Source organism: Eucyclogobius newberryi, unplaced genomic scaffold (assembly GCF_026437365.1).
Source record: "Eucyclogobius newberryi isolate DKJ021-1_F unplaced genomic scaffold, fEucNew1.0.hap1 SCAF_3, whole genome shotgun sequence".
In the NCBI taxonomy this organism is placed as follows: Eukaryota; Metazoa; Chordata; class Actinopteri; order Gobiiformes; family Gobiidae; genus Eucyclogobius; species Eucyclogobius newberryi.
Window position 1 is genome coordinate 19,944,892 of NW_027315945.1, and position 144,179 is coordinate 20,089,070.

Below are 144,179 nucleotides of genomic sequence, written 5' to 3' on the forward strand. Positions count from 1 at the left end.
CAAACACTTGCACAATAATCATGTCGCCCACCAACCTATGGTTGTCAGAGGTACATCCATTTACTCACACTAACAGAAACACCTGGACACACTTCCTGCACCAGAGTGGATGGGAAAGACTCAGGGTCACAAATGTGGTTGTTAAATGTGATTATAGCTGAGGTTTATGGGGAAACTATACAGTTTGGACGCAACAGACTGCCATTACAAAAGAATATACAGAGGGATGCACTTATTCTATATACTTGAACATACACAGTACTTGAACATACTTGATTGTTATTATAGTGTTTGAGGTTTCAATAATTGACACGCAGCAACAATATTCAATTTATTTTCATTTTATGCATGCATAAAAACAGACATGAATGGATGGGCTATAGTCACTTGACTTTTTTCTGAAGCCTGTGGTTTTTCACTTTCACTTTCAATTTGATCTTATTTTGAAAACCTTTATCTTTGCACATAACTTACAACAAGAGATTTTATTTGTGAATGTGTGAGTGAACAGGTGAAGATAGGCAGTGGTCATGTCTCGGTGTGAAACAGTTCTTACTCTGTGACCTTTCAGCCTGTTTAATAATCACCGCCCCAGACCAATAAACCACCTTACAATGTCCTCTGTGTTGTGTGTTTCCTCTGCGAGTTCACCAACATATACAGTGCAATCTTTCCCATAGTTAACTATTCCACAAATCCCACTGGAGCAGGCAGCACACCGGTCCAAAGCAAATGAATGGCAGCAGAAAATATGAGCATAAACCACATTTCCTATGGTACATTTTATAGCGTCATAATTGTTGTTGGATCCTGAACAGAACACATGGTACTTATAGTGTTGGATAAAGCTGCATAAAATAAAGAAAACACCTGCATGTCTCCATGTAATGTTCCACAGTGAGGCATGAGTAAACCTGTCTATCTTGCATCTATTCAATTACAGGTGTATTTATTGCTAAAAAAAATATCTTAAAAACTTGCATTCTTACTGTGAGTGGCCTCGCCTCTCCACAGATCTGACCTGTAACTTGGGCTGGTAGTGCCTTCAGTCTCCATGGTGATAGATAGATCTAATACCATACTGTGGAACATTCTATGCAAAGCAATAACATCTCTATGCGACAAGCAGGTGGTGGAACCGCCACCAATAAAATGTGCATCGTGCACCTTTAATTTAGGTCCGAAACATATGATATTCCTAAATTTGAGCAATATCCATATGGTTGCTGTAACATGATCAGTTACCACCTCTATTATTTTATTAACCATGCATTGCAAGTTTATTCAATATCAATTCAAATTGAGATATGTAAAAGTAAACCAGGATCTAAACTGTAAAATAATCCTAAACTAAGATAAGCCTTTATTTGTCCACACATTGGGGAAATTTCAGAATTAGATGTGATCAGAAGTGTTAATCACAGATGGAGGCAGAGCACTATAACACTGGTGACACATGTACTGTCAGGGAAGGAAATGGGTGGAGGATTTAAAGGAGGGTTCTTCAAAAGTCCAAACCACTTTTCAAGCTAGTCCATTGCCATTGGGTATGTATGGTCTTGCTCTCTCCAGTGACTCCATAGTTGACCTTCCCCCAGTACCCCCAAATCAATGGGCCCTTTCACTGATCAGTCTCATAATAAGCCACTGTTTGAGCATAGAAATATTCAGGGTGGAGGAAAAACAGAGAGCTCTAAGCTGCAGCTTTTCTGTCTTGCATTATTAAAGGACTTTGCGTTAGGGCTTGATCTTAATATGCCAGATAGGGTTTAGCCAACCTGGAACATATCCTGAGGAAGGCAGCCATTAGGCTTCTGTATATATGTACCATATGGGCAGCGGGTTGAACAGAATGGATCTTTAAAATAAACTGAAATTTGCCAAGACTATAGCATATTTTTTGTGTGTGATAATAGTGCAAACATAATACTATGGCAGTCTGTGCCATGTAAATTATTTAAAATTCCTTTAGTATGAATTTGTCCAAATTTATTTGATTTGTATAGCATTCCCAAATGGTTGCATAGGGTAAACACCAATTATCACATAAAATCACATACATTGCTTAAAATAGCAGTCAAACATTTTTGTGTAGAAACCCTAGCACCACAGCTGACAGTACAGTTTGGGATCATTCTGATATTTGAGCAGTTTAGGCATATTTCCAGTAGGGATTCGATTCCATATTGCAGCGGGTGGCATATTTATAATGTGACTAAAAAAGACAAAATGTCCAAGAAGCAACTTCATCTCTGAACCCAGTAACTTTTCTGAAGTCCACGATCATCTGCACTGTCTTCTGGGCGTTGAACTCCAGGTTGTTACCGCTGCACCAGGACACCAGCCGGTCCACCTCTCTCCTGTAGACAGACTCATCCTCACCCGAGATCCGCAAACTTGATTCTTTTTACAGAGTCATGGCTGGAGGTGCAGCAATTTGTGTAGGGAGAAGAGCAGGGGAGAAAGTACACAGCCCTGTGGAGCACCTGTGCTGATAGTCCGAGTGTCTGAGACATTCTTCCTCAGCCGCTCTCACTGCCTCCAATCCGTCAGGAAGTCAGTGATCCACCTGCAGGTGGAGCACGTTGAGCTGGGAGAGCTTGTGCGGGAGCAGAGCAGGGAGGATGGTGTTGAATGCAGAGCTGAAGTCCACAAACAGGATCCTGGCGTAGGTTCCCGGGGAGTCCAGATGCTGCAAGATGAAGTGGAGTGCCAGGTTGATGGCGTTGTCTACAGACCTGTTGGCTCTGTAGGCAAACTGCAGGGGTCCAGCAGGGGGGAGGTGAAGGACTTGAGGTGGGGCAAGACCAGGCGTTCAAATGACTACAGACGTCAGCGCCACAGGCCTGTAGTCATTGTCTTCAATGAAAGTTTATAAAGAAGTGCAGAGTTGTTGTTATTGTTTTTCATCTAATCCATCACTTCTGGCAGATATCATTGTCACTAAATCCTTCTTCTTTTCTCACATACATTTTGGCAGCGTATTGTGAAATATAGAGACTGTCCAAATCCTTTATGTAAACACACAACGGGCTGTATTTGTTTCAGCATGTCTAAATAGCTCAATCCCGATGCAACCTCAAACCTAACCATGGTGTTTGGTAAGTAGTTTTACTGTGTACAATCCAAGAACTATGTGTTATTGTTCAAGCACCTGCACTGTCCTCAAAAACGTCTCAAAATCATATTCTCTCGTGACTAAACATGGTTACTAAGAGAAGAGATAGTTTTGGTCTTTAGAGAATGTTTATTTAGCTTTCTTTTTCCTTGGCTGGATTTCTTGGTAAGGGTAAATGTTTTGACACTGTAAAGATCTATGGCGATAGAAGTCATGTGAATGTAGACTTATATTTACTGCACGACACAAAAATCATGTTGACCAGTACAACACACACAGTAGACGTGGAAGAATATCTTTGCATGCGATGGAAATGGAGAGGCAATAACGTAGCAGTTTTAGGCCACAATTTGAAACTTCTGGTTTGTTGAACTAACCATTTACTGTGGCAAAGTACAAATTACAAGATTGTCAATCAAAGCAAGAAAACGCATAATGTTTAAACATGATTGTGAACCGTGTAACAAGCAGCCCTCTGTCTCAGCCGGACCAAAAGGACACTGTAATCTAGGAGACAGCTTCTATGCAGTGCAGTGCGTTGGTGTATTTTGGAGGTTGCAGGAAAGGATTATGAGTTGCTGCAGCCAAACCAATTACTGCAACACACTAGAACAAACTGTGCTGTGCAAGAACAGTTCATTGAATGCTGCAAATCAGCAAATGTAATAATATAAAATATATATAAGTGCTTTTAATGTGAAATAAATTATCTAAAATAATATGTTAAAAGAATTGGACAAGTAACATGATTGGCCAATTGAACTCAAATGTTATGTTGTGAGCAATAATAAATCAATTAATAATAATAATAATAATAATAAATATAGCCGCAAGCGGCAATGATCGGCCCTCGCCACGCCGCCGCCACGCCGCAAGAGGAGGGGGCGCTAACGCGCCCCAATTGTCCTTTTATTACGCCTACTGCTGAATCTGTGACGCTGTCACATCTTCTCCCCTTTGTTTTACCATCAAAAAGCAATTTTATTTTGAATTCTTGGCAAAATGTGCGGCTTTGCCGCACAGACACCGTGACTCTTAGAATAAAAATGTGGATAACTTTTGATGGTTCACCCCTGAAGATGAGTCTCACCAAATTTCAGGTTAATATGTCTAACGCCCTAAGAGGAGTTCGTGAAAGTCTAAAGTGTAAACATGTTCTGGCGATTTCCCCATTGGAATAACATGGAAGGTTTCGGTCATCGTTACGGCAAAGCCATAACAATTATGACATGGGTCTCATTGACTTTTTTGATGGGGATGCTAAAATTTAGTTGTGTGTAAAATTTCATATAATTTCGCAAAACTAAATATTTAACCTCCATATAAAATCTGTAGGGGGCGCTGTGGCTCCAAATTAATTTATTTCACTTCAAGTAGGTTTAGGGCAAAGAGTTTAACAACTGATTCTAATTTGACGCAATTCGGACTTTATCTGCGCAAACGGCAGAAATGTTAAATTTGGGAGATTTCTGAAATTCTTGCTACAGTTTGCGGCTTCGCCGCACAGAGACCGTGAGAGGTATCAATGTAATTTGAATAACTTTTGATGTCCCACTCCTCAGTAGCATTTTCACCAAATGTCAGCTTTTTAGGGCCAACGCCCTGGGAGGAGTTCGTAAAAGTACGACGTTTGGAAAAACTCCGAAGTCATGTTTAGCCATTTTTGAAGCAATATGGCCGACATTTGGTTGGGCGGACGGCGTTGCCGTAATAATATTTTTTACTTCTCTTGTCACCATCTACCTCTGCGCCAAATTTCATGATTCTACGATCAGATTTTTTTTGGGTTATTTCCCATCTCTCAATGCATTTTTGGTACATTTGGGGGCGCTGACGCGCCAATTTTTTAATTTTAGAAAAAGGAAATAGCCAGAATGTAGAGAGGCACGATTTTTAGAGGTGTGCTAATTTTTGTGACTTTTCGTCAATGTTCACTGGGTGAAAAATAGGGGGGTTGGTCCCGAGAAGAAGAAGAAAAAGAAAGAAAGAATAATATTCCGATGCGAAAACAATGTTTCCCATTTTTCAAATATCATAAACTATACATTTTCGGAAAGCGCTCGCGCTTTCCTACCTCATGGTGTGGGTCCCTGGTCACTGACGGGTACTTTCGTTAATTTTGAGTGGGCTCCGCCCACTTTGTGTTTTTGGCCCTCTATACAGTAATAATGTTCAATTTTTGCATTACATGCTTATATGCTCGGAACATGCAAGATATGGGGAACGTATTCGTGAGCTACTTAGCGCAAATGAGTGCTTTATATGGGGTCGTCATCCCAATTTAAAGTGCTCGTTTAGTGCGTACTTTTGCACGGGCTTCGCCCGTTTACAACGGTAAAGTTCCATTTTTCCTACTACTAATTAGTATGCATGGGGCGTGCATGAGTGAAGGAGTGCGTTAGTGAGTGCGAAAGTGCGCACGTAGTGCGCACTTTCGCAGCCGTGCTTCGCACGGCCTTACGAGATTAATAGGCCTCTCGCCAGTTTGTGGCGCTCAGGCCTAATAATAATAATAATAATAATAATAATAATAATAATACATGCATCTTTCATAATAGTTAGTCAGTTAGTTAATCTTTGTTTTTTGCATATTCAAATACCCGACTACTCCTTGATATGGAATAAAGTGGCGTCCTACAATAGCACGATTCTTGGGCCTGGTGCATTTGATTCTTGTCATTCACCAACATAAAATTTAGTGTGTTTCAGATTTCCTTGTTCCTGTTTTGACGATCCGGATTAAAGCAGTGGCATGGCTTTGACCCGGGCTAGTTCTGTGTCTGCAGCTGGACTGTGGACGTCTGTTCACTTACACACGAGATTCAAAGGAGCCCTCTGCCTTTCATGCATCATACAGGCCTCTTCTCTTGAGACCGGCATGCTTACCAACCATTAACCCAAATATTTACAATTAAATACATTTGAGTGTAGACTTAAATCTTAGCAGGGCATTTAACTATAACCTTTGATAACTGTATGCATGCACGGAGCATAAAAATGTTGAGGTCACTATCAAATCAATGGTACTCTGTGTGAGAGTGCTTGTGAAGCTTTGAGTTATCAAAATAAAACCTAGCTAGTTTATTGGTGCAGTTTACATAAGGATTTACTTTAATGTGTACCGCCAAAAGGGCAAAGAGGTCCTCAGAGTTGGTTAAAAAAAATGCAGCTATACACATATAATCTGACTTTGCACAAATGGTAGATTCTGCTTTTAACACTGTCATTTTAAAGTGTATAAGGTTTAGGTTGATTAGTTTACCTTTAACAACAAGGGAGAGATCAGGTACAAGTGCAGCATCTTAGGTATGAAAAAAGAAAAACATAGGTTGTGGGCCCTTACATTAAGCTGTTTACTGCTGTGAGGATGGTTACGTTCACCTTCAAAACACAAGTAATGAAATTCCTCACACTGAGCTCCCACCAATAGCCATGGGTCTAACGCAGCAGAGTGCAAAGGGAGCACTTCCTGTGAGGGTGTGACCCGCAGCACAAAAGGGCCTCTATGGCCCCAGACCACAAACATCACTCAGTGCTTTCCTATTCGAAGGCCACATAGGGCTAAAAGCACAGGCCAATCTTATCAATGTTGTCTCACTGCTCTCCTGTAACCCTTGACCTTGGACATAACTGGAAACAGAGGCTGGCACTGTGTTGTTGATGGACATATTAGTCTGAGTTCATGGATGTTGTCAAAAGAATCTTCCTGTTTGTCTGCAAACCACAAGAATACAAACGTAAACCCTTGTTATTTCAAGAAATTTAACCATACCCAAACTCCTCTAAAAACTCCTTGGTCCAAACCCATTTGTTTTTGGGGGCAGATTTTTTTTCATGTGACTCTTTCGTGAATTTACTTACATTTCTAACCCTGTTGATCTTGGATTTGGCCATGCTAACTTGTCAATGCCTGATCAGTGCAAACTGTCTTTGTGTCCTTGGGCAAGACTCTTCACCCACTTTGCCTCCAGTGTACATTTATGCTGGTGTATTAATGGGAGTTTGTTGGAGAGCATGAATGTGGCACAACGGATGCCAATTAGCCCATGGCTACACTCAAACAAATATTAATATTATATAAACTCAAGTTTCCATGGCTGTTTATTCGTCAACATCAATCCAGACTCCAGATCTGGAGCTGGGAACATTAAAATAAATAATAATGAATTCTGAGTACAGCATCAAATTGGACCAAGGGAGTTCCTTTTCATAAAAGTCCTTTTTTATCAGAACAGATATGGCCTCCTCATTGGCCACCCAGGTCTCTTTGGTCTATACTGTAAAACCTGCTCCCCTCATCCTGGGGCAGGTGGGACTTGGAACTAATCTGTAGCAGTTTGAAGGCTGTTGTGTTCAAAGTGATCACACACTGCTTTCAAATCCAAATGAGACCTGGTTATCTTCATCCAGATGTGGATCGTCTTGCACTTTCCCTGCTCTCCCCCGTAAGACACATATTTTCCACTTCTCTTTTTGGCTCATTGAGACCTCAACCACTCATCACCTGTCTTCGAATGGTGTCCTCCCTCTGGTGGGGACCACGTTCTTTTTAAATGAGGTTGAGAAAAATAATATTTTTCTCAACCTCATTTAAAAAGAACCTGTGAATAACTCAAAATGTCTCCGGGTAGACATGTAACTGGATTGGCCACGTTCAGTCACATATGTCTGTCAAATGATGCATCTAAACAAAAAATATTATAGAACTGTATCTCTATTAACATGTCAATCAATGCTGCCAAGAGGGAAGAGTTGGTTAATTCTCCAAACGTAGCCGAAATAAGCACGCAGTGACCTTATATTATTCATACAAGGGCTTTGCCTTTGTATTATATATACATTCATTAGGAAAGTGGTTTGCTGGTCCTCAGCAAAAAGGTTGCACTTGTGGTTCCTCTAATCTGTACACGATTCAAAGACTTGCACGTTTATACATTGGTATTTTGATTCCCTATCACAAATATGCTAAGATAAAAGGCTAAATGGTGAGCTGCTGACGCTTATATCACTAGTCACACATGAGTCAAAGAATGATTTCAATATTCCATGATGCAGTAGATAATTGTTGTTCTTGTGTATTGAGGTTTGGCTCTTACAAACTCGCCAGGTCCAGTGGGAAAAGAAATATGTTAAAAACAACCCTTGGATCTGTGTGTTGAAGAGTGAAGAGTATAGTGCAGATGCCTCCGAATGGGGTTTAAAAAAAAAAAAAAGAAAATAAAGGATAGTGGCGGAACTAATGCCCCAGAATCCCAAATCCCGCTCAGAGCCCCATTGAGCAGTGCAGGCTCGCGCGCACCTCCCGTGCTCCGTCCGGACCACTGACTTCACCCAATTCAGCCTCTGCTTGGAGCACTGGCCCCACCCATTTGTGAACAGCTTTTGTCTCATAAGAAAAAAAGTTCTTTTCAGATTTCCCCCCTTGCCTCCTACTCCTCCTTCCGTCCCTCCTCAGCATCAAGTGCAGTCTGAGGCTGCGTTGGGCTCGAGCTGCGGGAGAAGCGATGAGGAGCCTGCTCACACAGGGACGTTTAGGATGCACGACCTTTAAGCGCCTTTTGCTTGGACTGTGATTGTATTTTCTCAAGGACAATAAACTGCGGATTTGGCTTCCTCGACAATCGGATGCGAGCAGGTATGAACCGTCATCCAATGTGCACGGGCAAAGCGCCCCGTTTGGACACGACAGAGTTTGCTTCTCTTTAGTTTCATTCCCCACCAGGTTCTGGACTGCAGGTGTATTTAATGTTGGCTGGTATTTTTGTCTTACTTTTTCCAGTCAGCTTAGCTAAACTATATGCAGTATTGTGTAAGCTTGTTTCAAATATATCTTTTTTAACTTTATAACATTGTTTTTAGCTTATTTTGATTGTTATCATGCCGTGTACTTTCCAGTGCTCTTTTGGTCTCCATTATCTATAATGCTCTATTCAGTTTATAAGCTCTGTGGATAGGCCTATGTTAAGAGTGTAAATAGGTCAAGATGATAAAATCTCATTTTTTACAAGCCTGTTCTTGAACTCAAGTGTGACCCTAACCACGTTGCCATCTATTGGTGCTTTTATTCTCTGCAATTGAACTCAGACGGTTGTGGAGGGCAGCACTTAACTGTGACTTTATTGCAATGGAATATGTTTTACTTCTGTGACAAGAATGATAGTTTCCACTGTGTTTTCCGTGATTGCTGTATGTTTTGTCTGGGCCAAATGAGAAGACTTTTTGTAAAGCAATTTTGTTGAGTCTTGTTTACAGTGCAGGGCTTGTCTTTTATTAGTGTCTGTGCTACAAATTTCAACCACTATTTTTTTGGGACGCTGGAATGTTACCAAAAATGGTTGGGAAATGACTTTATAATTGTCTGCGGCATGCTTGATAAATCAAATGAGGTCCACAGATGAGTCTACATTATATTTTCCATTTGATAACATCCCCCTGGGAGCCTAACCAAGCATTGTGGTCCCATTTAACATCAGTGTGGTCCAGTCCCATAAGACTACACCTATAGTTGAATACATCTGTCACATATCACTTGATTTCTAGAACCAACACAGTCATAAAGCACTGGATTTGCACATTTGCACACGTAGTCATGCCCCAAGTGGTTTTGTTAATGTTTTAACAGCCTGTGTGATCTCATAACCACATACCCACTGACTATTAGGTGATGGTCTACAGACCCTATTAAATGCATGTGAGATTTAAATTTCAGTATTGTTAAAGAATACTGGCATCCTTGGACCAATAAAGTCATGGGCCTTTTTGCGGTCAGCTCACAGTCTACTGTTTTTGTCATCTGTAAACTTGAGCAGGGAGCAGAGAGAAGCAGGGGAAGAGAAGGTTAACCATTGTGGCCAACCTCCAAGCCACTGTCTCTGCCCATGCCGAGCTCACACTGCCCACATCTGCAAGCACAATTGAAAGCTTTTTGACCACATGTGCAATATGAAAGCTTCAGACTAATCTTCAATACATAAAGTAAATTAAAACAGTGTGCCAGACATTATGCAGCCAAGGCAATGACTGGCATGAAAGAAACAGACTTGAGTTCTGTGCCTTTCGTGTCAGTTTTTAGTTGGAAAGGCAAATTGCATTTAAGAGCCTATACTGCCCTCTAGGGGCTGTCAATAGAAATATTTAAGGGACCAAAAGATCCAGTCTACTTTGAGTCAAAATATTCCATTTGTTATTATGTTATTAATATCTTTATCACCTCTGTTGATAATCCATGTCTTTTCTTTCCAGAGCCAGGCTCAAGACGACCATGGGTCCCATACCATTGTGCGTGCTGCCCCTCCTCTCTCTGGCCGTGCTGTCGGCTGTAGCTGCAGTGGACGATGACTACACCTGGCCACAGTGGAACGTCCCCTTGGTGAGGAATAGGAGGACCACGGTCCTCTCCAGCCCCAACTTCTCAGCACAACCTCAGCCGGAGCTCAGTGGCACATGTGGGATTGAGTGCCAGCGCCACCTCCCTGTGCCATCCCTGGATGATGTGGAGCAGTTTTTGTCCTATGAGACCGTCTATGAGAATGGCACACGCACCTATACTTCTGTGTCTGTACAGGGGTTGAATGAGGTGACCTCTTGGTCCAAAAATGCCACTTCCCACTCCCGTCACAAGAGGGAGGTTTACGGCACAGACACACGCTTCACTATTACAGACAAACAGTACTCCACTAAATTCCCTTTCTCCACCTCTGTCAAAATCTCTACTGGATGTTCTGGGGTCCTGGTGTCACCTAAACATGTGCTAACCGCTGCTCACTGCATCCATGATGGGAAGGATTACCTGGATGGGGTACAAAAGTTGCGGGTTGGCATTCTGAAAGAGAAGTCCAAACGTGGGAAAGGGGGCAAGGGGCGAGGAGGGGGAGGAGGTCGTGGGAAGGGGAAAAAGAGGAAGGGAGATAAACCAGAAGATGAACATGTGGATAGTACAGGAAAAACAGACCGGAAAGGCAAGGGCAAAGGTAGAAAGAGTCGCAGCAGACGCAGCATTGACTCAGAGAAACCAGCTTTTAAGTGGACCAGGGTTAAGAAGACCCAAGTTCCTAAAGGCTGGTTCAAGGGCATTTCTAAAGGACTGGCTGCGGATTATGACTATGCACTCCTGGAGCTGAAGAAAGCCCCCAAAATCAAACACATGGATCTAGGCGTAATCCCGTCGGTTAAGAAACTCCCTGCAGGAAGGATCCACTTTTCGGGTTTTGATGATGACCGGCCTGGAAACTTGGTGTACCGCTTCTGCTCCGTCTCGCAAGAGTCTAGTGACCTTCTGTACCAGTATTGCGACGCCAAGCCGGGCTCCAGCGGCTCCGGGGTCTACATCCGACTGAAGGAGCCAGGCAAGAAGAAGTGGACGAGGAAGATAATCGGGGTGTTTTCGGGGCATCAGTGGGTTGATGTTAACGGGAATGGGGCGCAGCAGGACTTCAACGTGGCAGTCAGGATTACCCCGCTCAAATACGCCCAGATCTGTGAATGGGTGCATGGGGACTCAAGTGAGTGCAAAGTGGCCTAACCAGAGTGGGACGACCTCCACAGTCCACTGTCCAAGCTTAAAATACACTCACCTACCCGACAAGCAGGGGCCCAATGACTGCCTCGCTTTTTCTGTTTTTGTTACCTCTTGCTTCATCAGTGGGTCCAATGCTATGCACAGCCATATAGACTTGTGTGGAAATTTGTGGCTGTCTACTTCTTTAATTTATTTTCTAACAACAGAATATAGAAGTATAAAAGGATATAGATTAATTTGATATGAATGCTTGGTTGTGATTCTGCAAAGTATTTTGTCACTTAAACATTTTCGGGGTAACTTTCTTAAGAAATACAGTACTCTTAAACTAAAAGGATGGTTATTATGAACTACAACGAGACATGTTTAAAACAGGTCTAATAGTACAAATGTGCTGTACAAGTGGATTTTCAACCCATGTCAATTGTTTTTTTATTTTTTAATCAAGTTCATTGCAACTACTATTTGAGATAACACTATTGAGACTTATGAGAAAGGGATGCATAATGATCCCATATGTGAGAGAAAAGGTTTTGCAACGTTGTTGTTCTTGCAACACAGTGAAATGAGGTTTCATTGTTGTGCACATAATTCTACAGGTGCTCTTCGAGAAGTCGTGGTGCTAATTTTGAAGTGAAAAATGTCATGAGGTAGAAACAAAAAGACAGACTATATGACGGCCTAATTTTTTATGGGGCTTCGAGATGTACAAAGATGGGACTGAACCATTCACCATTTTACTTGAGTTGTTTAGATTTGTTAAATAAAGTTGAACAATTTTGCTTCTGGATTATTTTATACACTGTGTATAATCCAAAAATGTTGTTTTTGTTGTTGTATACCAAATATGAATTGAATGATGCTGATTGACAACCATTAAAACAAGATAATTACTGGTGTGGTGTTTTTAGTTGACGTGGTCCAAATATATTGTTTGCATTGCATGTATTATTTTCTGTTGTGTCCTCAACATTAGATTAGATTTACTGGGTTCTTAGTCAAAATGATTTTTGCACACAAAACCTTTACAGTGATGCAAGTGTGTGTATTGAAATGCTATTGATCCATTTGTGTTGTGGAAGTATTGATGTTTGTGTTAAAATGAGAAGTTATGTAGTAGTGGCTTAAATGTTGTTTTCACAACTACCTTTAAAGTGGCTATAGAATCAGCTGTATTCCATCCAGCTACCTTTTCTGAAATTCACAGTAATTTTATGTTGATACAATTCATGATGTTTTCCAGTTCAACTTAATTTGTAGGAAATTATTATTAGGTTTGTCACTGTCAATTTGTTTTTGCTTTTTATATGTTTTGGTATATAGCACGGCAATGTATTCCAACAAAAAAACACTAGCATCCAAAACCTTTTTGATTCATCATTAAATTTATTGCATCTCAAAGGGCTTACATGCACTGGGGTTGGGCCATTGTAATGAAAATAACTTTACAACTGAAGAAAAATACAATTTCAGTTTTAGTAAAATGTGTATAATTTTCCACAACTTCTCCAAACATCTCCAAATAACACCAGATTCTCACAACCAAGCACTGAACACACTTTTGGTAACACAAAGACTGTGATGTCACTGGCCAAAACCGGTCAACATTAACAATATGGGCCACTGAGATTCAACAGGAACATAAGAATTACATAACGTATACTGTACCATTGGTTGAGTGAGTTGTTCTGCTGTACATACGTCACACATTTTCAGGCACCAATTCATTGCTCATTCTTTCCATTGTCAACACATCTTTCGAATGTATGTAATAATTCTGGACTAAAAGTAATTTATATTGGAGAAAAATATCTTATGATAGTCCAGCTGCTTTGGCATGCAAAAAACACTGTCTTGTTTGGGATTTGTATTTCTATTGTATTGAGGTCGCAAGCTAAAATTATCAATCCAGACTTATTTTGTGTTAGACATGTCAGTAGACTTTTAATTGTTGGAGATATGTTGCAAACCCACAAATCGTCATCCGACTGAGACCATTGTACAAAACAACAGAACAAAACGGGACATAAAAGACAAAAAACATACAAAAATAAGCCACAAGTTTAAATAAATACAACAAAAATGCTGGTCTTGTATAATAAAGAAGCCCATAGATGTCATTTATTCACTATATCAATAATTTAGCAGACGGGAAATAGATTACTCACACAACTTCTTACATTTTCTTCAGAATCACAATTATTTAATTCTCTTCAACAGACATACAGAGTAAAGACATAATAATCCTCAAATCAGGAAATCTATGTACATCAATGAGGACCTCTCTGTAAACATCACATGACCAAAATCTAACCACTCTAATCCAATCAGAGTGGGACAATGGGAAAACCCGCCCTTTTTCAAAGAGACAGGCGCAGATACAGGAACATGGGACACCAAAGCACATCCATCATTCAACTCTACTAGAAAGAACTCTAAACACAAACAGATTCTCCTTCCTTTCTCTCAACTTTTTTTTTCTCCGAAGTTTGTGGATTTGACAAAAGATTAGTAACATCTACAGGAGTACACACGTTTTTTTTTTTTTTTTTTTTTTTTTTTTTAGTTTCACTGTATATTTTCTTAGATATTTGCTATGATTCACTTTCACAGTTTGTGCTACAACATCACACAGGAGAGAAGATGGTGGAGCGTAGAGTTACCAAGGCAGATGACAGATGAGACAGAGGAACAGCAGCTGGAGTCCTGAGATGTTCGCAGACACCAGGCAAACGGTGAAGAAAGGGCCCTGGGCAAGAATGTCAGCTGTAAGACATGGACAAAACGTATTACCATTTGAACCGTTTACAGTATTTTCTTCAGTAATTAAGAAGGCAGTTATTACATTTTACATTTTAACATGAACAAGATATAAGATGAGTCAATGCAATTGCTTTCGAAACTAAACTACTGTAGGGAGACGTCCTACCAGGAGGCTATAAGAAGTCCTTGAGATCGAGTTCTGCCAGAGGGTCCTTGGGTTTCTTGGGACTTTGACTTGCAAGTCCCGGGGAGAGCTGGGTAGAGGAGATTAAAAACATGATCAAGTAACAGTCAGGAGTAAGGGTGTCACTAAAGGTTCTCTGGTTTTGTCCTACCGGTGCTCCTGGTGCAACCCCTGCAGGTCCTCCGGTGAAAGCTGGTCTCAGCATGGGCTGCGCCATCATGGGCTGTCCCATCAAAGGTTGTCCCATCATTGGCTGCATAATTGGAGCTCCTGGTGCTCCTGTGGGAGGCTGGAAGAACAATTATACAACAATAAAAATGAGCTTATTTATCCATATTTGGAGAAGATACAATGTAAATCAGGCTCACCATTCCAAATCCAGGCTGCAATGGAGGGACCATAACTCCACTAGGGGGCACTGGAGCTGTTGTAGGAGCCTGCAAAGACAGAAAGGAAAGTGGTCACAACTGGACCCTTTATATGACCATAATAACAGAAAGTCTTACCAATGGGGCTCCTGTCCAGATGGGTGGAGCCACTTGAGGAGTCCAGTTAGCGCCTCCAGTTAGCTTCTTTTCACCCATAGGATCCCTAAGAAATAAGATACATTGTAAGAAACATAACTCAATAAAAGCAAGCAAAAACTATGCCATAGACAGCAATACTTTGCAACACAGTGAAGATGCAGCATAAAAGCATGAAAAGCAGCATGAAAATTTAAAGCCAATTGAAAATTCTATGCCCTTACTTTTTCTTGACTCCAAGATCTGAAAGAAAAATGTATAGATCATTTTTAAATCATGTACATTTGACTATTTTACTACTGCAAAAAACGAACTAAAAATGCATCCAAGCTCCGGGGCCTCACCTCCCACCAGATTGGCAAGTGACGAGTCTAGGTCCTCTGACATTGTTTTAGTGAGGGGAGGGGTGGCAGCGGGGGGAGCAGAAGCAGGAGTCCCCACACTGCCTGCTGTACTGCCAGTGGTGCTGCCTCCTGTGCTTTGCGGTGTGATGGCAGGCATCAGCATGTCGCCTAATCCACCGAACACTTGAGACGGGACAGAGACAAACAGGAAGGATTAGAATCCTCAAAACCTCTAATCTGTAATCTGTAAAAGTAAGAGCAGATTGGACAAGAGGGGCACAATCCAGCTGTGACAAAGGAGTGCTTCATGCAAAGGACTATCAGTGAATGCCCACGAGGAAGTATTACTTACACTAAACCATATATAGGACTAGACGGTTAATATAGGGTTGGGAAATAGATTCATTCACACTTTATGGTATTGCCCAATAAGTACTTTATAAAGGAATATTTCATAGAAGATCATAAGACTCTAATTTGTTATAATCATCATAGAAAATTAAGCTATATTTTAATCACCCAACCCTACTTTAAAGTCACATCTTTTACTTGGCATAAAGGACTAAGTATGGCGCACATATTTCACTTACCAGTAACATTGTGTTTTGGGATTATTATTCCAGTGCTCTACATTGTAGCCTTGATTACACAAATAAAATCACAAAGTAAACCACATCACAGTTGGCCTCATGCAAGAGACAGAACATGCAAAATTAGACCGTACTTAAGCTTGGGGGGTCGGGTGCCTCAATGCAATGAGGGTTTGAACTCACCAAGTACATTAGAAGAAGCAAGCAATGACCCAGCAGGGACAGAAATAGGGATAAAAGAGTATGTCGCGGAAGAGAGAAAGTTAGAAACCGTTTGGCCATAGTCAGAGTGCAAGCAAGGAGGTGGTAGGTGGTAAAAGACAGAGAAAGATTAGAGGAGAAGCATTAAGAGCGACGAGTTAATCAGTAAGCAGATTGCAGAAGAGATTTTTAAAGAGGACAGTGACTGCAGCCAAGTGTATCTTTCATGCACCACTGAGCTCTCAGTGACAAACCGCTGTGGCTAATCGACAGTAACATGACTCAAGATTGTTTCATTACAAAAAAGATAAAGATAACATCTTTATTCATTCAATATGACAATGATGGCTGGCTGATTAAAATAAAATAAAAGTAAATGGTCACATTTATATAGCGCACTCAAAGCTCTTTACATCAAGAACCAGCCACCCAATCACACACCAGTTGCACGCAGACACTGGGTGCAAGGTGGCTGAAGAGCAGTATTCACCTGAGGCAGCTGCAATAGATCTGACCACTCTACCAAGATGTAAATGTAGAGAATAGGATTCAAACAGCTGACCTTCTTACTTAAACGAGGACAACTTACTTGCGGCATCAAATCCACCAGATGCAACTGTTTTTGTAGCGGCAAGTTCAGTGGCAATAGTGCCTGGGATCAGTGGCACAGCAGAGATAGCTGCAGGGACAGGAGGAGTGGGAGAGGGGAGCGAGCCCAGAGCATCGAAGCCCGACTCCAGGAGGTCATTCTGGGCAAGAGCTGGAGTCAAGGGAGGGGCCGCTGTAGGGGCCAGAGTGAGGGACATCAGACCTAAGGGCAATTATGATATATTAGTGACTGAATGAAGAACAATAATCTAAGACCTTAAGTAGTAATTGGTAAATAAATGATTATTCAGGTCCAAACATAGTCGGAATTATAATATTTACTTAACTCTTTACTTAAACTTAAACTTTACAAAGCTGTAAAGCAGTAAACACTTTACAAAGCTGGTCGCATTTTAGAGGAACGGTAATTTATTAGCCAATGAGGATTAAAGTGAATTCAGAATTTCACGGTGCTATTTGGTCACCGTATAATATTGTGAATAATCAAAACATGTTGATGGTCCCCCTCACAGTAATTGTAACACTAATGTTACATGCCTATCTAAGACAAGTGGTCGCTGATTACCCTTACAATTACTTTCATTTGGAAAAGCATGAAGCTAGTTCAAAGCAATAAGGTTGAGTGTTGGCAAGGGCTAAATAAAGGAATGACATCATGATTTGGAGTTGGACATTGTATCCATCGCTCTGATGAGTGTCAACCCACTTAAGAACAGCTGAGTCATGAAATCTGTACTGTCATGCCAATTCTCTGTCAATATTAATCATACAAATGTGTCTCCATTATTACTGACTGCATAATGTCTTAATCAGCACAAAGTATTTGGCACATACTTATGCCCAGGTCTTTTATTCCAAGTATTGTAATGGTCTGAGTTATCTACCTCCTAATAGGTCTTCACCAGTTCCACCAGGAGCAGCTGGTTTGGACTCATCCACTGGGCTGCCAAAAGTGTCTGCAGTAATCAATAGTGCAGCATTGATAGGGGAAAGATGTTGAAAGTTAGTTTTGAAAAATACAGTGGAGGTGGGAGACTATATTACTGCCATGAAGACAGAGTTGTCTTGACATTTCTGAGATGAGAGTTAGTAGACTGGAATTTAACTAGGCATGGAGTGGTTAATCACAGAAAATATATTTGACAAAATTCCTAAATCATTTATAATTAGCAACACATGAACATACACAGATCTGTAAATGAGATATTTAAGGAGAAATGGATCTGCATTGCAATGGTGATATTAATACATAATCAATCAACCTACACAAAACGGTATAGAAAGGCTTCTGAATAGATTACGTTTAAGTCAACATCGCGGCAATTTAAATCATGCATCCTGGCCTCTTTTTTTAAAGTCTACACTAGCATTTATGTCTTTATGATTTTGGGTAGCGTTGTAGTGCATACCAAGTAGGTCAATGACTGGGGCAGGCTCTGCTTTGGGAGGAGTAGTTGCCTCTGGGGCAGGGGCTTCAGCTGGGGCATCTGCAGCCGGAGCAGGAGCTGGGACAGAGGAGGGTGCTGATACTGAAAGAGTGTCTACAAAGAAGAAATAAAATGATAACATTACCAACAAAACACTTACTATAGTGGCAATTCCACCAATATCTGTCCTAGTGTTCTTTAGAGAGGCGAGGAAGCATGCAGAGAGATGAGTAAGGAAGCACTATTTGAACTGCATCACAACTGTGGGTCCTCATCCAAGAGGGTGCTCAATTTAAAAGTATCACTGATGTTAACACACACCAGCTCCATGCACAGAGTTAATAAGGCACTCTTCATAAAGTAGACAGAGGGGACAGTGATGCAGTAAAATAGCACAACTTACCAGTGACGATGTCTCCGGCCGGAACAGGTTCGGGCAAAGGAGAGGGCCCGCGTGAAACGGCAGGAAGGTCTAAGCGACCAAGCCAAAAGCAGTTTACGAGAAAGAAGAAAAAAGTCGCATAGCAAAGAAAAGTATTAGCTCAACAGAAATAGCAGATGGTGTAGGTAAGAAGCCACAATAACCGTTTAGCACCAGACAAGTGAGTTACATGCAGAGAGCTCATAACAATATGTGGAAAAACCAAGACGAGGATTCAAAAAACAGAAGACACGTGGAAAGAGTCAACTATGGAAACCAGAAGAAGGTACAGAGAGGTTCCGAACAGAAAGTACATGGATTTGCAAACACTTGTACCTGCACCAAAAAGGTCTACACTAGGAGTGGTAGCAGCTTTGGATTCTGTGGTGGGGCTTTGTTCAGGCATTGAATCAAACATATCTATGGACAAGGAAGATGGACATTCAGAGTTCAGTGCAAAAAAATATGAATTGATAAGAAGAAATGAGGGGAGAGCATAGCAAATTTGCACTAGTGGTGTGTTAGGTCAGTTGGGTAAGTTAAAGGGGAATTTTGGCTGATTTTGAAATGACAGTGCATAATTTAATCTATGTAATTGCCCTCTTTCCAATTGCATCATCTCAGAGGCATTGCTAATGAATAAGAGTAACAAGATTCATATAATATTATTAAGACATGTCTGTTCAAAACCAGCAGATTTCCCTTTAATCAATAGTTGTAATCAAGCATAAAGTGATACATGTGTATACTGGTCTCAAGCAGGAGAAGACATTCCTTTCAGCTTATTGAAATATTAGGCCAATAGGTCAGTTTGTTCACTATTTGAATCAAACTATAAAACCAAATGAATTTAAAAATATATATATATTTGCCAAAATATGAATACAAGTGAATTCATAAAACAAATGTGATGTTGATTGTAGTGTTAATATTAATTGAAGCAGTGATTAAAGCCATGCTTTTACATTTTGTATGTTTGACTAATGTTAGTAGCATTGTATTATTATTAATTTCTGTATTGTTCTCATCAAAAAGTATTTAAATACATAAAATCATCTGAAATGAACAAACAAGTAGTGTGGCCAATTGTAAAGGATGCTTGATTGTATGTGTGCTGTAACTGAAGGTTACAATGGAAAATAAAAGTAAATCTGAAATGTGGGGACAAGGCAGGTTATTCAGCATATCATCAAAACCTTCATTATCATCATTAGAGTGCAGGGCAATGCAGAGGCAGAATGAGAGCAAAAGCACTTTACCACCAAATAGATCTATACTGGGAGCTGCGGAGGACTCTGTGGTAGCTGTGTCACTTTTTGTAGTAGTAATTGTGGTGGTTGTGGATGGGGCAGGGGCAGCGGGGGCAGCAATGGGAGCGGCGATGGTCGGAGTCTCACTGGAAGGAGGAGGGGTGAGAGCTGCTGGGACAGAGGCGGAGCTGGCGCTGTCCGATTCGGCTGGTCTCATTGCAAAAAGGTCCAGCTCCGGGGCCATGTTGGAAGTTCCCTCTGTCGTGGCGAAGGGGTCTTCAGCAGCAGAGGTGAAGTGGAGGTATGGAGGTATGAGAAGAAAGGGAGGGGGATGTGGATATGGACGGGGTGGTTAGGGGTTGTTAAAACACGGTAAAAAGCAGCGTCTAATATGAAGAACCCTTTAGGCTAGACAAACTGTGGAAATGCTATGCAGGGACAGTCAAATTGACACCAAAATCCTTAACATACTATGGGACTTTTATATGTTAGTCCCCAAATTCAAGGTGTTCATGTTCAAATATTTTGCTGATAATTATTGTAATGCAATGTTGATTTATTTTGAATTACAAAAACATTGGACAACCAAGATGTTCGGAGTGTTGGTTCTCAAGAATATTATACAATCAGAAAGCAGAATGAGCCTCACATTTGTATTTAAACGTACGTGTTCTCTCTCTGTTCTGAATGGTCACCAGCCCAGCACCTGCAACATCATGAATGTGTGCTAGTGCAGCCTCTGCAGCACAGTGAGAGAATTCTAGAGGTTCTGAGCTGAACCGGGTCGATGAGTTATTATGATTATAGTTCCTTGTTTAAGATAAGATAACTTGTATTTGTCCCCCAGTGGGGATATTCCAGTTTTGCCACGCAGAGTTCAAGAAAAGCAGGAGAATAGAAAACTGCAATAAAAATAAAGATAAATGACACATATTGTACCTGATTAAAACCAGAAAGAGTGCCTACTACATATCCTCCCTTTAAATTGCAAAGTTCCTTTTGATTATAAAATGTTAAATTAACTATAATTTTAACTAAACTGTAATTTAATTTAAAAAAAAAGTGAGATTAGATTTTAAGGGCATGGTTAATGCATGCAAGTTTGTATCTTTATGATGTATCTGTACTGTATTCTGTACATTATTATGTCAATAGCAAATCAAATCAATATTAGCTCATATATTTGCTAGTAATGAATAATTAATAGTAATGATGAGCATCACTAATGTCTAATGTAATGATCAAAACGATCGCTTTGGGTAGTTTGACACGGCTAATTTAATAAAGGCCATTTGCTTTTTACTGCAGTAGTTAGTGAGAGATGAGCTGATGGGAGAGCGGGTCTATGACTGGGGTTTCCAAACAGGATTTATTTTAGAGTGAATCAGTAGGACCCATTGGGCATGTTAATACTACTGTCCTCCAAGAAGGTAGAAGAAGCTTGTATTTAATCATGAAAATACACAAACACAAACTGCCACAACACATCCACTTCCACAAAAGGTCGTCTATCCACCCACCAGATCCAGCAAACGCATCAGCAACAGGGCCCGCAGCCACGACAGCAGGACCGTCTCCTGGAGAAGGTGCAAAGGCATCTATTGCAGATGGAAAGAACAACAACGGCCAACACAACACCCGGGATGATGACAGACACATGGATCAAACAAAAGATGAGCAAACAGATGGAGCGGAGAAGAAACAAATATGAGGTCAGCATCAGGAAAAAAGCAGAGAATACAAGAAATATGCAGCCCATAAATCTAAGGGATCAAACTGTGCAATTTTACAAAGAGTCGATTTACACAGGCTGCATAGAGCTGCATTCAGTGAGGGCACTTGTCACAAGTTACTAGCACTCTGTGACAGAAAAGGACATGTCAAGGCCAGAATTCTGTCATTCTTGCCATTTTGTAAAATTACATAATCTTGACATATCTGTTAGTAAGCCATGGAGGGGAAACTAGTAGGGGTGCAAATAAAATAGCAGATAAGAGGCATCCCTTGATTTGGATGGAATATTAATTACAATAACGTGTATTGGGGTGCACAGAAATACAATAAATGATGTCAAAACATGTGGCAATTGTGCAACCACCAATAGACACTTTGTTGTTAATAGGATTAGGGATGTGATACATATTTTGCTGAATGCAAAAGAAGGATCAGCCTGAACATTGTGTGAGTATTTTAAAGGAAGGAAGAGGGCCAACTAAAAGCATGAGGATTTTAACTTTTCAAATTGTTAAGATATAAATTTTGCATCAAACAGTAAAATATCACAAAGTTCAAATAAGAACTAAATAGAAAAATGTATTAGCCATCAAGCAGGCAGAGGGCCATGCTGTGTATCTGCCAACCCAACCACACTGACCTCCGAAAAGGTCGATGTCTGTGGCAGTGGTGGTGGGAGCAGAGACGGGCAGTGAGGTGGGCACCGAAATAGGTGCGGCAGGAGCAACAGCAGGAGCAACAGCAGGAGCAACAGCAACAGCAGGAGGAGGCGCTATAGCGACCGGAGCAGGAGTTGGCACTATAGCGACTGGAGCAGGAGGGGGCGCTATAGCGACTCGAGCAGGGGCTGGAGCTGTAACAGGAGCTGCAGCAGGCTCCACTTTGGCCTCAGGCACCGGCTCTGCAGCAGTTGGTCATTAGAAAGCACCAAATCCAAGCACCAGCGCCCAGTTACAACCCACAGAAGAGAGCAGAAAGACAAGAGAGATGAGTGTGGCTGCCAGCCTGAAATATAATTATATCAATTGGCAACGTTTTAGCGGATAGTTTGAGCTAAAAACACCCAAGAAAGAGCAAGTATATGTTATTCTTTAATCAACAAAGGTCTAACCATACTCACGATCAGCTAGGAGATCTATACAGGAAATAAAAGACAAAGAGAAAAATAAATAAACAAATATTTGGACAGTCATCTCAAAATACAAAAAAACGCTTTGCTAATCAAATTTAACTTAGCCCAGTCAAATATTCTACAGAGAACTTACCTCCCCAGTTGGTTATTAAGGAGGAAGTGGCTGCCCCCCCTGTTGACGAAGAGGACATTGGGTCCAGGTCCAATAGGAATCCATCAAGTGCACTTGACAAACAACACAACGAAGCTCAATATTCCACTTGTTGACAGTCTGCATTGCTCTCTAATATAGTGTTTTTGCAGTGCAGTTAAACTAATATGATGTTGTTGATAGATTCCTACTTGTTAGCTCTTGCGACGGGAGTAGGGGCCGGAGCAGTGGGGGTGATGGCAGGAGGAGGGGGTTTGGCAGGTGGCCCAGGACGTGCTGGGGGTCCACCAGCAGGAGCATGAGGCGCAGGCCGGGTCGGTGCAATGGCAGCCACTGGGGCACTGTTGTTGACCGTCGCTTCCTGCTGGAGAGACAAACCCTAATCAACACGGTGACCTGGTGATGTGATGGTGTAAGATATGACGTGTTTAAGCAGAACACTTCCTCTTTGTAGAAAGTAAAAGTTAGTTGTATCTTCTAAATTAATCTATAGCTATATTATTTCATAAACATGGCTTACCTTGGTGGGTGACCTGCAATGTAATGATAAAACAAATATAAGTGCAGATTCTTATAACTGGAGTACAAAGTATATGGGTTGACAGGTAGAATTTCAAAATGCTAAACTTTAGTGAACAATTAATAGTTACACCGTGCACAATAGGGTAACAACATCTTGGCCCCAGCTCCACTTCCACACATGATTTTCCCACTACAATAAAAGGCACAAAATAGTCTCTGAAACTGGAGCTGGTGATCAGATGCTAAGAATGTTTCTATCAAACATTAATATTTGATAGTTATTGTCTATAGTTATTGTATGGAAGTGATTCAATAACAACATTACCCTTTGCATTTCTGTATAGATACAAACACTCAATGTGCTGAGATGTATACAGAAGGGTAAATGAATACATCACAAATACAAAAAAGCACTTTGTCACACTAATGTCTATTTTGGAGTTATACTTACTTATCCTCTCTGGGGAAAGGGGACATAAAAAGGAATAATATTTTAGACCGCAATAAAAAAGGAAAAAAAATATAAAAGACATTTTTATATAATCTAAAACAGATTATTTAGTTTTATATTAAAAAGGAGAATACACATTACACATTGCACCAGTCCAGGGCAATGTAAACTTGTGTTAATGTTTTTTTTTATTTAGGCTACTTAAATGAACGACTATTAGTATTTATTTTCCTTTAATTATCTATTAAATAATAATAATAATAATACAGGAACATTATTCACTACAAACTTAGATTTCAAACTATGAATAATTATACTTACGGCTTCTTCCCCTCCAGTGTGTTGAGGTGTGTCTCGAGGGACTCTAGAAGACTCTCTGGGGCCTGTGCAATGACAAAGAGATGTTACAGAGGAGGACTATTAACACTGCATCTCAGACACAGTGGGTTGCGGTCAGAGAGGACACGGCTGATTACCACTACAAGGATCAGCACGTTCTCTGAATCCACAAAAGCGTCAGGTCAGCGGGGAGTTGCCTGCTTTCCCAGTAATGCCAAACGTTTTATGCTTCAAAGGTTGCAACAAAAATGGTTTAATTCCTACTATGTAATCTTGATGCAACCTTCTTCGTTTATTCAGACTTGGGGCTGGCATAAAGAATAAAATGATTCTGAACTTTTGGAACTAAACTGAAACGCAAATGCGGATGGCATTATTTGAATATATTAAATCTTATAAATATTGCTCAACAATTCTTAGAGAGAGAGGCATAGTTAGTTTACCAACACATCAGAACAATATAGGGTATTGTATAAAAAGTTATAATAGAAAACATGCAATCATGCCAAAAGACAAAAAGCACCATTATTATTTCCCATGCTGGAAAAATAGAGTTAGCCATATCCGCAAAAAGAGGTTTCTAATACATTTTCACTCCATTTACTCAATCTGTCTATGAGGGAAAAGGACCAATGAGGCAGAGACAGACTTGGCGCTGAATGGTGTGAGACGACATTCATCATTGAAAAATGCCAGGCCCTATCACTAAGAAGACTCTATCTATAATCACATCTCAAACGATAAAAATAGGTTTGTTGACTCTTGAAAGTAGTTCTCACACAAATAAGACTATTTAGAGTCACAAAACAAGCTCACCTCTTTCTACCAAAAAGAAGTGTAAAGCTGTATCATTGTAAAACACCAATATTAATCTTTTAATGAACTTGAAAAACATAATTGTACATTTAATCATCGTTATCTAGAATCAAAAATTCAACTGGATGTGTCTTGCATGTCAATTGTATTACAGTACAAAAGTATGCAAACCTAAATCCTTAAAGCAATCCCATTCAACTTTGGTTTGTTGGCCAGCATGCATTTTACATCTGTTCTCCTTTTAGACATAACCATTTAAGTGCAAACATGGTTTAACATGCTCGCCAGGCAGCCAGTGCAAACGTTGTTATTGTAATCCTGCAAACAGCAAGAGCAGCAACTTTCCACTCGGTTGTACACAAAGCAAAATGCACTAAATGTAAAAAACATGGCTGTCTGGAACCTCCATCTCCACCTTTAATGCACTAGGTCGAACTTAACCTATGCTTAGCTCTTAGAAGCGTCAGCAGCAAGGCTCAGCATATCACAGCTCTGTCTATCGGCCCTTTCCAGTCACTTTGCACTCCTCCAGCCCGCCTTATGTCTGTCCATCTTCATAGTGCAGCGTACTTCAAACCAGTGAACTCAATCTCAGACTAAATGTTGACTTTCCCTGCACCACAAAGCTAGCACTACTCACACGCTCAGCCTCAGTGATCAATCTGCATCTCTGGAAACGAAAACAGAAATAAAGCCGTGGGTTTGGAAGAAGAGGGATCATTCGCCAAAATGTGAGTTTGTTGAGGCTGTAAGGGGGAGAGACCTTTAATATTGATAAAAAAAAAAAGCACAAAAAGCAGTGGTTCTCAAACTGTGGGACAGGTACCAGTAAAGGGCACATCTATAACACGCCTGAATTTAAAAAGAGAGAAAAAAGAAAGAAGGAAATAGATCATTGAGAGTTGGGTCCATGTTTAGTCCTGATTTTAATGTATATGCTGTTTACTATAGTTTTAGTCAATGGAAGCATTTAGACCTGTTTCAAATGAGTTATCTGAGGTTTCTTTCTGATGTTATATGGTGTAAGGGCGTAAAAGCGTTTAACGCATTATTTGTCCTGGTACTCCAGAGTGTTTGAGAACCTCGGCATTATAACATGTATTTCTGAAATACATGGCACAGATTTACAAAAACAATATACAAAATCATAACACATGCTTTGTTAGTAATACACTTGTAAAATAATGCCACAAAAGAGCAGAAAGAGAGTTTTACCTGAGTGAGTTCAGGTATGTCGTTTTTGTCTATTCCAACTTGCTGCAATACAAAAGAAAAATAAATCCATGGTTTATGTATAATATATTAATTGACTATGACAGTATGCTTATTGCTTTACCTCTGCAATTTTGAAGAACTCAGAAACTCGAGTCATTCGTGTTAAAAATCTCTTGTAGATTTCGAAACCGTCTTTACACTGGCTTCTCTTCATCTGGAAAAACTTTTCTGGAGAAGATTCTCAGCATTATCATTGCTTGTGCTATTAACAGTAATCATAACATTACCAAAATTGTAAATAATTACCTAGTAAATTGATTACACCATCATTGTAACATGCATACAACTTTATCAGATCTTTAAAAAGGAGTAGAAAGCAGCCATTTAGCACACAATGGTTCAAATCCTTCGACTGAACCTGTGGAAAGCAAAAAGCATACATTAACATTATTTACCATCATCATTTGGAGGATTCACACAAACAGCGACATGTTCTGTATTCATATACTATATAAGGTGGAAATTTAGTGACAATTTTGGTGGATGACAACAATAATTCAGCGGTCTGGGGGTGAAGCTGAAGATAGTGTCTACACAAGGTCCATAAGATATTTACTACTATGTGTACAAATGTTACTAAGGTGCTCAAAAATCATCAGAACAAATGTAACCTACCTCAAAGTCCAGAAGAGCATCAATCTGGCCTTGCAAAATGTTCATTCCTCGTAGTAACTTGTCTACTGGCATGGTCCTCATTACGCCTTCAGCACTATGAGCAAAATGAGACGACGTGGAATGAATAAACTGATGAATAAAGTTGCATCGAAAGAGCTCAACAACAAAGTGATTTAAAAATGGATATTGATCTACAAATACACTATCTACACCACACAAGGTTTCAAGCTGAGCATTAGTAGCAACAGCTCAGCCCGGGCCGATCCTGAGCATGAGTAATCACCACTCTGTATTCAGCACAGCACTTGGACAGTACACACAGAAAAGCTCTGCATTTTCCCAATGGCAGCCTTAAAATGCGCTCTACCATGCCACATACACTGGAGTTACAGGTGGAAGATTGAGATGTCAGAAATGTATTATTTTCAAATGTATAAACTGTATTTTTAAAAGCTCAATGCATAGGAGAAGGAGGAAACTGTTTTCTGAGCTTTCAAGCCTGAAATGCAGCAGGATTTCTCAAACATGCATTGCTTGAAGATTTGTCCAGATATTTATCTATTTTTGTTGGTTATGGTTATGTTTAACTCTAACTTGCTTAAAGAAACAAAACGTTGCTAATAATAAAAAATAGCACAATGTATGTTTTAATGCAGCCCTATACACTATTATTCAACATGACAGAGGAAAATGTACCCTTTCTTTACTCTGCCAAAGTCAAAAGACATCTGTCGGTATGCAAAGGCTTTCTCGTTCAGGTAGCGACTGTAGCGTCTGATGAATGTGGACATGTCATAGCCTGGAGAAGACAGGGCACAAAGAAAAACATAAACAGTCATTTTATCGTTTTGAATACCAGCTATTGCAATTGTCGGTCTGAGTCTTCTCAATTCCCACGACAGCAGGCCATTCAACAGCTCTATATCACTGTGGGAGGCACTTAATTAATGGTAGGACGGATTCATAAATGTCAAATTGAGAGCCATTCAAAAATTATGCTGACTGGAGAGTTGAATGTGGGATTGTAAAACAAAAGACAAATATTCTCTACGCACCATGGGAGCCAGTTTTGTCCAGGAAGTTACTGAGGTTGAAAAGCGTGTTTCTAGATGCCAGGAACTGTAGAAATTTCTGCAAGAGAATACACAGTTAATGATGTGCAGAGAGCATTACTCACACAGTATTTCAAACAAATGTCTTTGTGGAGAAATTGCATATACGATGCAGTTAGTTAGCATCCTGCAGATACAGTAAACTAATGATTGTGTGTATACTTGCGAGTTGCAAATGTGTTTTGATGAGAGTTGCACAGGGGTATTGGCTGAAGTAGTACTTGTAGTAGTCCCAGTAACATGAATAAAGTGGTTAGCAGTAATAAAATAAAATAAATTGAGTTATTTAATAGGGTAAATCCACATTAACATCTTTATTGAACAAATAAAAAAAAATATCGGATTGTAGCTACAAAAACATCCATAGTCCCTGGTGTAGACACAGTAGTTATAGTGAAAGTTTACAGTATTACAAGCATGGTCAGTAGGAAGAAGGTAAGGTAGTTCTAGTACCAGGAGCAGTAGTATCTTGTTAGGTTATAATCCGGTTGGTTAGCATTTAGACAGAAAAACTTTCATAGCTCTTAATTGATTATAAATTATGAAAGTTAGTCAATCTCAATTTCCCTGGAGCAAATTAATCTTGCGTGCATTCTTAAAATGCAATTTTAAAAGCCAAACCATGGTACCTTTTGCATTTAAACCATGGTCGCAATATAAATGAGCATACTGCAGTAGTGTGTGGGGCATGAAGTAACATGGCATTGACAAATAAGGTCCCTGTGCAGCCCTGGGAAAGATATGGCTCCAGTTTTATATATTAAACACATGCAATTATCATTTTATGTGGTATTGAAAGCATATGACACAAAACACAAAAGAGCTACAACAAGGCACTACAAGCTCTTAGACACTGGACAGTCAGCACTTTTTCCACAACAGGCAGAAACAACCGTATAATTCATCACTTTGCCCTAAATGAATGCTAATTAGTCTTGTCAGTAAATGACCAAAGCCCCTCCGGATCTCACAGGAACATAAGGTCACTTTAACTTTTGCCCAGACATCTGCTGTTTCACTCACAGATTACTGAAGCAATTACCATGATATTAGACACTTTGTGACATTAATCATTATTATAATTGAATTATCATTAATTACTAATTGTACACTAAACCACCCGGGTATTGTAAATTCACAACTTGTATTTGGTCTTTTAGGAGAACATACGCCTGACAGAGATAAATCAGAAGAAAAGAACCAAAAAGCACAGTCCTAAGGCTACTTGCTTATTAGTGTTGAACTGGCTATTTTAAAGCTGCATTAGAAAGAAGCAATAGAAAAACGTATTTGGTCATTCAGAAAATGAATGTGTTTGTCCAGTGTGCTACATCCTGTAGAATAAGAAAATAGTACTGGTATATTGTAAATTTTAAAACCGGCAAAAGTGTATAGAGTAGTCATAAATCTAGTTGTTAAAGTTGTTGGGAAAAGAAGGTGGGATTTTATTTGTACCAGTACTGTAGCATTGGTAGGAGTTTATGCGGTATAATATGGGCTTTTACATAATAAGTAGTAGCAGTACAAGTGGTAGAAAGAGCGACTGTTACATTTAACATATGTAATTTGAGTAGTTGCTGCCATTTGTGTGTATTAGCAAAAGGAATAAATATACTAGTAAAAAAAGCCATGTTTGTGTATTGATTAGAGGCAGAAGCTCACCTCGTTGCCGTGGACCATGAGGTGGTGAGTGGTGATCAGGGCTTTGAATACCACCACCCAGCTGGCGTTCCCGGCCCGTTCCATCAGTGTGTCAGCCATCTGGGGCACGTTCACATTGGTGTCCTGGGTGGCCTGGATCAGGACTGGGAATTACAAAAAGAGATGTGTGGTTATAATGACAGGTGATGCAGTACATGGTGTGCAACAAGTACAGACACAATAACCGTTTGCAAAGATGAAGGAAAATGTCACAAGCTAGTATCTGGTTTGTGTAATGGCTGATGCATAGAGCAAAATGTATGACCTGTATCTGCAAACTCGACTGCTTTATCTGTACTCAATATCATGTATTTATTGTGCATGTGAGTGCATGAGTTTCCGTGTGTTGCATGTGTGTATGTGTGTATGTGCATACATGAGTGTGTGGGCAAGATGTTTTGTTGTATGAACCTGGGCGGTTGTTGGGGGGTTGGGTGGGATGTGGTCATGTGGGATTGTTTTTAATCCACTGTAAAGCACTTTGTGTTTTTTGTATGAAAAGCGCTTCATAAATTAAGTTTGATTGAAGCATCGATGCTTGACACAAATAAATTAAATTTAAGAGAGCACAACATTACAGGGCTAATTCTGTTAAAAAAAAAAAAAAAAAAATATATATATATATATATATATATATATATATATATTTCTTTTAAGTCTTCACGGCTTTGTTGAACAGCATGTTGGAGACAAGACAGGACTCTCACCAGTGGTGTGCAGTCAAGGCAAGCAGTGATTGGCCAACAAAATCTAAGATTACAGTGTGTCACAACTATATAAATTGTTCTAAAACATATCCAAATAACCCTGTTTTCCCTTCACTTCTGCAACTGAAGCTTGGCAGTGCTCACAGTGTCTTAGTGGCCAGTAGGTAGTACTGTGCGGCATGGTTCTTATTTTCCCACAGCTGCTCAGTCTGTGACATGTTCAACTGTTCATGTACCGTATTTTTCGGACTATAAGTCGCACCTTTTTTCATAGTTTTGGCCGGGGTGCGACTTATACTTATGTATACTTATATACTTACACTCATACTCCAGTGTGACTTATATATGTTTTTTTAATTCTCTATTATCCATTTATTGGCTGGTGCGTTATATATGTTCAGAGGCCCGTTCATGGTCCGCTCTCTAACATGAGTTTTTAGAACCAGGGCAGACAGCAGCTGGTTTTAGAGGTCTGTGCATGCGCTCTGAGGACCACACAGCCTCAAACCACGCTGAATAAACCTGTGTGGGAATCAAGGATGTTTGCAGGTTTTGCCCTAACTGAGCATGTGCAGAGAAGCGAAGCCATGCCACGTTTCAACAAACAAACTTAAAAACTATCTTTTTGAGACAAGTCTGGGTTTGGAGCTAAGGCTCTCTTCACGTTTATAATGATTAGACGTTAGTTAGAAATACAGGCAGTCATTTAAAAAAACATAGGGCGCTAATTTAATGTAATGAATTAGTCGGTGAAGTGATCCCGTACACGGAGGGAACTATATTATGATAGATCAATGCGCTTAGACACGCGGAACCGTGCTGCTCTCGGGGGACGAGCCACACGAGGCTGCAGGTGAGCGGTAGGTGCGTTTTATGATTGATACGTGGCAGGACTAATCGACAGTCCACGCCACGAGGAAATAAGACTAAAATTTGGGCCAAAAAAATCGTCCATTCAACCTTTAACACGTTCAGCACTCTGCTCAGGTATCAGAGTTTAGCGCAGTGGGATAGGTGTTAATAGCCCTTCATGGCCCAAACTTACATATTAGATTGTTGTTGTTTTTTTTCCTTAAATTATCCACTAAATATTGAACAGCCCAAGTCTGCTACCGCACACTACTGACTTTCACACACAATGCAGCAGATTCAACATAGCAAAAGCCAAAGTGACTCCATGCAATTTAAAAACATTTAATATGCTAAATAAGTTAAGCGTTGCGATATATTTTTAATTCAAACTGTTATTGTTCATTTCAACCACGCTAATACTGTTCAATTGCATGATCAATTAACCATTAGCACAATGGATTAGCATAATGACCACCATGAATTTTCATTAACTTCGTGTAACTGTGTTGGACCGAACTCCACAACTGAGACTAGACAATGAGACTAGGCTAGAACTCTTCTTGAGCAAAGAGAAAAATTATCTTTCCTTGCGGGAGAGAAAAATCCACACAAATGTTACTATGAAAACTATATCCCTGTTGGCTTAAAGAAATAACCAAACAGAATCCTTCTTTACATCACCACTTTTTCCTGGTATTTGTACATCGTGAACACAATAATAGCTCCTATTAATTATTCCGTCTGAGTAATCTTTTCTATATATTCAAATAATATAAGAAATCTACAAACATATGCAAAAATACCACAATAAAGAAGATTACAAACGAGTAATCTGGACACGCTTGCTCCCCCTGGCACAATTGTGACTGCAAGAAGAAGATATGTATTGAATGTGTGATAGGAGATTGTCAAATAGTAAAACCTGGAGCCATATCTTGAACGAGTGTGATGGATGAGATAAGAAGGTGTGGACAGAGTGTTGGACATGAAGCAGAGCTCATTTTACCTGCATCAGTTAAAATCATATTCAGCAGAACAAGCACATAAAAGCTCATTTGGCGTTTACAAACCTGTGATTTATTAATATTGCCGAGAATGTGCATATACACGGCTACACACAAGGTTGTTTGATGGGCCCAAGCAGGCTTCATGCAAGGTAAGTATAATACGGTACAGACCACACTACAAGCAATTAATTTGGCAATTCTATTCTGTTACTGATTTAATCTTTTCCCTCAAGGGAGTAGATTCATGCTTAATTCCTCCCAACATCTCCAGGCCTGGGACTGACTGAAAGGAGGAAAGTGGTTTGTGTGACTCTCATCGGCAGCATTACTGTATACACGGAAAGCATGAATAAATATTAATAACGATGCATGATGAATAATCACTGAAGGCCTCATGACTCAGCAACTGCATCATCTCCAGCCCACACTTTTGATTTCTCTGTCAGTCTGTCGCTCACATCCTGTCTCTCCTCATTTGACAAATTGATGCTACGTAATCCAAAGGCCTCTATGTCATGTCCAAAAGCGTCTTTTCTACTATTTAAAGATGAATAAGTAATACCAAAAGCAAATCAATAGTTGTGTTTGTGGTAAAGAGCAGGGCTTTCACTGTACAATGCAAATCTTACAGTGCAGTCACACCTGGTTTGAGCACACTTTACACCCTTCCAGTCCTGGTATAGTCCAATCCAAGTTTAGTCCCAATTTTGATGTAGTGTTTGTGTGCAAGTGTGAATGCACCCTTGTACCGCAGGCTTAGGAAGAGATAAACAGAACTAAATGTTGACACCAACAATGCAAACAATAGATCATTGGCTCTTTCTTAGAATGGTAAAACCTTCAAGTTTCAGGTGCTGATCCTGATCCCCCCAGCAACACATTTTTATAGTAAATTAACCTTTTTAGTTTTTCCTTCTCTATGACTGCATGTGTTCTTTGTTGTACTGAAAATGCTATGTTGTTTTATGTCAGGACTCGCCTGCAGGGGGAAATAAAGACAAGAGTGAACAGGATTTCAGCTGGAGCTTCTCTGACTCACCCACTTTCTGCTCAGATCATAATTATGCACAACCATCAGCCCATGATTATTGTGATAGGGACAGCAAGCACCAGAAAAGGTACATGCTGGCCCCTATTCAAACCAATAACATTTAGTGAAGCAATAGTTCATCAAATCATCAACATCAAAACTCCTTTTTTGGTGTTTTGGCCTGATGGCACGCAAAACATGCCTGGGAGCGTTGTAGCAGTTACACAAGGTCATTGCAGGCATCAGGATTACAGCGCTAGTCTCACAGAGCTATATTATCTACAATTCTGTTACAATCTCAATTCCAAGTAATGCATCAAAGCTAATAACAAAGCTATGAGTCATGAAGCAAGATCAATGCAAACTATACAATACGATTTTTTACCGTGGTGTCTTTTAACCCCATAGTTAGGGCTACATATCACAGTTGAATCAAAATGAATGAATGAATTGAGACATTTTATGCTTTTTTCTTGGTGTGGTTCTTCTGTGTTAAATTATAATATATGTACCGCATATAATTATTATACAGTTTGCTTATTGTAAACTAAATTGTAATACTGATATTAATTGACATAATAATAATAATAATAAAAACAGCTCCATTGAGTTGTGATAAACAGCAATATTGAGAAGTGACATTTCACCGGAGCAAGCTGCAGATTTTCATTTAAATATTACAAAAAAAAAACACAATTAGATAATCCGACACAATTGTGCAGCACTACCCACAGCATAATCCAACTGACAACAACTGATGGATGGATTTTTTGTGAAGAAACAGTCGCCTCATTCAGTTTCAAATCAGGAGCATGTGAGTCCAGTTTCCCATAGTGCTTTGCATCGATAAATGTAACTGATATTTTGAGAGTGAGTACAACTGCTGCAGGCCCACAACAAACCTACACAAATGTCTGTAAGCAAACATCTCCTAAAATCCTTTTTTTACGGCTAAATTTACACACACTAGGGACATGCCAAGGTGGTTTCTATGGTAACAAGCATTTATATTTGTACACATTTTAAGAAAAGTGTAAAATCATTTGGAAAGCTGCTCCTACAGCAGCACTCTGAAAAGGCACTGCAGAGTTCCATGGCTGATTAAACCCTCAATTTGGAATCAAATGAGTGACAATCCCCTGTAAAGTGACAATGGTGACGTACTGCAGGCTACTTGCTTTGTCTTCAGTAAGATGTGTGATGTTGTTGATATCTGTTTGAATAAGTATGGTTTAAACAACAAGGTGCCAAGCATTACACTGGTTTAATGTGTTAGAACACCACAATGCACAACAGAATGTTAACACTGCTTAACACACGTCACTTAGAATTAGAATTCTCACTAACCGTTGAATTAATCATAATATAATCTATACAATTTATGTCTTACTTTTTTGGGACATTCAAAAAATCTTTATATTGCATTTTTCATTCCCTGGTGGAGTACTATAGCCATAACTACCTGGGTCTGCATGACAGAAGCAGGGCCAGGGTGAAATGTCTTGCATAAAGACACATCAATACTATCATCTGGGCTGAGCAAGAATTTAATGAGTTATGTATATGAGCTGCTGCAAACATGCAATTTAATAGTTAGGTATCTTAAGTATATTTATTTGTCTATCTGTCAAGAATGGACCAGAACTGAACCTTAAATTAACTAAACATTTAGAATACATTTCAGGTTTGATTTCGGACAAGGACAAAAAACAGAACAAACGACCAGGTTAAAGGTGCCATAACATGCTTTTTTTCACGATAATAATAAGGGTTGTGCAACACCCTTAACATAATAGTTAAGAAATATCACCCAGACCTTGGACCCCCTCACCAACCCGGAAATGCAAACGGCTTGGTTTGATATTCGCCCCCACCCTTGCGAAGAGCGATCTGGCTCCCCCGCCCAACCCGTGACGTAGTCTCAGAGCGCGTGTGTGCCCCGCCCACCCGTGACGTAGCCCCACAGCTGTCTGATGATGCGTGCCTGCCCTTATGACGCGGTCTTGCCCCACAGCCTGTCAGTTTGGAGATTCGAGGAAAGGAGATAGTCTGTAATATAGCTAAACACTGCGGGAATCAATCAAAAAAAACACTCTGGGTACTGGGTACATATATGAAGCACAAATAGCAATGTAAGAAGGTTAAAAGCTCTGAAAAGTCGATTTTGCATGTTATGGGACCTTTAATATGTGAGCTAATGCAGGACTAAACCACAACGAGAATTAAACCAGAACTTGAGGACTAGAAAAGAGGAAAAAACAAGGTTGTTCTCCATCTGCACTAGACCTGTGGTGTAAATGTAGGTCCAAACCACATGAACCACTGATGTGTGATTGGCTGATTGATTTGATATCTGCAATCAGAAAGGGTCCCTAATTCATTGACCAGTGAACATTGATCATCTTATATTTCAATGTCCTCCTATCTGCCCATATGTATTATGTTAATTTTGTTGCGGGACACACTGCCTGGTCATGAGTGATGCCTGTGTTGAGAGGCACACATGAATAGATGGTGAAAGCGTGGAGTTTATTTATAGCTCTCACCAGCCTCCAGCTACTTACAGAGGGAGAGAAAAAAGTACCCACAATGCCATGCTACTACCCAGCTTAACGTAGCGTAGAAGCGTCAATGTGGTGTGGCAGCCAAACAAAAAAGAAGTTATCGAGATGGGACACAGTGGAGACATGGAGGTATAGGCAGATGGTCAGCACACTGCACCCGGTAGTCGTGGTGGAGAAGACAGATCCGTTCATTTAGATATTGTGGATTTTGTGAGGTTGCAATGTACGAATGGCAACTAGAGCAAAAAGAAAAGAACAAAACAGATCTAAATATTGAATTATTGCTGATTAAACCAACGAGTCATGCATCACCAAGATCAGATCTGCTTTTCCTGTGCAAATGGATCAATTTCTCTCTAATGACTCTAATTGTTCTTCATCTAAACACTGCTCCAATCAAATGGCTGCTGACTACGTGCTCACGAGCACCATCAATGCAACATATTGCAACACATTTTTATGCATTTTCCCCATTGAATCTTTAGGTACAGCTGAGAAAAAATTATAAAACATGCAAAGAGAAAAAAAGCATTTGAAAACATGTGTTGCTCCTTAAGATCAAATATAACTTATAAACATAAGAAAAGTATGTACTGATCACTTTGTATTTCTGTGAACTCTAAAAGGTCATTGGCTGTTGTACCAGAACACTTTGAGGAATTCACAATCTTGTCCGATCTTGGATACTAAGCAGGTTTGTGATTGGGTTACTACTGGATTGGAGACCAGTGGGACTACCAGGTGCTGCAGTAGGGCCACAGTGACTCTAATCTTGAGCATACTGTAGTTTTGTCCTTTGGCAAGACACTTCACCCACCTTGCCTAGTATGAATGTGGTGTGTGAGTGGTGACGGTCAGAAGGGCCAATGGCGCAGATTGGAAGCCTCCTCTCTGTCTATCTTCCCCAGGGCAGCTGTTGCAACACTATCAGCTTTACACTACCGAAATGCTTTTATTATAATAAATCAAAAAAGGCTTCCAAAAGCAATGTAATTATGCCATATACATTTTTTTTGGTTTCTTTTAAAACGTTTCAGTGTTTCAACAATCATCTTCAGTAAGACTGGTTTCAAAGTTGACACAGCTGAAAGACCCATCAGGTTGTCATTGACATTGTGTTGCCAGATAAGATGGTATGAATAAGCTTTTGGGATGTATTCCTCCTCAATAGGAATAGCAAGCTGTTTGCTCACAAAACACTGTGGACCACTAGGGCCATACCACAAAGAAGCAAAGTATGTAAGTGGTAATAACAGTAACATTACATTCATTCAGTTAGTTAGATAGTATTATTAGCAGCTGTTTACTTATCTGAAATGCAGATTCAAAATATTAGTATGAAACTATTTTGCTGAACTAGTACCTGTTTTAAATACATTTTTCTGTAACTGCATGTACACATATTGGCTTACGAAATACCCCTAAATGCATTCTCGGACAACCGTATGATTAACTTGTGAAATATAGTCAATTGTGGCTGTGATGCCATAGTGAGACCCCCATAATTAAGTTCATGGCCGGAGTGCCCTCTAAAGCCCCTTCTAGTCTAAAATGTATTGATAGGAGTGGGTGGTTTGGAGGAGCCGCTCGATGTTCAGGTCTTGAGCAGATAATGATGTAGTTGAGGTTTTATATGGGCCTCAGCTCTGGATCCTGCTCATTAATCTGGACACCGCTGCTACGACGGTCATGCACCCACACAGTTTTAGACATGAGAAGGGAGGCAATGGAAAACCTATAGTGAGGCCTCTCACACATCACACATCAGCGTATTCTCCTTTATCTGTGCACTGCAACTCACCAATAGACAAGAACTGCACAGACTGTTTGAGTTTCAAGTGGCTACTCATGAACCACTTAAATACTAGTGGTATGTGTCGAGCGCCGTTTGTGATGAATAAATGGCTAATTCAGAAAACATGGTAAACTTGCTCCTGTTTATGCCGTGTATCCAGAACACCACAAATTAGAAGCAGGTAATTTGGGTGAGGCAAAAATGAAATACTGCCTTGAAATATAAAAAATAAAGCTACAATGTTAAATATGAGCACTGTCCAAGAGTTGTAAAGAAGAGAGAAACACTAAATGTTTAGTGCAGGAAATTGTAACTGGACCCGGATATGGTGTACACTCAACACCTTATGGTAGTATTAGTCATTCATATCTCTCTCCATGTGGAGTTTTTATCATTCAAGATGATGCAAGTCATATACTGTACATCAGGGCTATTCAACTTTATTTTCCCGAGGTCCAGCTGTTTTGGAGGTCCAAGGTCTCCGGGCCGGAGATGCACAACATCCACTACTGTAACAACATTTTGTGTGGCACAATTTAGTTAATACAATAAAATAACTACTGCTAGATTACATTTTTGTGAGAAATAACATACAAAATCCTTAGCCTACATTGCTTTGCAAAATTGCCCATCCAGAACTGAACTAGAATTAATTTAGGACCAGACTAGTATCAGCCAGCTCTGAAACAAGTCAAGCTTAACCATACAAGGACTAAACCCAAGACCAAACCAGGTCTAATCAAGTGCTAACCCAGAATTAAACTAGTAAACAAGATTTTTTAAAGATGGGTCATGGGCTGGAATCAATTGCTTGGCGGGCCTTATCAATAACAAGATATAACCAAAAGGATCAATGTGTTTTAAATATACCTATACATACAGGCGCAAGTTGTTGGTTTTCAGGGGCCATCAGAAGACAAACCAGGGGCAGAAGCTTCTCTAATGGCTCTAATCTGAAGAGGGCAGTCCTTCTCTTGCCCTCTCACATGACTTTGTCCATGTCCACAGATCACAGTTATGGTGCACTGATTGCTTGCAGTGGTAGATGTTGGAGTTTTAAATGGCTCACACAATTTCCACACCAAAGGGGGGAGAATGGCAACCCCCCAGGCCATCATCCCAACGGGAAAACAGACTATGCCACACAATGATTCATGTTTTTTTTTGTGGTAACAGTACTATCGCTGCCAAACACACACAAGGCTATAGGTTAGGAGATGATTTGATTTCTGCTTTTGTTTTCTGAAGACCCTGTTTAGTTCTGATTTAGTCCTATAGCTTAGGCTTGGAAGTCCTAATACTTTTTTTGACTAGGGTGAGTACCGGTTTAGTCTAGTCCAATATAGATTGTACTTGACATGGTAAGAGAATTATAATGCTGTGCTATTTCATTATTTTAAACAAGGATTTAGTGGGACACAAAGGGCAGAATAAATATTAACCCCTGTACTATTAACAAATAGATAAAAAGATCATCAACAACATGTCAAGTTAAAGTAAGACATACTCAGAAGATGAAGAGCTATTAAAAGTGTTGCATCTAGAGGAACAGCCATCCTCATTTAGCCAACACGTGACCTTGTTACAAGTGTTATCTGTCCTGCCTGTATCATTCAAGCTCTGGGCCAACACTATAAAAGAACATTATAAAATGCTGCCTTCAAGTGTAACCCTCACAGTTTAGAGACAGAACACCTCATTTCTCACTGCAGTCACTTTGGGTTAAAAACAAAAACAAAAATAGCCCTGTTTTGTGTAGAAGACCAGCCCTATCGATAAATGTACTGTGTTACACAAAAAAAGCTGGTTAACCCTATGGCTGGTATTGTTCACTGGATAATAAGAAAAAACAAAAGTAGTAAATGCAATAAAAGCTAAGCATTAAATGGTTTTATATGAACCAAAGCGGTTTCCACTAAATACATTACACTGGTTTTATGTGTCAAAAGGATAAAAAGGATTAGAGTCAGAGAGGGTTGATGAGGCACAGATTTAATTTTACATGGTTGCCAGTAACTGATGAGCTGAATAAAACTGCTAAGATGGAGATGACTCATAGAAGTTGAAAAGTGCTATTATAACTACATGTGCAAAAATCAGTCACAGATGTCTGCAGTCAGATATCACTTAGACAATGGTGAGCAATAAGTCCATATAGATTTTGTATCAATCTCTTCTGGTTTGCTTACTGATTGTTTGCTTTGTCTTGAGTAATCATGGCTTGTGTAGTGGTACCCAGGCAGGCAGCTGACTCACAGCTGCACCTCCTCAATCCCACCCAGCTCTGAACAGGAACACTCTCTATTCAAAATGCCATTCCAGCCTTTTTGTTGGAGTGTTGCCAAAGGCATCGAGAATCCATAGATAAAGATATGGGTGAAAACATTGATCAGGCCGACCATGCCTGAAAAATTACTTTATTTCAGCTCAGATCAGAGCACTGCTGTACTGGTGTGACCCAGAGTACGGGATACAGTGGAAAAATATTGAGTGTAATGTTGTGCCGGGGGTTCCTGTACCAGCCTTATAGACAGATGACAAACGGCTGAATAACTTGGAGGAATGAGGGATTACGCCGACAATTTGGAGGAAGTTGAGAACCTATGGGTAAAATCTGCGCTGACATGGAGCCATACATATGTTGGCTGTGGCTATGTATGGATATGGATATGTTTTATGTGTACGGGTATATGTATGTATACGTGTATATGTATGTCTGTGTATGTGAATATGTGTGTAAATAGTGTATATATCTTTTCTCTTTCTTTACAGGTTAGTTTGGTGCTGTATGTTTAAAAAAGAATACAAAAATTGTTTTTAAAGAAAAAGTATTGATCCGGTCTGTTGGACTAAAAGTTCCTTGAAGCGTGTCCCTGAAAATCTGTGCAAAATTAAATCAACTGTTTAAAATATTCATAGACTGCGTCAACTATCACCGGCTATAGAGAAAATAATGAAAAATGAATAAAGAAATACTGAATTTGACATATTCCAAGTGATGTGTCAAGTGACATAAGCAAATTGTTACTTCATTCAATTAATAGCTTTTCTGCAGTAAAAATAATGTTGAAAATGGTAGGATTATTACACAGCAACCCAAAGTAAGTAATACAAGACATTTACATCACAGATGAGACTAGTCAGCCAGCCCAAGTCAAATTCAAAAGCATCTTGCAAGTTCGATAACCACTGTGCACCCTGAAATCACAATATCAACAATGTGCTCACAAACTACGTTGAAAGTGATCAGTCCAGTTCAGGCTACAGTATTTCTTGGGGCTTTCATGTTTAGACAGACTATACCTGGATTCTGTCAATTTATCAGAGTCTGAAGAGCCTGCGGTTTCTATCTCAACAGAACAAAATCTGCAGTGCAGCAGACCAGTAAATAGTTCTCTCATGTGGGAGCTATCCATAACAGTATTTTTAAAGCCACAAAAGAGAATGGTCTATTAAATGCAGTTTTATCAAGTTTTATTTCTGATATATGTTCTGTTTATGTGGCAGTGGCACTTCAATGAAAAATGCGGACACTGATTTTGGCAATCGATTTTGTTAAGTCATGGTCTGCCCACCACCACCGGAAGTACATTTTCTATAAACATAACAAGCTTGAAAGCTACTCAGCTACTGTATGTGGTAACTGACCTATAGTTTTATATAAAATCTTTCTCTGAAACTATAAACTGTTAAATTATCAAAACATATGTTCTTTGGACTGAAAACAACTATGACAGGGATATAGTGCCCATAGTTTAGTGGTTAGCCTCCATCATGCCTTTGAAGTAATATTTAAAATGTGTCTGTGGTCAAAATTAATGGGAAATGTACTTCCAGAAACGCAGCAGGGTTCAAAATGGGCGGGACTGTTGAGCTCCAATAGGGCACTAAATAAGTGAATGAACTTTTTTCCCCCCAATGACTTTATCTTTGTCAGCTTTAAAGCACTCTAATTTAGTCATGTTTGAAAGGTTTTTGTGGCTATCCATGTGAACTGCCGGGGTTTACTTGACTTCATTAGCTACTACAGTGTTGTAAAACAGCAACTGATTTGTTACTTATTTGGAAACAGAAAATATCTATTCTGAAAATGTTGTTCTTTTAATAGTTCTTTAAACCTACTTTATTATCAAATTACTTTTTATGTCAGCTGTGTGGGTAGACAGTTGAGATGGTCCAGTCGATAGGCAGGTCCATTTTTCTCTATTGAAGTTTTTTTTCAGGGAATATAATGATGTGAGGCTAGGTGCCTTAAACTTTTGCCCTTTTACCGGAAACATGTGTGCCAGAGAGTAGTGAGTTGTTTGCATCATCATTTTACAATTAGAGTGTGAAATGATGTAGGCCTACCCTGCAGAATAGTCACGTAGATTCCTCGTCTTATCATTTCATCCCAGAATATTATTGTTAAAGTAAAATTTTCTTTAGATCTTGTTCAGTAGATTGGCACTAACCGTCCTTTTACAAGTGCAATCAATAATGCATGGACCACATCAGCATGTAACACTCAGTGGTCTGACTTCATGGCATCATTTGCATCACAGTGGGATAAGAGAACTGGCAGGTGTCATTACATAATTGTGATTTGTGGTTAGTGAAAGTCTGCATGAAACGTGCTGGTGACGTGTGCGTGTTAACATGGCAATGGAGGAGCAATCACTGTGGCCTAGTTGTACGTGAGAGGAGAAGAGATCGCCACAGATGGCAGGTTACTCACATTCCAGGTGCTTCTTCTTTGGGGGGGTTTGTTCGTGTGTCGTGGCTTTACACACCACCTTGCACACCTCAGAGCCGGTCAGCGTGTACTGCGCCGCGGCGATGCGGTCCGTCAGCGTTTGACCCGACATCTTCTCCGTCTCAGTCCAACCCCGACGGTCAGTCAAGCGTCCAGTGTGGTCCTACCCTCCTACCCCCCCCCCCCCCCCCCCCCCCCAAAGCCCAGGCGAGTCTCCGTAATCCCAGAGGTCTTCAAAAACAACACACACAGATATCGCCAGGAAGAGAAGCGCTTGGTTGAATATGGCGTTGCCCACTTTCCACGCACCTCGGGCACGTTTATGTGAATTGCATAACAATACTGGACCTAGTTCAGTTCAAACGCTTTCTGGGAATAAGCGCAGTGTCCTTTTTCCAAATGGTTTTAAATATTTCCAGGAGGCAAATCAAGTATTCTACGCAAACAATTCATGAATATTTCCTTTAATTTGATCGAGTAGCGTCTTACTGTTTGCCTTCCAGAGGGCCAGCCTCAGACACGAGCGCTGGGATGATGCTGGCAGTTCCGCTCCCCCTCCTCCCGTCTTCCTTCCTTCTGCCTCCGGATTATCCTCTCCAGCAGCCCCTCGCTTTTCAGCGGAGAGTGCAAAGGAACATAAGGACCTGCTGGTATCTTCCCTCCATCCAAAGCGACGCTATCCTCCGCCCTCTCCCCGGGATGCGTCCTCTCTCTGCGTCCCACCGTCAGCCTCAGTGTCCCGGTGACGTTCGCTTCAAACCGGGTCGATGGGTGGCGTTGTTTTTTCAATGGAAACGAATCATGTCACTCATTTCATTATTTATTTAGATTTCGCATCTGACTCCGCCTTTCTTCTGCGTCAGCTGATGTGATGCTACCAACTGCGCTGGCACAATTTCATCGCGAGAATCGGAAATGGACGAGAACTGTGAAGGGTCTGTGCGTCTGAGCAGCAAAGGGTTAAATAAAAATCTGCTCTACAGCCTAGCTTGATGCTGCTGCCATAGTATGAAGGTCACATGAACCATACATCTCCTCTTCCTTCTTCTTTAGCTCACGTTTTATAATGCATTTAGCATTATAAAGCTAAAGGCCTCTGCCTCTGTCCATGGTGCTGCAATGCCCTCGATTGTAATTGATTGTGATATGCCAGGAAGAACCCCTATCATTTGTCCCTGTTTGGAATCCTATTAACTTCTGACCTGATTCAGATAAAATGAAAAGATAGACAAACACCATGTAAAATCAAATGAATTGAAGCAGCGTGTAACCCTTCATAGAAATCTTTATTAAGTCACATCGATATGGAATGGCACAGCATCTTTACAAGGTCCTGACGGACGTACATGAAATATGTTAAAAGTCTTCTCAGATCTGCCCCATATATACAGATAATTAAAATTAAATAAAATTGCTTTAAAAAGTTAAATTATAATAAATACAAAACATGTACAAACTATTTCCCCTTGATAATCCCTTGTTTTTCATGTACAAGCTGAGGTTTGTCACTAGTGTTGATCTGTTTATTTATTTGATGTGTTTTACGTTTTGATAAGGCCCTCAAGAAAGTCCTTCTCCACCATTTCCTCAATGTTCTGTCTCGCTCTGCTCCAAAAGACTTTCTGGCTCTCCAACTTGTGTCCGTCCTTGTTTCCTGGGAACGATGCATTTGTGGAGTTGTGGCTGTAGGTCGGGCCTGATCTGCTGCTGCATTTGCTGTTGAAAACTTGACTGAGCATGTTGAAGAAGGGCAGTAGCTGTTCAAGGCTCCGGATCACATAAAGGGTCAGCATTAAATGACCAGGCTCCCAGGACAAGGTGCGAGTGGTGCTGTCCTCCTCTGGGTTTTTCTATGAATAGGTTAAAGAAATAATTATTGTTGTGCTTCAGTTTGCTTTAGTGTTTCATTGCAGTATTGGATGTGCATTCAGGTGTATTACCATAAAACAACACCACTTTATAATTCTCCTTGTACGTCTGAGAAATCTTTGAAAATATTTCCTGCTTGGTTTTCATCACAGTTAATGTAAATTTGATTTATATTAACTGTTGCACAGGATCTCATCTCTGCTGTTTGCAGACGATGTTGTCCTGATGGCTCCATCAAACCCGGACCTGCAACATGCACTGGGACGGTTTGCAGCCGAGTGTGAAGCGGCTGGGATGAGAATCAGCACCTCCAAATCCGAGGCCATGGTTCTCGACCGGAAAAAGGTGGCTTACCCTCTCCAGGTGGGTGGGGTGTCCTTGCCCCAAGTGGAGGAGTTCAAGTATCTCGGGGTCTTGTTCACGAGTGAGGGAAGGATGGAGCGTGAGATCGACAGGCGGATCGGTGCAGCGGCTGCAGTGATGCAGTCGCTGCATCGGACCGTTGTGGTAAAGAGGGAGCTGAGCCGAAAGGCAAAGCTCTCTATTTACCGGTCGGTCTACGTTCCTACCCTCATTTATGGTCATGAGCTTTGGGTAGTGACCGAAAGGACAAGATCGCGGATACAAGCGGTCAAAATGAGTTTCCTCCGCCGTGTGGCTGGGCGCTCCCTTAGAGATAAGGTGAGGAGCTCGGCCACGCGGGGGGAGCTCGGAGTAGAGCCGCTGGTCCTCCACGTCGAGAGGAGCCAGCTGAGGTGGCTCGGGCATCTGTTTCAGATGCCTCCTGGGCGCCTCCCTCGGGAGGTGTTTCAGGCATGTCCCACCGGGAAGAGGCCCCGGGGAAGACCCAGGACACGCTGGAGAGACTATGTCTCTCGGCTGGCCTGGGAACGCCTCGGGATCCCCCCGGAGGAGTTAGAGGAAGTGTCTGGGGAAAAGGAAGTCTGGGGAAAAGGAAGTCTGGGAGTCCCTGCTCAGACTGCTGCCCCCGCGACCCGGCCCCAGATAAAGCGGCAGAAGATGGATGGATGGATGGATGTGTAAATCCAATTTAATAAATAAAACACTGATACATCTTATTTGCATTACATATTTGTATGTTTTGCTTTAGTAATATCACAACATTTTTTGAAAGGCAGCATGCGCTCTCTTAATTAGTAAAAATCTAGTGCCGTCAATCGATTAAAAAATTTAGTCAGATCACGCTTTTCAAATCTGGTTAATCACACATTGCATCTTTTTAAAATGTCATAATTTAAATTGAAGTATTTACACACATCTTAATCAAATTAAAAAACGTAGGTTAATTATTTCACAAATCTAATGAAAGTTATTTAAAAGCCCAATTAATAACAACATTTGGTCTAGACATTGTATTTAATGTTGAATTTGTGTGGGAAAATGTTTCAGGTAAATGTACATGACTAAACAACAAGTTTAATGTGTTAAAGACCAAGTGTAACTGGCTCTTATGATGGCAGATGTAGCTGCTGCGTTTGGCCAGACATCTACAGGTGTGCTGTGGTAAAAATGTGCGTCACATTTCACTGGTTTCGCAATCTCAATTTTCTATGATTAATCGCATGAGTTATTGTGTTCACAAAAAACATAATTGTGGTATTTATTTTCTGAAATAAATCCCTGGCCTTATTTTACATGATTAATAGGCATAATATGAGGAGACAGAAGAACATTACCTTGGCTCGCTTCCTTAAAAGTTTAGCCAAACGAACAACATAAGGTTTGAACTCTCTCTGGTGAGTCCCTTGGCGTCTTCCTTCCAACCCTGAATCATCTGAAGCCTCTGGGATGAAGGCCCAGCGATACCTATAATAAAAGAAGAAAAGAAAAAGGTCAAAAAAATATAAAACCGAAGACAAAATGTTACATGTCTGTCTTACTGACATCTGAAACTGTGGGAGGCTCTCAGGAGGAAGAGTGAGAGCCAAGTCCAGAAGCTTGCATGCTGACAAATAAAGATTGAGCCAGCGCTGGCTGTTGTAGGATGTGGAGAAACCATTTCCTCCAGAGTAAGTGGCCTCCAGTCCTGCTACAGAGGGTCCAGAAGTCCTACACAACAATAGAGAACAATTCAATGGTGCTAGAAGCTGTTTTTAAAGTATTTTTCCTGATGAAATAAAATAATAATAAATACAAATAGTTTACCTTGATATATCTTCATCTGCAGTTAGCTCTTGTTCCATCAAAAGAAAAACCTGAACCTACAAGGATAATATATTCCAGACATTGTAACTGTATCATGAAAAGACAACAGTGTGCAATTATAAAATGGTATTAAGTGTCCTACCAGTTCAGTGATCATTGTTGGCCAGAGAGACGTGAGGTGTTGAGGGGACATGCGCAGTAGAAGCACTCTAAAGAACAAAAACACCTGAGCATGAAGGATCGGTACCTGAGGAAGACGCAGGCTCTCCACCAGACGCTCTGAAATCACAAACACAGGAGAAATGTTACATTTCTACATATACAAAAGTAACACATATAAACGCGCACATAATGCACGTCTCAAAGCTCCTTACAGAACAGAATCAATCATTCACTGCTCGTCATACCCAGTAAGGACCAGCAGTGAACCTTTGAAGCCACAGCGTGTCATTTTACTCTACTTATACACAACATATGCATAATCATTAAACCTTTACCCTTTAGGTTGGTGGTTACTTCAGCTCCGTAAATACAAAACTTAAACTGTTAACCTTGAATATCTGGGAGATATTTCTGATACTGGTCCACTTCACTGCTGTAGATAGTAAAGGCCAAACGTTTGAGCAGCATGGCTCTTTGTTCCAGCTCAGCATCTCTGTTTGTGAACAAACTCAAGGAGCTGCTCTGAGCCACAGCCACCCGAGCTGCAGGAAAACACATTTTGTTAGAGCCATATAACAAAAATGTATTGAATAATTAGTCAGTATTAAATGATCGTTCATAGTACAGACCAGTATAACTTATACATTTTGGAACTTACTCATGAGGTCCCTAAACGTGGTCTTGTCATGAGTCATTAAGTGGTCAATAATAGCTCTCCAACTGAAAAAGAACATTTATAAATTATGAGCAAGGAATTCAGACAATAGTGATTTACGCATGCTCAATTTGTGACAAATGTAACTGGTCTTAAATCACTCACTGACTAACGCAGGAGGAATCCATCTGGAAGAAAGTATGGTCCATGAAAAGGTCAAAAGCCTCCTTCTTCCAGGCTCGGCGGGTGTACTGATACCCACTGAGGCTGCTCAACAGCTGGATGCAAGCCCTGTAGCTGGGGGCATTGTGAGCACTACAAAACACCACAAACAAATTCACACATTTAGTGACTTCTGATGCAAAATGCAAAAACACACATGTTCAGTCCCCACCTGTGGTTTCGGAGGTAGGGTACTACGTAGTGCATAATGTTAACCAGCAGTGGGATTACTCTTTCCTTCTCATCACTGTAGAAAACCATGTCCAATAAATGAGCCAAAACCTACAAATGGAAGTCCAACATGAAAAGGTGCAGTGGTGTGTTACATGAACTAATCCAATAATCTGTGCTGTAAACAGCCATGAGGCAGGGGCTAACTGAATCTGTTTTCTAACAATGTGGACATAAATGGCATGAAGTACTGAGCTTGTTCTTCAAATTATACCGCTATTTCTATCAGTACACTGATTTTAAGGTCTGCAAACCACATTTTCTTGTCAAAACTTAAAAATAATTATATAGATGATTGCCGCAGAAAAAGGTTTGCTAAAAGACAAACTGCAAGAAGATCCATGTTTTACCTCAGCTAACAAAGTGAGGGCATGGACACTGTATAGCGATGGCGTAAAGCTGGAGGCCTCCATCACGGTCAGCATTAAATCTAAAACACAAAGCAGTTTTACAAATGACATTTGATATCCACATCTACAAAAAGTGATCGTAATAATTTTTTCTACATCAGACAAACATTCACAGACTAGGGGTTGTGTTCAAAATATTGATACAGCGATATATCGTCACAGACTTTTCACAGTATCAATGTTTTTTTTAATTGAAAAAAAAAAAAAAATTGGCCACTAGGCTTTAAACGAGGTAGAATAGTACTTTTGATATGCTGTTTGTGCTGCGCTCCTCTCGGCCCAGGTGAGATTGAGCTGTGGACCTGATCAGGAGCTGATCTGTGCAGAAGATGCTGCTCCAGCATGTTCAGACCAGGCCAATTGTTTGGCAAGAAACATAACATGCAATACTTTACTAGAATGTGTTTCATATATTTCCATTTGGATCAGTTGGTTGGATGTATGAAGGTTTTAGAGCATGATGGATTTATAAATAAGTGCTTTGTGGATAAACATGAAATATCATACATTTTCTCATCTAGAGTTAAAACATTATCAATTTGGTACATTTTTAAGACACTTTTTTCAAAAATGTATCGGGATACGCCTCGTAATGAGGGAATTGTATCGGAATATACAAGTATTGGGATACGTATCGTAACGTGACCCCTGGGATACGTATCGTATCGTGAGGATCTCGGCAATACCCAGCCTTACTAACCTTCAACATCTGTCTCCAGGTTGGCTCCATCCACAACAATCTGAGGAGAAGGCTTCACTTCCAGGTTTCTTCTCAGCCACGTCGTTTGTTCAAGAGAGGAACCTGCAACTGTCCCAATGGCCTCAACTATTTTATGTGTCACATCCTAAAGAGATGGAACAAAGGTCTTTGTAAATCTATAAAAACAATGTTTTAAGCAAAAAGCATTTAAAAAAAAAAGTTACCTGTAGTTCCCTTTGGTCTTTTTTGTTTTCAAGATTTGGGTTCTTCAATATGAACTCATTCAAAACTCTGGATAGGAAAAACACAAATACATTTTTAGTTCATCTATTGTAATTTGTAGTGACATATACACTACACACTACACAAAGTCTTTAGAGACTCTAGAGTAGATGTCAATACACATTAAACCAACCCCAGAATGAGGAACTGTCCTGGGGCAGGCAGGCCTAACTGTACAGAGTCCTTGAGCAGAGCCAGCAAAGAAGGCCAACTGTCAACAAGGCTAGAGACTGGAATCCTGGGACAAAATAGCATACATTAATCCAAGTAAGAGTATTCAGAGTTTTTCTAAACTTAGTGACTTACCTCTGGACATAAGCATAGAAAAACTGCAACATGCAGACCTCCAAAGACAGGTGTTTCTGTGGATACAAAAAATATAAATATTCAACAAATATATAGTTGAATATATATTGTATGAACACGTAGATTAATATGAAAACAAACCTTGTCTTTTGCAATAGCTGGAGGCTGTTTCAATACCTCTTTCACAGTCTGCATGACTGTTTCAGTCCTCATAGCACTCACGGATCGAACCAACTCAACCAGGAGCAGCTGTTCATCACTGGCTACAGGAATAACCTACATGAGAAACATTTAAAATCATATGAAACCACAAACATATCATGGCCATAAGAAAATGATTTTCATTTGACTTTTGAGTGTTGTTAGACTCTTACCTTATTTCTCACAGGTGCCTTAACTTGTTTGCGCTCATTCCAAACATAAGCTATTGCCGCCATAAAGTGGGCTCCGTGGTTCATAGAAATTGGACCCAGCAGTTCAAGGATTTGTTGACGAAGGTTCTTCATAGAAAACATAAAGGAAACACATGAAACACATTTATGAAAATGTGTTTTTTCTTCACTTACACAATTTTTAACCCTTGCAACATATATGCTCAAGTTACATTATTATTGACACAGTGGATGGTCAACAGTACCTTGGTGGAGCCCAGATTAATGTTGGACGTTGAGCAGGCAGAAGCAGCGGCTGGCTTGTCCGAGTTATCCGCCTGGTGAAGCAAGCTCCACAGCAGAGTGACGGATGACATGATCGTGTGGAGAATGGACAGGATTCCTGAACGGGCCTCAGCCAAGTGTTTCTGGTCTACACTCACTTGTAACTGTGGGAAAAAAAGTGAGAAGTAATTACACAAGTACAGGAACACAATTTAACTATATATAAAGCTTTAATGACTTGTATCACAGTGCCCTCACCTGGTGGTATTGTGAAGTAGGATCCAGTAGGCAGTAATGAATAATGGCCGTCACTCCTTCCAGAACAGTGAGAATGAGATCAGGAGGAATGCACAGAGCCATCCAAGAGGGCCTTAAGGAAAAAAATCAAATAAGATCACAGGGGGAAAATAGCTGTTCAAGTCAAACACACAATACATGCACCGCTTCAATGCACATACATACAAGCAAGAATGCCATCTAGTGTCCAATATAAGAATGTCCTAATGACTCAATCTAAAATACAATATCTTGAGCAATTTATGCTTCTAGATGTAATCAGACAGGATGTTAACCCTTAAAGTGCGTGGGTTAAAAACACGTTTTCTTTTTTACCATTTGTTTTTTTTTTAAACTAAAACAAAAAGAAAAGCATAAAATCAACAAACACACAGACAAAAAACAACACCACCACATTTCATGTTGTGGAGGAAGGGGAGAGGCGTTTTATTAGAGACGCCTGTGGGTCATCCAGACCCGAAGATAGCACGAGGGCTAAAATGGAAAATTAAAAGTACCGGTATATATAGGGGTGGGCGATATTGACAAAAATGAATATTTCAATATTATTTTGGAGTATCCTGATAACAATACTTGGACGATATTATGTTGAAATATATATTAAAATGCATTAGTTGAAGTTTAATTGTCACACAAATGTGAAATGCAGACATGTCACCTTATATGTAAGTTTCAAATATTCCTTTTTTTATCAGCTTTTTTTTGTATTAATTCTGTAAATGATATACTCAATATCGAAATGCCGAAATGTTCTAAAAATATAAAAAAAACATTGACAATATTATCTAAATTTTGATATATTGCTCACCTATACTTAGATACAACCTAAATCACATAGCATTTTAACACAGTACCTGCTGTCACTGATTCCAGTCTCATAGCGATACTGCTGCAGCAAGTTGTCCAGGTTCCTACATAGTTGTAGAGTGACAGATGCCACCACCCTCCTCAGGACACGCCCCATGTACGGCAGGGAGGCTGTGATGAGCCCAATCCACTGGGGGTGCATCTTACAGGAGTGATGCTGATGGAGCGCCCTGATAACCGCGCACAGAAACAAACCCTGTGCTGTGATTGGCTGTCCAGAGAGGTACTGCAGCGACGTCATTGGCTGCCCAGGGTTGACATGCTCAACTTCTCCACCAAGAATTTCAAAACCTGCCGCAGAACCAGCACCTGGACCAGAACATCCTGCTCCTCCTCCAATGGGACCTCCTTCTCCTCCCTCCTCAGCTGGAACCATCACTCTGTGTTCAAGGACAACCAGACTTTGCAGTAATCTTAACAGCTGGGACTGGACAGCACTGCAACTATCTATCTGGTCCTCGGAAAGGTTAATAATGCTGTCTTCTGATAACCCTTCTTCCACTGTTGCCATGTTGACACCGGCAACTCTCTGCTCGTGCCATTTTTGTGCACTGAATATTGTGGACAGCAAACAATGAAGCACCACCTTTTGAACCTTGCACTTAGAAAGGACATCACTGATAAAACTGGCAAAGCCCTTAGCGGATCCTCCAGTGGCTTTAGCGAGCTCATTGAAAAGCAGTGTCAAGACCTCAACACTTGTGAGCTGCATAGCTCTGTTTCCGGCCAAGTCTTGAGAACCAACAGCAACATGTGCTGAATAGTAACTTCTTAAAAAATAAAGGCATAAAGATATAATGATTTCCAAATACATTGCACTGCGAAATGAATGGGAGTGAGAGTCTTGCGGGATGGGACAGTAAAAGTCTTTGCCCATTACTGAAATTCTGTGGCGTGCAAGGAGATTCTGGAGCAGGGAGAGCTGTGGAGTGTAGGTGTTATTGATGCTAGTTGTGGAGATCGCACTTACAAAACCTGAAGGAGCAGCTCTTAGCATTGCAGCTACAGCTGACAGTGCGTGGAGTGTGCGAGAGGAGTCATAAAGTTGTAAATAAAGTAGAACGTGTTGGTACAGAGGATGAATGTTGAAGCGAGGCGGTGCAGAGGATGCCCTTCGTCCTGGTACAGTGCCACCACCCACAGGTCCAACTGATCCTCCGCTTGGAGACCCCATGTCACTCTCAATCTCTGATACTTCTCCTTCTCCACAGCTGTACCAGTTTTCCAAATCCAGACTGTCCCCAAAGAAAATGCTTGGAGGTCTCAGTTTATCATTTTGATTGGAGGCTTTCTTCTGCCTCTCTTCTTCCTTTCTTTTTGACTTTTTGATCTTGGGTTTAGCGCCAGGAGATTTGTCAGATAGTTTTTCCATAATCTTACCTTTTAAACTGAGCTGGGTGCTACTATGGCTACGTTTACGTGTTTGAGGGTCTTCCACCTGCAAACTGTGGTCAGGTGTGGCTGGATCTAATCTATCAGGTAATGTTACGATAGAAGGGGATGAGCTGACACGAGTTATTCCTTCTTTGTGCTGGTCTTCTGTAGTAACCTCCGCTGGTGGGACTGAGAGAAACTCCAGTGTTCCTTCAGCTAACATTTCAGGTAAAGTTTGGTGATTAAATCCAAGAGGTGGGCCTTGGTCAAGCTGGACCCCAGTGGAGGTATCAGAAGAAGTGCTATCTGTATCAGTCTGTGGCCAGTTTTCGTTATCAATTGATCCTTTTTCCTCATCTACTAAATGTATAACTCTTTCAATTAGCTCTTGCACAACCCCGGACACTGCCTTTTCAATTGAATCGTCTGACAGATAATCAGATGAGCCAGTCTGCTGCTCTGATCCAGTAATATTACCCCCTTCAGGGTCTTCAAAACTGCAATTCTCAACAGTAGATGACTGTGACGCACTAGACTCCGAGCTATGTGGCTCCCCCTGTTGGTCACTGGGTTGGAATTCACAAGCCAGTGGCAAATTCTCACTGCTCAGGCTCAGAAATGACAGACTGTCACTCAAAGGGTTAACTGTAAGGCAAAATGGCTCCATGTCATTTAATGTCAAGCTTTGCAGCTCCTCTTGTGTCATTCTTCCCCCATCTAATAGACAACAATAACAATATAAAATATTTTTGGGAATCCAAATCCAAAGCAAATATATAAAACAATGATTGGTTAAAACTTACTTTCTGAGAAGCCAGAGTCTCTATTATAAATGGTATCAGGGGTGTCCTGCTCAGGTGGCACTGGAAACACTCTGGCCCAACAGCGCTGGGCCTGCACTCTCTGAATGGACACTCTGTGGGTCTTTGGATGAAGGAGAAGAAGCAAAAGCGGCTCTAAAACCCGTGCAATGTCATGTCGCTGAAGGACTTGATTCAACCAAGCTCGACCCACGGCACTGGTACAAGGGTCCCAATAGCACAGACTGTCCAGCATAATCAGGAGTGATCTAAAAAACAAACATTAGTGGAATTAGCGTGCCTTTGTTTGGTATCAATTTGTTATTGTAAGATTTCCATTTGGCACACAAACCTATCAAAAGTGCGATTAAAAGGAGAGGACTTGGTCATGTTCAAATCTCTTGTTAAGTGCCAGAGAATGGAAAACTTCACATGGGCCTCTAGTCGTACTCTCTAAAAGAAAAGTGATTCAATTAATTAATCAATAATAACACAGTTTTAAATAAAATAACAATACAATCTTCATATAAATCTTTATCTGCATGAAAGCAGAGATATATGAATATTTAGTGCAGACCTTGTCTCGGTGCATGAGCTGTTTGCTGATAACATCCTCGCAGATACTGGAGGATGGCACCAGGTTGTGGAGTTGATAAAAAAGTTCCACACTGCGTTGATGGTGCTGAGGTGTTGCTTCACTCAGCTGCTCCCACAGAATCAAAGCCACACTCTGGACAAAGGGTAACAATAAAAGTTATGCACCGAAACTGAATGAAGTTCACAGCATTATGACTTACTTTAAAGAAGTTGGTCTTGTCTGCAATATACTTGAGGATTCCCTGAGTGAGTGGAGGTCTGATGATCACAGCCACTCGTCCCTGGCTGGGGCTCATGGTTTGGAAGGACTCAGAGCTTCCCCCTGACGCCACACTTTCAGCTGCCACCATGGCAACCGACTCTGTGAGCCCCACCAGATCCATGAGCAACGAGATGGCTACACCCTTAAAGCAGAAATCTGTGGCCAAGCAACAGGCATCCATCAGGTTCTGGAGCCAGATGGGGAGTCCCACCTGCTCATTGTCTGTGTCAAATCAAGCAGAGAGGATTTAGCATAACTCTCATAATAATAGTTTTTACTCCAATATTACAGTCAATGCATAGGCCTACTTACCAAGTTGCTCTTCTTGTGAGGCTGAGGGTTTCAGGTTGCCTTCTGCAATATAAACAGGAAAACTAGAGCACTCCAAGAAGAGTTGGCAGGCTGCAGTAAATGCAGCAACAATTTCTTTTTGAGCCAACTCAGATTCAAATAGTTCTGTTTGTTGAACAATTGGTACAGAGCCCTCTACCACCAGGGTTTCCACGTGCTGGGCCTCAACTCTCTCATGATCAGGAACAACATACAGTGTGATGAGGCGCGAGAGAAAGAGCTGGAAATGCTCCAAACAGCATTGCATGATAGGTTTGTCCAAAGGATTGGCCTGAGGCAGGCCTGAGGAGCGTTGGCCCGTTTTGAGAGCAGTGGTGGCATTAGGAGTCCTCTCAGCTTCCTCTCCATCGCCTTGGTACTGCACAAAGTCTGTGAAACCACTCTCTGGGGAGCGGGCGCTGGGAAGACTCTCACCCTCCTCAAATATTTCCCTACTTGTCGGTAGCTCTAATGTTGAAGGAGGAGTCTGAAGAAAATAAAAATGTTTGTGTGAATTCATTGTACAGAAGAAGTGTACACAGGTGTTTTAGTTGTGAATCCAACTAGAAATGTTTGAACATAAAACATTGCATTAAAAACAAAAACTAAACTCTCAACTCCAGTACACCTCTTGGTATTTGGACTCAGATGGCATGTAAAAAGCCAAATTCTCTCTGTGGCCCTCTGGGTGGAGCTGGGACTGTTATGGTATCTCATAGATATGTGCAGAGCGTTTTCCACTCTGATGACTAGCACACCCCTGGGGGCCACAAAACCCTGTCTCCTCCTTTACAGAGAGCAAAGCCAGACTGGGCTCAGCTGTAGGTGAACCATCTTCTGTCTTTGTGGTCTTTGTCTGCATTGGCCTCATGAGCCTGAAACACTTCAATCCAATCTACCTTCCTCTACTTTTATTCATTTGGGCTTAACGTTTCACAATTTGCAATGGTCCTCTTGATCAAGGGAACATTGATCTTTAAAACCTTAAATACTATGCTTAAAAAATATAAATTCACTGTTGATTCAAAACAGGCCAGATACTAACGGGAGCCTTAGAGACAGGATTTAGATCAAAAAAGGCTTTGAAGATGTGTTTAACTTATGGACAAAAAAAAAAACAGACTTGGTAGAGACTAATCCTGTGAAGCAGTTTAAAGGGATTGCAGCAAGGCGAGTGTTGAATAGAAAACTTTTGAATCCTCACCCGTTTCTCGTCCATGTCTTTGGGCCTGTCTGATGCTGAATGTGATGGGGCCGTGTTGAGGTTCGAGATGCCTGAAGCTTGGGGGCCTGGGGGTAACACTAGAGGTGACACCAGAGGGGGCTGCACTTTACTAAGGATTTTTGAACAGAGGCGAAGGCAGTGCGTGAGTTCTCCGAGGCCCAGAGCCTGGAGGTGAGCGGTGAGAGCAGCCACCATCCGCAGCAGCAGCTGAGGGAGATGCTCTGTCTGGATCTCTATGTATGTTTCCTGTGAAATACAGTTACAGTGAGATATGGAATTCTGACAAACTTACATATTTCTTGTTATAATTCAAATTATTAATAATCTGAGAAGCAGTCAAGAGGTAGAATATTTCTTAATATTATACTTGAACATAGCATTTTATTTTAAATGAGCAAAGGGTAAAGAACAAACTTAAATGTGGGTCTGAGCCAAAACAATAAAATACAGTAATAAGCATAGCATATTCAAGTTACATTAATCCAAATATGCAAGTTTAGCTAAAGCAGATGCATGCATGCATGCATAAACATCAGTCACAATGGGCAAAGATTTCATTTTCACAAGATCCACACCAAACAGCCAGTATACACATGGCATTATTATGAGAGCCAATCTTTTTAATGATAACTTGAAGCAAAAAAAGATCGCCTCAGGATAGTTGGCAGGAAATTGCAGAAATGTGATCATAGCCTGAGTGAAGCAGAGTGAGGTGGAAAGGCAGGAAAGGGCAGTACTTTACCTGGCAGATTACCCTCATGCTTCTAGTAGGCTTCAGGGAGAGAGAGCAGATAGTTTGAACAGACAGGAGCAAGCAGAGCACAGGCAAGACTTTGTTTGCAGGAACACTCAAAACATCTCTCACTCAAAAACTCAGAACACAGGGCTCTCTCGCCTCTACGGAAAGGCCAAAGCATAAAACAAAGGCATTTCCAAACTATTCAGATTGGAAATAATAGTTAGGAAGTGTATTGAGGCCAGGTAACCTCACAGGGCCATTTGGACCTGTGCAAGGATTGCAGATAAAAAATACACCCAAGTGACAAACACTAAGAAATTGAAATTAACAGGGAAATAACAAATTGGCGATGTTATGTATAACTGAGGTTGGAATACACCAACAATAGGGTGAGTCACTTTGGCAGAAGAGCAAAGGCCAATTTAGGCAATGTACAGAAATAATGGAGCAATTCCAAACACCTTAATGAGGGACACATAATACACAATTGAAAAAGATTAGTCTGAAATTAAAATAAGGGCTTAGGTAGAATTAATATATAAGAGGACAGAGAAAGAAAGTAGGGAGGTTTATAAGAATTTCAAAGAAAAGGAATATATTAATACACTGAAATATTTATAAAGACAACAAAATGAAAAAGCCTCACCAATGAAACAATATCCAGAAGAAAATCAACGAGGGAACAGAACTCAACCAGAGATAGTTCTGGACAGTCTATGGCGCCGGGGTGTCGGGGGCCCTGAGCTCCACCGTTCACTGCTCTTCTGTAGATGTCATGTTTCAGTTTTTTATTTAGTACAAACATTTATGTGCTGGTCCTTTTAATGTTGAACTGAAGAGTGTCATTACACACCTGCAGCACTCCTCAAACCAGCGGGCGATGTAGTCCCACATATAGTAGGGCTCAAAAGAGTTAAACAGGAGATTGGCCGTTTTTATTAGCTCTGCTGTCTTTTTATTTTCTCGCAATTTACTGTGGAAAAAACATTCAATAACAAAATTACATTCCAAAAGTATTATTTGAGGAGAATATTATGTACCAACCTGCTGAGGTGTGTGTGATCTTTGCTAAATGGACTTTGACTTTGGAGATCCAACTCTGTCCGACACTGCGTATATAAGGTACGAAATACCTCAATTAAAACATCTTCGAGGATTGCTGGGCCTGGAAAAGGACATGTTTATTTTTTAGGATATTATGACTTGATTGAATGCATTTTCATCTAGACTGAGTTGTATTGAAATTTGCCAATCATAAAGTGTTTACCCAGCTCTGGTTTATCCAGTAAGCTAATGAGAATGCGAAATGGCTTAAGGTCATGCATGAGGATGCTTTCCTCTTCACCACCTCTGGCTTTGCCCTGCAAGATGCCCACCATTGCCTGTATAAAGACACATAAAGACCCCTTCAAACACAAAGAATACATTGGTTTTGAAAAAAAAAAAAAAAACTGTATTGACTTATTCAACACACACTTATGCCAGACACTTAACGCGTGGCCAGCCACATAATTGGCTGATGCCTGAACAGACAGTCTCTGTAGTACCAAATGTCTCCCCATGGAGGGAGCCGCAAAACTGCATCACACCAGATGGCACAAGAGTAAACCAAAAACAAAAACTTCACTTACTGCTTTATGCGACCTACTCCCAGGCCCTGGTGTACCAAAGCACAACATGCTGGCACAACCAGAGAAGTGTAAAATGTTCAGTTATGCTAAGTACTTATCAAAAGCCATGCTGCAGGGAATAAAGTAAAGAGGATATCTGGACCCAGGAGAGGCTGTGGAAGGTTGACCAGAGCGGATGAAAAGAGTAAATATAGCTTCAAAATAAAGCTCTGTTTGAATAGTCTAAAACCTGAATGTACATAGCCTTCTAAAAACTCCTTACATGTCTATGTCCTAAAAAACATAAGCCTCACCTGCACCAGCATATCTTTAGAGTAGGCATTGAAGTAATGGCTAGCGTGCTCTTCTGGATTGCTCTGTCGTGTACTGCGGGGGCCTACCGTCACCCCCAAGCCTTAAAAACCATACACATGCAGGGTTAATGACAATCATAAACAGACTACAATATAATATAGTGGAAATGCAAAACTATTTGCATACTATTATTAGCAGCTTGAAAAAAAGAAATACTAACATTAGTTCGGTAATATAATAAAGACCTAACTAGCAAGTTTAAAGCAAGAAATGTAACAATAGCAACCCTATGTGTGATTTCCAGTCATACAGTCAATACACAGACTTACCAGCAGGATGTCCACAATAAATTCGAATGCAAGTAAGAAAGAAATGACTACAGTGAAAAATCCTGTATAGGTGTATCGTAATGCATTGTTTAAAATGTATATCAGAAGTTCCATCGGTAAAACATGATGGTGTTTGTTAAGTGAACAGAGAAAAAGCAAACTACAGAAAATACTACTAATTCAATTGGGTCGCAGATGCAATTTATGTTGATACAATGTTACTTCTGCATCATCATTTTTACTTGAGTTAAACAATACAAGTAAGTACGTAAGTACATTATGGTACCCACAGCTCAAACGCAATAAGGTGTGTTTACATGTTGTATCATGTCTGTTCATTGACATGCACTGTCCACATTTATTGGGGGCTAACAGATTTAGAACCGGCTTTTCAAAAGCTTGTACAATACACTTTATGAGAGAAACTAAATGTGCTTATTTACAAGAAAAACATATGCACTAACACATAATATTTCACTTTTGAGCTAGGCCTCTGATATACATTTCAATGTGAGTATAGTTTAAGTTCGCACCCAGCAGCCAGGCGTAGAGTCTGCGGTTCAGGGACATGTCTCTTCTCAAAACCACATGCAAAGCGGCTGACAGGATCCGGATCATGTCTGGGCGGGTTGCCTGATGACAACATAATACAGCAATACATTTGTCTAGTCCTTTCATACATTTATTAAATTACACCCAAGCAAAGAGAGCCAGTTTTGTGAGTTGAAGGATTTAACGAGTTATTAATCACCATGTGGTTGTCTTGAGTAGCACCATCAAAGCCAAGGGCTGAGCGATATGGCCAAAAAAATGTAATCTAAATGTTTTGGCACACTTTGGAGGATTAAGATTTTAAATAGATTTGAATCAATCGAATGCTGCTCTTTAAGACGTAACTCATAGCCCAAAATATTTTGTGGTGGTTTAGTAGGCTACAAACTTTTTATTTTGCCATCTATTTAATTTAATATGCGTTTGTATTAGTTTTATCTTAATTCAACAGTTTTTGTCTTTCTGACAATCACAATTTCGCCGTTCTCTTGATCCACTTCAGGCTAAATTCTTGCCGCTTCATTCTGCACAATAAACATGCTGCGAGGCTGTTACTTTTTTTCTCAGAAGTGACGAGACGGAAACAGTGATCACAATCACTGTACACTCAAAAATCAATAGTAAAGGCCCGCCAAAAAGATGATTGAAGACTGTAGATTGTTCGCTGGACTCTTCGCAAAAATATGGGCGAGGCAGAACTGCTGCTGCTGTAATGTCCCGCGGCTCTGTATCTCAGTGCTCCTCAGACGCTCCTCCTTTTACTGATTAAACTACATTATGCCTCCTCCAAGTAATGCAAGTAATGGCTCTAATTAAGTGATAAAGGCTTACAAAACTGGCGAAAAGCTTTAGTTGGTCCCGTTTTTTAAAATAATTGCGAGAGAGAGGTGTGAAAAGACGCTAAATTTGTCTCTTCGTGCGCACGTCTGGGCACAGCGCAGGTGACCTCAATACGACAATTTAGACATTTTTCACATTGATTAGACACAAATTAATTGAACTAATTTGATTCATCACCCAGCCCTACAATTTAGGCAAACAATTATAGAAAACATTATGCAACTTGCAATATTACAGTTAGTTGTGTAATACAAAAATATAGTGACATAATCAAATCCATACACTATAATACTGTAAGAAGTACTGTAGCACAAACATCAAGCAAGTGTTATTGTACCTGACTCATATGAAAAGGAAAACAGAAGAGTATCAGGTCCAGTGTGCTCCTTTGGACCAGCACACTTGAGTCCTGGACTGATGTACTGACAGCTTCCACCTGTCAGCAAAATCAACACACACTGAGTGGGACTGATCCTGAGAATAAATAACTCCTTCAAGTAATTCTATCCTTTCAAATGATTATGTAGGGGATCACAGGTTAGTTGATAAAATCATCTTGTACGTACCATCAGTTCAATGTCATTGCCCATGACATAAAGTTGGTCCTCCATTGAGAGCTTGCGGTTGAGATGAAGCAGGACAAAGGAGACTCCAGGCAGACGCACGGCGGGGCTGGTCAGGATACTGCCCCACAAGGCACTGTAAAAGGCCGACTGCTCCACCACAGCAGCCACTTTTTCCAATAGAGTGTTAGTTCTATCAAAAACAAAAATAAAACGTACATATTAAGTCATATTAACCAACAATTTACAAACAAAAAATATGTTTTTGTGACTACAGATAGTGCTGATTTATTTTTAATGTATCATTTTAATTGATCTATATGGACAGATCCAACACTCCAAGCCACTACATACCTGTCATAATACTCCGACCCCTCCTCTAGACCAGGAAGTACACCAGTCAGGAGTCCCTGTAAGCCTGGTTTTAGAGTCTTTCCCAAGGGCAGATAATAGGTCTCATAGAGTCCAAGGAGCACAGGTTTTACAGACATAGCAGCATTGGATAGTAAAGGGAAGAGTCCAGCGCTGCAAATATCATAAAACAGAAAAATATGTTTAAGATACATGTACTATACTGGCTCCTAGTGGTGTTAAAACAAATACTGCATACCTGTAAAGGAACAGATCTTTTGCAAGCCTTTTGGAACCAATAATTTTGAAGATTATCTCATAGGTTTCCAAGGCTTTGCGGTGAACCCCACTCGGAAGAGCAGGATGGAGGCATTGGGCCAGCCGTTTGCCTATTGTCAGCTTTTTGGGCACCACTTGGTATTTTGCATTGTTCTGCAAAACCTGTAGGAGTGAATAAATAGTTTATAGCCATTTAAATCCTCTAATAAATTACATTAAAATCATAATATATCAACATCCACATTTGGGCCATTTGCATAAAATAGAATAATTATAATAATTAAAAGTGTAATACCTTAAGACTACAAGATATGACTTATCATAAAAGGTCCTATTAAGGTAATTACTTCTACTGACAGTGTAAAATTATAGATAAAATCATATATGTTCATATATATTTTTCCATATAATCTTACTTTGTTGAGTTTTCCCAGAGCCGAGATAAGGTCGGCCCATTCACTGGAATACTCAAAGTTCTTGAGCGCTTTGTCCACTGCGGCAACATAGTTCCTGTATTTGGAGTCACTGAGCAGCTCCACTTCTTCTGCATTCATCCTCTTTGGTGTTTATGTGTGATGTCAAACACTCATAGACACATCACACCTGTACAAACACAAGCATTCAAATCAGTTTACTCAAATTACAAAGTATGAGTATTGGTGTGATTTATCTGTGTTCATTAATAATACTTAATAATACCAACAGCATAATGAGGTCATCATCAGCCAATAATAATGATAATAAAATAAAATAATACAATGAATAATATTGTATTTTATGTCAGAAATCAGCATAGAAAGTTTGGGAATTAAATATTACTGCCTGACAAGCAGTTGTGTTTTAATAAATAACTAAATAAATGAAATGATAACAAACACATTATTGCATATTTGAATACGTATAAGATTACTTGTTTAATTACTTTTTGTGAGTATAACCTTTGTTCTTACTACAGACTTGGTACATTGGAATACAAGGCGCTCTTAAACACTGAAGGTTCTGCGTATGTAACAAGAGCTAAAGCTAGCGTGTATGAACACTGATGTTCATAAGCAGCACAAGTCATCTCAGCTTACCTTTGTTATATTGGCCGATGACCGTTACTGAACCATGATTCTTGACCAAAAACAGCTGACAACACCAGGAAAAAGACAAGCAAACCGGCTAATGTTGGTAGCAGCTGGTTAAATGATGGAGATGCAGGGCCTGGCTGCGATGTCAGACGCCGATTCAATGTGTGTTTTCCACATACGGAATAAAAAAAACATGTTATATATACGTATTTGCATTTCTCATCACGTATTACTACCACTGTGAGTGAGCATAAACAGTGGTGAGCAGGACAAGTCTTTAAGGAAAGACACAATGCGATCCGACTGACAGCTCCCAGACTGCACTGCAGTGTACGTGCCCTGCTCTTCCGCATGCACGTTTGCCGTCAAGTCAGCGCTCATTACAGCGGAAAAACAGTTTGGACTTGCTTTGCATGTTTGAGGCATTATAGACTATGGTTTGAGGTAAAAAAAAATCGAATACAGTTCATTTGATTGGTATTTATTTCTCTAATACTATGTGAGTAAATACACAGGGTTATAATCGGAATGTGCTGATGGCCATCGTATAAATGCATTTAATTTATTTTATTTTTTCAAGAAATACTCCCTGGTTTCGGTGACTTCACATATCCGGTAGATGCCCATTTCATTGTTATTTTTGATTTATATTCCTCAAATAAGTTGACACGTAATAAAAAGAAGCAAGATAAAATACTGCATTTTCAAAGAGTGTGGTCTTGGCTGGTTAGGCAACTTTGAATTTTATTCTAGATATCAACAAGACAACATCACAGATTTTGAGAACCGGGTAATAAAGTGTGGTAGTACTCTATATCACCGGCGGGAGGCAGCAAAGCGCCGTTTGACGTGGAGTCTACCGGAAATAGACCCACAAGAGAAGTCACGCTGCATCGTGCTCTTGTTTTGTTTTTGTCGTCTTCTATCTGGTTTTCTATCTGGTTCATTGTCTGTTCTATGGGGTAATAACTAACATATCATACTAGGACATAGGCCGGTTTGTTGTAAATGAGTTTATACGTGATTTGATGTAATATTAATATATTTGTGAATGAATGGCACACGCCGAGATGCCTGTCAAGACTGCTGGAGCTGGAGTATTTCTAGAGCTCAGGAAAAGGCTTCAGAGTGGTTTACTCATTATAAGGTCAGTAAATCATATTTTGTTTGCCCATTTGAACACAGCTTTTATATGGTTCTGTTACTAAATGTAGAGTCAGGTCACACAGGCCACTTCTGGAATATTTATTGTAGCAGTTTCTTCATTTAAAAAAAGTTTGGATTGTGTGAAGGAAAATATAAAGTATGTAGTAATTATTCATTCATTCATTTCCACCGCTTGCTCCCGATGAGGGATCACGGGTTACTACCCCATTGACTTTGGGCCGTAGGCGGGTTGTATCCTGAACAGGGCTAGCTCAGGGCAGGGTTTACAGTGTAGCAATTAGTGTAGAAATAATGATGTTACTGGCATGACAGTGTTTGGTTCAGTCTGAACAAGTAATATTTCACTTGATGATAATTGTAATTGACCGTTACGCTTAGTGTCTATTATGTTATAATGAATCATTGTATCTTGTTTCTTGTTTTATAGCCTATAAAGTTTATGTCCATAGTATAAATGTAAATACAACAGAAAAATGTAAAGTTAATTCATAGAATCACAGAATCCAGCTTTATTATTAATTATTGAGTGATCACTATTAGTTCTTGAAGATCTTTATTGTTGTTGTTGTTGTTATTATTATCATTATGGAAACACGTTTTTCGGACCGTTTCACAGGTTCTTGTTCTTGATATTTTTTTGTGTGATTCTTACTGTTGCTTTTGGTATTCCTCGTTTTTTTTTTTTGGATTCGTCGTCAAAGTTCTGGAATAGTAGTAGTAGAAAGTCCTAGAACTGTAGTTGCAGCGTGTGTATTTGTCATTCAATGATCATGATAGTATTAATTTTGGTGTTTGTCAGTTTTGTAGTTTTTTCAGAATGACAAGTTAAAAGTTTCCCTAATAGTTTACATTGCAGAGTTTGTCAGTTAATCTTCAGAGATCTCATGGCGAAAGGGTATGAGTGAGTGAGAGAGACCACTTTTACCACTGCGGGTCCACCACAGTCACACACAGACTGCCTTCTGTGCAGTGCTGACTTGTACCGCTGCGTTTGTTTCATTATCTTCAAAGCCCACAGGATCAAAGTGGAAAGGAATTGAACGCATATGCTTTATATCATAAAGCATATGCATTTTGTTTTTGCTGTTTTTTGTTGCTCTTAATGGCGGTTGGCAGCCAACTGAAAAGGGGCATTTATTGCCACCTACTGTAGTTATACATACTCAAAGTATGTGTATTACGCTATACTGTAAATAAGAAAAGAAAGAAAAAAACAAGGAAAGAGAAAGAACGAAAGACAGCAAAAGAGACAGAGAAAGAGGGAGATTTTTGTTTTTTTAATATGGCCATATCAAAACCTGTAAGGTTAGATCCAAAATGTCAGTGCAGACAAAGTCAACACAAACAGAGTAACACACACCAGCCTTTCTCTATGAGAAGATTTTGATCAGGTTCAGAATATTGTAATTTTTCCCATGTCCATGTTTGTAATGTATAATTAATATTATAATAATATTGCAGATTGTTTTGGTACATAACCCACGTTGTTCCTTTCTATTCATGGGTTGTCACGAAATCATTACAATCAGGAAGGAATGTTTTGCCTGAAATGACAGGAATACTTAACTACAACCCATAGCACATTTTATATTATGTTGGTATATTGTCTTCATTATGTATGACACTTTTTTACCTTCACGTACATCTGGCAAAATATCTTATCTGGGACATTTGTGAAATTGTCCAATTTTCTGTTCCGTAGAAAAGATGTGGCTCACAATCCGTCAGATGTGGTCGTTACTGGAAGAGATTCCACTCTTCACATACAAGCATCTGAAGTCGAGCTAAACCTGGCTCTACCACCAGGGGTCACCGTTGAGCCGGGATCTGTTACACCAACATCAGCTGGAGACCACTGTAAAGAGGAGCTGCATTTTAGGTTGCGCATCAGTACAGCTCAGTATAAAGGTAAACTACTGAAATGAAACTCGTGCACATTCCACTGTATCACATGGGCATCATGTGGAAACGTGGAAACACAAAAGATTCCTGCCATTTACAAACTGAATCTTTAAGTGATCGATTGCCCTCATCTCAGCCTTGTTTTGTATCATTAAGAAACAAGTTGATACCTCCACTACAGTTGATTTGTCTTATACTTGTTTGCCTTGGGCTCTCTGCAGATGTTTCTGACGAGGTGATGGAGACACTCCGGGCTAAAGAGACTTATTGCTTCCACTGCCAGGCCTGCATGACCAGGCTGCTGGAGGACAGGTGAGGAGTAGACAGATGTGTTTATTGATGGGGTGACCTACCCGCACAACTGAGGGGAAGAAAGCTGACTGATGCAGCAAATCTGAGTCTGCAGTTGTCAGACTGAGAGTTATCGAGGTGCTTTGGAGTTTTGGTGCAATTTAAAGTTTTGTTCCACCTATTCAAGTTTCTTTGTTCGGAGTGAATCAGATAGATTATGTATATTTCTTATTGCCTTTCGCTTGGATGCTTGATGGATTTTTAGAGCACAGATCATACAAACCTAAGTACAAGTACTTTACAGACATCAAAACATACATTAAAATTACAATACAAAAAATAAAAATCTAAAAATATATTTTAAAAGACTAAATGCAGATTAAATTATTTTAAGCATGGCCAAACAGAACTGTTTTTAGCCTAGACTTGAACACCGCCAGTGTAGGGGCCTGTCTCACAACCTTGTGAAGATTGTTCCAGATCCTAGCTCCATAAAACTGAAATGCTGATTCCCCATGTTTAGTCCTAAGCTCCTCAAAGTCCGAGAGGGTTCATATGGAACTAGCATAACCGAGCCATACTTTGGTGCTAGGTCATGGAGAGATTTGCAGTATACACAAGGAGAGCTACTTTAAAATCAATTATCTGAACCACAGGATGCCAGTGCAAAGCCCTGAGCACTGAACTGATGTGATTGTGTTTCTTAGTTCTTGTTAGGACTCGAGCAGCAGAACTTTGAAAATACAGCTTTTTCAACGCTTGCTTGGAGAGTGAGCAGGTCATTGCAGTAGTCTAACCTACTGCAGACAAAAGCATATATAAATCATATACAATCATTATACTTTTGATTCTGGAAAGGTTTTTAGATGGTAAAAGGTAGCTGATGTTATTTATTTAATGTGGCTGTCAAAATGTAAGTCTTAGTCCATTATTACCCCCAGATTTCAAACCCGAGTTGTGGGTTTTAGAGACAGACTGGAGATGAGTGCTAACACTTTCTCTTTGTTTCTGTGGGCCCTTGTCAAAGTTTAGCTGGAGAGAGTGGTTTTGTAAATCAAAGTTTATTAAGTTTATACACCATATAAACCTGCTAAAATAACATTACATCAGATAATTTTTTTTATGCCCATTAATATATTTTCCTAATTTTGATCCTTTAGATTTTTCCAGCGAGTACTTCCTCTTCCAAATGGAAACTGGAATGCTATTGTGGATGACTGGTGTTGCCACGCAGATCCCTTCGCTAACAAGAAGTTGTTGCCTCGAGCAATGGACTGTTTACTTGGTGATACCTTCCTGCTTTTACTCAGGGATGGGAGCTGTGAACACACCCTTACTGAGGAAATAAGCCCAGTTTGTGCAGCGGACAGCCAGGATCCCAAAGTAAGGAGAACCTAATTGGCAAATTTTCTATATATTGTGCAGTCATACTTATAATGACTAGCATTCTCATTTATTCCTACATTTGAAAAAGATACATGTAGTTATATATTACATTACATATATTTTGTTAATACATGTATCTTCATTAATCCATAGTCAAAGGATTAGCCCATCCCACCGTATCCAAGGAACTTCTCAGAATGTGTCTTGACTTGAGTAAATTAGACTGAAGCACTTTTGATGAGGATTGATCTCTCCTCTATTAGTCATTCGCTGCACGAGTGGAACTCTGCATGACTGAAACTGAGCGAAATAGAAAGAGAACAAATGGCAACCTGTGGGGCATATATCTCTCTCTGCCCCCCCCACTGTCTCCTGCCTTGTTATGGAGCCTATTGATTCTGTTTTAAAAGCAGCCAAGCTAAAGACAGTTGTATACAGCAGTGATTGGTGTCTCTTTAATGCTTTTTTTAATGGACAGAAATCATGCCGTAGGCTAAAAGTCCTCTCATGTAAGAGCTGTTCTTCTGAACTTGGAGAAGCAGTAGCACCAGGTAACACTTGGTCTTTAAATTGCATTTATAAGCTACATTTAACACGGCATATTGTGAATTAACAGATTTTGAATTTCATCTGACAGAAACTTTAAAGCTCTACATCACGCAGGTGGTTGTGGAACGTATTGTAGGAGACCGCAGACCTGGGGATTCACTTAGCAGGCAAGTAGGACCAAGTCACAACACTGCTCAACAAAATGATAGAGAATACAAAAACATTAAATTTCCATTCCTGCTTCTAATTGAAAGCTGTCCTACTAGACTCCCAACTAGTCATTCAGAACTGTTTTAGGATTTAATTTAAATATGCAAATGTATACTTTCGATCCTCAGATCTCTTTTCCTGGAGAGAACTGTGGCAGACAAATTGTGTGAGCTTTCCAACTCTCTCAGCACCTTCCACTTTTCTGTTCAGACACCTGATGGAAAGGCGTTTTTGTTGGTAAGAACTACTTCAATCAGCTACAAAAATATTTTTGACAATATTAGGACCAACATGCAGAACTGAATGCAGAACTGAGCTCATGTTAGCGCCATGTTACTTGTTTTGAATAGCTATTAGTATTTTCCATTGCGCTTGTGCTTTTCATTGTTTATTTTGTGCCGCAGCAGATGTATGGATATTATTGGTATAAAAACAGAAATTGTGGAGAACAGTTTAATATATATATATATAGTATAGGATTTCCAAAGACAAAATATCTTGTCACTGATTGTGAAGTGATTTATGATTGCAGAAATAATCATTATGCGTGAAAGGATTTAATAATCTAGATTGCCTTTTATATTTGGCCAAAGCCTTGCTTTTTTATTAAATTAAGAACAACAGTTATTTAACAAGCCAACTAAATATTGTTTTGTTCAAAAATACATTTACTCTGTGACTGCCAGACTGATATTTTGTCCTATACAAGGCCACACAATGGGTGTGGACCAAACATGTCATGGGTCCACTGGTTGTTGATTGAAACCTACCGGTAAAGGATGCATATGATAACACTGGTTTACTATGATTATCTTAATGTTATTTCTGAAATGGCTATATAGTTGACTGACTCCTCTCTTTAATTGTATATTCTTTGTTGTATCTTATCTGTCTTCTTCTTTACCCTTTAGATCTGGCTTTTGAACAGCGACTCCATTGTAGCATCTATCCCATGGTCAGACATAAAAAATCCAGCGAGGTCCATTGACTCATCCTTAGACCCTCTTAGTCCTTCACTCAGTGCTACAAGAGCCTTGAAACTCCTCTACGTCTCCTGCTCTGACACTGGCATCCAGCAGAGAGAGTAAGGCTTAATGCATCCTCTCCTCCATGCCCTCAATCTTTGTTTTGCTCTCCTTAATCTTCTCCTTTCATCTTGCCGTGCATGCTCTCAATCACTACCCGTCTACTTGCTCGCTGCAAGGGGCTGAAAGACTACTTTGTTAGTGCAGGGATTTCAGGTTTTAATAGAACGCGTTGCACAAAGCTTCCCTGCTCAGATAAAGTTGTCTAATATTTCTCATACAAGAATGCCATCAAATGTGTTTATCATCTTGGAGTTGTCAGTTGCATAAGCAACGTTGGTATTTGTTGCACACTTAAGCAGTCTTGTTTAGGCTGGAGCTTAGGCCACGAGTACCCCACTGTCATGCTTTTGAGAGGTGTAGAGGAAACTGCATGTGGTTCCCATCCCACTGGAAATACCTTCAACTCTCATTATTTCTGTCAAACTGAGTGCTCAGCTCTTTTCCTCTTTTACTTTTTCAAGCCCACTGAGACTGAGGAGGAGGATTTTGACCTCTGCTGCAATTATAATAATATGTAATAGTATGTAATGTAATAATGCATGCATACTGGACAGATGTATCTTGTATGTAATGTATCTTTACAGTATTTTTGAAATTTATTTGAAACAAATTTCTTCTCCTTCATTTTGCGTCACTCATTGCTGACATTTTTAAATAAAATGCCCGTTGAGTTGACCTCCTGTATTTTCAGGATAGAGTTGGATAGAAATTAGTTTCCGTTCTGGAATTACAGCCAATACGTAAATGGATTACATGTTTAAGTAAGTTAAGGAGTAAGTTGAATCTGTGTTACTATCATGACTGAGGTGGGGTACAGTTTCTAATCAGTGAGTAGCTACGGGGTTGATCGACAACACACAACCATTCATACATTCTCTAGTCTTGACTAGACTAAACTAAAAGGGCTATTGACAAAGAAATATACTTAGTCCCAATGGTTCAGTTTCACAATAATAATCCTATCTTGGAGTACAGTACGGCAGGTAGCCATGTAGCTATACTTGCTTACCTTTTCAGCTATTTCAAATAAAAAAAATACTCCAGTGGGAATAAAGGTATGGCAACTGGAAACTACTCTACTGCAGTGCAGTACAATTGTTTGAAAAGGTCACTCTAGTAAAGGTACATGAGTAAATGTAACAGTACTACTCACCTCTGCTGAGGGGGAGGAACTTTGATGCTGATATTCATTTTAATTCAGCATTGATTCAATTTTACAGCACATTTATAATACAGGTGGCAGGATCTGTGGGTGTGCAGCGTAACAGAACACAATTACTTGGTTAAAGTGACCAGATACATCATTGTCAAATAATTTACTGAGGAAAGCTTTCCAATGTAAGTAAGTGGGTATTATGAGGTTCAGGTTGGAGTTGTAATAATTTATCAACTTAGAATATAATCAGTCGCATTTTGATCATTGCAGTCATTATCCAGATGTCTAATCCTATCCAGATTCTAAAATGCATACAAAGATACCTTAGCAACAACAGTGGCATTTCTATTGCTATCTAGATATTCTAGATTCTTATCTAGAAGCCTTCAGTCACCATATTCCAACATGGTCAGGTTAAAATGTACTTAAAATGTGTCTGTGTACAATAGAGTCAATACCAGTGGATAGTGAATTATCGAAAAAAATCATCGCTAAATGACCCCTAAATGCTTCCTATTGCAGAAAACTGAACCCATGAAAAAACACCATGGAATGTACACTTTCCTCAATGATATAAACTGTTTAATTAAAACTCAACTTGTGGGATTTCCATCTGACACTGTAGGCAACATTGTGGTTGTTTAATGTCATGTCAGTCTCTATAAATCATGTTTTCCGTGTGTGTCCAGCATAGTGACAAATTGGGAGGTAAACTCCATTGGACATCCACTGGTTCTGCCAATGAAGGTGTGCGAAGAGCTACAGCAAGTGATGGATGAGAGCAACGTCACTCTCCCTGCGTCTCTGAGATGCATGCAGTCATATCAGGTGAGACATCCATAGTTATTGATGATAAGACATGGTGATAAGAGGTGGATGTGTCATATACATAGAAAGAGCTATTTAAATGAGGTAATAACTCATATTAATAAAGTAAATACTTGGCTCTTCTAAGACCAACATACCAGATTCAAAAGTGAGAAGAAAAAGGCTTTGGTCACAAACTTGAGTATGGACAAGAACTAAACGGGGGCTACAATGCTGGAGCTGAAATCAAGAACTGCTTAGAACTTTAGAACTACTAAACCAGTACTAAATTGAGGTCTACATTAGAAGAATACACCAAAACAAAATGCAGGACTATAAAGTGGTCGCTGGGTGTTTTTACACAGCTACGTTTTAGGCTGATGTGAAAGAGCTTTCAATCTGAGAGCGGTGTTTTTTTTTCTGAGCAGCTCCTGCCACATTCAAAAGTGAGTTTGGTAAAGCTGCTGACCTCGGGCTGACCTAAATTTACTGTGCAGTGTGGAGTGAAAGTAAGAAAGTAAAAGTAATTGGATCAAAAAAGGCTTGGCTCTCGTATATTTGTATGAACGTATATTTGTTTCAACCTTCGTATGATGAGGCAAATTGGATCAACTTAATGGTGGCGAGAGCCTTCTGCCAGCGCATGTAAAACCGTGACTCTCTGTGGCTGTTGAGAACACGCCACATAAAGCACCAGGAAAGCGAGCGTGTGCGTGTCCACATGGCTCTTCTCACTTGAAGCTTGTTGTCATGGAAAAAGGTTCCGCGGTCAACTCACGTGGCTCATGCTGCGGCATTTGGGGTGAATGAGAGCGGCGCATGTGAACACGGACCAACCGCATATTCTTGGAGCTCTGGCCAATCAGAGTAGACAAAGTTTGTACGTTTAGAGAGGAGCAGAGACGGCGCTGAGTCGACCTTGCTTTGGGACGATTGGGATCTGTATTGTACTCCGTTGTCTGTCATTTTAAATGTGACTAATCACAATTACATGCTTTTAATTTTACTCAATTGCAAGTACATGTTTCAAAGTCTATGCCAAAAAACTACAATTACAGCGTTACTTTCCACCACTAGAAATCACCCTAAATTAGGTGAACTAACCTGAAGTCAAAACAAAGTGGTTTGAATGTAAAAAGTCTAAACCACAGGAAGACAAAGGTAAATAAACAGGATAATGAAGAAGCAAAAAAGAGATGAACTACAAAGGACTCTTAAAAGTACCTCTAGAAGAAACCGTACTTTAAGAAGCACCATTTTACATCTGCCAGTCTTCGGCTTCTGTAAAACACCCCCATCAGCAGCTCAGCAGGATTTCTGGCTGACACCAATCACTTATTTTGCTTAGTATAAGCTTACATTTCCTTGTTTTTTCTGTGGTGCTTGACAGTGTTTTCATCTTACTACAATTAATATCATGTTTCAGAGCTTTCCGTTAACAGCTTTGCCTTTGGGATTATGTGGGTCAGATGAAAGGTTTCATGTCTGGCAGCTCTTTGCTGCTTCTCAATAAAACTGCTGCTATTGTGTAAAATTTATATTTAGCCTGACTTGACAAGGAAGACTAGAAAATAAGAGGTGTTAAGTTGGCTGACACTTATATTCTCAAAGCTTTTTTAACATGGTGATGGGGTAATTAGCACCATTGTTCTCCTCTCGCTTTGCACAAAGTTGTAGAAGTGATTATTTATAACTTAAAGAAAGAAAAATCAGCGTAACTAGAGTGAGATTTTTAAAAATGTATTGAAACTATACAAAGCTCAATCTAATCTAATGTCTTGAGCTGAATTTTGCTGAACAAAAACTGAAATAAAAGCATTAGAGGTTTTTCTTTGTTCTGAATTTAATTTCATAGTAATTACTTAGAACATGGAACTGCATGTCCCCAATTACACAGTGCTTAAGTCTCTCTTGCACCAACATGAAACCATACTTTTTGCAATCAGCATTTACATGTTTGGTGCTTCCCCCAATTGTCACTGCTGAAATTAAAGAAATTGTGTCCATTACAAACATGTCATAATCGGCTCACCGGTGGTGTGGTGTATTGGGGCATTGCACATACGAAATTGTTGCCACCTCAGTGTTTTGATTCGCTTCCCGGCCTTAACTAAGTGTCCCTGCCTACCCTCTCAAACTCTCCCGCTGCAGTTATGCTGTCAAATAAAGCCTTATTCATAAAAAATTAAAAGCTGCACTGCCCGGTGGTCGAGTGGTTAAAGAAACAGCCAATAAATGCCAGGCTTTTTGCGGCCGGCCTCAGTGTCATGAGTTTGATTCCCGGATCCTACAATTTAACGCTACACTGTCCTGGCCAATAAAGCAACAAAAAAAATCCTTCAGAAAAGAAACAAAGAATCCACATGGATAGAGCTGGGTGATATTATGGTGAGAGGGACAAATCGAATCATGGTTTGAGCTTGGCGTAAGTGAATTCCCCATATCGCGATTACAACATTCTGTTTAATGCAGCTCTATGCGCGAACACTTGGCGTCCATGAGGCTCTGAAAAGGGGCTTTAACCAATTACAGTGAAGTCTGAACTTTACAATTGTTTTGTAGCGCTATACTTTTATAGAGGAATAGTGGTCAGAACGTATCCTTTCTGTAGCACAAATCATGAAAACAAACCCCTGTTGTGGTGTAATATAGAAAGCTGCTAAGAGCCAGGCCCAGGACATGGGATCTGTCTGTGCAGGAAACTGGTTGTAGTCGGTAGAAAGGATGTGATAAATGGATGGAGACTCCTAACTCTTCTGATCCAAGATAAAAGTGGTTATACTGCAGACAATGGAGAAACTGGAATCTAATGTGGGGTTTTTCTTCCTTTTTTCCCTCCTTTTTCCTCCTCCTTTTTTAATGAGCATACAGTAATCCAATTTGTGATGTACAAATAATTAAACATATTTGTCCATTTCGCCTAACCCGTTATATTATGTATTAATAAAACAAAATGCCTTGTCAATTAAAAAGCTTAAGCACAGTGCACTATATGAAAGGCAGTGTGGCCAATAGTTTGACACCTTCTGTTCTGTAGACTGATGACTTATTGCAATAGCGCTCTGTCAAAACAAGCTTATTTTACATGTTGGCACGGCTTAATTGGACCTGCTGCAATTAACATGCGGTATCTTCTGATCCATGTTTCATCCCATGGATTCGGCTTGCAATTATCTGCTTGTCTTGCATTTTTGTTTTGTAGCCAAGAGATAATTGGTATAACATTATAATATTGAAAGCAGCAGACCAACTTGTATGAGTTGGGTCAAAGCAATTAAAATTATATTATTCCAGTAGAAATTAAGAATTCACCATAAATTGTATTTGATGGGGAAAAAACTATTGAACATCTAATTTACTATGTTCAGTATTGTATAACTAAAGGGACAAGATGCAGTGCAGACATTTTGAACAAATAAATAAAAAGTATTTCTATCAAAACAGTATTTTGTAAGTATGCTATATATTACCAAACAAAAACTTATAAATAAAAAATGTGATGACCAAAAGAAGCAACACACATGAGTAAGTAAGCTGATCGGTTGGATAGCAGGAATTCTGTGCCCCCTTTTGTACGGGCATGCCCCAGCTAACATGGTGTGTCTTTGGTTTATTTGACTCTTTAGTAGATCAAAGCCTGCACCATCACTTGCCCTGTTATTACTTTGCATCTGGAATGTGTTCTATTGTTGCGCCCTCTGCCCAGATGCCAGTGTAATGGGGTGTATCTGTTTCTTGAGTTCGTCTTGTATAGGCCCAACAGGAGAGTCAACTCCTTGCTCGCTCCTCTGGCTACGTTATTAAGCTCCCTGCACGCTCACATGGCACACTATAAAGGTTGGATTGAAGAAGATCTAATATGTTTCACCAAAGAGCCTATATGGATCATGTGTCCCCTTATTCTTTTGCAGTCACACAGAAAGAAAAATGTATCCACACCTGTCTAAGTATAACCCCCCAAAAAAGAAAAAAACCTCTCTTCTAATCTCAATTTTACATTTTACATTTTTCGGTTCTTTTTATTTACTCAAGATTTGGTCAATTCTAGCAAACAACATAGTGCAATCTTCACTCTGGAATATATGCTAGTAAAGAATCATAAGTGGTGGTCCTTAGATTTCACTGATCCAGCCAATTTTTGCGAGTTCTCTGGTCTGAGCTCTCATTGCACTATTTACTAACCACATAATGTATGTTGAATGGCAGCAGAGAGAACGTCGCCCTTTAATCTTCTCTCCACTCAGCGGCCGTGCAACATCACCAAAGCTAATAATAAGGCCGATGACAGCTGCGTTTACAGACTCTGAGGTATTCCACTGGGATGACTGGGAGCTCTGGATGTCTTCTGGCACAGGAAGAATCTAGCCAATTCGATTCTATTTCATTCGGGTAAATACTGCACGAACTTCTTGGCGTAAGCAGAGCGATTGTGTGTTAGTGTTTAGGCTAATCTTGAGCAGTTTGACACCGTTTTCAAGGTTTCTCATGTGTGGAAATATCCCTCTCCCTGCTGCTTGCCAAGTTTGGAGTGCTATGACAACGCCGAGCACCAGATTATGTGTGCTGTAATTATTTCACTGTGCCCTTCTATATCGCACTTTCAACAAAGATGAGCTCATGCAACCAGATCCTCAGTTTTGGTTTGATAATGCAAGTCAAATGCGGTGGTTTTCATCCAGAAGTTCCAAGTTGAGGCTAGTCTGCTCCTGCCCTGGTTTAGTCCTGGCTCAGCCCTGAGTTAGACTTGATTTAGACACACATTTGTTCAGATTCAGAGCTGAGATGGCCTGGATTACTTTCATAGACCATCCTAAGGTACTTTTTATTGAAAATATTATGTTTAAAACTATACGTATTTTCTGTGTTGGTACTTGATGTTGTTAAATTTGAGAATTGCTTTACCATAAAAGAGAGAGCTTTGAACACATGGTGTCTACAAAGATCAAAGTATTGTGTTAGTCTTAAGCGTCAGTCACAACATTTGTCCACACACAGCAAATGCACACATTAATCATTCTAACACTTTGACATTTTAAATATTGTTGTGCATATTAGAGCAATTACTGGTCTAAAATAGGCAATGTTGGCATGTTGGCTGTATATTCGCCCATAAGCAATTATGGAGAAAAGCCGGAGTATTTATTCCAAAAGAGTTTGACAGATCTGCTGTGCTAGCTACTTTTTCTTGGGATTGTACATCCAACGAATGTCCAGCAGAGTTTTAATGATGTGCTGGAGGCTTCCTAAGGGGATAGCATTTGGTGTGTCCCCCATCTCTCCCAACACGCTAATAAGTATCCCACTAACATTGTTATTGTCATTGTTTGGTTTGACACTAGTCCCCATCTGTGTGTTGCACCACAGACTTTTTTTTTACGGTTCCAAGTTGAGCCACAGCCAGAGTAGTTGGTTTCAATTGCATCATTCTTAGTCAATAACGGCAGATATGGTTTTCTATCTATTATGTGTTTGCAGTATTTGTGCCTGATAGTGTAACTTCTTTGTTGGACAGTAGGCTTTAAACCCTCAACACATTATTCAGTCAGTGTTTTGTTCTTTTTTGCTTTTGGCATTTATGGTGAATATACAATATACATTAGAATATTTGTCCTTTCAAGTATTATATAATAACATTTGGAAAGTGATCTGGTTAATGGATAATTCTAATAAATATGAGTAGGTTTATGTATCTTAACTTATTCATACATTGGTTTGTTTGTTAGTTTTTGTAACCACGCAATTGAATTTGTGGGTGTTTTTTTTTTCACCCATCACACTTGGCCACACGGATACAACTCCCCCTACGTTTCCTTATCACATTTTGTCGTCATCTTGTCATTGCATTTGCAGCAGCTCACCTCCAGTCCCTATGGTTGTGAATCATTTGTATGAATTAGCATTGCTGCACAGGAGTGGGAGCAGACACTGGTGTAAGGGACAGAGAAGACACGGCCTTGAGTGTCGCAAATGCCCTCATCCATCATCCCAATATAGAGCCCTCAGTGGAGCGGGACGTTGTGTGCAGCGGGCAAACACCCAGCTTCTGCAGATGGAGAGAGGGGAGAGCTCATTTGTTTTCTGTTGCTGTTTAGCTCAGAGTGTGGTTTTTAGAAGTTGATTAAAACCTCTCCCACCTGTGGTTTCCACTTGTTTGGAGAATGTAATTGAGCATAATGTGCTTCTGCATGAGCTCATAGTCAAGCCCAGGGAAATGTACACTCTTAATACTAAAGAAAATTACAAACATTTCAATTGGCTCAAAAAGAGATTCTAAATGCAAAAGTATTAACTGAAGCAAGCAATTTGTGGCTGGCAAGCTTTTTAAATATGCATTCTTGTAATTGTCTTGATTTGTCGAATGAATTAAATTGACCCCAGAAAATATGTGAATCAGACTTTGATAAACCTTCTATACAAATATATATTACTGTGTAATTTAAAATGCAATTAAGAAAATTAGTGTTCACAACTGACTTGTGTCCTGTTTTATAGGTGGCCTATCTCAGACTGTGTGTTCCAAACGTTCAGTGTGAAGACAGACCAGTGTGTGAAGACGGACCAATGTGTGCCGCCATGGCGTGAGACGGAGAACCTCCATTTTGTCAAACTGAAGAAGCCTGTTTTGAATGAATAGTTTTTTGTTAGTATTATTTTATATGTTATTTACATTCCTAAACTGCTATATACTATATAAACATGCAAGCAGGTTTAAAGCTGGGGTACCTGATTTTCAATCCATGAATGGAGTTTGTTATGCTATGGTTACTCAGACTTGTTTCTAGATCTCACAAAACTCTGGCATATTGCTAGTATCAATATGCATGATTATTTTGAGCATGTGCGCAGCTTTAGAACAGCTTTTTAAGACTGAAAAGTGAAGCACACACAACCAGCTCTCATCCTAAAACGTATCATATAGTTGTGTATCTTTTTTGCTTTTTAAGTAGATGACAGTGTGCAGCGGTCAGATTTAGTCACAGTTGCTTATACACTATATACATTATATACATTATGGAATAAAACAAAAGTTGACTCAATTCCAAGAAAAAAAGGTGTGTACCCTAGCTTTGTTAACGTTTTAAAGTAATATGTTTTGTATACAAACGGGGTAATATCACGTTAAGATATTTCCAAATGACTTGATACATTTTCCATTCGGCACACATTAAACAAAGCTTTGATAACATAGTTTTTTTCTCTTCTTTGTCTGTTCTATGGATGACTGGTCGGGCATTGTTTCTGAGTTCTGGTAAAAGCTCATTACAGAACGACTGGAGCCTGGGGGCGCTGCAGGGCTTACTCCTTTCCAGTGTAATTACAGCTTGTGTAGAGTTAGATGTATCTCTTTGAATCCGTTGAGTTGTCTGCCAAAGTGATGTTTTTATGAAACACAGAAAAAAACAAAACGGGGTGAGATTTCTTCTTGTTAATCCAAAAACATGCACCTTATGTAGAAAGGTTGATTTTAAGTCTAATTGGCTTCTGCAGTGACACAACAACTAACTTTTCTGCACACCCGTATCAAGCAATTAGGTGGGTCTCATATTTAGGTTATCTACTTATATTTATAGATATTCTTACATGTAATAATGTATATTTTGTTTAATATGTCTGACCTAATGGGTGCACAATTTAGAGGTAAACTTGTATATTATTCAGAAAATGTAAATTCTTGTCTGTCATGGTTTCTACTCTTTAAACTCTACCTCAGGACGACCTCAGGGGAAGTTAATAGAAAGTCGCATGCTTTTGCCAAACTGTAATTGAATGAGTTACATTTATTAAATTCTAATTTGAAGCTCTGAATATGTATGTGGTTGCAGAAAAATAAACAGCCCAGGGCCACATAATAACACACTAAAACCTTCACATTTATTTATTTCTTATTGGTGCACACATTGGTCTGTTGAATGCTGCTAGTGACTTACTCCTGGAAACACAAAGGAGTATTGTGCTCATCGAGCCGGCAAAGCTGAGAGTGAATTGGCTAATTAAATACATCCAACGCCAAAACCGTCAAGGGCTCCTCGTTTCCTTTCTGCCCTTTCCAGGCAAGTGCAAATGAAGTAGGCTCTAAATAACCTATTTGTTTCAAGCCCGCTGAGCCTAAGGAGCCACTCCACATTACACTGACTGCCTCCACTGCTGTTTTGAAGTACACACCGACAGAACCGTTCATCCCCAAGGAATTGTGGAAGCTCTTAGTCATTTTCTCCTTGATGATAGACAATGCGAGTGTCAAATTAAAGGTTTGGGGGCAGTGCACTGTGGTCTGTTGACACCGTGCTGCTCATTAGCCCATTGAGACACTTAGCGGATGAAAAATACCAGTACAACGATCTAGTCATAGTCTTACTCTCAGGCATGATAATTACAAGTTAGCTTAGAGGCGACCCTTTGTGCTTGCTTGGTGCCAATGCCAAGAAGGAGATTCTTATTCATAGATAAAATTGGCTCTTTTTTTCCCTTTCTGGAGCTGCCACTGAAAATGATCAACATTCTTCATAGCAGGGATTTTTGCTGTTTGACGGATGTTCCTTCTTGATGCAACATTTTCATTTATCCAGGGTTTGGACTGGGTTCTGGCAGTATTTTTGATTAAATGAGGTGTTTGATTTGTTCTTTACTCTTTTTTTTTTTTGCACTTTTTAAAACAATACAAATGTTTTGAGCCCAACAAGGTTTACCACCAGTTATTTTGATCATTGACTCTTAGCTGTTCCCAGCCTTCTTAGTTTATTCCACTGAGGCACTGGGATTCTCCTTGTGACTGGAGTTATCCAAGTTTGATGTTGCCCGACAAAGAATCAGACAAGCTTTACCAAGCCAACTAGAAATGTGTTCTCAATTAATACTGTCACTTGGTGTGAAAGATGTGTCGTCTTTAGTTTGCCACTTTTGCCATCTTCACTGGAGAAATCGTCCACCTTGCCGCATTGTGAGCCCACATATGGAGCGATCAAGTCGACCAGAATACATTTCAGATTGGATTTTCCAGCCCTTTGCCTTTACTAATGTCTTTGATATTATATCCAGATTAAGTGAAACAGTGATGTGTGAGATTACAACAAAGGCCACCGTAGAGAGAAAGGGGTGGTTTTGGGAGAGGTCAAGCATGTAAAGCTCATCTCATCTCTCTGAGGAAATGAGCCATTAGATTGAGTTCCCATTTTAGTCACCCAATCCTAATGGGTCATCTATCCTCACCATCTCCAAACACTTTGTGAGAAAGAGAAATCACATAGTGTTTGTTATAGCTCACCATTGTGGAGATCGCCAAAATAAAGACAAAGATATAAACTATGCACAGTATTTTATTCATTTATCACACCCTTTATTGTTTGCTGTTCTTTGAAGCAGATAAACTGTAGTGTAAGTATTTTGGTGGCATCTCACCAGCATTTATTTATTTCTTTCTTTATTTTATTTCATTAAAGTGTCCGTACATAGGTTATGGTAATAAATATTTTAGGAAAAGAATATAATGGATAAAAGAACATGAAGTTGATATAAGGAGTTCTAGTTCCTTAGTATATTGTGTATACATCTTGCATTCAACCCATAAGTGAACTGTTGTTGTGGTCAACTCATTACCCTGACGTTAGTCTTTAAACTGTGGGTCACAATTTTCTCTCAATGAAATAATGCTATATAAAGGGTTTGTGATTTTTGTTCCCTTTTTTGAATTTATATGTAAACGTGCTTATCCTACATATGCACATCTTCTGTACATATCTTTCTGGAGCTTTTAGTTTGTCTGATGGTATTCAGCGGGACTATCTCTGCTTCAAGCTCAGAGCAAACATGCTGTAATCTACATGATGACAAGAGCCACGTGTACTGACAAACACGACAAAGGCAAACTGCCTTTCCTGTAACGTGTATATAATGCTTGTGACAGGCAGCCAGGGGAAAGTGCTTACAGTGATGAGGCGTTATAGTCTAATGAGGAAACTGAAAGTTGTCAAATTCTTCAGCAGCAATACATTTGTCGATGTTGCAGAATTATGTTTTTGATTTTTAACTCAAAGTTGGGCTAAAGATAATAGTTGCAATGCAAAAAGAGGGAGTGTAAAGCCTCATTGTGACAAGCAGGAGACATTTTGAGCTAACAGCTGACTGGGGAGATAGAAGTCTTATTGAAGCAGTCTTCGGATGCTGTCCTCTGTGCTGCTGAGGCTGATGTTCCTTCAGCCTGTAGGTGCATGAATCAGAGGCTGAAGACCCAGGACCTTCTCTCAGTCTTTGAGGGAGGCCAGTGCCTCAGCTGTTATCTTCTCTCCGTGTCCTCTACAGTACACTAGACACTGCTTTATTATGTGGCTGTATTTGCTATACTTTAGTGCTGTCTTGAATTGAATAATTAGATAATCAATTTGCTTGTTAATTACACACATTACCTTCCTACCCCAGCAACAGAACGTCATTTGTTGCAAATAGAAATTACATCCAGCATGAGCTCTTTATATCACTGTGGAATCTGCTGTTGTTGGTGAAGAATAATAAAGATGATACAATAGCTTAGCTATCAAATTAATTTCCAAATATTTGAAAAACAAGGGCTATATATACCTCCTCCCTGCCTTTGACATTCAGCCAGTGTTAGATATTTTCTTTCAGTATATTTCAGAAGAAGGTTACTGAATTATTGAAAAGAATGGATGATTTATCTATAGGCTTTGATTGAGCTGACAGAAATGTACTGCATATAGACTGTGTTGGGGCTTCTACAGGAAGGAGATGGAGGATTTATAGGACCAGAGACAGAATGATGGAAACACTAATGACAGGGCAATCTGTCAACACTCAGCGCTAAGACAATTGGCCCAATCTGAGCATGTCACCACTGCAGCCTCATGTGGCTATCTCCACAAGTGTCAAGTGGTCAGACATGTTTGGAAATGTCTGAAGATCCAGATCCAATCGAATTCTATTTCTATCAAACTGGTCCCCATTTATATGCTTTGCCTTTGCTTTGTATTGTGTGTGTGTGTGTGTGTGTATATATATATATATATATATATATATATATATATTTTTTTTTTTTTTTTTTAAATATATATATATATATGTATATATATATATATATATATATATATATATATAATATATATATATTTATCTGTACAGGTTGAATTTGTGACTCAGTATTATAAATGCTAACTCACAAATTCTTTAGTGTTTCATAGGCCATTTATTTATTTTCATTTTTGAAACAATGCTGTACATTTGTAAAATCATTTACTGAGACTATTCTGCTATAAGAGCAGTTTCAATTGGCCTTAAAATGTTGTTATCGTGACAGGCCTAAGGACAAGCAATGGCTTGATATTACCAACAAGATGTAATAGCTCTAAACAAAGTGTACAACTTCTAAAGACACTTCAGAATTGTTGACAAAATGTCTCAGTTGGGACATGATCAAACATACTGATTCAATACCGGTGTTCAACATTTTAAATTAACTCACTCCACCCACTTAAAATCATTTTCAAAAATCAAAAAACAAAAGCAGGTTGTAGAGGAGAGGGATCTGTGCCATTCATAAAACATTGGCAGCATTTTCTAAGGCTCTAAAAAAAATTGTTGGAGGGTCAAATATGTCACCATTGGTAACGTTTAATATTCAAGGCTTCCAAATTAACTGTTCCTTTATTTATATGTATGAATCTGCTGGTGTGTAACCTTTGCCTTGTGTGTTGTTTTGTCCTGTAGATATTTTATCATCAACCTGCCAATGGACTGAAGAGGGAAATTAGCCACCTTGGCTTAAATCTTTACAAATTTACATGCAAAATATTCATTAATATGTGTTGTCTCTTTAAAATAAAACACAAATTATCTTTTAACAATGCAACAGGAATGTTCTAAAATAAAAAGGCTAGACATGTATACCCTTTTACAGTTTCTGTATTGTTTTGATGCCATTTTAATTGTAGACAATATTTTGGAAATCTCCAACACAAGATTTGCAACATCATCCATTTTTAAAATTTCATTTTCCACCTCTACCTGTGGCACAGCTGACACTGGCATTGATTTGATACCAAATTTGTTGAATGACATTTAATCGTTTATTATGGCTAACAAACTGAAACACTGCTAGATAGTGTACACATGAGTAACACACATGAGTAACATTGGCAATTTTCTCCCCCTGTAAAAAATAAAATTGGCGCGTCCATCTTTCCAGCACAGTCCCACAGAAATACCATTTGCCAGAAAAGACAATAGTCCCCTAAATTGCCTGGCACATTTCGCTACTGCGCTCCCCGTCTTCTTTCACCAGGAGTTTCAGTTGATTGTAGCCTGGGGATAAAGCAGCCTTTGTTGGTGCAGCAGACTTGACCCAGAGTGGCCCAGGCCTCCTCATCCTTCAGATGATAAACCTAAAAGAAAAGAAGAAAACCTGGAACTAAATCGGACCGTAATAGGCAGAGACACATTCCCAGTGGCCAGCCAGGACAGCTTGTATTGTCTCTGTGTTGTAGCCATTGCACGATGCCAACAAATTTGCCACCAAGCCAGTCTTCTTTTGCCCATTCCAGTAAATGTTCATGACTCTATCTTTAGACACTGGTTTTGTGAATGTTTCCAGGTCTGGCATATGATTGGTCTCTTGAGTGTTGAATGTTTCGAGATGACAGTGTTGTTTCCTGGAGAGAAATGCAGATAATGTTTTTATCTTATGTGGATTCTTTTGTTGGACCAAACCATTCATTCTTACATAGGTCTTACTGCAATAAAATCATTCCCGTGCGGCAATGACAAAGGAAATTTGGCGGAAAACTTACTGCGATTTTCAGTGGCCAGGAGCTCTCTTAAGGCCCTACATAGAATTATAAGAGGACTTTAATGTCAGACTTAATAATTCTAAAGAGTGCAAACTTTGTTGTATATACTTAAAACAAAACACAAAAACTACATATAAAAAGTATTTGCAATTGGCAGCTTTCTGCAAAGTCACATCTTGGTTTGTTTGAATGTCTTGCTGTACTTTTTAAGATCTCAGATTGTTGCTTTTTATATTTTCAGCACAGTCTAATGAATTACCCACTGGAACTCATTGACATTAAATATTCAGTATTTTAGTTTTCGCTGCTTTGTTAAACAAGGCTATTTCTGTAATGTTAGATATCGTAGCAGCAAACCGAGTGTACAACTTCCCTGGAGCGGTGTATCTGGTAGCACCATGTCCAGACCTCCAGCCTCAGTAACCAGGTTAAGATTTGATTTACAGTACTACAATTTGCTGAAGGCTACACTGCTGTTCGGAACTGTACACTTTAGTTTTCTCAGAATTGTATGTTTCTTGTAGAGAAATGATAAACTTTCTTCCTGTCTTTGCAGCTTGTGTAACCGTCTGCGTTAGTCTATAGAGATGTGATGTCTTGGTAATTAGTGCACTGCAATGGCTCTTGCATTCATTTATATACTCTACAGAGATCAGTACATAAAGCAATACAGCTAAATATTTACCCTTAAGTAACACTAATAGGTGTGAATGTTCCTGAATTGTTCATAAATAATCAGTCACCTAATTATTACCTAATTAACGGAATAAACAAAGGGTAAAAAAAGAGGAAAAACAGTATTAAAGGTGAACTATGTGACTTTGCACTAAGTCTTTGCTTCCTGCCTGTTTCCAAGAGAATGTTATTTCTTTGCCTGAAATCTTCCAAATTACTTTTTCCAACCCGACAAGGATAATTTGGCTTTGACTAAAATGTCTCGATGTCTGTCAGATGGAGTGCTATAAAATTTGGGCTCGCAGTCTCCTGATCTAGAAATAGCTTCTTCACATCTGTGGACTGTGGATGATAGACTGTGTGGACGTTCATGGCTGTAGGATAACGACAGAATCGGCTGACTGATTAACTCTCTTTGTTCTGCTGCCAATAAAAATGACGTTTATAGTTTCAATAAATGATTTGCTGCAGGAAATTAACATTTTCATCATGTATAACTCATTTTATGACTTTGTGGCGGACACCTTTCCATTTTAAGTATATTTATGTCAGTATGATGTCCCCATTATATATTTCTAAACCCATCAATGCCTGATAAGCTAAGCCGGGTTGAGCCTTTTTATTCTTTGGATAGCAAACTACAGTGAATACCAGGTGCCACAAGGGGGCAGCAGTGACTCTAGTGCAAACTGTTATTGTATCCTTTGGCAAGACACCCACCTTGCCTAGTATGAATGATGTGTGTGAGTGATTGGTGGTGGTCGGAGGGGCTAATGACGCGGATTGGCTGCCTAGCTTCCGCCAGTCTGCCCCAGGGCAGCTATCGCTACAGTACCACTAAGTATGGAATGAATGAATAATGCACAAAATTGTTAAGTGACTTTGAGTCTGGAAAAGTGCTATTTAAAACTATTGCATTATTCATATTTTTAATATGTTTTATTATTTTATTTTAATAGCCTTGTGCAAGTTCCCAATAACATGGTGTGTTTACTTTTGGGAGTGCGAAAATTCCCAAACTGCCATTACATTTTAATAGGGTACGGATTTTTATAGCTCAAGAAAAAACACTACAACAGTGCCATTCATAATCATTTTAGAGTAATTTATACAGTCAAAAATGAAGAAAAGGAATGAATAAATAAGAAAATGTCATACTGTAAAATGTCATAATGTAATACTTTAATTGACTTTAAAATATTGCCCTTTTTTACCTTCACTTAATACATGTAAATATTAATCCCAGTTGAACACTCAAATATGGCCCCATTAAATTCCCTTCCTGGACCCCAGCTCGAGCTTCTGTTGTAATTAGAGCAGAGTAGATGCCCGTGTGTGTGTGTGTGTGTGTATTTCATATGAGCCAGTCGAGTGGACAGCTGCTGCAGAAGTGTGTCCATGCCCAGCCACTGCAGCTATTAGGAGAGGTTTCAGGCCTGGTGCTCCGGTCAAAGTGATCCTGAAGTGGACAGGCAGGGCTGACGTCACAGGGACAGTGTCAAATGTTACAGAGCGGCGCTGCTTCCACATTCACTGTGATCGCATCACACAGATTACTCCTTTTGTCCCCCTCACTAACGACGTGCCCGACGATATTAGTTACACGGGGTTCGTTTCTGCGCCTGTGATTGCGTGATAAAAGAGAGATGCGCCAACTCGCGCGTTGCACAGGGAAGATCGGAGTAAAAAGGGGCTAACAACGTCCTCTGTATGAGACAAGGGCCCTGAGAGGCATCATTTAATTGTATGAAAACAACACAGGCGGCGTGGAGATACGCATTACACTGGATCCAGACTGCCAGCCTCAAGTGTGTACTGAGAGCTAATCTTCAGAACAGCTGTTTGTGTGCTTAGATGCAAACACTGGGAAATAAAACACCGGACACATGAGAAAGCGTTAGACTAAAGACGAGGAGTGATTTGACTTGTAGTGTTTAGTGTTATTTTGGGGGGAAAAAACTATGCACTTTGGACTGTAGTTGTTTTCTTCCTATAAACACTGCATCTTTTTGACTCAGATAGGTTCTTGTATCATTATTAATTGTGTTATGTTGCACCAAATCACCAAAGCAACTTCCTATGTTTGTGAATTCTGTTCACTGACAATGGCAATAAACTTTTTTCTGATTTTCTGATTCTGATGTGAAAGGCTTGGTGTCTGTGTATGTTGTAATTTGCCACAAATGGAATGGTGTTCTTTCCATGTGAATGAAATAAATGAATCGTTATATTGTGATCATTCTTCTCATAGTTATCGTAATTCTAAAATGTGATGTCAGTCTACAACCACCAAGAGAAACAAGCCAACAAAGAGGAACAAAAAAAAGATGTAATTTCCTTAATCATTGCTTTCTAACTGTGACGGTACATAATTATGAAAAAAGTAATGGAGACTGCTTCAGACAAGTGTCACATGTGTGCGTCTGTTCCTTGTGATCGTAGTAACGTGCTCAAATAAGTGTCCATGGAGCTACACAGTGCCTCACTTGTAGAATTACTATAGTGCCATTTGCCAACGATATGACTTGTAGATGAATCTTTTGAACGAATCATGATTTAATTGCAGTGTCTCAAAGCAGCTAATGGTAGAAAATGAGAATAATATTGAGCGTGTAAGTACACATCAGCCTAAGGGCACTGCATGCTTTCCTTTTATTTCAAAGATAAATCAAATGACCGCCCAAACAGTGTTCTATGTTACCACCCACTTTAGTAACCAAGCCTATTTAATAAAATAACATTTAACCCAGTAATTAGGCCCGAGCCCCAGCAGGGGGAGGGCCTATTGCTCCCGCAACGCTGCCGAAGGCAGCGTTGCAACTGTCTGACCAAACATGCGGGCGCAGCCCGCATGTTTGGTACCCCGTCGCCCCTGGCAAGTACAGTGAACTAGCCCATGCCGAAGGCATGGATCATGCATACTTACTCCTGCTATGACAGAAATAGTCAACAATTAGTGAATGGGCGTAGCCCATTCACTAATTGTTGACAACAGCAGCGCGAAGCGCTGCATTCCTCCAAAAACCCTCCTGGCATCGTCCCGTATGCGAGAATCCATGCCGCAGGCATGGGCCATGCTTGTATCTGCTCAAATCAATGGAAGTCTATGGGGAGTGGGCGGGGCATCCCGACGGAATAGGGAGTGACGAGCGCGTAAGCGCTCGTAATGATGATTCCACCCCATGGCGGCATCGGGAAGGCTTAGAGCTTTCAAACGATGTATCATTTGTTGTTATAGTAAAAACGGCTATATTGTTTTTGCTAAAAATATTATTATTATTATTATTATTATTATTTTTCTTGTTCTTCTTCAGCGCTTTGATCTCTAATTTGACCCCCTGAACATGCTCAAAAACTCACCAAACTTTGCCCAAAATTCAGAATCGGCGAAAAATTTTATTTTTTCTGGGCCATTTTTTTTTTCGTTAAAAAATGGCGCGACAGCGCCACCGACAAAAGTCAAAATACATTGCGCCTATGGGAGACGCCCCGAGGTCAACTTTGGCGTAAAGCTACGAAATTCGGGACACGCATTCCTCTCGTGAAGATAAACAAAAAAAATCATTGTGGCCACGCCCCCAAACTTACCCTATGGCCGCCATCTTCCTTTGAAAATGAAAACAAGCTGAGTTAGCCATTTTGTTTACGTCAAACTTTGACGAACTCCTCCTAGGGCGTTTTGCCCACCGACTTCAAAATCGGCGTACGTCCTCTGGACAAGTGGGGCATCTAAAGTTATTCAATTTTTTGAGATACCTTTTACGGTCTGTGTGCGGCGCAGCCGCAAAGTTGGACAACTTATTTTGGAATATTGCAGGTCTAAAAATTGCTCCCATTTGATCAAAACCAGTCTGATTAGGACCAAATTTGAATCAGTTGTTAAACTTTCTAGTTTGGACCAGTTTATGATGACAAAATTGAAATGGCAGTGATAGCGCCCCCTACAGAGTGACCTTTAAATTAACATTGAAGGTCAAAAATTAGTTTTACCAAAATTGTCTAAACTTTACCCAAAATTCTATTTTGCCGTCCCGATCACAAAAGCCAATCACAAAAATGCCTAAATTTTTACGCCGTAGTCGTAGCGATGACAGAAACCTCCCATGTTATCCCTATGGGAAAACCACAAAATCTCTCAAATTACCACATTTTTATGTTTTACACTTTAACGAAGTCCTCCTAGTGCGTTTTGCCCACCAACCTCAAAATCGGTGTACGTCCTCTAGACAAGTGGTGTATCTAAAGTTATCCAAATTTTAAGGATAACTTTTACGGTCTTTGTGCGACGGAGCCGCAAACGTTTCCCAGAATTCTGACTATTTGGCCTTCAGAGTGGCCTATAAACAATAGAGTTTTTCCAAATGACATGATATTTTGAACAAAATTCTAATTTGCCATCCTGATCATAAAAGTATGAGAGCCAAAGTCATATTTTGTACGGCGTAACCGTAGCGTTGACAGAAACATCCCATGTTATCCTTATGGGAAAATCGTAGAATCGCTCAAATCACCACATTTTTACGCTTCACACTTTAACAAACTCCTCCTAGGGCGATTGTTCGATCAAGCTCATATTTGGGGAAATCATCTACACAAATGGGGCATCAAAACTTACCCATATTTGGATTCTAAGTGCTACGGTCTCTGTGTGGCGGACCCGCAAATATATGTCAGAAATGGGAAAACAGCGAAATCTGTAAAATCACCACATTTTTACGCTTCTAACTTTAACGAACTCCTCCTAGGCCGATTGCCCGATCAAGCTCATATTTGGGGAAAATCATCTACACAAACGGGGCATCAAAAGTTATCCATATTTTGATTTTAAGTGGTACGGTCTCTGTGCCGTGGAGCTGCAAATATACTGTCACAAATGGGAAAAACGCCAAATCCTTGAAATGTTCACATTTACGCTTCACACTTTAACAAACTCCTCCGTGGGCAATAGCTCGATCAAGCTTTACTTTGGGAAAAATCATCTACACAAGCGCGGCATCAAAAGTTATCCATATTTTTATTCCAAGTGCTACGGTCTCTGTGCGGCGGAGCAGCAAATTTGACTGACACTTTGACTGCACTGGATTGGCCATGTCCAATGTGTCGCCGTCTGTCAAGTTCTTTTTTTATTCAACACACAATAAGGGCGCCATCTTTATCAAGTCAAAAGCGCAGAGTCGGAAGGCCGGCGGCCCGCGAGGGCCGTTGGATGCCGCTTGCGGCTTTAATTATTATTATTTTTCTTGTTCTTCTTCAGCGCTTTGATCTCTAATTTGACCCCCTGAACATGCTCAAAAACTCACCAAACTTTGCCCAAAATTCAGAATCGGCGAAAAATTTTATTTTTTCTGGGCCATTTTTTTTTTCGTTAAAAAATGGCGCGACAGCGCCACCGACAAAAGTCAAAATACATTGCGCCTATGGGAGACGCCCCGAGGTCAACTTTGGCGTAAAGCTACGAAATTCGGGACACGCATTCCTCTCGTGAAGATAAACAAAAAAAATCATTGTGGCCACGCCCCCAAACTTACCCTATGGCCGCCATCTTCCTTTGAAAATGAAAACAAGGTGAGTTAGCCATTTTGTTTACGTCAAACTTTGACGAACTCCTCCTAGGGCGTTTTGCCCACCGACTTCAAAATCGGCGTACGTCCTCTGGACAAGTGGGGCATCTAAAGTTATTCAATTTTTTGAGATACCTTTTACGGTCTGTGTGCGGCGCAGCCGCAAAGTTGGACAACTTATTTTGGAATATTGCAGGTCTAAAAATTGCTCCCATTTGATCAAAACCAGTCCGATTAGGACCAAATTTGAATCAGTTGTTAAACTTTCTAGTTTGGACCAGTTTAGGCTGACAAAATTGAAATAGCAGTGATAGCGCCCCCTACAGAGTGACTTTTAAATTAACATTGAAGGTCAAAAATTAGTTTTACCAAAATTGTCTAAACTTTACCCAAAATTCTATTTTGCCGTCCCGATCACAAAAGCCAATCACAAAAATGCCTAAATTTTTACGCCGTAGTCGTAGCGATGACAGAAACCTCCCATGTTATCCCTATGGGAAAACCACAAAATCTCTCAAATTACCACATTTTTATGTTTTACACTTTAACGAAGTCCTCCTAGTGCGTTTTGCCCACCAACCTCAAAATCGGTGTACGTCCTCTAGACAAGTGGTGTATCTAAAGTTATCCAAATTTTAAGGATAACTTTTACGGTCTTTGTGCGACGGAGCCGCAAACGTTTCCCAGAATTCTGACTATTTGGCCTTCAGAGTGGCCTATAAACAATAGAGTTTTTCCAAATGACATGATATTTTGAACAAAATTCTAATTTGCCATCCTGATCATACAAGTATGAGAGCCAAAGTCATATTTTGTACGGCGTAACCGTAGCGTTGACAGAAACATCCCATGTTATCCTTATGGGAAAATCGTAGAATCGCTCAAATCACCACATTTTTACGCTTCACACTTTAACAAACTCCTCCTAGGGCGATTGTCCGATCAAGTTCATATTTGGAGAATATCATCTACACAAGCGGGGCATCAAAACTTACCCATATTTTGATTCTAAGTGCTACGGTCTCTGTGTGGCGGACCCGCAAATATATGTCAGAAATGGGAAAACAGCGAAATCTCTAAAATCACCACATTTTTACGCTTCACACTTTAACGAACTCCTCCTAGGCCGATTGCCCGATCAAGCTCATATTTGGGGAAAATCATCTACACAAACGGGGCATCAAAAGTTATCCATATTTTGATTTTAAGTGGTACGGTCTCTGTGCCGTGGAGCTGCAAATATACTGTCACAAATGGGAAAAACGCCAAATCCTTGAAATGTTCACATTTACGCTTCACACTTTAACAAACTCCTCCGTGGGCAATAGCTCGATCAAGCTTTACTTTGGGAAAAATCATCTACACAAGCGCGGCATCAAAAGTTATCCATATTTTTATTCCAAGTGCTACGGTCTCTGTGCGGCGGAGCAGCAAATTTGACTGACACTTGTGTTCATTTGCACTGGATTGGCCATGTCCAATGTGTCGCCGTCTGTCAAGTTCTTTTTTTATTCAACACACAATAAGGGCGCCATCTTTATCAAGTCAAAAGCGCAGAGTCGGAAGGCCGGCGGCCCGCGAGGGCCGTTGGATGCCGCTTGCGGCTTTAATTAGTACTTACTTTTGACTAAGTACTTAAGGGTGTCCAGCAAAGCTCTACTAATCCCCTTGGTCAACTGTCAGATCCGGTTTATCTCTCTAGTTTATCTCTTGATTTTAAAAGGAAAGGCAGAATAGATTAATTCCAGCTTCATGCTCCGGTGAATTGCAAGAATTTCATTTCAGTAAATTGGACAAGAAAGTTGACAGTTTTTCAGTGTTATAAAGATATGGCTTTTTGTTGATTAGTGGAATGGTGTAGACAGCATGTCACAAAAGCTAATTGTCCCTTTATCCATCTCATCTGGGACTGGCCCGTGTAAAAGGAGGGGTAACCGGAGAGAGCCTAATTGCTTAAAGCGTTGACTTGTGGAAGGTTAAAATTGCTATCATCAAGACCTATCTGATAGCTACATATGAGGCTCATGTTACACACAGCACTTTGAGTATATTACGTTTCATCTGTGGCAGGGGCGGCTTGTCTGGATGTGAAGGCTGGTTCATTATTCTCCTGGTGCTCCTGCCAGGCTGATTTGCTGGCATCGGGGCTCGTCTCATTTTATAGAGAGAATAGGAAATGACAAGACGAAGAGCGCAAAGGGGCGGAACGGCATAGTTGACAACCGCAAGCAGAGATTGTAACTAGAGAAATGTTAATGTATAGTATTTCCACGTTGACTGGAGCTCCATGGATGTATATAGGCCTATGATATTACACACACAGAGAAAACTGGTGAGGAGTAATATTTTGCCTATTTTTGAATCTATGGATGAATAATGGCAGCATTGTGATTGTGATCAAATTTAGTTTTTTCAATTTGCTGAAAGGTGCAGAGATTTATGGTGTTGAACATACATTAAAGCAACAAAATGCAGAGTTTGCATAAAAACAGTGTAATGCATGTAAGAAGCCACTTCTATTATTCATAATGTGTGAAGGTAAATGTATTTTATTCCAGCCCCATTGGGGGTTGAGTTTGTGGCTTTTAACACCTGCAAAGTGTGCATTTAAGGGAGAATTATTTAACAGAAAACGTAAAACGGAGTTTGTGTTTTCTTGTTATTAAAGGCCCTATAATGTGCATTGCTCAGGTTTTTAAAAAATACTTTTACTTTACCACCTTAGCATTGGTATTTTGTAATATTAGGTCTGAATTACTTATTTCTGCGTATCGGCTCATTCGTTCAGGAGTGTTCCATTGTAGAAAAAGATTCAGTTATAGTCATCTGGTCTCTGTTTTTAGGAAAAAACTAAATGTTTCGACCTTCATCCTAGAGTCATTCTCAATCTGCGAATCAAGACAGGGAACTCAGATATTTATTCTACTCTGAGTAGGCCCTGTCCAATTGTTATTATTTCTGCATACACAAAATGCCATTGTTGCTGTCAGATGAAGCTAAAATGAATCCTGCAAAGAATATACAACAAGAAATCCTCTGAAGGAAGTGGCTTCAGATACATGCCTGGATCAAAATCTGGAGATGGTCACCCACTGCTCCTGACAAGTTCCCCCAGCAGCATTGAAGAATGGGTCAAATGAGGTCCTACAGGGCCCATAAAGTGTACCTTACCTTAAAATTAGATTAGATGAAGAGCGGTGGAACATGGAAGAGTATTTATTTACATTTCTTAGAGACGGTGGGCACCACCTGATGACACCTAACCCTAACCCACTGACACCAAGAAGATGGACTAATATGCAAAATGTTGTTTTTTCTTAAAACACAAAAAAAACACAGCTTCAGGTATATTTAATGAGGGGACGTTATTGTAGTGAAGCACAAAAAAAGTGATCTAGTACTATATGGGCCAAATAGAAGAAGCCAATACTGTTATTTGATTGCAAAGAATGACAATCATGTGTGGATGATGCCTCATTCCATCTTGTAATGAGCAATAAATATAACTGAAGCATGCAGCGTTTCAAAGACTTTTTTCACTCGGGTAATTCCAGAACTAAGCAAATAAGAAACACTGCTATCTAAATCTACACAACTTGTGCTATATTTAAATCAGATCATGTTTCTTCCACAGACCTTACAATTTAGCTAATTTAATACGTCCCATTTATTATTCCTAGATAAATTATTTTAACAAACTGCACCATTACTGATCACCTACTGTTGTGCTGCAGACCTTCCCCATTGTAAACTAGCACATTCCTGCTTGATTAATGACGACGCTTTATTCTTTCGCTGTGGCCTTGTTTCTCAGTTTTTCAAGGCCTGCCAAGTAATATAATTCATTGGTCCAAGAAATGTAACTCTTGAACCACATGACCTTATGAAAAGCCTTGAGGCACAGTGTGATGGTTGGTGCTCTTTTTTGGCAGTTTCTGGCTTACATCGTGTATTTGGTTGGGTCATTACTCACACTGTCACCCTCTGCAGATCTACCTCCTATTATCCAGCACTTATTATCCCTGCTGACTGGACAACCATGCAAAGCTACCCCCAAAAAGTCATGAATAAATAGTTAAGACTTCTGTAAAGCTTCATATGAGCACTACACCGCACACTGTGATATTATAATTCACAAATCTTAAAACGTTCATATCATCAGCTGCACCATGTAACTTTCTGCTTCTTTCTATGGAGGGAAATTTGCTTGAACGTGCTTATCTCCATGGAGACAAGCAGGTGGCATACCATCCACCAGAAACATTTCAAATGAATTGTTAATTATACCCAATGTGAAATCATAAAAGCATGGCACAGCACAAGGCAAAAGCTATTCTAATTTCACACATTTGAACCATATCTGCTATAAATCTTGGACCACAAAATCAGTGTGAAGAAGAACATCTTGTGAAGTTTTGGTTGTTTTCCCCAAGTTTAGTTAGCTCGCATGGCCATTGACCAGTAAAAGCACTGCATTTATATAAAAAAATGGTATCTGTACTTTACTTAAGTAAATATTTAAAGTGAATATCTGTACTATCTACTCCACTTATAGTGTCAGGCTCGTTAAAAAAATATTCTTTCTTTTTAGCCTTACTGAATTGGCTGGTTTATTAAGCCCCTTTATCCCAGCTTAGAGCAAACTAAAATATATAAATGGACATATTTTTGCCCACTACTGAGACTAATCAAGAATGCCACAAAAATGCTGCAAAAAGGTTTTATTTACTTACCTTGACATTTGAAAAAAAAATGTTTTTTAAACATTTCATTCAGACATAAATAGATCTTTTTGACAATGGGACAAATGGGACTCATGTCATTTGGATTTCAATAATTTCACTGGATGTTATGATGTTATTTACTTCTGTGATCTAATTTGCATTATATATTTTTATTTGGGTCTCTGTACAGCCCAGGTATCTGATTGATGAAACAGTATATTAATCTGATCTGTAATTGCCCTGGTCTTTTTAAGACTTCAAAGGCCTCAAATTTCAATTTCTCATTCATCAAAGTATGACTTTGGTTAATGCAATGTACGTCAACAGCAACTTTGAAAAACAAGGGAGATTTTGGAAGAATTTTGTCAAACAATGAGGCCTGTCTATATTAGATTTAAGAATGTACTTTGAAAGAGCAGCAATTTTTAACATCTTCCCTGGGGCAGAGCACATTTAAAATGGACCATGGTAAGATGTTTTTATGGCCAAATTAATGAAAAATTGAAAGAAGCTAACTTCATTAGTTATGTCTGCTTAAATGCTTTACTCATGCAGCATCCTACTGAAATGTTGTCAAATATCCTGAATATTTCGTATGTTTCGAATCCCTTTGCTTTATTTAACATGTTGCAAACTTCAAGTCAAAACAAAAGCAGTCAGCCATTCTTCTGCTGGATGCCCTCTGGTCGGATTCATATTTGGTCAGTATTACAAATATTCTGGTTTGGTTTTGCATTTCCCAAACATGTTGTTACATTGTCATGAACGCACAGTAAATTCTATAAATAGTAAGTTTGTTTAAGTTTCAAATTCTCAAACTTTTTTAGTCAAAACGCTGAAACAACTGCATATCTTTTGTGTTTTTACCAGTTTACATATTATTGATGGTGTGCTCATTATCTATGCATTCATATTGTACACTTTCAGGCAGCGGATTCTCCACATCGCCCTGGCCTCCTGCTCCCTGTGTGTCTCTCGGTCCCTGGAGCGTCAGAGCGGCATGGTCCAGCTCCGAGAGGCTGTGGTGCTGTCAGCTCAGATCCATCTTAGTTTGGGACGCGGCTTGTTCATTAAGGCTAACGTGTCTCAACAGGGGGGCGGGCCTCTACAACACAACACACTTATGTACAGCAGCATAAATCCACATTAGTGAATATGAGACGCTTCATGTTGACCAGAGATGATCTACATGACATTAGCTAAACCAGGCCATCAACACATTCACAAAGAACCTCCCAAACAAACAGTTTTCTAGATATGGACATTTTCATATATAACTTTAACTTTTTTATTCTCAACAATGACATTTGCTTTTCTTTTTCAGTTTCAGAATGAAAAATTAGGACTGTTGCCACATAACAGTGACACCTGGAGAAGAAGAACTGCCTCCCCGATCTTGTGTTCAGTTATTTCTGTGCAAGTTACAGCTTGTCCGTAACAAACACCATGTTCAAGCACAAGGGTGTCTATCAATGCACATGGAGAAGGTGTTTGATCATGTCCCTCGTGGTGTCTTTTGGGGTAGCTTATGGGGTCCAATGCCCTTGGCTCAGGGCTGTCCGCTTGTGAGCTGTGTTCGCATTGCCGGCAGTAAGTCAGACCTGTTCCCAGTGCATGTTGGATTCCACCAAGGCTGCCCTTTGTCACCCGTTCTGTTCATTTAGGGACGCAGTCTCGGGTCAGAGGGTGTCTGGTTTGGGGACCACAGGATCTCATCTGCTGTTTGGTGATGATGCTGTTAGGGTTAGGGTTAACCTAATTCAGGACTTAGACTCCAAGACCCTGGAGGAACTATGCCTCGGAATTCCCCCGGAGAAGCTGGAGGAAGTGTTCGGGGTGAGGGAAGTCTGGAAGTCCGTGGTTAGAGTGCTGTCCCTGTGACCCTTTTGAAGGACAGATGGCAAAAACTCTCACTACTACAATGTACTTGTACTGTTTCCTGGTGTTACTATCCAATTGTATTCACATAACTTTTTAATAAATAAACTACTCTTACATACATCCATCTTTAATATTGTTCATATTTACCTCCTCTGATCTGATTTTTTTTCCAAGAGAAAGGTCAGTGGAGTGGAGGCAGTGCCAGATGGTTGTGAGGCAGCAGACAAATGTAATTACAGTACTCTGGCAACTGAAAACCTGCCAGTCTGTGTTTCAACACTAGAAAGTGCCCAGGCATATTGAATGGGCTTTCACAAACATGGCTGTCAGGAAGACCAGAGTTGAATAAAAGAATGGCTAATGTGTACTTTTTGGGTCACTGTGCGCCGACTATTGAACTGACAATTTTTGATTTGTATTGGTTATTCTTAAGTGACTTGACTGGTCACATTATGCCTGTGGATACATTTAAAACACTTTCTCTTTCTAGGCTCCATAGTGTTTACTATTCAGCAGCAACGGCTTTAACAATTTAATTTGAAAATTAATCTGTAAATAATTTAGCAGCAAATTTCTTCATGTCCTTGACCAATGCTGTCTTAATGTATTCTAGTAATCTTGAAAACACGAAGCAGACACGAGTTAACAAGAGGACAGCAGTGTAGTATAAAAACAAGTATTTGGCAGTAATCTTACAGCAGTCCCTCAAAAGGCTGTGTGTCGGTCTCTCATAGCTTCTTACAAGCCTTTTATGTTTATGTGAGTAGTACCACAAAGACCATTACCATTAGTAATTATGCAGATGAAAATATTTTAGAATTAAAAAAAAAAAAAAAAAGTTAGGGTTGGGGTAGAATATAATGTATATGTTTCTCTGTTGCTTAATATCTCCATTTCTCTTTGAATGCTGTTCTTCTTGGACAGCCTTATCCTCACATTGTATTCCACGTGGGCCGACACGGTGTACTGTACGTTGTAAGTCATTGGAGCACTGTTTAGACATGAAGACAGTTTGGGGACTGGTGTTAATAAGCACAAAGCATACACTAAACAAGCCAGATATGTTTTCTCAGTTGTAGGCTGGACAATATCAACGCCTGCTGTGGATATCATTTTCAGGATCATTTGGAACAATTTTATTCCTCGAGGACGCATTTTGTCTAGTATAATATATAGAATTATTTCTAAGAATACTCTTTCTCCTTAAAGATGTGCTATGTAACTTGTCTGGCCCGAATGTTTTCCGCAGAATAGCATTAGCCTTATCTGACTTGCAATTATTCAATCACGGGTGTTTTGAAACATGCGGGGTCACCTCTCCACAGATCTGACCTGTTACTTGGCCTGGTGCCTTGTCTCCATGGAGATAGATATGTTCAATGCCCTACTGTAGAACACTTAAAAAGCAATAACATATATTGAGAAGCAGCTGGAGAACTGATTATAGTTATATACATAGTGTGCCATTACATAATATTTTAAGTAACAATTACTACCTCTTGCCCAATTGTCTATGCTTCTATACAACTTATAGTATGATTCAAATGTATAAGAGCACTTCTTTTATAACGTATTCTTTAGGGAAACTGGATTTTCAGACATACCCTGCAGGCGTGGGTGCCTTGGCTTCTTCTTCTCTAATGTACATTTTTCTTTCTGGACGTTGTAATTACACCTGTCCTGCCAAGCGTAGCTCCAGGCGTGGCCGGTACACTCACTTCGTTAATGTGCACGTGCAGAACTGGTGGGTGATGGTCTCTGTGGAAACATTAGGTTGTAAGCAGCTTGCTCCTTTGAGTCCCTCCTGGGAGAGAGAGGTGAGGAAGAGGCACACAGGGGGATTATAAGAGCCAAGTGCAAAGTGCTGCTGCTTTTCTAGATACAATTGCAACAATTATACATGAACAATAAGGATAACTGTGCATAAGCATAACAACAAAGCACACTGCAAATTAGAATAGATTATTATGGATTTTTTTTTTCTGTATATCAAATTAGCATTGAGTAAACATATCTATTTGGAAATAAATTAGGATCTTCTTTGGCCTCCCATGATTACCAAATACAAAATCTGTGCAGCCAAGTAAATTGAGATGTATTCATTAATGAATGTACAGTATGTGGGCAATCCATGAATGGTTCAATCCGATTGTGGGCTGCAAACTGGCATTGGCTTGGAATTGACCCCTGTGGCTGGTTTTATAATTACTGTAAAATTATAATAATGATGTAATTGTATGCAAGGTTTTCTTATATTTACTGTAATTATGGGGGGGTTTCTAGGTTTAGAAACAAAACAAGGAATAAGACCAGAGCAAACCAAAGATAATAATAATAATAATGAAAATTACCTACTTAACAAGTCCATTTAAGTCCCACTTAGTTTCTCAGGTTAGGTTAGGGTCTGTCACTATGTCAGTCCAGTCCTTGATCACTGGTGAGGTTTGTGTCATCCACCTCTTTGTGTGTTCTTGGTCTATGGCACCACATTATTCTGATCTCCGTGTCTAATTTCTATTTGGGTACAAAACGTTTCTCATGCAGGAGATGTTTGAGGTGTGAAACTAAAGGTGTAAGTGTCGATGAGCAGAGTGTTCGTTAAGAAGCAGCAGCGAATTAACACCAGCTCCAGCCCAGACGGATGGTGTTACACTTCACTGGAGTAATCAGACACATCTATAAACTAAGATCAAACTGAGACAACAAAGATAGTTAGAACGGCACATGATGTTCTTCTCTGACTGGAATTTATTCAACTATTAAAATGTTTCTCCAGGCAGCAATAGGTCTGCAAATGTTTGTAATGTCTGGGAGATACTGAATTCAGCTGTTATCGGAGGGTCAAAAGCTCTCGTAGCAAGCACATTATTTGACTCAAAATACATATACACAAGCCGACTACAAAGAACAATTCTACCATCACAATTCAACTAGACAATCAGGAAAATAGTCATGGACAGCATATATTTGCACCGTTGCACCGAATCACCAAAGCAAGTTCCTATGTTTGTGAATTTTGTTCATTGGCAATGGCAATAAACCGTTTGTGATTCTGGCGTTTCACAATTGAGAACAAAAGGTGCTAACTGACTTTATAACATATACATAAAAACAAATGCAATTTGAGCCAATTTCAATAATACCTTTGAGTCCCTGTGAGAATCTGGGATTAACTTCGCCTTCATTTGCATGTGCCACATTTTACTAATAAACATCTCTGTTTACTTCTTATGCAACTCCCCATGCAGTTGCTTGTTATGCTCATTTATATTAGATGCCAAATCAACCCTCTGGCTATACATTAAAATAAAAACTTGTGAAATTCCTTCTGTTTGTGGTTACAGGTAGTGCTTAATGCGCACTTATCCCTCAAACGGAACCATTCATTTTCACGCAAGCATTTTTAGCAATTTAGCGTCATTAATACAACCAAAAACATGGGTAAACACTTGAGGCGCAGGAGATTTAACCTACAACCTCTTTGATGGAGGTCAGGCATTCTAATTGATATTTGTGCCCCCAATACTTTGGCACAGTCACAGGGATTCATTCTTTATTTGTATCGCAGCAGTTAACAAATTGAATCAGAAATAACAATTTGCTGTTCTCATCACCTTTGGACCAACAAAGATCTTTAATAAAAAAAAGTATTTTATTATTTACTTACAGGGCATTTAGGAAAACAAACTGCTTATTTAAAACTACCGTACATGTCTCAAGTATGCACGATTCCCTCACTATTTAACTCACAGTCAGCGAGAATAGATGCCATATGGTTCATGTTAGCGCTGCCTCAGGAGTGAGCAGGCATGCAGGCACCTAGAGTGTGTGTGTGTGTGTGTATGTGTGTGTGTGTGTGTGTGTGTGTGTCCTTCATCAAAACCTTCACATCACATTCCTCAAGATTAAAAGCCCTTTAGACCAGACAGATATACCAATAATCCATAGACATTTTATTTAGCGATTATCCTTACAAACAAAAAATAGCTATGTCACATCGATTATATAAACAAGCAATATACTGTATGTCTATGCAGCAAAGGCATAATAATATTGTTGCATTGGCCAGCACTTAACGCTCATCCATTGGAGTTACAAACATTTCTCAATTGAATAAAAAATAATGCATACCACTGAATTCAGTTTTGGGGCATTGTTCACTGTCCATGCAATGCTACTTATACGTAACAGCTGCCAGGTGCTTGTAACAGGGCATGCGGCAGGTTGAGAGTTAATTAGGAAGAAACCATAGTCAAACGTGAATGTAATTTTAAGGGAGAAGGGGACAAGGGGTGGAAGACTCCCATGCAAATCCCAAAATGGTCCAAAAGTCTGTTATTATGAGTCTGGTCCTTTACACATCTGAGTTTATGCTCAAGTTGGTAAGTCGTGGGTCAGAGTTGATCTCATATCTGTAATGGTAGCCCTCCATGTGGTCCCTACAAGCATCCCGAATATTGTACATCCACCGCTTGATGCCTTTTCTGTTTAGGTAGAGCACAAGTAGGAATATGACACCAATCAAAGCTAGGACAAGCCCCAGGAAAACGTAGGAAGTTTCCAGAACACCTTCCATGTCACCTGAACATTTCAACTGAGAGGGTTGGATTTGAAGTAAGGGCAGATGTCTCAGCTCCTCCGGCTCGGCACAAGTTAGATCCTCGGCATCAGTAATCTGTGAGGAGTTTTTCAGCCAGGAAATTAAGTCCTCAATCGAGCAGTCACACCGCCACGGGTTCCCCGCCAGTCGTATGTGGAGATCAGTTTTATTGCTGAATTCAGACATGGTGGAAGTTGGGAGCTGCCTCAAGGTGTTGTCTCTGAGGTCTAAGTCCTGAAGAGGGGGCACCTTCAGCGTACCATTCAGTAAGGAAATGATAGAGCTGTTCTGTAAACTGAGGTTCTCCAGGCTGGGCAGGCTGCTGAAGATGTTGTCAGGAAGAAACACAAGGTTATTATTGGACAAGTTCAGGACCGAAAGCTGCAGGAGGTTACCACTCTGTAGGAAGCTTAGAGCCGCAGAGGAATGCTCATGAAAACACCTACTGAGGTTCAACACTTGCACTTTATTATCAACTGGAAAAGCGTCTTGGCTAAACTGTTGGATGCTGTTGTTGCTCAAATCCAGGCGCACAAGACTGGGCAACTTGGCAAATGCCATGTCCTCCACAATCGTCAGCTCATTCCCGCCCAGATACAGATCTGTCAACTGGTCCAAAAGACTGGGGAAAGAGTCCGCACTGAGACGGGAAATGTTGTTTCCCGTCACAAACAGGGCTTTGGTGTTCGTCGGTAACGAAGTGGGAATTTCATCCAAGTCCTGGTTTTGGCATTTTACCGTCTGCGAGAAGCACAGGCATTTCTCCGGGCAACCGTGACAGCACGCGATGACCGCGAGCAGGAGGACAACCCGCACCATGTCATAGTTCTGCTTAATTCTTTTGTATAAGTAACATCCACGTAACATTGAAAAGACGCACATTTTGTATTTTGCTGCGTAAAGACTGCTATGTGGAACAGCTCGTGTTCTTGTGAGGGCGCACGAAACTTTTCACCAGTGTCCTCCCACTTTTATCCGTGAGGGAAAATATCTTCATAGACCCCATAAAACTACCTTCGGATGATCCTTTTTGAGCTCTACATGTCCACGAGCTTGAACTTGCTGCTTTTGACTCCAGACCTTTCACAAAGAGGAAACAATAGACAGTTTATCCATCAGCAAACAGACAGAGTGACAGAGCAATGAGGTCACAAAGATCACACGCTTGTTTCAGACACTTACTCTGACGATCTTGGATGACACATACACTTTGCAAAGATGGAATAAAGTCAAAGTTTGACTCGTCCTCCTCCGACCCGGTGAAGACGAGATGGAGAGACTAAAGCACGGCAGCTCTGTGCAGACCATTGGCAGGAGGGATCGTACCATTCTCCACTTCCAGAGGGGTGGAAGCTCCCGCTACTTTGTCTCTCATTCTGGCTCCAGTCTTTGCTGTGCGTAATATAAAGACACTTGGTTTTCATGACGGAGATTTAGATGTTTTGTGCAGTGTTTCCAGGTTGTTTTTGCAAGCAGATGTGAGAAGGCTTACAATAACCTGTGGCAGCTGAGAATTCCACACAAGACTAACTTTGCATCGTATCTCAGTTGAAGTGCTGTTTGTTTCCTTGGTCTTAATTTAGAAAATGCACCAATGTTGCCAGCAGAGGGCACAAACCCCACGTGCAGCACAGGTAGATTAAATTAGGCTCAAATCTAAAAGAGCTGCCTAGTACAGTACTTAAGTTGGTTTACTGCATAGAGTGAGTGTAATTTGGTCACTTCAATGCTTTCTTAAAGTGTACAGTTTGTACACCAAACCCACAAATACAAAACATTACCCTAAAAATATGAATAGGTCTACAGGCAGATATTAATGATCCCCAAATCTCAATTTTAGTTAAATTGGCTTCAGCTTTGAAAAACTAATTGTCAAAACCCATGCTCAATAATGTATGTCTGTCCATACCTCCATCAGCAGCTTTAGTCCTTCACAATAGAATATCTAGGCGGGAATTTAAATGGGATTGTCCTCTGTGTAGAGCTTGTTTCCACGTTTATTGTAAACCACAACACCTGAACCAAAATTAAACTACAGAGTCTCAGCTTCACAAAGAGTCCTGCCAAAGGGTTCAGGAACAGCTTCAATTTGAATTGGGAGAAACAATAATCAGGTGCTTTAGATTTTTGTTTGTTTGTTTGTTTAAATAAGGAGATAGCCTTATGCTTATATGACTGACGTATAGACATAATATTTATTGACAAATCATCTGGTGAACTCAACAACACCATTGTTGTAATGTGACCTCATGTTGCGCGTAGATTATGCAGGATTAAGAAACTGAGAGGCTGTGTATGTCACTCATCAATGTCATATTTAGACACCCCTCCCCCAATCCGAGACCCCCGTGTAACCTTAGCCCTGACCTCCTGTGACTCTTCCCTATTCTTAGCCATGGATCAATTTGACAGAATAGATGTACTATCATTGAACTATAGCATGAAGTATTTAAAGTCTACTTGTACTTGTACCAGTTTGTAGCTCTGCATTAGTCCTATTTTGCGTTAATATGTAACTTCTTAGGTCCCAAAATGTTCTCTGTTTTAATTATTATATTATTATTATTTTTTAAGTTTTTGATTTTTATGAAAGAATATAAATCATAACTCTCAAGGGAAATCAAAACTAAATAGAGACATTAGGCTACTGATGTTAACAGCCACTCTACATGTACGCTATATTAAAATATATATGAGGAAAGATTTAGTAGAAAATAGAAGAAGAGTGTGAGTTTATAGGCCTACAGGCTACGTCAGGTGCAAGGAATAATTTTGTCAGAAAAATAGGGAGGTTAGTTGCTGGAGAAATTGTGATTGTCAGTTGGCTCATCATTATCATGTGATTTGGGATTGTCCAATAAATATATGACTGATATTAATAAAGCACTGCAAATGATCTTCAACATTCCACTTGGTTTTAAAATCTAGATCTATATAGTCATATCTGAGATTAAACCTCCAATGGAAACAACATAGATTGATACATTTGGGATGTATTTTAGAATGACCAGAATGAACCAACTATCAAGGATTGTAGTGGGCTCAAATAACAATGGACATGGACAAACAAAGAGATATCTTATCAGTTTACTGGAAAATGTACATATTTAACAATTACTAAACAAGGATAAACACGCCGAACCAAATAATGTCTAGATATAGGCCTGTAGGCTCTATGCACACGCTACACATGTTTGGTTTACATATTGGCCTATCTTCAAATAGTGGGAAATAATACAAGCAAATGTATTTAAAAACGTGAAAACTCTTTTTTATGTTGGGCCCATACGTTTATACCTATCCTATTTTAATGAATTATCAGTCTTATAAAATACATTAAAAGATCACATCTGAAAACATCATGACATCTAATTCAAATAAATAAATACATAAATAAATACATAAATAAATAATAAATAAATACATAAATAAGTATATAAATACATAAATAAATAAATACATCAATACATAAATACATAACAGTAAGTAATAGTAAGTGCTGAGTAACTCCCAAAACAAACCAAGCCAATAAGATGGCTGTGTCCATCCGGCTCAGCCAATCAGAAGTCCCGGTGTTGATGACTTCACTCCAGCTCAGTGCTCCAGCTCTAGCTTTCAGACTGACCTGTCAAAATTAGCTCTAGTTCAAAATTGATCTATTCACCCATTCGTAGCAATGACACAGTTTTGGTACTCCACTATTGTCGCTCTGTTTGTGGACTATTTTCTGTTTAACTAACGTGAGGTAAGGAGAGGAAATGCAACAAATAAGGACTCAATGATGCCGGTTGCTAATGCTAGCTGGCTACGTGTCAGTCAAGCCGAAGCTGAACTGGACACAACATTTAGTCGCTACAGCAATTATCTAATTTGCCATTAATAAGACCGACACAAGAATGATGGTCGTAGCTCTTGCCCTGCTTGGCTTTACTAGGTCAATGTGCCTTCCTCTTTGGTTATTTTGTGGTTGTTACGAAACAAGCACCCCGCTTTAATGTTCCTGATTAGACCTGTTAAAATGTATATTCACGACCCAAATGTGTGGATGATATAGTTTAAATGTATTAAAATTAAGTTTTGATGAAATACTAAGTCAATATGTTGCTTCAGTTTTGACAGGCAGTCCTCTGTACAATTCAGTTTTTAGACATTGTTTATTTACGTTGTTATTATTATTTTTATTAAGAGTATAAGAGTTTTTCTACAAGAGTGTTTTTTTTTTTTTTTTTTATAAGTTATCAGTTTTTTTATTAGTATTTTCCTGTACCTACTCTGTTGCAACACTGGAATTTCCCCATTGTGGGACAAATAAAAATGATCTTATCTTACCTCATACTTTGTTGCGTTGAACTCAAAGAGCTACAAAAATGCTTACTCATTGTTCCTCATATAAGTCACTGTTTAATATAGTTAATGCTAAAAATGCTGGCAGTATATATTGCTTGATATGTGTTTATGTAACTAAAATATCTTTCTGATTTTACAGGTACCCTTTACAATTATGGAGTTCTAAAAAGATGAAAGTGGATTTTGGGGGGAAGGGTCCCCTTTCCCCTCTGGTTTAATGGTACGACTTCTGGATGAAAAGGTTAAAGGGTAGATGACGTTTTTGCCTTTTTTAATACTAAAGAACAAGATATATTTTTGCTAAAACAAATAACTTTTTGTATATACATTTTGTATTACTGAGTTTCTGATGCCAATACCTATTCTAAGCACCTTGGGTTGTGCTCAGCTCTTGGTTAAAATGGTGGACTGAAATTCCCCAAAAGGATCTGGGGTCGCTAGGGTGCAGTGGAACCTCAACACAAGCACAATTCTAGCGCTCCACAGCCATTTTGACCTTTAGTTGGCATCACGTTTTATGAATATTAGGGAAAGCACATTTTTTGTTTCTTTGTGACCCTCCATTCTGTTGTTTTTGAATTTGTTTGCACTTTTGGTGGTGGGCTATCAGAGGTAATAGGGAGGAAGATAAACTGTGAAGAGTAAGAGTGGGCCAAGATGAGTGTGGCCTCTCCAGACTGCACTGTGAAATGCAGATCACTCCAGCATGCGGAAGATGTGGTGGCAGCACTGACAAGTGGCACAGAAGGCCAGCTTGGTGCCTTCTTGTCCACTCATTGTCACAATGCAGCCACACTGCGGGATGGGTTTGGTCGCACTGCCCTGCACATGGCCGCTTCACTGGGAAAGAGGGCTCTGTTGGAATGGCTCCTGGAGAGTAAGAGTGCAGATCTTCTGGCCAAAGATAAGGAGTCTGGCTGGACTGCAGTGCATCGCAGTGCCTTCTATGGGCAAATTCACTGTCTCATCTCTTTAGTAAAGGTACAGTGGTGCTTTTTTTAATCACTACCACAATGACTTGACTACAGGTGGCTGAGAATTATGTTTTTTTTTTTCATGTTTAGCACGGTGCCCTTCTCTCCACCCAAGACAAAGAGGGCTTCTCTGCATTGGACCTGACCATGAAGGACCGTCCATCACATGTGGTGTTTAAAAACAGTGGTAAGCTCAAGCAACCATGGCATAATTTTTATGTACTTCTATGTTGTACTTTTTCTCTGACGAAAATTGTACTGTCTCCTATTACAGACCCAACTGAGGTATACACTTGGGGCTACAACACTAATTTCAGCCTTGGCCATGGTAATCAGGAGAGCCGGCAGCACCCTGAGCTTGTAGATGTGTTTGCCAGGACAGGCGTTTACATCAAGCAAGTAAGCTACAAATTGTTTTTATCTCTTCTCCCCAGAGACAAAGTAATGTCTATCGAGGAAACGTCATAGGGTTTCCCTCTGTGAAAACCACACATGCAAATGTGTTTCAGCACGCTGGTTACAAGGTTCAGTGCTATGCCAACCCAATGCACTTGGGTACTCCAGATAAGGGACAGCAGCAAAACACACCCTCCTCAGAGGCTTAGAATTTGTATAAAATATGTCCTTAGAGCACCATAGCATTGGTACATTTTACACATTGATTTTTCTTAATTCATAAAAACACATGCTTTTTTAAATGTGTTTCACGGCACCCTAAATAATATTTTTTTTCAAACCACAATTGGCCTGCATTAATGTTTAACAAGGTACTTGACCTCTACAAGCTGGTCACTTCACCCTCAACTAATGGAAATCCAATACTTCTGTGAAGGCCATTGTGTTAAACACTGACCCCTTGTGTTGTATAAAGAGGGCAGTGTTGGTATCAGTGGTCAGGAGTTTTCTATGTCACACCTGCAGCTGGCCTCAGGAGTGAGTGTACAAACCACGTGGTAGTCATAGTATATTAGAAATAGCAGATGGTCATGTAGATTTGTTGTACTTTTGGTTCTATTTGAATAGTTGGCTTTATGAGAATGTGTATATCTCTTTATGAATGCCTTCTGTCTTTGTTTTACTATATGATCTGTATAACAGAGGAATTGTAATTCTGAAATGTTTAGAAATAAAAAGTAATTTCGTAAAACATGGTTCAGTTTAGAAGGATTTAGTTTCGTGACCACTCAATGACCCATCTGTGCTTCATGTTGTCTTTGTGTTCATGGCCCAATCTAACAGGTGCCAGAGGTTAAATATTAATTCCACAATGACATGTTTTTAATTAAATGATCCATCCTGCTGCGTATGCCAGGGGATGCATGTTAACATCAATGTGATACTTAGGGAAACATCTCTGCTCAGTTGATGTCTGAAGAAGGGCAATGCATTAGTAATGATGTTTGCTTTTCCACTGTACTCTTGTCTTCGTATGCTTAGTGTTTTACAATGACTTCAAGAGGCCTTGGCATAGGCTTATGGAAAAGTATTACAGTTCAAATTCTACTATGACAGAAAAAAACAAAAAAACAGTTCATCTAACTTGTTGTGTTTGTCATGTCTTGTCTTTCTCCAGGTGGTCCTATGCAAGTTCCATACTGTGTTTCTATCCCAGAAAGGCCAAGTGTTCACTTGTGGACATGGTCAAGGAGGTCGACTTGGCCACGGAGATGAACAGACCTATTTGGTAACCTCTTCTTTTGTTTGAACTTAAATGTAATCATCTTCACCTCTCCAGTTGCATTCTGAACACTCGCATATACAAGTCGATAGGAAGACTATTGATTACATTTCTACCTTTGAGCAGTAACAATGCTTTCGACATTTTTTGTAATCAATATTTTGGAGACATATTGTCTCCTGACCATTCATCAGATCGATATGTTTTTTTGTACTCTAGATAACCTAGATGGTAAATATTGTTCAATAACTTTATGCAAAATGACATGTCTATGGTCTAAGTTTTGATTGTGGGCTTATTTTGATGTTGTTGTTTTGACCAGATGTTTCATGCTGACTGAATCCTGTCTATTGTGTCCACAGGTTCCTCGGATGGTGGAGGGTCTCATGTCTCATCATTGCTCTCAGGTCGCTGCAGCCAAAGACCACACGGTGGTGCTGACAGAGGAAGGCTATGTTTACACTTTTGGCCTCAACACCTTTCATCAGCTGGGCCTGTCTCCACCTCCTGCCTCCGCCCATGTCCCCAAACAGGTAGGAATGCTGCTTTGTGGTTTGTCTTTAATAGCTCATGTATTTTAACACTTACAGTATCTACATTTTGCACTTGACATACATTCATAGGTGTTTTCCAAAACGCTGAAAGGTAGAACTGTGATTGGAGTTGCTGCTGGAAGGTTTCATACTGTGCTATGGACAAGGGAGGCAGTCTATACAATGGGTCTTAATGGTGGGCAACTTGGTAAGTTTAACCAAAGAGGCTGATCGTGTATTGCTAAATGTGTGTCTCTAGTAAAACTTTCACAATACAATACTCAGGTTATCTGCTGGATCCAAATGGTGAGAAGTGTGTGACTGCCCCACGGCAGGTCTCTGCCCTTTACCACAAAGATGTTGGCATTGCCATGGCGGCTGCCAGTGATGGTGCAACAGTGGTTGTGACAGAGAAAGGAGATGTTTACTTATTGGCTGAATACCAGTGCAAGAAACTGGCTTCCAGGTAACAATCAGCACTACACCAGAGGTCTGTACTACGAAGCTGGATGTATTTATCCTGGTTAAGTTTCTCTTTCCTCGATAGACTAAACCAGGGGTGTCAAACATGCGGCATCCGGCCCCCCAGACGTTTTAATCCGGCCCGCCGAACATTTCCAATTTATATTTTTTAATTGTATATATGTTTTTATTGCTAGAACTACAAGTCCCACAATCCTTTGCAGCCGCCGCCTCTACCCCGTGCTACCGAGGACTGAAAAGTGCCGACACGTGCACACTTTACAGACTTGAGCAGAGGTCTGAGCGGAGAAAGAGAGGTGTGATTTTAGGAAACGCGTGGAATAAAGAAAGGAGGCGGTTTTGTTGCAGTAGCTGCTAGCTGTCCAGAAACTTCTCTCTTCTCCATACTGACACTTCTTGAGTTACTAGCTGAGTTCAGAGTATTTAAATCCAGCGCTGCCTCAGTCAGAGCCATGAATGGTCAGAGAGCATACAAATAGGAGCGTCACTTTGGAGCTGCATTCAGCTGCACTACCGTATCTCAGACAGACAACCGAACTACTGCACTGAAAACGTCTCTGCCTCCTCCTCTTGCAGAGGGGATGGCTGCAGGACAGATCGCTGCTGCTTCTGCTGCTGTGTGTTCTGCCTCTTCTCTGGAACAGAGCTGTCCACCATCTATCAACCACTTATCTTAGATTTTTGTTCACGTTTAAGTTTTCAGAAAAGTTGTTACACGCACAGCGCGATTATTCAGTCAATGGACACGGCAGCGTGAGCCCCTACTTTAAAAAATAGGGGCTATTTATTTATTTAATTTTTTTCCCGCCTATTGGCCCTCTGGGATAGGCTCCCAGTGGCTTTGTGTTGCACACTTTATAGACTTGAGTGAGGAAAGACCTGCGGTTTTGGGAAATGTGTGGAATAAAGAAAGGAGGTGGTTTTGTGGATGTTAGAGCTGTGCTAAAAGCGGTGCTATTGTGGAGTTAACAACAAGAAAAGACACTTCTGTGATGACAGCTCTGTAAGGAAAATTCCCAAACCAGTGCAAAACCTGGACAGGTCAGGGGCAACCGATAAAAACACAGGTCAGAGTGTAACAAAGTATTAACATGACGGAGTAAAGCTGCTGTGAGAACTCATTTGATTCACTACATGAATAATTTGTCACTAAAGCTTCACTAAGCTTAATCTATAAAAATAGTGAGCTCATATTGAGTTTGTGAGGTTGTCAACCTGCTGCAGATTTGTGTAAAAGTGTCCACATATAACTATTTCTAGGGTATATAAAGCTATTTATTTCTTTGTTATTGTTTTTTTTTTTTAACGTTATGTTACGTTATGCGACCCTGCCTGAACGTCTAAATTCGGCCCTCAGCCCAAAATGAGTTTGACATCCCCTGTACTAAACCTAGTTTGGACTCGCTCTGTCAACCCTGGATTTTCTGAATGAAACCGTGTGCATACTTCAAACATAGTTAAAATCGAAGCCAAAGGAAATGCAGGCGCTGTGTCCTCACGGAGTCGGGACTCGGCGACCAATCACAGCCATGCAAGTTACACTTGGGAGAAAGTTAATTTGAAAATAATTGTTTGATAAAACAGACAAAGCACAAATGTGCTGCAGTCATAAATTACAGATATGATACAGTGCCATGGACTGAATGAACGGCTCTTATGTCTGAGCCAATCAGCTCTCAAAGACCCTTGACTGTATAGTAAAGACACACAGCTAAATTGTGCACATTTAGCTAAGATTAGAGTAGATAAGTGTGTTCACATCTCATCTCTTCACTGCTCTCTCCGTCTACACACCAGCCACCTGTTAATTCAGCTGGATCCTTGTTTCTGATTGGTCGTTGTCTTAATCTTGCTTCGTAGTACAGGCATCTGGAGTACATATTTTATACATTTTAATGACTTGCAGGCAATTGAACATCAAAAAGGTGATGATTACTGGGGGCACTCTTGATCACAGAGTGGACTCGCAGCTTCTACGGGAGACGGGAGGGGAGAAAGTTACTATTTTGGCTCTGGATGAAGCTGGAAGAGTAAATAAAAAAATGCTTTCACATTTCATGTGTATATGCAAATCTTTTTTTTAAACTTTCTCCTTCTTTGTTCTTGTCTCAGGTGTTTTGTTGGCGGTCCTCGGGCAGCTCAGTAAGACGGTGCCGCTGGGCTTATGCACGGCAGGTTTTCATGTCAGACATCGCTCTCAGCAAGAACGGCTTGATGTTTGTGACTCATGATGGAGAGGCCTTCAATGGCTCTTGGGCTGGAGAGTATAAGAAGTTTGAAGAGAAGAAAGGTACACATACACAATGATATTTACCACCTTGTATTTAGACTTGACCTGTATTTATGTACGCGTTTCTTGTAAACAGAGAGCTGTGTGGAGGTCTGTGGTCAAACAGGAACATTCTATGAGAAGATCCGCCTGGAAAAGCTCCCTGTTGTACACCGAGCCGTGTGCGTCACAATGGACTCCAAAGGCCGAAATTATGGAGTGCTACAAGTTGACCCCAAAACAAGGTAAGGTAGCCTTACTGGATATTGCTTGCATTAAAATTGACAAATTCTGTCACCTTGAGGTAGACACAAAAGTAAAAATGTATTTAAACTCTAATGTATAGTATGTCAAAATCACATTTTAATGGATAATTGCTTACATTATTTCAAACTGCTAACTGTCCTTTTGTTATTAAATTTTTTTTGTCCCCAGCCTGTATGAGATTCCCAGCTTATCTCCATCTTCCTTCCCTGAGCACTTCCGAAGACTCCTGGAGGAGGCTGATGAAACAGACAGCATTCATGATGTCACTCTTCAGGCCGGAGACCGCACCTTTCCCGCACACAAATACATACTGTCCATGCGCTCTGAGTTTTTTCAAAAGCTGTTTTCACTGAACCACAGAGCAAGTGACGAGGAGGAGCCTGATAAAGAAATAAGCAAAAGTGAAGATGCTGTGGGCTGTGATTTGATTACTTTTGAAAAGATTGCCCCTGAAATGCTGGAGTACGCTCTGCACTTCATATACACAGACTCCTGTGAGCTTCTGATACACGGGGCTCGGCCACGGGTGCCAGTTCTTCACAAAGGACAAAACCAGGTAAAAAAAAATCCTTTGTGCTATGAAGTATTACACCAATACACGTCACATGCTCTTTTCTCACACAAATTGAAAGGCTTTTTGTACTGGTCAGGATGCAGAACAGAACAGGCTTATCAGCGGCCTGCAGGACTTGGACTTGCGAGGCCGCTCAGCTTTCGAGGTCTATAACTCCCTTACTTCAACAACCAAAAGAGATAGTGACAAGACGAAGGCTAAAGGCTCCAAAGCAAACAAAAAACCCAAAGGAAACAAAGCAGTCAGTGAGGGCAGCTATAACCCCGTGAAGACTTTACAAGTGCTGGCAAAGAAGCTTGGACTGGGAAGTTTATCTGCACGGTGAGGAAAATGAATGGGTGTGCACTCTTGTCAGAGTATGATTGATTATAGTCTTAATTCACTTCACAGACTGGATGGAGTCAAGTATGATCATGGCAAAGTCAATGTTGTGCAGAAGAAAACCAGTGGTAAATTCAAATTCAACCAGAGAAAATGGTACAACATATTTTTGGCTCATGTGCCTCATGTACACGTAGAACATTTGACTAGTAACATGTTTGTCTCTTCAAAGCTCTTATCTGTGTGATGTTGCACTCAAGTCTGAAGATGGAAAAGAATTTCCATGTCACAAAAGTGTCCTCTGTGCAAGACTAGGTAATAATAATTATACCAACATTTACAACTACACCACATTTAGTGTATTACATTGACTGATCGATTATTCATATTTACGCAGAGTACTTCAACAGTATGCTTGGAAACCCTTGGATTGAGGTACTTGATATTGATTTACAGCACAATTTTAACCCAAAAAGAGATTTTTAAGACGCAGTTCTGAATATTCACAGGCGACATCTTGCTGTGCTCTGGAGATGCCAACAAGCTCAGAGACCCTGCAGGTCATTCTTGAATACCTTTACACAGATGTGTGTCCCACCATTAAAGGTACAAATCACTTTTTAAAAATGCTAAGAAAGTGTATGAAGTCACCATTAATTTCTGTGCAACTTTATCACTATTCAGAGTCTCTTAATGTGGAGTTTGTGTGCAATGTGCTGGTAGTGGCCGACCAGCTTCTCATCACACGGCTGAAGGAGATGTGTGAAGTTGCAATCACTGAAAACTGTAAGTAGATTGATGTTTTCTTACTATTTTATGGCATTATTAGGGTGCGTTCAAAGGCAGACCTACATTATGTATCAGATACGTCATAAGGCGCTGGTACAGCTGGCAGCCCGGTGTAAACGCTCTCTCTTCTTTCTCACACTTATTGTGCTTTATCTCCTATATTTTGTAAATATAGTTAGTATATCTTTTCTATTTTACTGTACGATAGGGACACGCGCTGGAATAGTTTTTTAATTCAACTGTTTTTGACTTTTTTCGGCTGGATTTGAGCGTTTTTCGTTGTGTTGTTGTGACGTGAGCTAGCTCCGAGCGAGCCCACCAGCCCCCCCCCCGCGCCCTCCGGCGCGGCGTGTCGTGTCGTCGGTACACGTTTATATACACGTTTATATGAAAGAGGAACTTCACGAACGATCGGGACACGCACTGGAATCGCTTTAAATTAACTTGTTTTGACTTTATTCGGCTGGATTGAGTGTTTTCGTCGTGTCGTTGCGATGTGTTTTGGCTCTGAGTCCCCCGCCCCCGGCCCCGCCCCCCGGCTCCGGCCCCGCCCCCGCCCCCGCCCCCCCGGCTCCGGCCCCGCCCCCCGGCCGGCGCCGTACCGCGTTTCCACAAAGGAGGAACTCATGAAACTGCAGAGAACTGTCGTCTTACCCGGAGATCGTCACGTTATCCCGTCGCAATACTGACCTAACCTAATACTGATGTGCAATTCTGTCGTATGTGCAATTACTGTGAAATTCATGTGCAATTCATGTGCAATTACTGTGAAATTCATGTGCAATCTATTACTGTCGGGATCACATGCAATGGTATTTATTTATTTATTTGTCTATGGGAGTTTTTATTTATTTATAGGAGATCTTCTACTGAAAGTGTTTTTCAGACTTCCTATAAGTGATCTGTTCTTCTGGATCTACCTCTGTATCTGCCTGCGTTGCACCAATGAAATTTCCCCATGTGGGACAATAAAGGAATATCTTATCTTATCTTATCTTATCTTATGACTTAACAGGCCAAACCAAGACCAAACAAAGACAAGTGTAAACACGGCCAAAGTTGGTTTTACACTTTTGCTATATTTGTATACTCTATGCTTATTTGCATTTGTCCAGTAACTCTAAAGAATGCTGCAGAACTGCTGGAGTTTGCTGCCATGTACAACGCAGACCAGCTCAAACTCGCCTGCCTCCAGTTCATCGTTCTTAACATCGGTGCCCTGCTGGACTCAAAGTAAATCACAGAATCTTTTTTATTACAATGAAACCGGTTGAGGAGGTGTTTTCTTTATGTCTGTTGTTTTTCTCCGTGTTTACCTCAGAGCTCTGGATATTCTCAGTGATGAAGTGCTCGTAGAACTCACTGCAGCCTACAGGCGAATGGTCAGTTGCCTTGGTTCACACCTATTATTGTCCCAACTTGCATCCAGTCCTTAGTTGACAGTAAATTGTGTTGTTCTTTCCATTCATTTTTATCCACTGTATATGTTTTTTCAGATACCAGCAATGGAGAGAAGAATGATCACCCCGTACCTTGGAGCTCCTGATCTCAGTTTGTATGAAGAAGATCTGGACTCAATATTCAGCCCCAAACCTGAAGAAGGGGATCATTCTTGCAGGTATTTTCCTGTAAACTCATTTAGAAAAAAATATACAATTATCAGTGTTTACTGCACTGTTCCATTTTGTATTTATAGAGAAACATTATTGAAGAAAGCGAAGATCAAGGTTAAAAAGAAACCAAGACGGCGCTCGGACAGTTCAGCCGGCTACACTCTCTCAGATATAATTCAAAGTCCTCCTACTGCAGGTGAAACATCTAAACAGACATAGCATAAGAAGTAGAACTCTGACGTATAATTGTGCTCCATCTTTAGTGGTAACTCCATGCTTTGTGAAGTGTCAAAAGACCAACTCGGTAGAATCTTTGCCAGAGTTACTCACTTCAGACTCTGAAGGGAGTTACATGGGAGTGGGCAGCCCTCGAGAGACCCAGTCCCCCATCATCCACGACAAGTCAGAAGTAATTCAAATTCTATTCATATTTATCTGATCAGAGGTGGGTAGTACTCAAACGTTACTCTTCACACTGTCAGTAAGTCTACAAGTGATTAAAGCTTTATGTTGACAATATTAAATGCTTTGAACAATTATATTTTCTTCACCTCTCCTTCAGATAGGATTTAGTATGTATCATCGTATCCTTTGAAAATACACATTATCTACACATTTTAAATTAGATTTTATGTCCTGACAATTCAAAATTACTCTTGAGTAGTAGTTTCCCCAAACACTCAAGTCATGTCTTGGACCACTACTTTTTACTTTCACTTGAGTAATATTATTTTGAAGTAACTTTACTATACCCACCTCTGTAGCTGACTGCATCACATTTACAAAGTCCAAATGTATGTTACACAGATTCTAACCTGTTGTATGTGGCTATTTCTTGTGCAGGATGTAAGGTTGTTTAGCCGGAAACTGAAGACCCCACCCAGTACTCCAATTCATCTGAATAATGGTCCTCTAACTCCTCCCAATTCTGCTCCTCACAACATCCCAAAAGTAATTCCCAGGTATAAATAATACTGCAGTACTTTGTGAAATGACGTAAAATTGTCTCTCAGACCATTTTTCTACTTTTTAGTACACACAGCTCTCGTCCTACGCCAATTCTGGACCTGAGGACGATCATGGATATGGAAGCAAATTCTAAGCCGGTTCTCGGAGCGACACCAAAAAGCCCAGGAAGGTGTGATACACATGATATTGTATTTTAAGAGTCATAATTATTACGGTATGATGTATATTAAACTCAATATATCAACCATTCCCTTTCAGCACAAAGCTGTCTCCAGTCACCACAAAACTGTCCCAGAAACAGAGAAAGATGTTGGCTCAGGCCAGCAAGGAGCCCATTGTTGAGCCGACAGCAAACAAACCAACCCTTATTGTCACTCCATCAAAAGCCAGTGTGAAGGCCTGGTGAGTGTGACCTTTCCTGCTTACAGGTTGTCTTCTAATTTTATGATTTCATAATTTCAGATGGAGGGCAGGGGCTTATATAACTCTATCTGAGATACTATTTTTGAAACAAATATCTAAACGTATGATCCACAAATGTTGAACCTAATCATTTGTTAGGGATCCACAAACTTCACCCCACGTAAACTTGCACCCACGTTAACCCTACCTCCGGGGCCAAAATATGGCTCAATGTCTTTTTAACTAGCAACAATCTCGTCGTTATAGTACCACTTTTGGAAGTTTTGGTCAAAAATGTAGTTTGTGCTGAGACTAAACGACTAAGAAAGACTAAAAGATTAAACGTCATGTGATTTGCAGTTTATTGAGGAAAGGCCCAGTAACTACAGATTAGGATGTGTTGTTATGGATCTTTTGAGCCAATACAGTTATCCCATATTTGGCTTGCTGCTGTGGCTGATTACAGATATTTGCAGATATTTAGATTTTTTTTAATCGTTACATGATTGTGTAAACATGGCCATAGTTTAGCCTACTTGCTCTTTTTACTCATTGGTCTGTTCAAAAAGACAAAATCTGTATGTTGGTGCTGAATATCTGCAGTTTTTTCTTCCCAATATTGGTGATAAACTGTCTATATCAGTCAATACAGGAAGCTATATGTTGCCCATCCCTACTACAGATATTAACCATAAACTAGGTCCAAACATTTGCATTTTGACAGTTAAACAGCAACTTCTACCATAGAAGTGCAAGCTGCCCTCCACTATTTAAGTAAAGGGATTTAAAACCGTTGTGATGTCACCTGAATCCAACCTGTTTACCCCCAAAAATGTAAAGGTTATGCCAAACATATTCGCTCAATTAGTTATGCATTTTTTAGTTTTATGTATTTTAATTCAGAATCTCCCTTTCTGTTTACAGGGCTACGGCAGTCCAGTCACCTCCGTCTTCAAACTCTTTCCGTGCGCTGCTGGAGGAGGAAGAGAAGAGGCTGACTCAACTGGGACAAGCTGGAGCTCAGAGGGGCCAGGCAGTTCAGGTTTCCCCTGTGAGCAGCAGCGCCGCTCCGAAGAGAGTCACGTTCAAATGTGCAGACGGCAGTGAGACAGACAAACCTACTGGGTAAGTCCACAAAGCAGCCACACATAGGCCTGTCACGATAATTACTATATCGACTTATCGTTTGATAGGTAAAGAAATGCACAATGACCTTTTGAGACTCGATAAATGTGTGCGTGCATGTTTGGTTGCACTAGTGGAAGAGACCGCAGCGAGGCAGCAGAGAACCACCATTCATGCCACAACGCAAGTGCCGTCCCGTCCAGACAAAAGCCTCTGACACCAAACGCTGGACTTAACCGCGTTTCCCCGATGCAGCCCTTCTCGTGTGTCAGTCAGATGTAGAAAACTTTAACAGTGCGGGAGATTAGTCATGATTGGTGAGGGGTGCGCACACTGATCGCTTTTGCAACACAGACCTTTTCCGCTCAGTTAGAGCAACAATAGAAGCGAGAGGATTACGCACATCATTGCTGTGACTCGCTTCTCTTAACATTTTGCCAACACTCAGACAGACAGAAATTCATCGACAGTCGAGAAAGCGCGTAGAGTACACTTGTGACTTTGTGTGTTTAGAGCGTGGTATCTGCTGCTTATTTTGTGCAGCAGCTTCTCTTGTGGAAAGGTGGAAAGGGTTTCTGCATGTAACGGCAATCAGCCAATCACATAGCTGCATTCAGTGTCATGTTTTGGCCAGAAGAGAGAGATGTTCTTATCCGTGCAAAAGCAGAACGCTCCGCCGTTTTATATCCTACCTTTTTAAATCAACTTTTTAAAAAGCAATACAAGATTTCAATTAATTATGAAACCGTCATTATTATCAGATATTGACTACATACCCAACCTTGCTGAAATTGTATTGTATGTAGTTATTACAGCCGTTTTTAAAGTTGAAAAGTTGCACTGATATTTTTTGGATGCAAGTAGAGAAAATTGTCTGTTAATTTTGTATTAACAATAATATCGGCAATATATAATGTGTCAACAGAAATATTGTGACATGCTTAGCCACGCACTACATTCTCATAGCACAGTACAGGGCAGAGAAGTATTCACCTCTTTTATCCACATGGGGGCAGTGTGATGCCTCAAATGCCACTATTGTCAATCACACATACAATACACAAATGTGTTATTTCCTTAAATATAAGTCTTAAATTTGTACAACTGGCATTTCTTTTATGTATGTATTTATTTATTTATTTTATTAATAGTTTTTTACGGTGCATTTTGAATTTGATGTCTGTTTGAACAGATGTGATAAGGTCAATTGAGTTACTCAGACAATGAGTCACCCTGACCTTTCCCCAGACGACCGCCCCTAAACACCACACGCTGCAGCAGTTGCTCTGTATACAGTCCTCAGTCATCGTTATTGTGCTCTGACTTCCAACACAACTCTTTCTCAAATATTGTATGTTACATAATATCTTGGCTCTTCCAGTCGCTGTATATTTATTTTTGTTCTGAAACACAGTAAGGGGCAGTCCCTGCAGATCTGAAACATCTGTGATTCAAACCAGTGAAGCCGGTGACGATAACCAGAATTGATAAGGGCAGCACTTGTGTCACAGACGATCATACGGAGCAGGAAACAGGCTTCATATTTCCTTTGGTGTTTGGATGAGCTGAAGAGACATCTCAGGAAACGGCGCCCGCCAAAGACGACATTCTCCTGGAAAATTACAGAAAAGACTTTCCATTTTGTTTTATTCAAGTTTACTAACACATTCACATGTTTGGTTTATTATTGCTTCTAAAGTCAGAATAATGTTGGTTTTACACTTATTCCTGTTTCGTTTACACATTAATGACAACAATTTATTAATTACAGTTATCACGGAGTCTTGATTAGCCCACAATACTGTATGCAATGTACTGAAAAATAATTAATCATGAAACGATATTTAAGTCCAACCTAATGACCACAACTATAAGATAGATAGACATTTATTTTATTGATAGGACACAAAACACTAATGTAAACGCTGTATTGATGAGACTGTTGCTGCGCACACTCTGCAGAAATGCCCAGAATTTTCTTTCATCTTGAAGCAAATCTTCTTCCAGGTTACATAATATTCCAGACGCCTGAAGAGGCAGCTGTGCACATCCACACACACACCACACTGTCAGATGTTTCAAACTAACTCGCGCTTTCCTTCTCAGGCCCTGGGTGCTGCGGGCCGTGGGCAGCCCTCCCCCCTCCATCGCCGTGGCTACAGTGACCTTTGCCTCCATCGTGGAGGAAGAGCGGCAGCAGGAGGCCGCACTGATCCGCAGCCGAGAGAAGCCGCTGGCGCTCATCCAGGTAATGCACTGTGTCATGTGTGTCACAGTCTCCGGCCCACAATGCACCGCTACAGATACACGCTTCTCTCACTCATACACTCTGTAGTTGTCGGAGCTCTAATGTATTATGTACCATCACTTTGACATAGGTTTTACACTGGATGCCCTTCCTAACGAAACCATTTACCGGCACACTGACTTGTTATTGCCCATGACTCGGTTATTTGTATTTCTTATTTATTGTTTGCAATGTCAACCGTTATTTAGCACTGTGTTAAACTAAGCCACATTTACCACCACCAGTACTCAAGTCTCTATTGACCCTTTTTACTCCCTGAAACACTTAATCGAAAATGTGATGCTTTTTAAACAAACAAGCGCCACGTTTATTTCACATCAAAATGAAGTGCGTCGGCTCTGGGCTCTGCAGCTGTTCCTCCTGTCAGCGCCTCCTCAAACCCATTTCTCTTATGTAAAAATGTCCCTGTTATCATTAGCTCTCGGTGTCAGCATCTTGTCTTGTGGTTTGGAAATTATAATTGGTTAAAGTGGCAATCTATTTTCCTCTGGTCTTCCTCTGTTCTTTACCAGATTGAGGAGCGTGCCATCCAAGAGCTGCTGCTGCAGTACAGCGCTCGGGACAACCCTGATGAGCTGATTGTGGTGGAGAGGGCGTCCAGAGGCCCTGTGGCTACACCCATGTGGAACAAGCACTGAGGCTAGAACACCAAGACACCCCATAAAACACAAAGTTACTGTCCATCATTAGCCCTATTATCACCTCATCAGATTATGTAGGGCAGTGTTTCTCAAACTTTTCAAATTAAGCCCCGTCACACAATATTGTTGGACTTTTCAAGTACTTTTTATGGAACAAAGATCTGCCTGATTAGTAGAATTGACAGTCTCGCATCACTTATTATTTTACAGAGGATGTAGGTCAAAACAAGAGGATCTCCCTGTGAAAGGAGTTCTTGAATAAGGCAAACCACCTTTTAATTAAACACAAACTCCTCAGTACCAATGCCGCCTTGTCTGTGTGATAAAAGTCAATATAAACCTATGCTTCTATAGCAGTTTTCTTTTGCAACTGTGTGAGAACGAGGCAACAGATATAAATATTTAGAATTCTTTGGATTCACGCATGTTTAGCTTTTGTTGCAAAATAACCCTTCAAAATGCTGTTAGTGAATGTTGACATAACATAGTTGCATTTGCCTGCAGGACCAGTGATCGTAAGCCAACTAAACGGTTCAAAGTGATAGTGCCAATGGTATTGATGATACAAGCTTAGTAGCAAGGAAGTATATTTAGTTTCTTTAATCTGTGTATTTTCACAAGCATAATATCTGCTCCGTTACAGTGATGCCGTAAGGATTGTTCATGCTGTGTAGAAGGCTGGTTTATTCTGGTAAATATGATTTCTCAATGTATTTTTCCAGCCCTCCGTTCTGTTTTTCTTTTTCTTCATTTTGTGGAACCAATGTAAGCTTGATGGGTACTTTAAATTGTTACCATTGCCATTTATGAGAAAGAGTGAGATAAACACTTTGGACCAGACAAGAAAAATCACAATAAAATCTCACCTGTGCATTGAAGCATTCTCTTGTTCATATTTCAACTTCAGCTACACCACAGGCAAAACACGTCATTATTTCATACGTTATATCGATACTTTTAAAGAACATTTCTTTCACTTTAACTGTGGCAATTGTGAGGGAAACATTCAATCCGTCCGTATAGAGCCACAGGCCCTGCTCTGCATGAGAAAACCACCATTATTGAGTCTCAGTGGCTGATTAACTGCAATGACCCCAATCTGGACAGAGAGTGTGGCGATTTAGGCGTTTTATTGGCCGTAATTACAGACAGAGCGTCACATCGGAAGTCGGTAAGAGACTGTGCGCAGTGAGAAATATTAATTAGAGATTAGGGCCCATTAGCTGGAGCAGAGTAACACACCATTGATCATGTTCTGGTTAAAAGAAGCAGACTTTCTGAAGAGTCAGTCAGTCTGTGGTTCATATTTTAACATAACAAGAACATCGATTGGCAAAATTACAATCGGAAAAGTTGTATTGTTCCTGGTGTTGGAGATGTGATGCAGTATTTTCATTCACTTTCATTAAGTAGTGTGTTTCTCATCTCAATTACATTTTATATTCCTATTGTGTTCAATGTGAACAGCATTGCTGAAAGTATTTGAGAGTATATGATTATTCGGTTCATCTTTACAATTAAGTTAATTCACGCTAAAAGTTAAAAAAAATAAATGTAAATTACTTTTTAATCTTTAAAAAAAAAAAATATATATATATATATATATATATTACATTTATTTTGGCATTCAGAAAGTTTGATTTAATAAACTTGAGCACAATCTCCGTAATCGTGAATAATCATTTAATCGTTTTTATCACATCAAACATAACACAAACATTTGATATTGTGACATCACTATTTGATAGGACTTTATCATTCCCACCAATTTAGGCCAGTGTTAAGCCTCCATCTCAAGTGACGAGTGGCCACATATTTGTTATCTTTCACCTCTCATTTGTAGAATAAATTCAAATGAAAAAAGAAAACGTTACAAACTGACACATGCCTATTCTTGGGAGAGAAATGGACCAGGACTTCAAACCAGAACCAAGTTACAAGTGTACTTGACTCCACTGCCGTGTTTGAGAAAATACTGGGCTGTGGCTTTCCCTGTGATGCCATCGGATACTTAACCTTTAACTTCATAAGGAGGATGTTTTATTAGCCTGTCATTTTGCAGTGACTTCTGTGGCTCAAACCCTTCTGGCCGAGTCGTAGAAGGGTAAGGCTCGACTCGCCCTCACAATCCTTTATCTGCCCTCTGGCTTCAGGAAGAGTTTAACTTTGAGTGAGTGTGAACGTGACTTCCTCTCTCCTCTCGGCTCTGATGACGTCTCTTTAAGCCACACTAAGAACCACGTGTGTCTTGGCAGGACCAGAGCAGACCTGTGACACACAGCAGGGCTTTGTGGTCAACTGTGGCAGAAGCGGTGGATAAGATCAGTGTGTCTGCAACTGAGATAGAGCCAGGGCTGAGTGGGCTTACCTGTTGCCTGTAAACACTTGGCAAAGGTACACAATAGTAGTAACACACAGACAAAGTCATTGATTGGTGGTCGAATAGAAATTTCACATGCAGTTGTTAAGTAATATTTGTATCTGTGTCTTTTCCGCTAAACTATGGTACGGAATAATTGCTTTTTGGCTTTAAGCATCTGGAAAAGCAACAAGAATAATGCAGGAATAGCAATAATAAAGCGGAAATCATACATGTTATAGTACTACGCCTACTAATACATCAATACTTTACAGTGCAGCGACTAGACACCCTCCCACAGTCTGATGCGTAGCCACAAATAAAAACATGTAAATGAAAATCTGCTGTTTGTTACACTGAAATGTCACTATGGAGGCTTCTCATTTCTGCAGTTTAGAACAGGAAGTCAATGGATCTGTATCTGTTACTAATCGGTTTTAGATGTTTTTATTTTATTTACAATATTGCGGTTTACAATTAACTAAATGTAAACTGATGAACGTTATATAGTAGATGAAAACTAAAAGGCATCGGCATCTCCTTTAATTACTTTCTAATCAATACTTTGTTTGGTGGGGTAATGCCTGCAAAATATATTGCAGTTTTACATCAATAAAGTGGCAGATTGTGAAGAAAAGTTAAACATTACAGTTGTTCTAAAAATAAATCCCTTCATGTTCAATGTTAAGGTCTTAGTCATCAAATAATAACTATAGTTTAAATTTAGACAAGCATGGGTTATTGAAATGAGTAGTTTAATCTGTCATATTCACTTCACATTCTGAGCCTATTTTATTGTTGGACATAATATGTGCAGCCCCGATGAAGTGTGTCATCTTCCTTATGCAAATTCAGTTAAGTTAAGTGTCTTCTATATGTCGCCATGGGCCAAACAGTGAGCAGTTGAAGTGATATATATCTCACTGTTGACTGCTCTGGGTCGCTGCTCTGACACGTTACTGTATACGAACACGCCCGTCAATGAAGCAGGGTGCAATCAGGCGCATTACAGTGATGCAGAGATTAGCGGGACGCACTTAAAAGCATTTCGATGTGAGGTGTGGCAGACAGTTTCTCAGCACGCCTCGGGGAACATTTCAGAGGGTGATGTCCAGGAGGAGAGAGAGTCATTTACCGTTATAGAGACGAAGGCAACACACATTATCCCCACAGCGCTGCAGGTCCAGAGCCTCCTCAGGCCCCTCCAGCACTCAACCAGCACTTTTCTTTCATTATCCATTGTGTCAGCAGCAGGCTGTAAAACACACTGCGATATGTCGGACGTTTCAAAGAGGACCTACAAATATGATTGAATTTGTATGTCCCAGACTTGTTTTTGAAAACTCTAGAACAATAGAAGCAACTACAAAAACCTAACTTTATAGGTTTTATAACTCAATTTGAATACCTAGCATTATGTTTATGAAATATTGTACACGTTGACCTAGAAAAATAGGAAAGTTGCGAATACAAAAGTACTCTACTTAGGAATGACATCGTAACCGACATACTCACAATGGGAAAAAAAAATCACATCTGGAATTAATTGGAAAATGGACAAATTCAATAAACAAACAATGAACAAAATGGCACTTTTATTTTGGATTTAGTATGTTTAACCCCTCTTTTTTTGGATGCCACCCTCTTTTTTAGAATGTTATTTTAATCTTTACTTGTCTTGTGTTCTTTCTGGTGGCACCCGACTTTTTTATGTTTAATAAAATAAATAGTAAAAAGTACTGTATTTAAATTAAAAAATAGATATCTGTACTTTATACTTAGTCAATTTTACAGTGGATACTTTTTACTTCAATACATCTTAGAGTAGCTATTTGTACTTTCTACTCAACTACATTGTTGAACTGGACAAAAAAGTAAAAGTACTTTTCTTTATTTTGAAATGGCCGTGGGGTTATTTTTAGCACGCCCATGTACTGTAGTTTGGGTTTATGCTCCAAATTTAAACAAAACAAAATATTCAAATAAAAACGGCTTGAAAAATTACAAAATCGATTCAGTTTTTGTTTCTGTTGAACAAAAATCAGCACATTCTTTCTATCTTGATCACTACTTTTGACAATATAAATGTCTGAAATACTTTTTCTCCTGTATTTGTACGTTTACTTCTTCCACCTCTGAGACCTAGTGATTTCTACAGAACAGAAGAGGTAAGCAGAGAAGAGAAGCAAGGAAACAACATTTTAATATAACATAGTTTCTTTCTCTTGATCCCAGTATTTGTCTGCATCTCACCTGACCTAGCCTAATTACTTATATTATAATCATTATGTTAAGACTTATTCGCACCCTACATTTGATACCAGACATACTGTAACTTTTGCATGCCACAACCATCCACATTTTATCATTATCTTAAAGACTAGACACAAAGGCATTGTCCATATCTGAGGGCTGCTTCAGAGTTTTAAGTTAACCCTGAAACGCTTTTGACAGCCAAGCGATTCTCCAGGTTTCAAGGACGACTTGTCAGGGGCCCTTTTCGGACTAAAAAAGCCTGTGAATCTCATTTGTGTCCCCTCCGTCAGCCTTTGAACCACCCCCAAAACTAACTACCCCGTCAACACAAGGAATATCTCTCTTTCGACTGACGGGGAAAACCAATGTGAGTCTTTTGGAAAGTCGGTGACCTCAGTGAAAGTAAGGATTTCAGAGATGATGAAAAGCGTGAGTATTGAGAGAGGCAGTAGTTGGCTTTTATGTCATAGTTTACATACCAGTCTGGATTCTTGAAGCTGTGCAGATGTGGAAGGCCAGACCATCATTACAGGGGACACATTGTCATACAAGCACTACAGTGAACAGTGTGTAAGTCTCCACTGGCTATGAGCGCTGCTTTAGCTGCGGGAATTCATCCAGTATTTAACATTGTAAGAGGGAAATAATGAATCAATACTGACAGGCAACAAGACAGATCTTTATGTTAGAAATACATCACTTTTACATCACTTCTCTTTATATTCTAAGACAGATTTATTGCCTGGTGATGTTTAAAATGGATTCTATAATAATAACTAATAATTTTCACATTTTACACTTTTTTACAGTGAGTGCTAGACAACAGAGTATATTGTTAGTTGCAGTAGATATACATACATATATTACCTTCTTGATTGCATTCGTCTGCTGAGACACTTAAGGTGAGACGTTGCAGGCAAATAGGAAAACATCTTGTAAACTGCAGAAGTTTCAGAATGGTGTCTTTAACTTTAAGAAACAAAATGTTTTTTGTTTTTTTTTCATAATTTAAAGCTTTTTAATGTACAGATTTAAGGCATTTTGTGTGTAAAAATGGACAAAATTACACATATTTGGGACATTTAAATCTGAAAAATGGACACAGCCAGATTTAAATATTTGTTGTTGATTTATTTGACATATTAAAAATAAAATAAAAATGTACACATGGTATTTTAATATATTTCTTGAGTAAATTGGATCTAAAAAATTGCCTGACTATAGCTCAGAAATAGGTATCAACAATTAAATAATGAATAAATAATAAAACATCTTTAGGAGAAGACTGGAAAACGTATGAAAGCCTAAATGTTTAGAGAGCTAAGTGACCAAGTGTCTCGCATTAAGGCCCTTAACTTAGGTCAAAAAATGCATTGATTTACTATAACAAATTGTGCATACAGTGACTTTGTTGGCCAATATGTAAATTTACTAATGGGGCCTGTATAGTTACATCTTAAATAACTAGTTTTATGTTGTACTTGCATAATGTCTCTGTCCTCATCTGGACTGTTGTACATCCTGTGTTGACATTGATCTGACAAGTCTGCAGGACTTTTGAGTAGAAGACAAGGATTTGTCCAGACATAAGATAAAGTTTAATTTGTTTTTGGACATTTGTGGGGGAGTATGTACAGAGGCAGTGGTAGCAGCAGAGAAAGCATGACAGACTCTAGACATATTTGATCAATATAAAGTAAGCCCCCATAGTCAGATAAATTATCATTTTAATATTATCATGAAAACATTTTCCTTGTATCTTTTATTTGCCTGCTCCGTTTAGAAAATGTTTCATGACATGAGACTCATGATACTTTTAAAGCCTGGAGGAGACAAATTGTATTGCAAAAGCAGGTGTAGACAGAAATACTTCCTCTGGATACTTTTATGTGATTTGTGTTGCCTTGAAACAGAATTCAAGTACTAGATGCATAACATTGTGGGACACACAACAACTCTTGTTACTTGTTACTGTTCTGTTATGTTTTAGACTAAGTTTCACATCAGATTCCATACCTAGTGCCACATCTTTATTTGGTTTTATGACTGGCACATAGAGTTGCTTATACTATACATACACTATGTATGTGTATCAGTTGAATATTGACTTCACACTGCATATACAAGGTGTATCTCTAAGACGGAGTCCTCTGCACACGTAAAACTCATCCACAGATCTCCTCATTGCTTCACACTGCCCCAGGTACATTTCCAGATGTGGGTTTGGATTTCACAACCTGTGTCATTCAAAAGCAAAGCGTGAAAACCAAACACCATTAAAAACCATTCTTGTCTCATTCATCTCACAGCTGACAGTGAGTAGTATCCTAAGAGGTTACTTTTGCAGCCTGAGCTCGATTTAAGTCAAGGCCAAATGGGATCATGAGGTTTTACAGAGCGGGCGGCTTCAGTGACGCAGGGCTTTGCATTGCCTAATAGATTCATTGACATTGTGTCTCTGACCTTATGTTTACAAGACAATGTTGACCTGTGAAAACAAAAAGGCCTAATTTGAACTACAGTATGTTACTGTATATGTGTGTAGTATGTTACTGTATATGTGTGTAGTATGTTACTGTATATGTATGTAGTATGTTACTGTATATGTATGTGTGTAGTATGTTACTGTATATGTGTGTAGTATGTTACTGTATATGTATGTAGTATGTTACTGTATATGTATGTGTGTAGTATGTTACTGTATATGTGTGTAGTATGTTACTGTATATGTATGTAGTATGTTACTGTATATGTATGTGTGTAGTATGTTACTGTATATGTGTGTAGTATGTTACTGTATATGTATGTGTGTAGTATGTTACTGTATATGTATGTAGTATGTTACTGTATATGTATGTGTGTAGTATGTTACTGTATATGTGTGTAGTATGTTACTGTATATGTGTGTAGTATGTTACTGTATATGTGTGTAGTATGTTACTGTATATGTATGTAGTATGTTACTGTATATGTATGTAGTATGTTACTGTATATGTATGTAGTATGTTACTGTATATGTGTGTAGTATGTTACTGTATATGTGTGTAGTATGTTACTGTATATGTATGTAGTATGTTACTGTATATGTATGTGTGTAGTATGTTACTGTATATGTGTGTAGTATGTTACTGTATATGTATGTAGTATGTTACTGTATATGTATGTGTGTAGTATGTTACTGTATATGTGTGTAGTATGTTACTGTATATGTATGTAGTATGTTACTGTATATGTATGTAGTATGTTACTGTATATGTATGTGTGTAGTATGTTACTGTATATGTGTGTAGTATGTTACTGTATATGTATGTGTGTAGTATGTTACTGTATATGTATGTGTGTAGTATGTTACTGTATATGTGTGTAGTATGTTACTGTATATGTATGTAGTATGTTACTGTATATGTATGTAGTATGTTACTGTATATGTATGTGTAGTATGTTACTGTATATGTGTGTAGTATGTTACTGTATATGTTACTGTATATGTGTGTAGTATGTTACTGTATATGTTACTGTATGTGTGTGTAGTATGTTACTGTATATGTGTGTAGTATGTTACTGTATATGTTACTGTATGTGTGTGTAGTATGTTACTGTATATGTGTGTAGTATGTTACTGTATATGTTACTGTATATGTGTGTAGTATGTTACTGTATATGTTACTGTATGTGTGTGTAGTATGTTACTGTATGTGTGTGTGTGTGTGTGTGTAGTATGTTACTGTATATGTTACTGTATATGTTACTGTATATGTGTGTAGTATGTTACTGTATATGTGTGTAGTATGTTACTGTATATGTTACTGTATATGTGTGTAGTATGTTACTGTATATGTTACTGTATGTGTGTGTAGTATGTTACTGTATGTGTGTGTGTGTGTATGTGTGTGTAGTATGTTACTGTATATGTTACTGTATATGTGTGTAGTATGTTACTGTATATGTTACTGTATGTGTGTGTAGTATGTTACTGTATGTGTGTGTGTGTGTATGTGTGTGTAGTATGTTACTGTATATGTTACTGTATATGTGTGTAGTATGTTACTGTATATGTTACTGTATATATGTGTAGTATGTTACTGTATATGTTACTGTATGTGTGTGTAGTATGTTACTGTATGTATGTGTGTGTGTGTATGTGTGTGTAGTATGTTACTGTATATGTTACTGTATATGTGTGTAGTATGTTACTGTATATGTTACTGTATATGTGTGTAGTATGTTACTGTATGTGTGTGTAGTATGTTACTGTATGTGTGTGTAGCATGTTACTGTGTGTGTGTGTGTGTGTGTGTGTGTGTAGTATGTTACTGTGTGTGTGTGTGTGTGTAGTATGTTACTGTATGTGTGTGTAGCATGTTACTGTGTGTGTGTGTGTGTGTGTAGTATGTTACTGTGTGTGTGTGTGTGTGTGTAGTATGTTACTGTGTGTGTGTGTGTGTGTGTGTGTGTGTAGTATGTTACTGTGTGTGTGTGTGTGTGTGTGTGTGTGTGTGTGTGTGTGTGTGTGTGTGTGTGTGTGTAGTATGTTACTGTATGTGTGTGTGTGTGTGTGTGTGTGTAGTATGTTACTGTGTGTGTGTGTGTGTGTGTGTGTGTGTGTGTAGTATGTTACTGTGTGTGTGTGTGTGTGTGTGTGTGTGTGTGTGTAGCATGTTACTGTGTGTGTGTGTGTAGTATGTTACTGTGTGTGTGTGTGTGTGTAGTATGTTACTGTATGTGTGTGTAGCATGTTACTGTGTGTGTGTGTGTGTGTGTGTGTGTAGTATGTTACTGTATGTGTGTGTAGTATGTTACTGTATGTGTGTGTAGTATGTTACTGTGTGTGTGTGTGCGTGTAGTATGTTACTGTGTGTTTGTGTGTGTGTGTGTGTAGTATGTTACTGTGTGTGTGTGTAGTATGTCACTGTATGTGTGTGTAGTATGTTACTGTGTGTGTGTGTGTAGTATGTTACTGTGTGTGTGTGTAGTATGTTACTGTGTGTGTGTGTGTGTGTGTGTAGTATGTTACTGTGTGTGTGTGTAGTATGTTACTGTGTGTGTGTGTGTGTGTGTAGTATGTTACTGTATGTGTGTGTAGTATGTTACTGTGTGTGTGTGTAGTATGTTACTGTTTGTGTGTGTAGTATGTTACTGTGTGTGTGTAGTATGTTACTGTGTGTGTGTGTGTAGTATGTTACTGTATGTGTGTGTAGTATGTTACTGTGTGTGTGTGTGTAGTATGTTACTGTATGTGTGTGTAGTATGTTACTGTATGTGTGTGTAGTATGTTACTGTGTGTGTGTGTGTGTAGTATGTTACTGTGTGTGTGTGTGTGTGTAGTATGTTACCGGGTGTGTGTGTAGTATGTTACTGTGTGTGTGTGTGTAGTATGTTACTGTGTGTGCGTGTAGTATGTTACTGTGTGTGTGTGTGTGTGTGTGTGTGTAGTATGTTACTGTATGTGTGTAGTATGTTACTGTGTGTGTGTGTAGTATGTTACTGTTTGTGTGTGTAGTATGTTACTGTGTGTGTGTAGTATGTTACTGTGTGTGTGTGTGTAGTATGTTACTGTATGTGTGTGTAGTATGTTACTGTGTGTGTGTGTGTAGTATGTTACTGTATGTGTGTGTGTGTGTGTGTGTAGTATGTTACTGTGTGTGTGTGTGTAGTATGTTACTGTATGTGTGTGTAGTATGTTACTGTATGTGTGTGTAGTATGTTACTGTATGTGTGTGTAGTATGTTACTGTGTGTGTGTGTGTAGTATGTTACTGTATGTGTGTGCAATGGTGGCACTATTCATACAAACAATCTTTTAGAGCGAGACGTTTTCTGAAGGAAAACGTTTTTAGGTCTTAAGTTCAAAGGTTGCGCAAACTCTAGGGACTTAGGCTTAGACATCCTGAGCTAAACATATTAGGTGTCTGGAGATAACAGGCTTATTAGATTATTAGGAAATTATTTCTAATTTAAATGGCTAAAGGAAAATATTCTTAATCACTCATGCCTAAATAAGTCTTTGGTCATGCGTTGCAATTGCACTGTTCCATATTATTTGTAAGCATTGGCCTACAGGGGGCGCCAGGGGTCCGTGGAGTCAGTAGATGTCACAGAATCTTCCCGTACAATCTAGTCAAAGCTGGTTTCTATTTGGTCAAATGTTCCCAGTCCTGCACGCATGCTTTAAGGTAAAACGTGGCTTGGTCGTGCGAGCAACTGTCATTTCAATTCCAAACATTTAACTGTGCGAAGAAACAAGAACGCATCCCATAAATAGCCCAAGATCCACTTTCTACGCGTCAGTCACGGCCGGGGCGAGCTGTCAATCACAGAGTGGGCGTGCCAAAGCCCCTGCTGCCCAGTGCGCACTTCGTCCAGAGACGAGGCGCGTGGAGGCTGCACCAGCGGACAGTGGTCAACTCGTCCAACAAGTGGGGACAATGTCCACGTGAATGCATTGCCCGGGAGAGCAGGTTGTATTTGGTGATCAAGCGGGGAAAATATGCAGCGAGATTCCTGAGAGCCAAAGGTCTGACTCCGTGAAGAAGAGGGAGGAGGCGCGCGCGTCAGACTCGAGCTGGAGAGAAGTTGATTCATGCAAATTCATCAAATCCTAGGCGTGCCCTCGGGCGATGGAGTCACGGGCGGAAAAGCGAGCCCTCCTCCCGGTTCATCATCAGCAACCTTCAAAGACCGGACTGCGCCGTGTGACAGACGCACTGTAGTCAGAGAAGAGACGCACTGTAGTCAGAGTCGAGACTCACTGTAGTCAGAGAAGAGACGCACTGTAGTCGGAGAAGAGAGAGACTCACTGTAGTCAGAGAAGAGACGCACGCACTGTAGTCGGAGAAGAGACGCACTGTAGTCGGAGAAGAGACGCACGCACTGTAGTCGGAGAAGAGACGCACTGTAGTCAGAGTCGAGACTCACTATAGTCGGAGAAGAGAGAGACTCACTGTAGTCGGAGAAGAGACTCACTGTAGTCGGAGAAGAGACGCACTGTAGTCGGAGAAGAGACGCACTGTAGTCGGAGAAGAGACGCACTGTAGTCGGAGAAGAGAAGAGGAGACTACGTTCACATTTACGCACATCTGGCAGCGCTTTTGAACAACTTAACCGAATAATAACCACCTGATGGATCATTTTGCAGATTCATTTTTACTCACAGTGCGTAAAAGCGCGTAATTTAAAAAAAAAGGGCAGTTTATTTAGTACCGTTTCCCCCTCACCCCTTCAGCACGATGTCAGAAGAGGAGAGCTCCGTGTCCTGCTCAGTGAGCTCTGAAAACTCCAACGTGAGCGTGCTGAGCTGGGAACAAGTGCAGCGGCTGGACTCGATCCTCACGGAGACCATTCCGATCCACGGCCGGGGCAACTTCCCCACGCTGGAGATGCAGCCGCGGCAGATCGTGAACGTGGTGCGGAGCCGCATGGAGGAGAAGCACATCCACGTCCGGGAGGTGCGTTTGAACGGATCCGCGGCCAGCCACGTCCTGCACGAGGACAGCGGCCTGGGTTACAAAGACCTGGATCTCATTTTCTGCGCCCACATGAAAGGAGAGAGTGATTTCCAGACCGTGAAGGACATAGTGCTCGACTGTCTCCTAGACTTTTTGCCCGACTGTGTGAACAAGGAGAAAATATCGCCCCTGACGTTAAAGGTATGCACCGTTTACTTGTGTACATGAGATTGCTTTGCTTTTATTTCACTTGGGCTTAAAGACCATTACGCGCGGCTTCATAGGCAATTAGATTAGTTCAGTGATAGTAGAATGCTGCTTCTCTGTGGTTAGGAAGATTAGAATAAACCCATTAAGAAGGTTATCCTGAGCTCAGGTATGTCTGTTCCACATCCAGCCAGACTAGAGGCTAATATTTAGGTCAACAGCATTAATAACTTTATGCTTATACACTGGAAACAGTCCTATACTGGCGATTACAAATGTATTTCGATGAATAACGTCTGTGTTTGTTGTGTCTCCCACTTGCTTGTTTCTTCAGGAGGCCTACGTGCAGAAGATGGTGAAGGTGTGCACTGACTCAGACCGCTGGAGCCTCATCTCTCTGTCCAACAACCGAGGAAAGAATGTGGAGCTAAAGTTTGTGGACTCTCTGAGGCGGCAATTTGAGTTCAGCGTGGACTCGTTTCAAATCAAGCTGGATTCACTGCTGCTGTTCTATGACTGCTCTGAGAACCCCATGGCTGAAACCTTCCACCCCACCATCATGGGAGAGAGTGTCTACGGGAACTTTGGCGAGGCTCTGGACCACCTCCAGCACAAGCTCATCTGCACCCGAAACCCAGAGGAGATCCGGGGAGGGGGTCTGCTCAAGTACTGCCACCTGCTGGTGAGAGGCTTCAGGGCAGCCTCTGAGACCGAGATGAAGTCCCTCCAGCGTTATATGTGTTCACGCTTTTTCATTGACTTCCCTGACATTGGTGAGCAGCAGCGCAAACTGGAGTCTTACCTTCAGAACCACTTTGTGGGCCTCGAGGACCGCAAGTATGACTACCTGATGACGCTCCATGGAGTGGTCAATGAAAGTACTGTGTGCCTGATGGGACATGAGAGGCGTCAGACTCTAGGACTTATAGCCATGTTAGCAGTGCGTGTTCTGGCAGAGCAGAATGTCATTCCTAATGTAGCCAACGTCACCTGCTTTTACCAACCTGCTCCTTATGTAGCAGACGGCAACTTCAGTAACTACTACATTGCACAGGTTCAGCCAGTGTTTGCCTGCCAGCAGCCTGCCTACTCTACCTGGCTGCCCTGTAACTGAGCCCAAGGCAGGGAGGGAGGCACTCATTTAAACTGGCAGCTCTGCCAAACAGCTCAGAGCCTTATAAAGGAGACTTAAGGGAGCACAATGTTTTGCATCAAAGCTGTGTTTTCCTGCATACGTTTGTAAGGCTAGTGATTAAAACACAGTTGGTCTTTAGTTAAAGTGTGAATATCACATTTAGAAACTAAATTTGGACAGGAATGCAGGCCAACAATGAAGCAACAAAACGTTTGGTGTGCGTGTTGTTACACCAGTGATATGATTAGTCTGCTGTTGTTGGGCCTGAACGTGTCCAACATTATACAGCAAACACATGACAGACGAATGTGGTGAGAACACACATTTCACCTCAGAATTTGAGTATGGTTGTTTACAGACCAAAGATAGATTGTTTCTTAAGATAAAACCCAGTTGTGATGGGCAACATTAACTAAATATGAAGCTTGTGTCTGTTTCTATACATGAACACGTGTTTTGATAAGTGCCTCTTGCCTGTTGAGGCAGAAACCAAGTGAGCTGGCCAAGAATCATTTGTGAACTTAAGCTCTTCTTGGTTCATAGGAGACTCAAGGCAGTGGCCTAGACAAAGGCTCATGAATGTAAGTAACTCCTGCACACTGCAGTGTATATTTTGATGAAAAAGAGCTGTATTTTTCAGCAAGTAGAATTTTGCTGGAATTATGGGACAAGTTGCAGCAAGATTCACATTTTTCATTTTAAAATCGGAAGACTGGTGCAAAGTGCGTACATGAAACCAAACATTTAGCATGAGCTTGATTCCTGAGAGTAACTAAGGTTTACAAATGTATAAGATCATCAGCAACATAAACAGCTTCCTATAGATTCTATGGTGGTGCTTCTTTGTCATATTTAAGGGAAAATTCACAGAAACGGGCAGGAAGGTCCGGTCGGTTGGTGTGTGCTCCTAAGCTTCCGCTAAGATATTTGCCGACACCTCAGATGATGACATACTGTTTGCTGTAGCACCCGGGCAGGGAATTCCTCAGTCTCTGCTCAAGAGCTTGAGCTTGAGAGTTGCTCAGCAGATGACACATTCAGGGTTCACACATAAGCCTTTTGTGGCGTAAACATTATTAACCACAGGCTGTATTCAAAAGTAGCTTGATGCTGATGAATTTTGTTGGTTGCATGAAATCAGTAATGCATCAATATCCAGAGGATGTTCAGTGTAGTGAGAGAGAATTGAGTCTGGACAGATGGGTGCAGCTGGTGATAGGGTTGATGAGGCTTGCTTACTGTACAGCTGCTCCGAGCTCTGCTGCTCTTTAGTGAGAACAGAGTTTGAATCTGACATAACCTCTAAGACATGTTTTTATAGGGTTGCTCCACTTATGTCTGTTTTCTGTTTATACTTCATTCATTCCTATATTTGTATATATATATATATATATATGACATGCTTCTGCTTTGCCAAATCTCATAACAATGCAGTGTTTACGGACAGCAAAAAGACCAGCAACAGTTCATTGCCACGAAGTTCTTATTTCAGACTTGTGTCTCAAATCTCAGTCGATTATTTCTACTTAGGATTGGAGAGGGCATATCTAGTCCTTTATTCTAAGTGAGGTTCTAACAGCTGTCTAGTTATCTAGCTCCAGTCTGTCTGTTTTTAGTGATTGTGCCTAAATAAGATAGAGATTGTGAGTCACCTCATTGTATTGTATGCTTTGTCTGTAAAAAAAAACAATTAAAAAAAATCTATTTCTGTAATGCAGTCTTTTACAATCAACATTTAGGGATAAAGAAAAAAAACAAAAAGTGTTTTGTCTTGACTATTTTTATGATTGTTATTTTTTTTGTTTTTTTAAAATAAATGTTTGAGGCTGTTTCTGAATCTGTGATTATGCTTCAAAGGAAATGTTCTCAATACGTTTTTGCCATACTATATGTCTAAATGGTCAAACTGTATAAGATGTTTTCACCAATAAAATAGACAAAGCAAGTTTGTATTCAGTGTTATTAAGTGTGTTTGTTTTTTAAGCTTTTATTCTACTCAAGCCTTTAATTGACTGTCAACAAGAGTGATATTTAGGGGTAAAATGCTTATTCTGATCCGTAGTGATGAAGAGCTTGACTTATAGCTTAGTTAAATGGTAAAAAAAATGACCTAACCATCCGACTCTATTGGCACAACTCTCTGGACCCACTCTTCGGCCTGAAGAGTGGGTCCAGCTCGCCTCTAGACGGTCCCTCTTCTGCCTGAAGAGTGGGTCCAGCTCGACTCAGACGGTCCCTCATCTGCCTGAAGAGTGGGTCCAGCTCGACTCAGACGGTCCCTCTTCTGCCTGAAGAGTGGGTCCAGTTCGCCTCAGTCGGTCCCTCATCTGCCTGAAGAGTGGGTCCAGCTCGACTCAGACGGTCCCTCTTCTGCCTGAAGAGTGGGTCCAGCTCTAGTCTCCTCGTGTCCGTCTGTGAGAGTCGGATCTCTCCTTCACTGGAACTCCTCCAGGTTTCTACGCTTTTTTCCCAAAGAGGTTTTTTTGTAGTTTTTCCTGGCCGAGAAGGAGAGTCTAAGGACAGAGGACCCTGGGACATCGTCCCTCGCCACCACAGACATTGTCTGACTCCCTCGCCACCACAGACATTGTCTGATTTCATCGCCACCACAGACATTGTTGATTCATTTCTCCCTGTGGCCCTCAGAGGCAACTGTTGTTGTGATTTTGGGCCTTACAAAAATAAATTGATTTGATTTGATAAGACACAGTGGGTGGCTACACACTTCCTGCATTTATGAGTTTGGTTTAGAAACTTTGCAAACAGCCAACTTAGGCCCTGGACCATTTGCATTGGTCCCTGCATGAACCTGGCCCACTACATGCTCCGCTCTTCCAGACAGAGCTGCTTTGTTTCAGGTCAGGGGATTTGCATCCACTTCTATCTTGAATATGTTTGCTTGCTCATCAGATTCTCCTCACTCAGGCTGCAGTGGTGGTCCCAGTGCAAACGCAGGTCTAATTATGTCGCCTCCACAGCAGATCAGACAGCCCTTGTGACTCTCTGTCCAGGACACAGCATGAGTAAGAAATTTGGTGTATGATGCTTCTTGAACATCACTGATTTCACTTAAGCACATTTGCTCCTCATTAATCTGGGAGTGATTTGGACAGTGGACTGTGATGCATTTAAGCAGCCACTAAAACAAATCTGTTAATGGTAATTTAGTATTAATGGGTTTTTGTTTCCTGTTTATAGGCACTATTTTAATATTCAACCATAATGGCAATTGTCCTAAGTTTATCTCTCTGAAACTCATGGATATCAGAGTGACTACATTCTTTCAGTTTCAGTTGTCACAGGTCTTGAATATTACAAACGCAAAATGGTAATAAGGTGCTAGATTTGCACTTGATCCCTGGGCCAGCTGCACCCTGCTTGGGATAGCATCAGCATATTTTAGTTCAGGAATTTAAAAATAATAATAACATGTGTAAAGACCGAGGCATAATAAGCACTGAAATGTCTCAATTCTTTTCATAAGGAGTCACAAACTCACCAGGACGATGTTTCATTAGATCGTTTATCTTAGTCCACATCAATTATAACTAAACTGTTTCAAGGAAGGCTCAAGACATTTCACAATAACTCCAACTATAAAATGATGTTTCTGTCTGATATGTCTATAGGTGTCCTGGCCTCTGTAATGTAGATGTCTCACTGTACATTTGCACAGCCAATTAGCCTCACAATCATATCACAAGAGTTTAAATGGCTTCAGCTCCACACCCAGAATACATAAAGGTTTAGTTTAAGTACATCACCGATCCCCCTCTGCTGCTTCAAAGGGAGTTTTATTTACTCACTCTCTTAAATTTTCTGATGAAACTTCTTATTCAAGGCTGGCTTTTCCTTAATCCCCTGTAAACCGCGATGTGGTTTGCTAAAGTACATTTTTGTAGACGAAACAACGAAGCGCAAGGGGCCTCCTGTATACTGGCACTTTTAAGCCAATTGAGAGTTTTAGCTCACTTTAGCTGAAGATACTGAATGATGAAATACATTGTAAGCTACACTTTAGTTAAGACTAAATCCTTAAATTTCATAAATCCACAAGGCTTTTTGCCATTACCTGTGGATCTGAGGATCATATAGCTTCAGCCTTATTACAGTTTAGTGGGCTTTTGTAACCATTTGCTGTCTGATGGGTTTTCCACAGCAAAGGTTGGAGTTGGCTTCATTTGATTCCTCTTCCCTTTTTTCATCTTTGGCCTTGACATTTTCAAAATAATGTTTTTATTTGTAGAAGTATGGACCTTTTCAAGTATTTACAAATCCAACAGTCCAGTTAGGCTATAGGCCTATAATTCAAAAGTTGATTCTTGTCATTGGAAACTTCAATATTTGTAGGGCTTGCAGAGTGCAGTCCAGTTGATAATATTAAAATAAAAACATAAGTCCAAGCCATAAATTGGTCTCAAATATCCTGCAATCCTAGCAGTGGGGTTTGTCAAAATAAAACATTTATAATGTATAAATAATAAATTATTTCTTGTTTTAAAAAAAGAAGGAAATTAAGGCACATATATAAACCAATCTAATGTCTGTCCAGTCCATGATTTTAGGTGTAATTTGTGTCATCCATTATTTGTGAGGGCCTTTTGTGCCGCTGCCATGAGGATGCTCCAGAGTTAAACATGTATTGTGTCCATGGCAGAAGTCCTGAGGCACAAGTACGTACTTCTGAAATCCAGTGGCATGGTGATGTCAAAAACAGTCTGTGGCGCTTTATTGATCTCAGTAATAATAATAATAATAATAATAATAATAATAATAATAACAATAATAACTTTTATTTATATAGCGCTTTTCAGTGACCCAAAGACGCTGAACATATATAAAAAAAGGGGGGGGGGGTATTTACAGACAGTACTCTCGAGCAACAGGACAGTCCCAGAAAACACGGTGATGGTTTCCCTCCGGGCTGCCACAGTTTCTTCAATAGTTGGAATTTCCTTGTAAATAATGAACACTTTGAGTAATGAGCACTTTGACATGGTGTTATGAAAATAGGTGTCGCACTTTTCCAACAGAATTCTCTCCAAACATGTGACTTTGAGTTATTTTAAATTCAGATCCTAATTCCAATTTTCACCATTGCTAATCATGTAATACAGCCACTTGAATTTTCCATAATTGCAACACATGCATTACCTTCTCGCGCTTAAACTATGTCTTTGGTACTGTTAACTTGACACAACATGCAATTTATGGAGTACTCCAGCTTGCTCCCACCATCCAAACACAAGGTCTTTGGAAACCAGACACTGAAGACAAACAGAGAGGTCAGTGGGAGAGACGAGGAGCTGTCAGCGCACTGTTTTTGCTCCAAACGAAAGATTAATGAACCTGTGTAAATCTACACAGTTCCCCTGACACTATCACTTGGATATTCAATTTTGTGATTCGTGGATTGTGGATCAGGCGGTAGGAACAGGAGTCAAATTGGACGTGAAATCTGGAAAACAACTTGGTGATGGCGAGAGACAGCGATGAGCAGACAAGAGTGAGAGTGAGAGAAGGAAAGGTGTGAGAGGGAAGGGGATGAAGGTGATCCACTTGTCTTCCAGATTAGCATCATTGAGGTTAACAGGTTTATCTTGTATTAGCACCAGGAGCCGTAGGACAAATGAGTCTGTCCTTTCTATATCACAGACAGAGAGATGCATCCAGGGATTCATTTGTATATTGGTAGTTAATAATGATAATAATACTCATCATCATCATCCTCCTCATCCTCATCCTTATCATCATCATTTGTTTCCTGATCCTCCTTGACCCAGGGGTGTCCAAACTTACTTCACAGAGGGCTGCATTTTGAAAGTTTTGATGCGCCTCTACACCTTTAATAAGACTTGGAACATTAATATTAGGTTGGTATAACATAGAAATGTTTGATTTTTTCCAATTTACTACAGTACTACTTTTTGTTGTTTGGACCAACTTAGCAGGAAGCCGGTGGGCCAACAAAAATTGGTCTGAGGGCTGCATATGGCCCCTGGGCCGTAGTTTGGACATCCAGATATGGGGGAATCAATTAAAGCCTGAATGCATCTTGTGATGAAAATAATCAAGATCTACTTTAAAAAGTCACAGATTTAGCCATTCACTTCTTTGCCTATTACTTTATTTCTGACTAACTAACCTTAACATACTGTATATCCAAGGTGCATAGCAGACAAGAGAAGATAATAAGATAAGAGATAAGAGATAAGATAAACTATGTTTCCTTGTTTCTAAATCTAAATGTAAATCACCAGACTCCTTCAATCACCTTTCAAGCCATTTAAATTAAAGCACTTTCACACCTTAAAGGTGCCATAACATGCTTTTTTTCACGTTTCGTAGTCTATCCTAAGTGTATAATTGATAATAATAAGGGTTGTGCAACACCCTTAACATAATAGTTAAGAAATATCACCCAGACCTTGGACCCCCTCACCAACCAGGAAATGCAAACGGCTTGGTTTGATATTCGCCCCCACCCTTGCGAAGAGCGATCTGGCTCCCCCAGCCAACCCGTGACGTAGTCTCAGAGCGCGTGTGTGCCCCGCCCACCCGTGACGTAGTGTGTGCCCCACAGCTGTTAGCTCCGCAGTGCGCAGCTCCGCGCGAGTGAGTGAGAAAGAGTCTACTTTGAGACTAAATAAATCTGGTGTTTATTCTACAGCGTGCGCAGAACAGATGTGCGATATCATTAATGAAGTTTTGGGCCTCTTTAAGCTGTGTTTCGTTGTAAATCGAAGCAGAAAAACTCCGGGGCTTGTATGGGGAGACACGGGAGCCTGGAGCAGCGCGGAGCCGGGGGGAAGGGGGCGGGAGGCGTTAGGCGGGAGGGGGGTGGAGAGGGGGGAGGGGGAGGATGAGGGGGGATGGTGACACGTGCTTGCCCTTATGACGCGGTCTTGCACCCACCGCCCGTCAGTTTGGAGATTCGAGGAAAGGAGATAGTCTGTAATATAGCTAAAAACTGCGGGAATCAATCAAAAAAAAACTCTGGGTACATATATGAAGCACAAATAGCAATGTAAGAAGGTTAAAAGCTCTGAAAAGTCGACTTTGCATGTTATGGGACCTTTAATCCCCCTCTGTCCCATCCGCACAGCAGCACAGATATCAGCCCCCTCAGTCACTCCATCTCCTTAAAGCTTAACCAGTATACTGATAATGAAGTGTTATGTGTACCTTATCCCTCTTGCCTGTAATATGTTGCTACTAATACTTCTTGACATATGAGAGAAAGAGGATAAGATATAACAAGAATAGTTTCCTACATGGACCATGAATCCACAAAATGTTGTAAAGTAATTTCTGTGTGAACAACTGTTACAAGCTTTATTGCAGTGATTACCTTGGCTTTCAGACAGTCCTGGTGCGACCATTACTCAGAGATTCTGCTCTGTTTGTATCAAATAAGTCCTGATCTCATTTTGAGTCGGAGAATGCAGGCAACTTTCCAAATCCTTTCGGAATAAACGCTCCTTACGAAGAAAGCTTTAATCTTCTTTAATCTTCTTTTAAACCCAAATGTTGTTGTAATGTTGGACACATTTGAAACAGATGTGAAATGATTTGTAGACACAATCCATCACTATTGGACCATAATGAAACTCAATATACTAAATACATATGTTATAATACTGGGGAGGATTTCATTCCCCAGAACATTTATTTTCTTCTTCTTTCAAATAAGCCCCGGGTCTACAAGGGTGCAACCTCATTTAAAGGTGTTTGCACCCTCATTTCAGGCATGTTAATTAATGGCACTTAATAGAGTGAACAACCCCTTTGAAATTCAGACGCACCCTCAGTCAGTTTGGGCAGTTCCGGCCTGTTTCAAATCACCCACGGCCTTTACCCCCTGTCGTCTGAACTGCCAATGCTGATGACATTAACCGTGTATGAATAGCCATGTGTATAGTACTGCCACTTCTTTCCTGTGGGGAGATTTTCCAAAACACATCATGAGTTCTCGAGTGTGCTGCGGTGGCTCAGAGCCTCTCAGAGCCTCTGCCCTGGCCCCTCTTTGGCTGGTCTGGTTACACTTCTGAATTGCACAGGGCAGTCCACATAACCACTGTTGACAAATGACTGTCCCCTGTCACACGCCCAGAGTAAACACCATGTACTTTGTATCAGCATCAGGATACATCATTACACGGCAAAGTACTACCATCAGCTCATCATGATCCTATAAATACTACACATTTGTCACTCAAGAATGTTGATACAAATAGGCAAAAAACAAAATAGATATAAACGAACACATATGTTTATCATCACACCCTTAAATTACAAGAACATTTAGTATATTAAGCCTTATTTTACCCAAACAAAATGGGCCACGTCAATATGCAAATGTCAAATAATTGCAACCATTTTCACAACCTTGAACCTATTCTATTCCAATCTCTTTCATATTGGCAGTGCACAACATGGTATTATTCAACCAAAAAGCCATGAAAAACCTGCCAGTCATTTAATCTTCCTGCTTTAAACTTCTGAACAGATGACATGGCCCTCACACAAGTCATCCCTTTGCATTCAGCAGCTTGTCTTATACTCTCCCACTTGGATTCCTCTGACCGCTAATAGTAGCCTTAACTGCATATTTGGACGCTCCACTGCAAATGCCTATCCTGACATAAACTTTACTATACTCTTCTGAGCAAAACTGTGATGGTGATCTGATAATTTAGGCTCACTTTTGCATGAATTGAGTCAAAGCCACCCACATTTCTGCTGCTCATCCTATCATTACAATAGGCACTGCTTATGGTAACGCACTGGAGCAGCAGGAGCGAGTACAACTACTAAAAATGTCTAAAATGGGTCATATTCTCCCACATAGGGTTGTCCACAATATAGAGCATGTATTTCATATTTGTCTGTACCGTACTCGTTTTTCATTTCCCTTCAACAAACACAATATGGTATACCATACGGTGCAAAATATTCTGTTAATTCATTGTGTATGGGACTGGGTAGAACACTGCTAAATACTGTGAAGGGTTAGACAGGGTCAAAAACAAACAAAACCTTTACTTATAAACTGCAAAATGATTCTGTGACAGACAAATGAAACGGTTTATATGGGTAAAAGGACCCAGATGGTGGAGCTGATATAAAACACAGGTCATTTCATACAAGAGAACGGACCCGGCTCACATGGCGCAAATGCTAAATACAATACAGCCCAAGATAACCCTGATCTATATCTATGTGATAAGACAAGCCTTGTAAACTTGCATAATTTCCCAAAATAGAAATGTTCAACTTTTCAATTAAAGCTGGCTGGTAGGAGGAGATAATACAGGCGCTGGCAGGCGAAGTAAGTAGACAAGACAGATTTGATTAGTGCTATTAAATGTGATTAAACGCCCACACAAGTGAAATACTATATGTGCTCAGACAAACAAGTGTCAGATTACTGCAGACTTTAAATATTAACTGAAGTGAAAAATCCACATAGGTAAAATTACGTAATTCATTTCACCCATCGTCACAAACTTTCTCTCTCTCAAATAGTTTCAGAGGTCATATTCAAATGATTTGACTAAACTTTGCTAGATTTATTAAAAACAAACAATAGTCAGTATAGTGAGGAAAATAAACATATAAACTAACTGCAGCAGAAGGTGCCACAGCATACAGAGTCGCAATCCCGAATCATCTGCTTACAAGTGGATGCTACTATGCTTTCTGTTATGTCCAATTGAGTTTATATCAATTGTAAATAGAATTCATCCATTAATTCATCTTCTTCTGCTTATCCAGTCGCAAGGCAGCAATCTAAGCAGGGTTTTCCAGACTTCCCTCACCCAAGACACTTCCTCCAGCTCCCAGACCAGCTGAGAGACACAGTCCACATCATCAGGACATCATCTGTCCCACAAATAAAGGTTCCAGTGTCGCAACACAGATTAGATAGAGAAACAGATTAGAGACAGTGGAATAATAAACCACATTTTGCATTTATATCAAATAGTATCCAGTCAATCCAAGAGAATACAATGATCAACAGAATCAAAGGCATTTCACCCTGGACACAGAAAGCAGAAAAGACGTTTTAGCAAACTTTATTGCAAAGTTTATTCAGACCCCGGTGGAAGGCGTAGCGATCATGGGCACTGATTGAATCTGAT

General features: G+C 40.0%; 7 protein-coding genes across 11 annotated transcripts; 4 read left to right on the forward strand and 3 right to left on the reverse strand.

Annotated features, from left to right (window-relative positions):
* The first annotated feature begins 8,526 nt into the window (after window positions 1–8,526).
* On the forward strand, window positions 8,527–12,531 carry prss35 (serine protease 35). Its single transcript, XM_072460855.1, has 2 exons — window positions 8,527–8,753; window positions 10,361–12,531. The coding sequence occupies exon 2, from the start codon at window positions 10,380–10,382 to the stop codon at window positions 11,637–11,639; it is 1,260 nt and encodes a 419-aa protein (XP_072316956.1). The 5' UTR covers window positions 8,527–8,753; window positions 10,361–10,379; the 3' UTR covers window positions 11,640–12,531.
* Window positions 12,532–13,002: 471 nt separating this feature from the next.
* On the reverse strand, window positions 13,003–42,665 carry LOC140374438 (clathrin coat assembly protein AP180). Of its 2 annotated transcripts, XM_072461330.1 has the most exons (28): window positions 42,470–42,665; window positions 29,759–29,901; window positions 28,040–28,115; window positions 27,681–27,783; window positions 26,985–27,078; window positions 26,616–26,727; window positions 26,431–26,537; window positions 26,310–26,351; window positions 24,261–24,322; window positions 23,487–23,499; window positions 23,158–23,330; window positions 22,949–23,040; window positions 22,804–22,818; window positions 22,324–22,584; window positions 21,470–21,547; window positions 19,959–20,225; window positions 19,036–19,119; window positions 18,682–18,750; window positions 18,261–18,392; window positions 17,736–17,807; window positions 16,832–17,053; window positions 15,452–15,634; window positions 15,332–15,350; window positions 15,090–15,174; window positions 14,952–15,020; window positions 14,735–14,872; window positions 14,566–14,653; window positions 13,003–14,402 (listed from the first exon to the last, which is right to left on the reverse strand). In XM_072461330.1, exons 1-27 carry the CDS (start codon window positions 42,597–42,599, stop codon window positions 14,573–14,575), a joined length of 2,922 nt encoding a protein of 973 aa, XP_072317431.1. In that variant the 5' UTR covers window positions 42,600–42,665; the 3' UTR covers window positions 13,003–14,402; window positions 14,566–14,572. The 2 variants fall into 2 exon arrangements, with proteins under 2 accessions (XP_072317431.1, XP_072317430.1); XM_072461329.1 differs by lacking the exons at window positions 13,003–14,402; window positions 14,566–14,653; window positions 14,735–14,872; ... (13 more) ...; window positions 22,949–23,040; window positions 23,487–23,499 and having other exon boundaries at window positions 23,158–23,345; window positions 24,257–24,322.
* A 1,089-nt stretch (window positions 42,666–43,754) lies between these two features.
* Window positions 43,755–62,075, reverse strand: dop1a (DOP1 leucine zipper like protein A). The gene is made up of 37 exons (XM_072461302.1): window positions 61,893–62,075; window positions 61,457–61,638; window positions 61,201–61,371; window positions 60,850–61,039; window positions 60,621–60,719; window positions 59,425–59,524; window positions 58,562–58,644; window positions 57,905–58,019; window positions 57,682–57,802; window positions 57,491–57,610; window positions 57,284–57,401; window positions 56,641–56,670; window positions 55,878–56,144; window positions 54,656–55,160; window positions 54,282–54,565; window positions 54,062–54,214; window positions 53,837–53,937; window positions 53,488–53,753; window positions 51,298–53,401; window positions 50,405–50,516; window positions 50,128–50,310; window positions 49,865–49,990; window positions 49,632–49,766; window positions 49,491–49,546; window positions 49,318–49,422; window positions 49,127–49,193; window positions 48,903–49,047; window positions 48,143–48,222; window positions 47,734–47,843; window positions 47,505–47,654; window positions 47,343–47,404; window positions 47,074–47,226; window positions 46,665–46,801; window positions 46,523–46,578; window positions 46,262–46,426; window positions 46,054–46,183; window positions 43,755–44,337 (listed from the first exon to the last, which is right to left on the reverse strand). The coding sequence occupies exons 1-37, from the start codon at window positions 62,028–62,030 to the stop codon at window positions 44,029–44,031; spliced, it is 7,428 nt and encodes a 2,475-aa protein (XP_072317403.1). The 5' UTR covers window positions 62,031–62,075; the 3' UTR covers window positions 43,755–44,028.
* Window positions 62,076–63,431: 1,356 nt separating this feature from the next.
* ube3d (ubiquitin protein ligase E3D) lies at window positions 63,432–78,004 on the forward strand. The gene is made up of 10 exons (XM_072461328.1): window positions 63,432–63,696; window positions 65,419–65,624; window positions 65,840–65,930; window positions 67,070–67,292; window positions 67,774–67,846; window positions 67,933–68,011; window positions 68,183–68,291; window positions 68,966–69,138; window positions 70,988–71,126; window positions 77,598–78,004. Exons 1-10 carry the CDS (start codon window positions 63,605–63,607, stop codon window positions 77,685–77,687), a joined length of 1,275 nt encoding a protein of 424 aa, XP_072317429.1. The 5' UTR covers window positions 63,432–63,604; the 3' UTR covers window positions 77,688–78,004.
* Window positions 78,005–100,878: 22,874 nt separating this feature from the next.
* Window positions 100,879–102,415, reverse strand: tpbg (trophoblast glycoprotein). Its single transcript, XM_072461049.1, has one exon. The coding sequence runs from the start codon at window positions 102,220–102,222 to the stop codon at window positions 101,095–101,097; it is 1,128 nt and encodes a 375-aa protein (XP_072317150.1). The 5' UTR covers window positions 102,223–102,415; the 3' UTR covers window positions 100,879–101,094.
* A 2,504-nt stretch (window positions 102,416–104,919) lies between these two features.
* On the forward strand, window positions 104,920–120,966 carry ibtk (inhibitor of Bruton agammaglobulinemia tyrosine kinase). 4 transcript variants are annotated; one of them, XM_072461655.1, is made up of 29 exons: window positions 104,920–105,085; window positions 105,827–106,668; window positions 106,752–106,848; window positions 106,936–107,060; window positions 108,235–108,345; window positions 108,702–108,872; window positions 108,963–109,080; window positions 109,158–109,338; window positions 111,262–111,385; window positions 111,468–111,645; window positions 111,722–111,869; window positions 112,060–112,447; window positions 112,524–112,786; window positions 112,856–112,942; window positions 113,019–113,101; window positions 113,184–113,221; window positions 113,296–113,392; window positions 113,471–113,572; window positions 114,691–114,808; window positions 114,897–114,957; window positions 115,072–115,193; window positions 115,272–115,384; window positions 115,452–115,597; window positions 116,032–116,150; window positions 116,222–116,326; window positions 116,416–116,559; window positions 117,484–117,684; window positions 119,791–119,932; window positions 120,505–120,966. In XM_072461655.1, exons 2-29 carry the CDS (start codon window positions 106,345–106,347, stop codon window positions 120,628–120,630), a joined length of 4,032 nt encoding a protein of 1,343 aa, XP_072317756.1. In that variant the 5' UTR covers window positions 104,920–105,085; window positions 105,827–106,344; the 3' UTR covers window positions 120,631–120,966. The 4 variants fall into 4 exon arrangements, with proteins under 4 accessions (XP_072317756.1, XP_072317757.1, XP_072317758.1 ...); XM_072461656.1 differs by having other exon boundaries at window positions 116,231–116,326; XM_072461657.1 differs by having other exon boundaries at window positions 112,542–112,786.
* An 11,474-nt stretch (window positions 120,967–132,440) lies between these two features.
* Window positions 132,441–135,996, forward strand: tent5aa (terminal nucleotidyltransferase 5Aa). The gene is made up of 2 exons (XM_072460566.1): window positions 132,441–132,893; window positions 133,234–135,996. The coding sequence occupies exons 1-2, from the start codon at window positions 132,474–132,476 to the stop codon at window positions 134,011–134,013; spliced, it is 1,200 nt and encodes a 399-aa protein (XP_072316667.1). The 5' UTR covers window positions 132,441–132,473; the 3' UTR covers window positions 134,014–135,996.
* The last annotated feature ends 8,183 nt before the right edge of the window (window positions 135,997–144,179 follow it).

Coding starts and splice junctions, on each gene's coding strand:
- prss35 (XM_072460855.1), top strand. CDS start 10,380: ATGGGTCCCATACCATTGTGCGTGCTGCCCCTCCTCTCTCTGGCCGTG.
- tent5aa (XM_072460566.1), top strand. CDS start 132,474: ATGTCAGAAGAGGAGAGCTCCGTGTCCTGCTCAGTGAGCTCTGAAAAC. Junction 132,894..133,233: donor TATCGCCCCTGACGTTAAAG/GTATGCACCGTT, acceptor TTGTTTCTTCAG/GAGGCCTACGTGCAGAAGAT.
- ube3d (XM_072461328.1), top strand. CDS start 63,605: ATGGCACACGCCGAGATGCCTGTCAAGACTGCTGGAGCTGGAGTATTT. Junction 65,625..65,839: donor CAGTACAGCTCAGTATAAAG/GTAAACTACTGA, acceptor GGCTCTCTGCAG/ATGTTTCTGACGAGGTGATG. Junction 68,292..68,965: donor ATGGAAAGGCGTTTTTGTTG/GTAAGAACTACT, acceptor TTTACCCTTTAG/ATCTGGCTTTTGAACAGCGA.
- tpbg (XM_072461049.1), bottom strand. CDS start 102,222: ATGTGCGTCTTTTCAATGTTACGTGGATGTTACTTATACAAAAGAATT.
- LOC140374438 (XM_072461330.1), bottom strand. CDS start 42,599: ATGTCGGGTCAAACGCTGACGGACCGCATCGCCGCGGCGCAGTACACG. Junction 29,902..42,469: donor AAAGAAGAAGCACCTGGAAT/GTGAGTAACCTG, acceptor TGTAATTCCCAG/TCCTGATCCAGGCCACCCAG. Junction 18,751..19,035: donor TGTAGACCTTTTTGGTGCAG/GTACAAGTGTTT, acceptor TTGGTCGCTTAG/ACCTTCCTGCCGTTTCACGC.
- ibtk (XM_072461655.1), top strand. CDS start 106,345: ATGAGTGTGGCCTCTCCAGACTGCACTGTGAAATGCAGATCACTCCAG. Junction 114,958..115,071: donor CTGCAGCCTACAGGCGAATG/GTCAGTTGCCTT, acceptor ATGTTTTTTCAG/ATACCAGCAATGGAGAGAAG. Junction 115,385..115,451: donor TCAAAGTCCTCCTACTGCAG/GTGAAACATCTA, acceptor CTCCATCTTTAG/TGGTAACTCCATGCTTTGTG.
- dop1a (XM_072461302.1), bottom strand. CDS start 62,030: ATGAATGCAGAAGAAGTGGAGCTGCTCAGTGACTCCAAATACAGGAAC. Junction 60,720..60,849: donor GCAATGACATTGAACTGATG/GTACGTACAAGA, acceptor TTTTGCTGACAG/GTGGAAGCTGTCAGTACATC. Junction 54,566..54,655: donor CTCACAAGAAGAGCAACTTG/GTAAGTAGGCCT, acceptor GATTTGACACAG/ACAATGAGCAGGTGGGACTC.